The following is a 142,472-nucleotide window of genomic DNA, read 5'->3' as shown; positions in this document are numbered from 1 at the left end:
GCTGGCCGTCCGGGTGAAAAAGGCCAAAAAGACCAGATTCCCCATCTGTGATCACCTGTTTTGGGGGCTAAACCAGCGGTTCTCAACCTGTGGGTCGCGACCCCTTTGGGGGTCGGACGACCCTTTCACAGGGGTCGCCTAAGACCGTCGGAAAACACATCTATAATGACATATTGTTTTTGTGATTGATCACTATGCTTTCATGATGTTCAATGTGTAACAATGAAAATACATCCTGCAGATCAGATATTTATATTACGATTCATAACCACGTGTAGCCTGGGCGCCCCTTACTTCACCTTATAAAAACGGATATTCTACCTCCACGAATAAGACATAACACACAGGCTGGGGAGATGGTTCCGTTTTCGTTCTGCGTCCTTTCTTTTCCAACAAGAGGCCAACTCGGGCCGCGATGTCTAGCAGGATTCATGGCGGTGCGTCTGGATTTTCACGCGTGGCTCTTCGTTAATGACACCCGGGAGCCTAACGCCAGCGCACACGTCTATTGAAAGGATATTATGTCATTTATCATCCCCCTGGCATCATAGACACGTGCAATTACTCACAACCCATCACAGGGCATCACTTGCAGATTAAGTCATGAGCCCCAGGACAGGGCCTATTCTTGTTTCTATGACCCGTAACGAGAATAAGTCTATTAGCCCGGCCGGCGTGGCTCCGTGGTTGAGCGCTGACCCATGCACCAGGCGGTCAGGGTGCGATTCCCGGTCAGGGCACATGCCCGGGTTGTGGGCTCCATCTCCAAGTCGGGGGCGTGCAGGAGGCAGCCGATCCATGATTCTCTCTCATCACTGATGTTTCTCTCTCTCTCTCTCTCTCTCTCTCTCTCTCTCTCTCTCTTCCCTTCCTCTCTGACATCAATAAAAGTATATTTTAGCCCTGACCGGTGTGGCTCAGTGGATAGAGCGTCGGCCTGCAGACTGAAGGGTCCCGGGTTCGATTCCGGTCAAGGGCATGTACCTGGGTTGCGGGCACATCCCCAGTAGGGGGTGTGCAGGAGGCAGCTGATCGATGTTTCTCTCTCATCGATGTTTCTAACTCTATCCCTCTCCCTTCCTCTCTGTAAAAAATCAATAAAATATATTTTTTAAAAAAAGAGAGAGAAATGATCACGTGGATGCGCTAGGGATGTTTCGTGTAAATATCCATTTTGTGGGTTTAATATACGTTTATAACCCCCGCCCTCTGCAGAGGAGAAAAGATGCTTATGTGGGACTCAGCCATGTCCTAGGGGGCAGAAGGGGGGTGTGGGGGTAAGAGATCAACCGAAGGACTTGTGTGCATGCATATAAGCATAACCAATGGACATAAGACACTGGGGGGTAGGGGAGGCCAGGGGATTGTCAAGGAGACATATGTAATACCCTTTGTAATACTTTAAGCTATAAAAGAAAAAAAAGAAAAAAAAATGAAATCTCAGGGCAGGTGAGTCACTTTTACGAATTGCACCACCAGGGGGCAGTGTTTCCATCCGGCTCTAGCTCTTCCTGAAGCCGGTAGGGCAGCGGTTCTCAACCTGTGGGTCGCGACCCCTCTGGGGGTCGAACGACCCTTTCACGGGGGTCGCCTAAGACCGCCGGAAAACACATGTATAATGACATATTGATTTTGCGATTAATCACTATGCTTTCATGATGTTCCATGTGTAACAAGGAAAATCCATCCTGCAGATCAGATATTTCCATGACGATTCATAACAGCAGCAACATGACTGTGATGAAGTAGCCACGAAAATGATTTTATGGTTGGGGGTCACCCCCAACATGAGGAACTGTATTCAAGGGTCGCGGCATTAGGGAGGTTGAGAATCGCTGCTGTAGGGCATTACAATGGGAGAAGGGACTTAATCATTTTTTAAATATATTTTTATTGATTTCAGGGAAGAAGAAAAGAGGAGAGAGAGAGAGAAACATCCATGATGAGAGGGAATCACAGATCGGCTGCCTCCTGCACGCCCCACACTGGGGACCGAGCCCAAAACCTGGGCATGTGCCCTTGACCAGGAATCGAACCCTGACCTCCTGGTTCCTAGGTCGACGATCAACCGTGGAGTCACGCCGGCCGGGCAATCTTGGTTTTATTGACAAGGATTTTACTTGGGACTCGAAGCCATAGCCGCATAATAGCACAGCCTTTCATGATGGATTCCCAAGTATTTTAATGGACTTCCCACCCTCCATACTTACCTGAAGTTAATTGATGCGTCTCTCCGCACTCTCCTGCCATGAACACAGTGGGTTTCCCTCTCCTGTGAAATTCCAAGTGTTTTTTTTTAATATATTTTATTGATTTTTTACAGAGAGGAAGGGAGAGGGATAGAGAGTTAGAAACATCGATGAGAGAGAAACCTCGATCAGCTGCCTCCTGCACATCTCCCACTGGGGATGTGCCTGCAACCAAGGTACATGCCCTTGACCGGAATCGAACCTGGGACCCTTCAGTCCGCAGGCCGACGCTCTATCCACTGAGCCACACCGGTTAGGGCCCAAGTGTTTTTTGTTGTTGTTATTGTTACTTGAACCCTGAAGGCCCAGATGTTAGATGGCTTTGTATTGCTGACCGGGCAGCCGGCGTCACCCGGGGGGAGCAGTGGCATTTGGGGCGACAGCCCAGGGTGTGGGAGCGGGAGCCTGGCCTTGTCGTCTTTCAGCCGCTGCTGCGTTCAAGGGCCACCCGCCCACCTGTTTGCTCTGTGACTTTCGTCTGCCTCCTCCACTAGGCGTCACCGGGCAGCTCGCTAAGAAACGGCCTCGGGAAACCCTTCGTGGAGAAATGGAAATTGCCCTTTGCTTTTCTTGCCTGCCATCCCCCTCCCCGTTTCTGTAAGTCCCTTTGCACACACAGACACAGAACCCCCAGTTCTCATACTCAGGAACCAAGCACAGGAAGGCAATGGTACTCAGCTGGCGAGGCTTTCCAATGCCATCAGAACGACAGGCTCGAGGTGGTGCCTGGCACGCGGGAGGAAAAGTGTTTCCCAAGACGCCCTCCAGGCGCAGAAGTGTCTAGCCGTGCCGGAAGTTTTAACAAGCGTGACTACGGAAATGGAATGATATGCAGAGGGCGCTGTAAGGAGTGTCCTGAGGCTCCGCTAAGGGAAACACGGGTCCCTCGTGGCAAGAAGGGTGACAGGATTAACTTTTCTAAGAATATGTAAAGGACCGAAGCGGTGCATGGAGCCAAGGTGGCAATTCTCCAGTGAATGGTGCGAGTAGGGTGCTGATTCAGAGGTAAGGCTGTGGTGTGGGTCTGAAAGAGGATCTTAAATTAGATCAGATCGCCTATAGCCAATGAAGTGCCAGTCCACACGTTGTTCTAGTGTTTTGATAGGGGATGATCATAATAATGGTGGTGGTAATGGTGGTGATGGTGATGGTGATGGTGATGGTGATGGTGGTGGTGATGGTAATAATGGTGATGATGGTATTGATGATGGTGATGGTGATGATGGTGGTGATGATGAGGATAGTGATGATGTGATGATGGTAGTGATGGTGGTGATGATGATGGTGAGTGTGGTGACGCTGATGGTGGTGATGGTAATAATGGTGATGATGGTATTGATGATGGTGATGGTGATGATGGTGGTGATGATGAGGATAGTGATGATGTGATGATGGTAGTGATGGTGGTGATGATGATGAACCATAGTGGTGATGATGGTGATGATGGTGGTGATGTTCATGGTGGTGATAGTAATAATGGTGATGATGGTATTGATGATGGTGATGGTGATGATGGTGGTGATGATGAGGATAGTGATGATGTGTTGATGGTAGTGATGGTGGTGATGATGATGAACCATAGTGGTGATGATGGTGGTGATGGTAATAATGGTGATGATGGTATTGATGATGGTGATGGTAGTGATGATGGTGGTGATGATGATGATAGTGATGATAATAATGATGAGGACAGTATTGATGATGGTGGTGATGATGATGATAATGATGGTGTTGATGGTGATGGGATGATGAAGGGGATGGTGATGATGATGATGATGATGTTGATGATAGTGATGGTAATACTTGTGGTGATGATGGTGATGATGATGATGGTGATGGTAGTGATGATGGTGGTGATGATGGTGATGGGATGATGAAGGGGATGGTGATGATGATGATGATAGTGATGGTAATACTTGTGGTGATGATGATGGTGGTGATAAAGGTGATGGTAGTGATGATGGTAGTGATGATGATGAACCATGGTGGTGATGATGATGGTGATGGTAGTGATGCTGATGGTGGTGATAGTAATAATGGCGATGATGGTATTGATGATGGTGGTGATGATGATGGCGATGATGGTGGTGATGATGATGATAGTGATGGTAATAATGATGAGGATAGTGATGATGATGGTGATGATGAAGGGGATGATGATGATGATGGTGATGATGGTGATGATGGTGATGATGAAGGGGTTGGTGATGATGATCATGATGATGGTGATGATGATGATGATGATGATAGTGATGGTAATAATGGTGATGATGGCCGAAACCGGTTTGGCTCAGTGGATAGAGCGTCGGCCTGCGGACTGAAAGGTCCCGGGTTCGATTCCGGTCAAGGGCATGTACCTGGGTTGCGGGCACATCCCCAGTAGGAGATGTGCAGGAGGCAGCTGATCGATGTTTCTCTCTCATCGATGTTTCTGACTCTCTATCCTTTCCCTTCCTCTCTGTAAAAAAATCAATAAAATATATTTTAAAAAAAATAATGGTGATGATGGTATTGATGATGGTGATGGTGATGATGATGGTGATAATGATGATCATGATAGAGATGGTAATACTTGTGGTGATGACATTTCTAATCTCCTTTAATTTTCACAACTATTCTACAAGGAGTGTACCCTCATCTCCACTGTTGAGACAGGGAATTCTGGCACCTACATGCTGAACGGTGCACAGCTCTGGAAACACTACATGTGCAGATACGGAACTTGGCATTTCTTATTCAGCACCATGCTGTGCCCTACCAGGCTACGTTCTCACTGCCAAATCCTGTTTGCTATCCGAATCCAAACATTTGAAACTTCTCCTTCCATTTCTCCCACAAGAGAATAAACCTTCGCTCGCACCGTCACCCCTGCCCAGGTAGAGAACTACCTGAGAGGGAGACACTGGGAAGGCTGGACTCAAACATGAAAAAGAAGAAGAGGATGGAAACACGAGTCATCTCGCCGTCTGGCTTCGGTTACAAAACGACCCTCTGTTGTCGAGAAATATAGCATCTCCCTCGGACTCAGTAGGTCTATAGCATCTCCCTTGGACTCAGTAGGTCTATAGCATCTCCCTCGGACTCAGTAGGTCTGAGGCAAGACTGAGGGTTTGCTTTTCCAGGAAGCTCCCCAGAGATGTTGGTGATGCTTGTCTGCTGGGAGAGCTGAACGGTCAGGAACACGGGCAGGGCATGGACAGGCTGAATGGGGTGGACAACGGGGGGAGGGAAAGCGCAGAAATCCCTGCTGTGCGGGGAAGGGAGACCCACACTGAGGCATGTGAACCAGGCAGGACTCGGAGGAAAGACCCCAAGCCAGCCCCGAGGGAGGACACGTGTAGACAGAGGGGAACGCTGTGGGCAGGAGCTGACGGGAGATGGTCGGCAGACCCCATCCGGGGGTGTCAGGGTGCCAACCACAGCAGTGAGCCCAGGGCATGGGATGGGGTTCAGGCCGGTTGCCGTGAACACCACGCCAGTTCTGCGCAACGCAGCCCAGCTATTCCTCACCCAGAGTCTGTGGCGGGCGGCGAGAGGCCAGAGGACAAGAACTGGGACCTACTTGTAGGAAAGCAGACTGTTGGAGGACTTTGTGCAAAGTATAGAGAGAAGTGAAGGCCTTCGGGGCGGCATTCGGGATCCGCAGAAACCAGGCCCCCCAACCCGGGTGTGAAGGGTCATTTCCACTCTGGGTCACTGACAGGTGTTTGGTGCCACGACCTATTAAAGAAAAGGTGCTGACACTGCGAACTGGACGCAGCCGCTGCTAATGGACCCACACAGGGACGGGTGTTGCTCAGTGACCCGGGTACCAAGGGCCTACGGAATCACCCAGCAGAAATCCTGCAGGGTCCAGCCCGGCCGGCGTGGCTCAGTGGTTGAGCGTCGACCCATGAACCAGGAGGTCACGGTTTGATTCCCGGTCAAGGGCACATGCCCGGGTTGCGGGCTCGATCCCCAGCAAGGGGAGTGCAGGAGGCAGCCGATCCATGATGCTCTCTCATCATGGATGTTTCTCTCTCTCTCTCCCCCTCTCCCTTCCTCTCTGAAATCAATAAAAATATTGTACAAACCAGCCTTTCCTTTCCCGCAGGCAGGCTGGCAAACAGCAGGGCAATGGCTTTCTTGTTTGTTACGGGCTCAATCTCTTAATTACATTTTTGAAGCCAGCAACGTTCCAGGAAAAAAAGACAAATGAATGGTCCAAGACAAGGTAATTCATTCTCGAAGGTAATCGTGCCAATAGGCGCGTTGCTCGCGGCAGAAATTAATTATTCTCAAGACAGCTGCGCTCCCCCTGGTAAATTAGGATATCGCTCCCCTAATTAGCCAAAACTGCCTGCAGGAGGTTCCTGCCCCTGAGCTATGGGATCTCCCCAGAGCAGAATTTCGGATGCCAGAGGGAGGGCTTTAAAAGAGAGAGGGGGTCTAGGCCAGTGGTCGGCAAACCACGGCTCGCGAGCTACATGCGGCTCTTTGGCCCCTTGAGTGTGGCTCTTCCACAAAATACCAGGTGCGGGCGCGCACGTACAGTGCGATTGAAACTTCGTGGCCCATGTGCAGAAGTCGGTATTCTGTGGGAGAGCCACACTCAAGGGGGCAAAGAGCCGCATGTGGCTCGCGAGCCGCAGTTTGCCGACCACTGGTCTCGGCTCTCAGCCTGCTTCCGTTCTGTGGGCTGTGGAATCGGAGCGGCCCGCTGGCGTGGCTCAGTGGTTGAGCATTGACCTATGAAATAGGTCATCACGGGTTCGATTCCTACTGGTGCACCATGGGGGCAGGGAGGGATGCAGGAGGTTGGCCAGCGGGAGAGGGACCCCGGGAGGGCTCCAGGCCAAGTCCAGCCCAGTCTCGCTCAGTCCCGATAGACCGGACCCCAGCAGCAAGCTAACCTACCGGTTGGAGCGTCTGCAACCTGGTGGTCAGTGCACATCATAGCAAGCGGTTGAGTAGCCTTAGCATATCATTAGCATATTACTCTCTGATTGGTTGAATGGCCCACCAGACAACCGGACACTTAGCATATTAGGCTTTTATTATATTGGACGTCTATGCTATGACCCTTCGAAACCAGTGCCACTACCTTCCACCCTCTCAAGAAATCAATAGAAAAAATATCCTCAGGTGAGGATTAACAAAAAAAGTATTTACGATTTGTTCCTTCTTTCTTATTTTTCTCTCTCTGGAACACCTACTATTTGCATATGAGGTGGGGTCCCGTGGCCTGGCCTGCGGGGATCGGGCCGGAACCAGCTCTCCGACATCCCCCAGGGGATCCTGGATTGTGAGAGGGTGGTTCTTGGGTGACACACCCTGGAACCGGGCTCCCTCCTCTCTGGCTCTGGGTGCGTCACCCGAGGACCGAAGCTGCCAAGTCACGGCAGCTCGGCAGCTCCTACGTTGAGTGTCTACCCCCTGGTGGTCATTGCATGTCATAGCTACCGGATGGTCGGACGGTCGGACGGTCAGACGGTCAGTTAGGCTCTTATATATATAGACTTAGAGGCCTGGTGCACAAAATCTGTGCAAGGGGCTCAACCCTTGCAGCCGCAGCGGCTTGCCTCGCTGCCCTGGCTTCGTCCGGAAGGTCGTCCGGAAGGTCGTCCGGAAGGATGTCCTACACTGGGGATGTGCGTGCAGTCAAGGTACATGCCCTTGACCGGAATCGAACCCAGGACCCTTCAGTCCGCAGGCCGACGCTCTATCCGCTGAGCCAAACGGGTTAGGGCCTAAATTTATTTTTAACGGATGTTTCCGTTAGAAATGATCCCTATACACAAAACGATGGCTTAAATAATAGCCAAAAAAATAGAAGCCCCACTCATTTTTTCCTCTGTCCCCCGCATCTCAGGGCTGCTTTTCATACAATAAAACAGGACACGCTATTTTCGGAGGGCCCGGCGGAAAAATTGCTCCCGTGTCTATAAAAAGCGTGTGTATTTTGAGAAATAGAAGATGAGAAACGAGAAAAAAAAGATATGTTTCTTTAAAAAAAAAAAAAATGCCGCAGCCCGTCTGGTGGGAGCTGGAGCCAAGAATCTTGTCCTGAGAACACCATTCTCTGCGACGCTTTTAGAATAAGAAGAAGCCCGATCAAAATCAGCCTCCAGCAAACGGAGCCTGGACCAGACTCCGTCCCCAAAAACTAACTCATTACAAATATCATCTCACTTATTTTGGCTCCTCAAAGACAAATGCTGCCCGGCCAGGGTGGCTCAGTGGTTGAGCATCACCCTATGAACCAGGAGGTCAGGGTTCGATTCCCGGTCAGGGCACAGGCCCAGATTGCAGGCTCCATCCCCAGTGGGGGGCGTGCAGGAGGCAGCGGGTCCATGATTCTCTCTCATCACGGATGTTTCTAACTCTCTATCCCTCTCCCTTCCTCTCTGTAAAAAATCAATAAAATATATTTTTTTAAAAATTAATTTTCCTTTTTTTTTGTTAAATCCTCACCTGAGGATATTTTTTTTGTTTTATTGATTTTAGAGAGAGAAAGACAGCAACATCGTTCGGCTGCCCACTGTGTGAGCCCCAACCGGGGATCGAACCCGCAACCTGGGCACGTGCCCGGACCGGGACCCAAACCCACCACCTTTCCCTGCACGAGGCGATGCTCCAACCAACGGAGCCACCCAGCCAGGGCGTTTCTTGCTCCAGGAGAACTCAAGTGTGAGCGGGCCCAGACGCGAAGCTATTTTCCAAGAATGTCAAGTATGTGGTCACGCACAGGGAGAGAGTGAGCTAAGGCTGCAGGGTGACTGTTATGCTTGGCTTCTTAGACGCGTTAAATATAGTGTATTTACGACTACTCCGGGCGCACCGGGCATGCCGTTACCATGACGGCGTCCTATGTGTGAGGCACACGAGCCACGACCACGCTGATGTCACACGTGAAAGGCACTGGAATGTCTTAGATCCCGGTAACCGGCGTGGTACGCACTGGGGCGGCTACGCAGCAGTATTGGAGAACCGTCCCTGACCACCAGGGGGCAGCTCCTGCGTTGAGCCCCTGCCCCCTGGTGGTCAGTGCCCATCATAGCAACCGGTCACTCGGCCGTTGGGCGGAAACCGGCTCTCCGACATCCCCTGAGGGGTCCCGGATTGTGAGAGGGTGCAGGCCAGGCCGAGGGACCCCACGGGTGCACGATTGGGGCCGGGGAAGGGAGGGACATGGGAGGTCAGCCAGCCGGGGAGGGACTGTGGGGAGGGACTGTGGGAAGGTGCCGGGTGACCTCCATGGGACAAGGTCGTCTGGGCGGGAAGGCGAGGGGGAGCCGTGATGGCGAGTTTTCCTCCGTGACCCGAAATTCCAGAGCCTGGGCCTCGGTGAACGTCGCTCCTTCCCTTTCATCTTCCGCTGTGAGGCGTGCCCCATGGACACCAAAGTGCCTTCCAGGTAAACACGTCTTCATGAGCGAGTGGCCCGGTGCACGAAATTCGTGCATTTGAGAAGGGAATTAATCAGAGGGGGCCGGGACACAGTCTGCTGATTGGTCAGTACGTGACGGCATCCCAGCCAATTTGCATATCGTCCTATTATTAGTTAGGTCGTGGAAAAGGAACCACCAGCGCCCTGGCTGGTGCTGTTCAGTGGTTAGAGCATCAGCCTGTGCACCAAAGGTTGAGGGACTGGGGGACAGGGGGTGGCAGGGAGCTGCCAGGGGGCTCACAGCACGGCTTGCTCTCAAGAGGACCCAGCGGGGGCTGAAGAGCAGGGCCCGTAGTAACGTGAACTCACTCACTCGAGGGTGTGACTTCCCTTCAGTGGTCAGCAGCAGGTCGGATGGGGGAAGAGGGCGGCAGATGGGGGCCGATGCAAGACCGGGCTTCCGGCCCAGCGGGCGTGGCTCGGGGGTTGAGCATCGACCTGGGAACCAGGAGGTCAGGGTTCGAGTCCTGGTCAGGGCACAGGCCTGGTCAATTCCTGATCAGGGGCACATGCCAGGGTTGTGGGCTCCATCCCCAGTGTGGGGCGTGCAGGAGGCAGCCGATCCGTGGCTCTCTCTCATCACTGATGTTTAATCACTATTCTCTCTCATCACAGACTCTGCTGACCGGGAGCAGCCAGCCAGGGGGCCATGATAATTGCCAGCAAGAATGGCTCCTGGCCCCGGCCGGTGTGGCTCAGGGGACAGAGCATCGGCCGGCGGACTGAAGGGTCCCGGGTTCGATTCCCGGTCAGGGCACATGCCCGGGTTGTGGACTCGATCCCCAGGAGGGGAGTGTATGGAAGGTAAAGGATCGATGTTTCCCCTCTAAAACAGCGGTTCTCAACCTGTGGGTCGCGACCCCTTTGGGGGGTCGAATGACCCTTTCACAGGGGTCGCCTAAGACTTTCGGAAAACACATATATCGTTACATATTGTTTTGTGACTAATCGCTATGCTTTCATGATGTCCAATTTGTAACCATGAAATTGGGGGTCACCACAGCATGAGGAGCTGTATTAAGGGGTCGCGGCAATAGGAAGGTTGAGAATCACTGCTCTAAAATATCAATAAAAGCGTAACCTCAGGTGAGGGTCAGACTAAATACATAAGCTCAGACTGTGTGGCTCAGTGGTTGGGCATCGACCTATGAACCAGGAGGTCACAGTTCCATGCCCCCCCCCCCCCCCCCCCCCCCCCCCGTTTTGGGCTCGATCCCCAGTGGGGGGCGTGCAGGAGGCAGCTGATTGATGTTTTCTCTCTCATGATGGATGTTTTTGTCTCTCTCCCTCTCCCTTCCTCTCTGGAATCGATTTTTTTAAATGTATATTAAAATGACGTCATGGGGGGGTGTCCTCGTGGAATAAAACAACCTTCCGGGCCATTTTTTAAGTCGCGTGTGCACAGAGCGGCTTGGAAAGGCTGCAGACACCTCCCAGGAGAGAGAAAACGGCAGGAAATGGTCCACGGAGCTCACAGCAGCAGCAGCAGCAGCTGGTGCACTGGGGGTGGGTTCTGCTTGTTGGGGGGCAGGAGGGGGGGTTGGCTGGCTGTTTTGCTGCCTTTGCTTTGGGGCTGGAGGGAGGGGGCGGGGCACACGAGGGGCCCCGGTGAACCGGCTGTTCGGGAAAATCCCTTGCAGAAAAGGGGGTGCAGGGCTTGCAGACGTGGGGTGAGCAGCTCCGGGTGCCCCTGTGCCCAGCCAGGCAGATGGGCCTCGGGGCACCCGGCCTCCGCCTCAGACCCATCCGCGCTGGACCCGCGGGCCGGGGACTGGTGGTCGTGTGTGTGTTTTTTAATGGTTTTTACATGTTTTTTGAGGCACCGCTTCCTGTTATGCCGCAGGAAGGTTGGGCCGATGCATGACGGAGCAGGTTTCTTTTGCAGCGAACCCCACAGCCGGCGAGTGCGGGAGGCGCCCCCCACCCCCGTCCTCCTCCCCGAAGCCGCCGGGGGCTCCCCAGGTCCGATCTGCACGCAGCGGGGGGCTCCCAGGTCCGCTCTGCACGCAGCGGGGGCTCCCAGGTCCGATCTGCAGGCAGCGGGGGCTCCCAGGTCCGACCTGCACGCAGCGGGGGCTCCCAGGTCCGATCTGCAGGCAGCGGGGGCTCCCAGGTCCGACCTGCACGCAGCGGGGGCTCCCAGGTCCGACCTGCACGCAGCGGGGGCTCCCAGGTCCGACCTGCACGCAGCGGGGGCTCCCAGGTCCGACCTGCACGCAGCGGGGGCTCCCAGGTCCGACCTGCAGGCAGCGGGGGCTCCCCAGGTCCGACCTGCAGGCAGCGGGGGCTCCCAGGTCCGCTCTGCACGCAGTGGGGGCTCCCCAGGTCCGATCTGCACGCAGCGGGGGCTCCCAGGTCCGACCTGCACGCAGCGGGGGCTCCCAGGTCCGATCTGCACGCAGCGGGGGCTCCGCAGGTCCGATCTGCACGCAGCGGGGGCTCCCAGGTCCGACCTGCAGGCAGCGGGGGCTCCCCAGGTCCGACCTGCAGGCAGCGGGGGCTCCCAGGTCCGCTCTGCACGCAGTGGGGGCTCCCCAGGTCCGATCTGCACGCAGTGTGTCTCCACGTGGTGGCTCCGGCAGAAAAGGGAATTGTACATGCACGCAGTCCGGCTAAAAAAAAACCAAAAAACTGGCAACTGCATCTGGGGGAGGCTCCGGAAGGGGGTTGGGTGGAGCCCAAACACACGTTCCCCGCCCCCCGCCCCCGCGTGCACAACCTCCCTTCCCCCTCCTCCGCCCATCCCCCTTCTCTGCCCTCCCCCTCCTCCTCCACTTTCCATCCCCCCTCCCTCCATCTCTAACCCCCCTCCCCTCCCCTCCCCCATCCCCTCCCTATCCCCTCCCCCTTTCAGCTCCCATCCCCCTCCTCCCCTCCCCCTCCTACCCCTCCCCCTCGCGCCCTTCCCCTTTCTACCCGCCCCGCCCCCTCCCTTTCCCTCTCCCCCTCCCCCTTCCCGCCGCAGTCACAAGCTCCCTCCCCTCCTCCCCGCTCCCCTCCCCCCTCCCCCAGTCAGGCTCCGAGGACCCCTCCAGTGGGGGCGGAGGGGCGTGGCCTGGGGTCACGTGTCCCCTGGCCTGGGGGGGCGGGGCGGGGCGGCTGCTGAACCTGTTCTTTGTTGCGAGGTCAACGCCGGCGCCTGGGGACAGAGCTACCGAAGACCTTGGAAGAGATGCGCACAGGCAGCGCGCGCCCCTCTCCCACGTGCGGACGGAGCTACCGAAGACCTCAGCGCGCGCCCCTCCCCCACGTGCGGACGGAGCTACCGAAGACCTCAGCGCGCGCCCCTCCCCCACGTGCGGACGGAGCTACCGAAGACCTTGGAAGAGATGCGCACAGGCAGCGCGCGCCCCTCCCCCACGTGCGGACGGAGCTACCGAAGACCTTGGAAGAGATGCGCACAAGCAGCGCGCGCCCCTCCCCCACGTGCGGACGGAGCTACCGAAGACCTTGGAAGAGATGCGCACAAGCAGCGCGCGCCCCTCCCCCACGTGCGGACGGAGCTACCGAAGACCTTGGAAGAGATGCGCACTGGCAGCGCGCGCCCCTCCCCCACGTGCAGACGGAGCTACCGAAGACCTTGGAAAAGCCGCGCACTGGCAGCGCGCGCCCCTCCCCCACGTGCAGACGGAGCTACCGAAGACCTTGGAAGAGATGCGCACATGCAGTGCGCGCCCCTCCCCCACGTGCGGACGGAGCTACCGAAGACCTTGGAAGAGATGCGCACAGCAGCGCGCGCCCCTCCCCCACGTGCAGACGGAGCTACCGAAGACCTTGGAAGAGATGCGCACATGCAGTGCGCGCCCCTCCCCCACGTGCGGACGGAGCTACCGAAGACCTTGGAAGAGATGCGCACATGCAGTGCGCGCCCCTCCCCCACGTGCAGACGGAGCTACCGAAGACCTTGGAAGAGATGCGCACATGCAGTGCGCGCCCCTCCCCCACGTGCAGACGGAGCTACCGAAGACCTTGGAAGAGATGCGCACAGCAGCGCGCGCCCCTCCCCCACGTGCAGACGGAGCTACCGAAGACCTTGGAAGAGATGCGCACAGCAGCGCGCGCCCCTCCCCCACGTGCGGACGGAGCTACCGAAGACCTTGGAAGAGATGCGCACAGCAGCGCGCGCCCCTCCCCCACGTGCAGACGGAGCTACCGAAGACCTTGGAAGAGATGCGCACAGCAGCGCGCGCCCCTCCCCCACGTGCGGACGGAGCTACCGAAGACCTTGGAAGAGATGCGCACGTGCAGTGCGCGCCCCTCCCCCACGTGCCGCGCGCCCCAAACCCGGTGCGGGGTCCCCATCCTCCCGGGGTCCTGGGCCCGGGGTTCAGAGGGCGCAGGGAAACAGGAAAGGGTCGGCCCAGGGGCTGTGCTTCAGGGAGCCCGCGGGAGGCCTGGGGGTGGGGGCTGGGGGGTGGGGGGGACCGGGTTAAGGGAGGTGTCGCTGGGGGAGGGGAGCTCGGGGAGGGGAAGGGGAGTGTCCAGGGAGGGGAAAGCAGGCCCCCACTTCGGGGTTCTCCATCCTGGCAGACCCAGGAGGGCCGCTCGGAGTGTCTGACTCCCTGCCTGGCAGGTGAGCCCTAAGACCAGGCGTCTGCTGGCTCCAGCTTCTGCGCCCATAAAGGGAGCTGTAACCCACTGTAACCGAGAACCTGACGGGCCTGGGCTTCCTGTCGCTCCTTGAGCCGGTTCCGCAGAGGCAGGGCTGAGTGTTACTGGAATAAACTTCCGGTCCTGCGGGCAGCGGGGAGAACGGCAGGTCACCCACAAAAATCTGCTCTGCACGCCCCGCCCCCCATAAGCCAGCTGCTTATCTGGGGCAGAAGGACACAGATTACATGGGGAAGTAGGCAAAGGGGTGTGCCAAGTGGGCAGTTCACAGGCATGCAAAGGCTGGGGGTCTGCAAAGGGCTGGGGTCTGCAAAGGGCTGGGGGTCTGCAACGGGCTGGGGGTCTGCAAAGGGCTGGGGGTCTGCAAAGGGCTGCGGATTTGCAAAGGGCTGGGGGTCTGCAAAGGGCTGGGGGTTTACAAAGGGCTGGGGGTCTGCAAAGGGCTGGGGGTCTGCAAAGGGCTGGGGGTCTGCAAAGGGCTGCGGATTTGCAAAGGGCTGGGGGTCTGCAAAGGGCTGGGGGTTTACAAAGGGCTGGGGGTCTGCAAAGGGCTGGGGGTCTGCAAAGGGCTGGGGAGTCTGCAAAGGGCTGGGGGTCTGCAAAGGGCTGGGGGTCTGCAACGGGCTGGGGGTCTGCAAAGGGCTGGGGGTCTGCAAAGGGCTGGGGGTCTGCAACGGGCTGGGGGTCTGCAAAGGGCTGGGGGTCTGTAAAGGGCTGGGGTTTGCAAAGGGCTGGGGGGTTTGCAAAGGGCTGGGGGTTTGCAAAGGGTTGGGGGTTTGCAAAGGGCTGGGCGTTTGCAAAGGGCTGGGGGTTTGCAAAAGGCTGGGTGTATGCAAAGGGCTGCGGATTTGCAAAGGCTGGGGGTTTGCAAAGGGCTGGGGGTCTGCAAAGGGCTGGGGTCTGCAAAGGGCTGGCGGCTCTGGTTTCTGCAACCAGGTTGTCAATCTTTCTTTCCTAAAAGGCAGCTCCCGGATGGGGAGGCTGGGCAGCATGTCCAGGTGAGCTGCCAGGGCCCGCGGGCCACTCCCAGGCAGGTGAGCAGGCGCCTTCTTGAACCAGAGCCACGCCACCCGGTGAACAGAGCATGGCTAACACTCCTTCCAGTCCCAGCTGGTCCCCCCCTTCCATTTCTGCCCCTGTCAGAACCTCCAGCGCCTCCCAGTGAGACCTCGAAGGCCTGTCCTCTCCTCTGGGGGGAAAATGTTTCCACCTATAAGCGGGGGGTTGAGGGCAGCGGGGGGGTGAGGCCTGAGCCTGGGCCCCGGGCTCGCTCCGTACATGGCTCAGCCTTCCGAGGCCTCCCCTGGCCTTCGAACGCTGTCTCCGGTCGCTCCGTCGTTTGCAAAGGGTCCCTTTTGATGACGGCCGAAAACCCCGCTGGTGGGCTTTTATATCACAGGAACGGTCAGCCCGGCCCCTGCTGGACAAGTGCGCCCCCTGGTGGAGTCACGCAAGCTGGGGTGTGAGAATCGAATCTGGCTCCTTCCACCACGAATACGTGCGTTGCTTTGGGGGTTTGGGGCTCTTGTTTGAAACTTCCAGGGGTTTTGTTCGTTTTATTTTTAAATATATTTGTGTTGATTTCAGAGAGGAAGAGAGAGAGAGAGAAACATCAATGATGAGAGAAGAGAACCATGGATGGGCTGCCTCCTGCACGCCCCTCACTGGGGATGGAGCCCGAAACCCCCGGCCGGTGTCCTGACCCAAGTCACACCGTGACTGCAGGAAGCTCTCCTTTCTCAGGGCCCCTGTGGGACGGGTGGTGGGTGGGTCTGTGGCCAAGGCTGTTGGCTCTGGGCCCAGTTTCCCCGCAGCCACTGCTCAGAGGAAGCGTGCCCAGCCGATCCCCAGAGCTGGAGAGCTGAGGGAGGCCCCTGGGAGCAGCCCTCATCCGATGACTGCGGGGGGCGTCGTTGGGCACCTGCCCAGGACCTTTGCACGTGCTATGGGCTCCACTGCGCATGCACCACGGCTGCCCCTCCCCCGCAAGTGTCCCCTGGGGGTCTCACCCATCAACCACCTGAGCCCAGTTCCTCTCTCAGGCTCTGCTTTAGGGAAACCTAAATGCAGGTGACTCCGCAAGTTAGAGCCCAGGTTTAGGCGCAGCCGTTAATGTGTTACAGACACAGCAGTGCAGCCCGGCCGGTGCGGCTCAGTGATGGAGCATCGCCCTGTGAACCAGGAGGTCATGGTTGGATTCTCTCTCATCATTGATGTTTCTCTCTCTCTCTCCCCCTCCCTCTCCCTTCCTCTCTGAAATCAATAAAAATATATGAAACAAAACAATACACACACACACAAAAAACAGACAGTTGTCACCCGTGGTCTGGAGGGTGCGTGCGGCCTTGACAAGCACAGAGAACCCTGATTTGATCTGATTAAAGTCTCGTCATTTCCCTATCTGCTTCATACATGTCACATGAGAACAGCAGGCCAATTGCCGGAAGCAGGTCCATCCTTGCTGCTTGACACAGTCGCTGCAGGGAAGAAACATCTGCACAGCCTATGCTTCAAGGGACCTGGCGTCTATGGCATCCTGTTCTTAATACGTTTGCTCCCCTTCTTGGCGCTATGTGTTCTAACCAAGGTCACCTTTCCGAGAAAGGTTGTTTCCCCAGGTGGGGGGTTTTTTCCCTGAAGTTAGGAAGGGAATAAAACCCCTTAACTAAATGCTAGGCGGGTAGTTAATCACTTTAACTACGAACAATCACCCTTAAGCTACATAATCTTTACTCCCTGGAATGGAGATAAGAAATGCCCTAAACTTTGCAATAGAAATTGATAGGATTAAAATAGACTGGTATAAATACAGATGTAACAAGACAATACACACAGAACTTGGCTGGAGATCCTAGTGACAGGACCTGGTGAAGCTGCTGATCAACTGAACGCTGCTGCCTCCGTGTCATCCCTTCTTCGCCGACTCCGTCCGCACCTTTGGGAACCCCTGGACCTGCTGGCGTTGGACCCCAACATATAGTGCCCAACATGGTGCTGCTCGAGGCGTTGTGCATGACTGGGGCCATTGTCCTGGCCATTAGCCTAGCCCTGCCACTGGGGTTAACCCGAGAGGGCTTAGACCCTGTGAATTATAACAGATGGATGGTACGCATATCCCGTCTTTTGGACAACTTTGCTCTGTGCATGTTGGTACTGATAGCTGATCTCATGTTATCCTTGCTTCTGCATGGACAGGAGAAGCCTTTCAAGATGTTACGTCAGCCGTAACCGGTGTGGCTCAGTGGATAGAGCGTCGGCCTGCGGACTCAAGGGTCCCGGGTTCGATTCCGGCCAAGGGCATGTACCTGGGTTGCGGGCACATCCCCAGTGGGAGGTGTGCAGGAGGCAGCTGATCGATGTTTCTCTCTCATCGATGTTTCTAACTCTCTATCCCTCTCCCTTCCTCTCTGTAAAAAATCAATAAAATATATTTTTTTAAAAAAAGATATGGTGTCCTGCGTGCAGACGAAATCCCGATGGCTGAGTTAGTGGCTGTCAGCATTGAAGTTAATGTAGGCACACAGGTGGGAAAGGTTCTTGGAGGATCCCTCACAGCCTCAGGTGAATTTTTAAAATTTGCTTATATTATAATGGGTGGGACCCTGGCCGGTTTGGCTCGGTGGATGGAGCATCGGCCTGTGGACTGAAGGGTCCCGGGTTCGATTCTGGTCAAGAGCACCTGCCTGGGTTGCGGGCTCGATCCCCAGTAGGGGGCGTGCAGGAGGCAGCCGGTCCGTGATTCTGTCTCTCATGGTTGATGTTTCTCTCTCTCTCCCTCTCCCTTCCTCTCTGAGATCGATAAAAGTCTATGTTTTTTAAATGGCTCGTGTGCATCAGGGGCGGCCAGTCTGAGCCCCGCTTCACTGGCTTTTGATTAATATTCTGATGAGTCCCATCGGTGGCTCACGCAAAGGATTTAATTGTGCAAGAGGTGAGCCTGCAAATGAGGGGGAGAGAGAGAGAGAGAGAGGAGCTATAAATAGCAGACCTTAATTTTAGTCATTAATAAAAAACAAAAAACGGATCCTAAGAGTCTGGCTCTTTGTGTGTGTTCACATCTCTACAGAGAAGACTTCCTCCCTGACCCCTGCTCCCCCCACCCCGTCCCTGCCCCCAGCCGTGAAAACAGGGCCAATACTGTCTGTTGTGAAATCCAAGATGTGAGGACAGTTTTTCTGAAAAGGGAGCAGGGGGAGGGGAGGGGAGGGGACGGGAGGGGACGGGAGGGGAGGGGGTGATGAAATAGCAGAGCAGAAAGCGAGGACAGAGGCCCCTGGTCTCCATGGGTGAATCTTGGGGTCCTGGTGACACAGGGAGGCAGGGCTTTTGTCTCTAACACACGTCACCCCGGGCCCTGCCTGCCTCACTGTCTCGTCCTGGCTCTGTCCCTGTCCTCCCTGGTGACCCAAATAGCCGGGCAGGGGCAGGAGGGGGGCGTGGAGGCCACGGGAGGGAAAGGGGGCACCTGCTGGCCTGGTGGTGGTGGGGGGCGGCCGGTGTCAGCCTGGCAGCAGAGGGGCCAGGGCAGCGCGTGGGGGGCGCAGAGGGACGCACCGAGGGCGCGAGCAGGGCGGCTTTTGAAACTCGCTCCCTTACATTGTTCGGGGAGAATCAGACACGAAAGACCCACGTCCTGGAGAAGGGTTGGTTATTTCTGTGTACGGTCTAAAATAGACATTTTTGTTGATTTCAGAGAGGAAGGGAGAGGGGGAGAGAGAGGAACGTCCATCTGTTGCCTCTCGCACGCCCCCGACCGGGGATCAAGCCCCTAACCCCAGGCAGGTGCCCTGACCGGGGATCGAATGGGTGACCTTGTGGTGCATGGGGTGATGCTCCAACCACCTGGGCCACAGGGGCCAGGGTTGCAGGGCTTGAACCCGGTCGGGGGCGAGCGGGAGGCAGCCAATGGATGATTCTCTCTCATCGTGGATGTTTCTAACTTTCCCTCTCCCTTCCTCTCTCTCTCTCTCTCTAAAAAAAAGTATTATGTATACACACACTAGGGGTCCCTCGGCCTGGCCTGCACCCTCTCGCAATCCGGGACCCCTCGGGGGATGTCGGAGAGCCGGTTTCAGCCCGATCCCTGCAGTCTGGGCCGAGGGACCCCACCGGTGCATGAATCCGTGCACCGGGCCTCTAGGATGCATATAAGATCTTTGGTTAATCTCTTCCCACCCTCCCCCTCCCCCCTTCCCTCTGAGATTCATCCGTCTGTTCCATGTTTCCATGCCTGTGCATGGAGCGTCTGCCCCCTGGTGGTCAGTGTGCGTCATAGCAGCCGGTCAAACAGTCGACTGGTTGCTTAGGCTTATATATATACAGTGGGGCCTTGACTTACGAGTTTAATTCGTTCTGAGACCGAGCTCATTACGGAGGTCGTTAACCCAAATTACTCTATCAACTCAATGCAAAAAATCGGCCGAGAGACAGCTGGTATCTCAAAAAACTCGTTAGTGGGGACACACGTAAGTCAAGGCCCCGCTGTATATACTTGACATACACATATATATATACACTCGAAATTTTTTTGAAGAAGTGTTAGCACATCCATGGGCATGTGGACCAAGACAGGAACGAGGGGGAACGTTCTAGAATTGTTCCATGCTCCTGGGGTGTGTGTGTGTGGGGGGGGGGGGGGTTTGAGAGATCAACCAAAGGACTCGTATGCACGCATATAAGCATAACCCATGGACACAGGCAGTAGGGGGGTGAGGGCATGTGCTGGGGGGTGGGAACGGCCGGGGAGCGGTCAGTGGGGAGGGAAAAGGAGACATATGTCATATTGTAAACAATAAAGAATTTGCCCTGACCGGTTTGGTTCAGTGGATGGAGCGTCGGCCTGTGGACGGAAGGGTTCCAGGTTCGATTCCGGTCAAGGGCACGGACCTCGGTTGGGGGCTCGATGCCCAGCCCTGGTTGGGGGACCTGTGTGCAGGCGACCAATCCATGTGACCCTCTCACATCGATGCTTCTCTCTCTCTCTCTCTCTTTCAATTTGTCTAAAAATCACTGGAAAAATATCTTCAGGTGAGGATTAACAACAACAAAAGGTGTCAGCTCAGGCCCTAACCGGTTTGGTTCAGTGGATGGAGCGTCGGCCTGTGGACTGAAGGGTCCCGGGTTCGATTCCGGTCAAGGGCATGAACCTTGGTTGCAGGCACGTCCCCAGTGTGGGGTGTGGAGGAGGCAGCTGATCGATGTTTCTGTCTCTCCTTCCCTCTCCCCTCCTCTCTGAAATCAATAAAAAATAGATTTTAAACATAAAAATAAAAAATAAAATCTTAGTTTAAAAAAACAAAACAGTCCTTTGCCTCCCGGAAGCTCAAACAGTGGACATCCGATTTCTCTCTGGACTGGGGGGCGGGAGGGGGGAGGGGGGGTCTGAACCGCCATGGGCCAATGTGTCTATTTTTGTCTGTTGCTGGGTTTCGGGGCTCCTGCCTCCTTTGCCGGCTCTGAAATCCAGCGGCAGCCGGATTCCCAAGTGGACGAGACTTCTGTGTCTGTACAGCTCCGTGGGGAACTAATTTTTGGTTATTTTTAAAAATATTAGATAATTTTTTAAATAAAGAACGCTTTATATATTTTATTTTACTTTTTAAATATAATTGTATTGATTTCAGAGAGGAAGGGAGAGAGAGAAACATCCATGAGGAGAGAGAATCACGGATCGGCCACCTCCTGCACGCCCCCTACTGGGGATCGAGCCCACCACCCGGGCCTGTGCCCTTGACCGGGAATCGAACCCGGGACTTTCTGGTTCCTAGGTCGATGCTCAACCACTGAGCCACGTGAGAAAGCATTATATACTTTAGTAACTTGAAGGACACTTTTCCCCGGCTGTGTGTGTGTGTGTGTGTGTGTGTGGAGATGAAATTCACGCCCCATAAAATTAGCCACAGCGTAGGGCTCACAGCGTTGCTCCACCTTCCACTCTGCCTGGGTCCGAAGCATTGTCATCATTCCCAAGGGGAACCATGACCGCTTGACATAAGCATCATTCCATTCCCGCCTCATTCCATCCCCACCTCGCTCCAGCCCCAGGCAACCGCGACGCGGCTTTCCACTGCTAAGGATGCACTGTTCTGGACGTTCCCCGTGAATGAAATCATGTGACCCGTGACCTCCCGTCGCTGGCTTCTCTCACTCAGCGCTTTTCCCCCCACAAGGTGCGTCCACAGTGTAGCAGGGGTCAGTAATTCATTCCATTTTTCTCTATATAGAGGGTGTCCCAAAATTCGCGCAAGAAGTAATTTTTATAGAAAACACAGGTTGATAATTAAAAATTGTAAATTTTTTATTGATTTGTAAAGTAGACAGTCTAGGGTTATGTGTGGAATAGCACTTGAGGTCAATGGCCTCCACGGCTTTGCTGGCACAGACGCAAAGCCGTGGCCTTCATTGGTCTTCCTTGTCCCTGCTCCTGGGCCGTCATTGGTACTTGGTGATGCTTATCGAATTGAAGGGATTGACATTAAAGGGCAACAGATATTAGAATCTGATTCAATCAACCAAGTAAAATTAGGCTTTTATTTTTTTTGTCGTTAATGCTCACGCAAAATTCAAATCTTGCGTGAATTTTGGGACACACTATATATAAAAGCCTAAGCGACCGTTTCCACGCACTGACCACCAGGGGGCAGACGCTCAACGCAGGAGCTGTCCCCTGGTGGTCAGTGCGCTCCCGCAGCCAACCTCCCGCAGCCCCTCCCCCTAGCCAGCTGGCCCCGATCGGCCCCCATTGCCGGCCAGGCCAAGAGACCCCACCCGTGCACTCTAGTCCTATATGATAAAGAGCTAATATGCTAATTAAACCGAATGGCGGAACAACCTTCCAGAACGACCAGTGGGCGGGGCCTCGAGGCAGCCGGGCTTTGAGGGCCGAGCCCCTTGCACGGATTTCGTGCACCGGGCCTCTGGTTTTAAAATAAAAACAGTTCTAAGTGAAGAATAATTATTTTTTAAGCACATGTTGGGCAGCTCAGCTATTTATTGAGCACCTACTATGTGCAGGGCCCTGTACCGTCCTTCCTCACCAAGGGGACCCTGGCTTGCCCTGTGCACCTGGCCCTCCAGGGCAGAGGTGGGGGCCTGGGCACGGCTGGTAGAAGGCGCATGCTAAGAGATTTCTTGTGCCCGGCCGGTGTGGCTCAGTGGTTGAGTGTTGACCTATGAACCAGGAGGTCACGGTTTGATTCATGGTTGGGGCACATGCCCAGGTTGTGAGCTCCATCCCCAGTAGGGGGCGTGCAGGAGGCGACCGATGTATGTATTTCTCTCATTGATGTTGCTCTCTCTCTCTCTCTCCCCCTCTCCCGTTGTCTCTGAAATCAATAATATATATATATATATATATATATATATATATATATATATATATTTTAAAGGATTTCTTGTGAGAGATTGGGTGATGCATCATGGGAGGCTGGTGAGCAAGCGTGAGATTGGCAGGGCGTGCAATGAGGAAAGGCAGGCTGGGCTCCTCCCGGAAACAGACTGAAATCTGGGGAAATTTCTTCCTTTTTCGGGGACACCTCCGCCCTGCCGACGCTCTATCCACTGAGCCACACCGGCCAGGGCTTTTGTTTGCCTTTTCATTCTCTTCACAGTGTCATTTGCAGAGCAGACATTTTTAATTTTAATAAAGTTCAACGTATCAAAAAAATTTTATTTCCACGCACGGGTCATGCATGCTTTTGGTGTTGCGTTTATCACGTCATTGCTGGACGCAAGGTCATCTGGATTTCCTGCTCGGTTATCGTCTAGAGGTTTTATGCTTTTGCCTTTCGCATTTTTTTTAAAAAGATTAAACATTTTTTTGTTTACTGATTTGAGAGAGAGAGAGGAAGGAGGAGGAGGAGGAGAAGGAGAGCGAGAAACACTGACTGTCTGTTCCACGTATTTACGCATCGTTGGCGGCTTCCTGTCCGTGCCTGCAACCTTATGGGGACCGCGCTCCAACCCACTGGGCTACCTGGCCAGGGCTGCCTGTGTTAATGACATTTCCTTTCTTTTTTAAAAGAATATATTTTATTGATTTTTTACAGAGAGGAAGGGAGAGGGATAGAGAGTCAGAAACATCGATCAGCTGCCTCCTGCACGCTCCCTACTGGGGATGTTCTCACAACCAAGGTCCATGCCCTTGACCGGAATCGAACCCGGGACCCTTCAGTCCGCAGGCCGATGCTCTATCCGCTGAGCCACACAGGACAGGGCAATTACCTTTTCTTAATTTTTGTGCAGAGCGCAAGTATGATCTGTGGCTGGATTTAAAAAATGCAACGCCGATAGCATTGCTCGCAAGCCGGTTCTGCTATCCCAGCTCCGTCCGGAGCGGAAGTGATTGTTGCAAACATGGCAACAGGGTAGCGAGCGCTCGTGGCGAGGCTGCTGCAGGAATCCAGGCCCTTTCCTGTGCTTCCCCCTCCCCTCTTCCTGTTTCCTCCTACCCACCGGCCTGCACCCGAGAAAAAGATACAATGAAACAGGCCCCTTTGCCACCCAGGACCCCCCCACCCCCACCCCTCGCATTTCGGGAAGAGGAACAGTGGCGATGTGCCCACGCACACACCGTGGGGCACTTTCCCCGCCTAAGGCCTCGCTAAGTTCCCCGGGGGCCCAGGGTCCCCTAAGTCTGCGATAAAAAACATGACAGATTGCCCACCTGATCGGTTGCATCTATAGATAAAAAGGCCAATGCAAGCCCCAGGAGGAGGGCGAGGGAGGCTGCTCTGGCCGCTGCAGCCGGACGCCCCTTAGCCCTCTCTTGCACCGCCCAGCTGTGCCTGAGTGACCTGCTCAGCCATGGTTCCGGGGGGCTGCCGGTCAGCCCGGCCAAACACCCCAAATCTGCAAGAAGACCAGGGGGGTGATTGCACGCCCCTCTAGGGTATAGAGTAGACTCTGCAACCCAGGCATGTGCCCTTGACCAGAATCGAACCCAGGACCCTTCAGGCTGCAGGCCGAGGCTCTACCCACTGAGCCACACCAGCCGGGGCCCACTTGCCCACACTTGCAATGATTGCAAAGAGACCTTTAAACCGCGTTCAGTTCGGAATTTCCAAGCAGCTAATGCCAAGCAAGCCAGGCTGGCTACCCAAGAGGGCCAGGATTTTTGGTTTCGTGTTTTTTTTTGTTTTTTTTTTTAATTGATTTCCAAGAGGAAGGGAGAGGGAGAGAGAATCATCATGGATCGGCTGCGTCCTGCACGCCCCCTACTGGGGATCCAGCCCGCAACCCGGGCATGTGCCCTGATCGGGAATCGAACCCGGGACCCTTCAGTCCCCAGGCTGACGCTCTATCCACTGAGCCACACCGGATAGGGCGGGCCAGTTGGATGTTTTTTGTTGTTGTTGTTTTTTTAGTTGCGCGGCTACTCGGGAGTGTGCGGTAGCCGAGGGCCGGTCCCGCTGTCACCTTGTTATTTACTTTCCGAACCTGAATGACGGCGCAGCGCGAAGGGAGGCGAGCCCGGCCGCCGCCATGTGACCCGCCAGGCGGAAAAGACGCCGCGCGCCTCCCGCCCGCGGTGGGGGCAGGGAAGCACGTGCAGAGCGCCGCGGCGGTTGCATCATGAGCTCGATTGCACCCCGGGTGTCTCGGGTGCAGGTAACAGCTCGGCACCCGCCCGCCCAGGCCCCGGGGAGCCCGGGAGCACCGCAGGGCAGGCCCCCGGCGAGGCCCCGCCACGTCCTTTTGGGGGGGGGGGAGGGCTGGCCAGGCCACCGGTAGATAGTAGGACCCCGTGGGTTGCGCTGACTCCCAAGTATGGAGGCTGCAAGTGGGGTTTGCTGTGGATGTGCATCCCCGAGGTGGTGCAGCCCGGCCGCGCAGGGTCCTTCGCGGGCCCGCCTTCCGGTTGGAGGACCCCCTCCCGCTCCCCCTCCCCCTCGCCCGCCCGCAGGGCAACAAACGGCCCAGTGTCCCCGGAAAGAGCAGGCGAGGTGACCGGCTGCACCGCCGGGCGTGCAGGGCTCGGGGCGCGGAGCTCCGCGTGCACCCAAAGGGGGGGCGGGGCGACTGATTAAAAAACATCCCCGAGGTGCAGGGGGTGGGCGCGCGCCCCGGGCCGTGCAATTAGGGCCGCGCGGGGTGCGTGGTTGCAGGGACACTGGGGACTGGGGTGCCCAGGGCCGGGCCCCGTGAGCCATGGCAACAAGAACACTTTGGAAAAATGCCCGCGGTCTGCGGCCTGGGGGTGGGGGTGGGGGACAGGGTGGAGAGGGGGGTCCCTCCCCCATCCCCCGAGCCCCCGCACCCCGGCTCCTGGCCTCCACCCCGGTGTGTCTGAGTCTCTTTCTCCCCCCAACACTCTGGCTCTTCCCAGGGGGTGTTCTGTAAGATCGAGGCCCCCACTTCGGGGGGAGGGGGAGAGTGTTGGGGTGCCCTCCAAGCCGCCTGTTTTGAGGGGGGTGCGCCTGGAGCAGGGTGCAGGGGTTCTGTGAGGGCGGCTGGGCGCCTTCTCCTTGGGGGTGGGGGAGGGGCACCCTCCAGGACGGGCCCGGGTTCCCCTCTCCCAGGGGCACCTTGGGGTGGGGGTTGGCCCGGGACCCCCACTTCCCCCCACCCCACCCCGGGTAGCGGGATAAAGGCTGCGTTTGGGACGGGGTGCGGGTGGGCCAGTGTTCCCTTCCGACCTCCCTGGAGGCCACGGGAAGGGACAAGGCTCAGAGCGAGGAGGGGGATGTCCGGTCCCCTCACCCCGCCTAGACGGGGAGGGGGGTCGGGGGAGCTGGGGGTGGGGGACTGGGCCGGGCGCAGGGTCCCTCCAGTGCAGAAGGGGCTGGGTGGGGGCGCGGGTCCCCCCCGGAGGCCGGGGGAGGGGCGGCGCCCGGTCCCGGCGGGGGAAGGGCCGGCCGGGGGTCCCTCTGCCCCGCGGGGGAGGGGCGGCGTGGGGACGGGGGCCCCTCCCGGGCGCGGGGCCTGGGGGAGGGGCGCAGGCGGCCCCCTGGCAGTCCTCCCGGCCGGGGTCGGCGCTCTGGCGGCGGCCGCTCCCCCCGGAGGTCACTGCCCGTGCCGGTCCCTCCCGCGGTCCCGCCCTCCGCCGCCGCCGCCGCCGCCGCCGCCGCCGCTCCCGCCCCGGGCCCCCCCTTCTCCGCGCTCGGGAGCGTGGAGCTGCCCGCGCCCCCGCCCCGCCGCCGCCGCAGCGCCCTCGCCGCCATTCGCCACCGAAACTTTCCAGCGCGCGCGCCTCTCGGACTCGGCGGCGGGGCGGGGGCGCGGGCGGGCGGGGCGGGGGGGGGCGCGCGGCTGCTGCGGGCGCCGGGCCCTCCTCGGCCGCGGCTCGGCCCGGCGGCTCGGCCCGCGAGGGAGGCTGGGCGCGGCGGCGCCGGCGAGGGGCCCAGCGCGCGGCGAGGTGAGTGCGCGGGCCCGGCGGCGGGAGGGCGGGCGCGGGGCGGGGGGCGCAAACTTCTGGGGCGCGTGGGGGCCCGGCCGGCGGCTCGGGGCGCGCGCACGCTCCGCCCGGGCGCGGGAGGGCAGGTCCCCGGCGGTGCCCGGGCTCGGGGGCCGGGGTGCGGCGCGCTCCCCGCGGGCTGAACAATACCCCGCGGGGGCCGCTCCCCCCAGTGCCGGCGCGGGGTGCGCGCGCGGAGCCTGGGGGGCTCCTTTGTTCGGGGAGGGGGAGGCGGCCGGCCAGTTTGGGGAGGCGCTTGGACCTGCCCCCCCGGCCCCTTTTGCCCGCCGTCCCCGGGGCTGGGGGGCGAGTCTGCGGCGCCGCGGGCTCCCTCGTGGGGGAGGGGCGCCCCATTCATCCGCGGGCCCGGGACCGGGCGGCGGGCGGAGTGAGTGCCCAGTGCCCGGCGAGGCCCCGCGCTGCCCTGCGTCCCGGGCGCTGGAACTGTCACGGAAGTCGGGAGCCCCCGGGCCGAGCGAGGGGACCGGGCTGGGGGTGACATGGGGGGGGCGCGCCTCCGTTCCGGCGCGGCCTGGGCGGCTGGAGACCTGTTGCTCGAGGGCTGGGGGAGGGGGAACCCCAGATCCGGGCCCCGTTCCCCAGGGGACTGTCCCCACCGGGGGCCAGCGTTCCGACGGGGGCACTGCGTCTTCGGGGGGTCGGCGGCCGCGGGGTCCGTGACAACTTGGGGTCGCGAGAGGCGCGCCCGCCCGCGCCGGGATGGGGCCCGGGCTTCACGTGCGCCTCGGGCCTGTGCGCAGCGGGGCGCGGCCCGGCTCGCTCCCTGCACGGCCGCGCGAGCTCCCGCGCCCGAGTGCATGGGGAACCCCGCCAAAGAAGAGTCGGGGTGCGTTTCCCCCGGTGGACGTGGTGGAGCGGAGCCCCAAAGCCGCGGAGAGCCGGCCCCCGTGGCCTCCGCTCTGCAGGGTCACGTGGGGCTCGACCGGACTTGTGGCTGGTTTTCTCCCGTTCGCACCGCCCAGTCCCGGCCGCGAGGGAGGCGCAGGGGCGGGACCTCGGGCGCGGGGCGCAGGGCCCAGGTCCCCAGCCCTGGCTTCGGGGTGCAGACGGCTGTGATGATGGCAAAAAGTTTGCAATTAGATTTTCCTGGAAAAGACGCGATTAGGGGGGAAAAGGGAGAGAGAAGGTGAGGATGGACCAAGGGGAGGTCCCATGGAGACGGTGCGTTCATTCTAAGGATGCGCACGTGCGCGCTGGGCGTGGGGCGGGTTTGGTGGGGAGGAGTGGTTCAGGGGTAACAGTGGAAGCTGGTCCATGGACCTCCTGACTGACAGGGCCCCTCAGGGGAGAGAATTCCAGATTTTAAGTCAGCACACGCCCCTGGGGAGGAAGGGAGAGTGTTGGTGTTTTCCTGGGGTGAAGGGGGTGTGTGTGCCTTTTGCCTCCTTGCTGGGCGCAGTGATTTCTGCTCTGTCGGTACTTTTAAAGAAGGAATGACAGCCGGGCCGGTGTGGCTCAGTGGTTGAGCGTGGACCTATGAACCAGGAGGTTATGGTTCAATTCCCCATCAGGGCACATGCTCGGGTTTGCGGGCTGGATCCCTGGCCCTGGTTGGAGTGGGGGGCGGGGGGGTGCGGGAGGCAGCCCATCCATGTGTCTCTCTCACAGTTATGTTTCTCTCTCTCTGTCTCTCCCCTTCCGTGGTACTTTCTCTTAAAAAAAATCAATAGAGCCCTGGCTGGTGTGGCTCAGTGGATAGAGCGCCGGCCTGTGGACTGAAGGGTCGCAGGTTTGATTCCTGGTCGGGGCACCTGCCCGGGTGCGGGCTCCATCCCCGGTGTGGGGCGTGCAGGAGGCGGCTGATCCATGATTCTCTCTCATCATCGAGGTTTCTCTCTCTCTCCCTCTCCCTTCCTCTCTGAAATTAATTAAAAAAATATATATATATTTTAAAAAGTAGGCTACATCCGAGAAGTTAAAATTTCACCGCCAAAGACATTTTAAAAATAGTTCCGACAAGGAAGCGAGCCTACAGTCATTTTGTAAACATTTCTTCTTTTTTTTCTAAGTTGGAAAGATAAACTTTTTTTCCATAACTATTTTTAGTGGGAAGGAAGCCGCCGGGCCTCGGGGATGGAGGGTGGATGTGAGTGTCGCCTGGGGGCCTGCCCTCCTCGGCTGTCCCCTCCGCCCCTCGCTCTCCGTGGGGTTGACCAAGGGGACCGGAACTGACCACACTGGCCACAGTGGCTGAGGGAGACCCACAAAAACCGCAGTGAAAGCTGGCTGTGGGGACGGACTGACAGAGTCGTCATGGTTGCAGGAGACAGGAGGGCGCAGCCTGAGAAAGTGGTTAAAATCCCAGGGGACCAAGTGGGGAACCAAGGAACCCACTTTTTTTTTAAGTATTTTTTTATTGATCTCAGGCTGGGAGAGGGAGAGGGAGATAGAAACATCGTGGTGAGAGAGAATCATGGATCGGCCGCCTCCTGCACGCCCCACACTGGAGAGCAAGCTCGAAACCCGGGCATGTGCCCTGACGGGGAATCGAACCGTGACCTCCTGGCTCCTAGGTCGACGCTCAGCCACTGAGCCAGCCGGCTGGGCAATGGCGGCCTGTGGGGTGTCCACGGAGCAGCTCCGATCCCGCCATCCATCAGATATTTTATGGAGAATCTGCTTGATTGAAGAGCGCGGACGGGAACTGGAAGCCGTGAGAATGCCGAGTGGGAACGAGTTGAGCGTTGAGACAGGACAGACCACTTGGGCCATGTGTCCCTTGTGCTGGTTTGCTCTCGGTGGACCGGGACGCAGATGGAGGTGGAAGGGACTCTTAGAAGAGGAAGGTGGAGGAGCTGGGTGTGTATCAGGGTCGCATTGCCAACGCCGAGCTCTGGGATTTTGCCAATAAGCGGGGGGCCAGTGGGAGAGCCTGAGGAGGCCACCCCTGACTACAGTGGACACACCAGGCCAGTTTGGGGCAAGGGCGGTGGGGGAGGTGGGCCCCAAGAAAAACAAATGGAGGTGTGTAGCTCTTGAGGCACCGATGTGTTTTGGGGTGCAGGCAGAGTTGGGACGCTCCCCCAGAAGGTGGGCACAGGAGTGGGCTTGGAAGACCCACGAGGACTTAGGCCACGTGGGCTGCTCAGCTGCCGAAACTCAGCACACGTGTTTCGGGGTCCGAGATGCGATGCACTGTGAGCGCCTGTTTCTCGCCGCCGCCTTGGGCTTGCTGGTGTCGTAGAAGCGTCCTAGGGCTTCATTTCCGTCAGTTCTTGGCACCTTTGGTATTTATTAGGGAGCAGAGCCCCCAGACTAAAGCTGTCCCCGGTTCCTGTGGGCCCTCCTTGTCCCCGGCGGTTAACCTGGATTTGGGGGTCTCCCCGCTGCAGCTCTGAGGCTCGGCGATTGAGTGAAATTGCGGTTTACAGATGCTCAACACCGCGTCAGTCTCTGTCCCTTCCTGCGCCGGGTGACTCAGCCCCCGTTTGGGACAGCCGGCCGCCGGCCAACGTGCGTTTTCTTGTCCCATCCCCTTCCGGGCGCCATGAGGAGAAGGGTGCGGGTTCTGCTTCCAGCTAAGGGCTCTGCTGGACCAGCCCGGGGCCCCGTGTCCTGGTGGCCCCCGGGGAGTGCCAGTGTGCCCTGCGCTGGGCCTCCTGGCTCCTGGTGGGCAGGGGCTGGGGTGACCTAGTTTGCAACCAGCATGCCAGGCCCTGACTGTGTCTTTGGGCAAATCAGGTGCCTTCTGTAGAGGTGGTTTTGTCACTGAGAGAGCAAGAGAGACATTGCAGCTGGTTCCTCAGGCTGGCGTTGAAGGAGACGGGGTTATTCCGGTGCCTGCAGCCCAGCAGGCCTGGCTTAGGATCGTCCTCCGCTGCACTCGGGACTCGGGTGGAAATGTCTTTATTACGTAGGGTGGTTGGTCTCCAGCCTTTACCTTCTCGTCCGTTTCTCCCCCTCTGTGAAGTGAAATTCCAGGATTGGCGTCCGTGTATGCACACGCACACACACACACACACACATGTTCTCTCTGTTTTCCGAATTAGCGTGTAGCAGATTATGGATTTCAACACGTGCATAGGTTTGTGTAATGGGAGGTTCAGTCACAGCCCAGACCTGTGCACGCTCTCCCTCCGTGGTTCCCGGATGGTCACCCTACCCCCGCCCAGACCCGGGACCCGGGACCTGGGACCCTGCCTGTCAGCTCTGCTATCCTGTCCTTGGTCGTATTCAGATCCAGGCAGAAACCCCCAGTGGCGAGCCCGCCACGCTCCCAGTGCCTCCCTTGAGGCAGCACCTTCACACGTGGGCACACGTGGGCCCTGTGCCCTCCTTGGCACAATTGTGCGCTGCGGACGTTATGAAAAGCAAGAAGCAGCTAAACGAGTCACTTGTAAACATTTGTAAGACACCGGAGGGGGAAATACCGGCTGTCTTGTTGGGGCTGCCAAAGGTTTGCGGTCTCCTCGGCCAGGGCCTCTCTCTCTCGCTGCCATGGGGTGAGTCTTGATGCCATTACAGAGAACGTTCTGGAACCTTTGAAGACTTTTTTTTAAAAAAATATATTTTATTCATTTTTTACAGAGAGGAAGGGAGAGGGATAGAGAGTTAGAAACATCACTGAGAGAGAAACATCGACCAGCCGCCTCCTGCACACCCCCCTCTGGGGATGTGCCCGCAACCAAGGCACATGCCCTTGACCGGAATCGAACCCGGGACTCTTCAGTCCGCAGGCCGACGCTCTGGCCACTGAGCCACACTGGTCAGAGCTGAAGACCTTTAACGTGTGAAATCGATCAGCAGGTTCCCGTCGTGTCTGGGCAGAGACGTGAATAGCAAAGAGCCTGAAAAGTCGAGTTGTATTTGCATCAGCTCGTTGCAGACGGAAAGCGAATTCCCAAGTCCGGCGCTTGGGTTGTTAGCCTGTGCTTCGCTTTGGGCCGCGATTCCCGCTTTTCGTGACGCTAATGAGAAGTGGCGTGTTTTCTACAAGAAGGAGTCCTTGGCCCGGCGGTTAGGCTGCTGGGTGGTCTGCCCGTCCGTGCGCCGTCTTTAACCCGTGCGTGTCCTCACGGTGGGGGCCGAGGCGTTTAGTTGGGGAAAGGGCTGGTACTTAAATGTCGGTTACAGAGGCTCAGTGGTTAGAGCGTCCACCTAGGAACCAGGAGGTCACGGTTCGATTCCCGGTCAGGGCACAGGCCCGGGTTGCAGGCTTGATCCCCAGTGGGGGGCGTGCAGGAGGCAGCCGGTCCGTGATTCTCTCTCATCATGGACGTTTCTCTCTCTCTGTCTCCCTCTCCCTTTCTCTCTAAAATCAATAAAAACTTATTATTAAAAAGAGAGTCTTTGCCTAACCGGTGTGGCTCAGTGGATAGAGCATCGTCCTGCAGACTCAAGGTCCCAGGTTCGATTCCGGTCGGGGCATGTACCTTGGTTGCGGGCACATCCCCAGTGGGGGGTGTGCAGGAGGCAGCTGATAGATGTTTCTCTCTCATCGATGTTTCTAACTCTCTATCCCTCTCCCTTCCTCTCTGTAAAAAATCAATAAAATATATTTTAAAAAAAAGAGAGAGTCTGGTGGGGTTTTTTTTTAAAAATCCTCACCTGAGGGTATTTTCCTATTGATTTTTTAGAGAGAGTGGAAGGGAGGGAGGGAGGGAGGAGGAAAGAGCGAGAGAGAAAGATAGAGACAGGCAGACACAGGGATTGGTTGCTTCCGGCACACGTCCTGACCCGCAACCCAGGTACCTGTCCCTGATGGGGAATCGAACCCGTGACCCTTGGGTGTGCGGAGACCCACTCTCTAACCACGGACACACCGGCCAGGGCGATGATGGTGGTTTTGTGTTAACTAAAAGTATAGGTAGCCCTGGCCGGTGTGGCTCAGTGGCTAGAGCGTCGGCCTGCGGACTGAAGGGCCCCGGGTTCGATTCCGGTCTAGGGCACGTGCCTGGGTTGCGGGCTCGATCCACAGTAGGGGGCGTGCAGGAGGCGGCCGATCTATGATTCCCTCTCATCTTTGATGTTTCTCTCTTTCTCCCTCTCCCTTCCTCTCTGAAATGAATAAAAAATATATTTTAAAACGTTGAGAAAATAAAAGTATAGGTAAACCGGGTTTTTTATGTCCCATGATTTGACTGTCATGTTATCGGTGATTGGCATAAATAAGCAGCGTCTAGGTTAACATCTTACTAAGGAACCGGCCAGCCAACCAGTGGCGGTTCCAGAAGGCGCTCGGGCTGTTGGCCTTGGGGTGTCGGCGTTGGCAGGCCGGTGTTTCTCAGACACGTCGGGGAGTCTGTGCTGGTGTCCACCGCTTCCAGGGAGGAGGTGCACGCAGCCCAGAGGGTGACGAGAAGAATTCGGGGTCTCTGTGCACTGCCTGGTGGCCCGGGGGGAAACATGAAATTATTATTATTTTTATTTATTTTTTTTATTTTAAAATATATTTTATTGATCTTTTACAGAGAGGAAGGGAGAGGGATAGAGAGTTAGAAACATCGATCAGCTGCCTCCTGCACACTCCCCACTGGGGACGTGCCCGCAACCAAGGCACATGCCCCTGACCGGAATCGAACCTGGGACCCGTATTGGGGGCGGGAAGAGACCATGAGGATGCCCAGAGTTTTCATCTGATGCTTCTAAGCCAGCGGTTCTCAAACCTGTGGGTCGTGACCCCTTTGGGGGTCGAACGACCCTTTCACAGGGGTCGCCTAAGACCGTCGGAAAACACATATATAATTACATATCGTTTTTGTGATTGATCGCGATGCTTTCATGATGTTCAATGTGTAACCATGAAAATGCATCCTGCAGATCAGATATTTCCATGCCGATTCATAACAGCAGCCACATGACAGCGATGACGTAGCCACGAGAATAATGTTATGGTTGGGGGTCCCCACAGCATGAGGAGCTGTATTCAAGGGTCGCGGCGTTAGGAAGGTTGAGAACCACTGCTCTAAGCTATTTTGGTGATCTGTGAAACATTCATATAATATGAGTTGAGTGCTGTGTGGAGCTGACACATGGATGGCAGGAATTGGGGACGCGATGCTTAGCACTTCTTTCTCACCGGGAAGGATTTGCGATGAGAAAACAGTTTAGAGATCACAGATTGCGGGGGGGGGGGGGACGGAGTGACGTTCAAGTCCCCGAGTGTAAGTGGGACCATGTGTGTATTCCTGTCGCCTGCCTCCTGTCAGGGTGTGTGCGTGTGTATGTGTGTGTGTGTGTGTGTGCATTTTAAGTGACAGATCTTACAGTTTTTGGTTTTTTTTAAATATTTTTATTGATTTCCGAGAGGAAGGGAGAGGGAGAGAGATAGAAACATCCACGATGAGAGAGAAGCATCGATCGGCTGCCTCCTGCACGCCCCGCAGTGGGGACTGAGCCCACAAACCGGGCATGTGCCCTGATGGGGAATAGAACCGTGACCTCCTGGTTCATAGGCCGACGCCCAACCACTGAGCCACACCAGCCGGGACTGCTGTGCTTTGTAAGCTCTCCAGGACCGCAGTGTGTTTCCAGTCTCCCGATGCTGCTGATCACCCGCTGCGTTCAGGGCTGCACGCCCCCAGGGCCCCCCGGACGCGGGCTCCTGGGGGAAGAAGTGGGCCGCCGTGCAAAGGCCGCCCCGTGACCTCCTGCGGGAACCGGGTGTGATGAGCGTGTCGGGTGCCTCCCAGCTGCTGCGTATGCGTCGTCGGCCTTTCTTTCTGCGAGAGACACACTTCATTCCTCCTGGTTGTCACTCGTTGTTTTGTTTGTTTTTTGCATTTCCCACGGGTGGCTTTGCCAATAGAAAACCGCCCTTGGAGCGGGCGCTGTCTTCCTGGTGTCCCGGTAGATAAATGTAGGGTGTCCCCAAATTCACGCAGGATTTGAATTCTGCGTGAGCATTAACAACAAGAACAAAAAGTAAAAGCCTGATTTTACTGGGTTGATTGGATCAGATTCTCATATCTGTGGCCCTTGGATGTCAATCCCTTCGATTGGATCAGCATCACCAAGTACCAGTGACGGCCCAGGAGCAGGGACAAGGAAGACCCATGAAGACCACGGCTTGGCGTCTGTGCCAGCAAAGCCGTGGAGGCCATGGACCCGATGTGCTATTCCATGCATAACCCTAGACTGTATTCTTTATGAATCAATAAAAAAGTTTCAATTTTTCATTATAAACCTGTGTTTTCTATCAAAATTACTTCTTGCGTGAATTTTGGGACGCCCTATGCAAGGGTGGTCCTCACAGCTCGGACCGCGCTGCGGGCTGAGGGCGTGAGATCGAGGCTCCCCTCTGGGCGGGCCGGCTCCTGGCCCAGGTCCTCGGCTGAGGGCTGGGTTGGCACGACGCCGAGTGGAACGGCAGCCGCTCCAGCGATTGCACGCCGGCCTTCTGAGAGAGAGAGAGAGAGAGAGAGAGAGAGACATTGATGCAACGGACACATCTACGGTGGCTGCCCTCTCGCGCCCGGACTGGGTGGGGACCAGTCCTCCAACCCAGGCATGTGCCCTTGACCGGGAGTCGAACCTGTGACCCGCCCGTGTGCAGGCCGACGCGCTGACCGCTGAGCCACACAGGCCAGGGCTCCGTGCCCGCCCCTTTGGCCGGTCTGTCTGATGTTGAAATGACGTGCATGTTGGCCTTGGTTTTCGGGTACGGTCTTTGGCGTGGGCGCCCACTTCTGCCTGTGGGACTCCGAATTTGCGGGGCCGCTTCCTGTCTGAAGGGAAGGTGACCCTGGGCCGGGGCGTTCGCAGGGCGGCCCCGTCAGGAAAGGGAAGGTGACCGCGGGCCGTTTCTAAGCGGCAAGGACACCTCCTGGTAACGCTATTCAGGGGGCACGTCCTGGGAGGAGAGAGCAGAAACAGGAAGTCGAATGTGTGTTGTCGATGTCTGTCCATCGTCAACCAAGGATATTTTCCCGTTGATTTTCAGAAAGTGGGAGGGAGGGGAAGGGACGGGGAGAGAGAGAAACGTCGATGATGAGAGTGAAACTTCATCAGTTGTCTGCCTCCTGCACGCCCCCCACTGGGGATGGAGCCCGCCACCCGGGCCTGTGCCCTGATGGGAATCGAACCCTGACCTCCTGGGTCATAGGCCGACGCTCAGCCGCTGAGCCACGCCGGCCGGTGGGCGGGCGTGTCGTTATTCGTCCTTGCCCGGCCCCGGTTCGATACGGTGAGGGGACACCTGTGAGTGACATCGAGGGCAGGTCGGCCAGACGCCGGTGAATTGCTCTAGCGCTGGGGGGAGGGTCCTGGTCATTATCGCTGGACTAGAGGCCCGGTGCACAAATTTGTGCATGGGTGGGGTCCCTCGGCCTGGCCGGCGATGGGGGCCCGCTCACCCAGTCCCGATTGGGGCCGGCTGGCCAGGGGGAAGGGCCGAGGGAGGGGAGATTGGCTGTGGGAGCGCACTGACCACCAGGGGGCAGCTCCTGCGTTGAGCATCTGCCCCCTGGTGGTCAGTGCGCGTCACAGCGACCGGTCGGCCGGTCACTTAGGCTTTTATATAGAGAGATTGTTTGCCGGCCAGATTGCCCGTGTGATGTGTCACAGAGGCATGTCAGAGAGCGGCCCCACCCAGGCTGTTCCCAGAAGCCCTCGCAGGGATGGTCTCCCACGTGCATACAGCAGGCGCTCAGTGAGTGCAGGCTTGCAGGTGTGACCTCTGGGACTGGGGCGGGGGTGGATGGAGCAGGCGTGTCGGGGAACTGGTGGAAGCCGGAGGGGCGTTCCGTCTGTGTGCACGCTGAGCTTTGAGAGTGGAAAAACAGCGCCCGCTTAGAACATCGTTGAAATACCATCTGCATAGTTTAGGTCTATTTTTATGGATTTCAGAGAGGAAGGGAGAGGGAAGAGAGAGAGATAGAAACATCAATGATGAGAGAGAATCTTGGATCGGCCGCCTCCTGCATGCCCCCCGCTGGGGTTCGAGCCCACAACCTGGGCGTGTGCCCTTGACGGGAATCGAACCCGGGACCCATCCGTCCGGAGGCGGACGCTCCATCCACTGGGCCAACCCGGCGAGGGTCATCTCCTTCGTGCATGTCTTCATGTCTTCCCACGGAAATAAAAAGCCAATTGTCGTTCAGATCACCGCGTGGGAAGCTTTATAATGGGAGGTCCGCAGCCGGCAAACTGATATAACCCCGGCTAATCACATTAGCGGACTCACCCTAAATATAGAGGAAGATTAGCTCATGGAAATATCTCCTTTTTATCCTGGTCCGTCCAGCTCATACCCACCCAACAGTCGGATCGTTTCTGGTTGCATTCTGTCATGTTTTTGGCCGTCCTGGGCGTGTTTTCGGAAAAGGGAGCTGAAACGAGACTGGATGTTTTCATTTTTCCCCGATTCATGTTTAAATGGAAAAAGGGCCCGGCCGGCGTGGCTCAGCGGTTGAGCATTGACCTATGAACCAGGAGGTCCCGGGCAGGGCACGTGCCGGGGTTGCGGGCTCGATCCCCAGTGGGGGGGCGTGCAGGAGGCAGCCGATCCATGATTCTTCCTCATCATGGATGCTTCTGTCTCTCTCTCCCTCTCCCTTCCTCTCTGAAATCAATAAGGATGTATCTATAATAATAAAAGCATCATATGCTAATTAGACCGGATGTCCTTCCGGAAGACCTTCTGGATGAAGCCAGGGCTATAAGGGAAGCCCGGGTCCCGGGTGCCAGAGGGAAGCCGGTGCCGGCAGCCGGGGGAAGGAAGGCCGGCTCTTGCACGCATTTCGTGCACCGGGCCTCTAGTTTTAAAAATAAATGGAAAATGGCACGCAGCAAAAGCTGTCTGGTGAGTTTTCATTCTCTCAGTTATTACTCGTCCTCCCGCACACACAGTATTACACGCCTGGCATCACAGACGGGCGAGCTAGGGGCCCCGCGTTCCCGCACGGCGTTGCCTTTAAGGGAAGTTGGGGCGCGATCCATGGCTCCCTGTCTGAGGGTAAATGTTCAGCCGTCTTGAGCTCCCCGCCGTGTTCGCTTTCCCACGGGCGGGGCTGTGTTTGGACGACAAGTGTATTTCTCTGCGTGGGTTTCCGGCGGCCCAGATGCTCGCCGGGGTGGAATTTCTCTCCGTCCTCGCCGTTGGGTTGGGCGGCCACTTGTGCGTGGCGGCCTAGGCCCTGGATTGAGGGGGGCACGGTGCAGACGGGGGCTGGGCGTCTCTGAGCCGGTGTCCCCTGGGTTCACTGGTGCTCGTCATGGATGTTTGCTCTGCGTTCGGTTTGCTGTGAGTGGCAGCTGCGCTGACGTCTGGCCGAACGGAACTGAAGATCTGGCTTAAGGTCAAGTTGATTTTCTTTTAAACAAATGTATTTTTTATTGATTTCAGAGAGGAAGGGAGAGGGAGAGAGAGAAACATCCATGATGAGGGAGGATCGTGGATCGGCCGCCTCCTGCACGCCCCCTACTGGGGATGGAGCCTGCAACCCGGGCATGTGCCCTGGACCGGGAATCGAACCCTGACCTCCTGGTTCCTAGGAGCCTCGACGCTCAACCACGGAGCCAGCCGGCCGGGCGGGCGGTTTCTAGGATTTGTGTGTGTGTGTGTGTGGGGGGGGGGTATCACCTGCTTGGCATTGCATTAAGTTTCCAAAGTTTTATTCATCCTCCCCTGGTGCGGAGCCTCATCGCTGGAGCACTGACTGGGGGTGAAAACCTGTTTCCTGTTGGGTGTCCGTGGGGATCCGAGTTATTTTGTGCAGGTGGCCTTCGGCCAGCGCTTTCCCATCAGCGTGCGCTTTCTTTTTCCTCCCTCGCAAGGTCGCAAGGTCGCAGGGTTGCAGGGTTGCAGGGTCTTAGGGCCAGGATCCCGCGTGCGCTCCCAGGCTGCTGTGCACGGCCGTGTGCGTGGTGAATCGCGGTGGGCTGCTGAGGGTGTCCACCGCCCTCCGCCTCCCTCTCTGTGCTAAAGGGCTGAGCCACGTCCAGCAGGGCCAGGGGTGAGCCTGAGGAGGGGCGGCCAAGGATTAGAGAGGACGGACAAGAGGGTACAGTCGGGGCCGGGTGGACCGCTGTGCCTGGATGAGGGCACAGGGAAGGATGAGAGAGGACGGACAAGAGGGTACAGTCGGGGCCGGGTGGACCGCTGTGCCTGGATGAGGGCACAGGGAAGGATGAGAGAGGACGGACAAGAGGGTACAGTCGGGGCCGGGTGGACCGCTGTGCCTGGATGAGGGCACAGTGACCCAGCCTGCAAGCGAAGCTTTATTGTACAGTCGGATCCCCCAGAGCAAAGCCAGGGCAGCATGTTTACGACGTTCTTGCGAGTTTCACGTTGGCTTCTTCCCTGTGGTTGCCACTCTCTGAACTCGATCAGGCCTGGTTTAGGCGGCACTGGCTGCACCCCCGCAGCCCACATCACTCAGCTACCGAGGACTGTCAGTCAGTCTGAGGCTTGAACCACTCTCCGACCCCCACCCCCCAGGCTGCCACCACCCTGTTGTCTGTGTCCATGGGTGATGCATATACACATACAGGGTCTTGGGTTGATTACCTACCTACCTCCCTCCCTCCCCCGCCTTCCCTGTGAGATTCCGTCAGTCTGTTCCCTCCTTCCGTGTCTCTGGATCTGTTCTGTTCATCAGTTTATGTTGTAACTAGATTCCACCTACGAGTGAGATCATGGGATACGTGTCTTGCTCTGACCGGCTTATTCCGCTCAGCATCATGCTCTCCAGGTCCCTCCAGGCTGTCTCTCAGGGTAAGAGACCCTCCTTTTTCAGGGCTGCGTAGTATTCCACGGTTTTCCCCTGTTGATTTCTAGAGAGAGAGAGGAAGGGAAGGGGAGTCAGAGAGAGAGAGAGAGAGAGAAACATGGATTGGTTGCCTCCTGCGCACCTGGGCCGGGGATGGATCCTGCAACCCAGGAACGTGCCCGTGACCAGCCTCGAACCCGGGGCCCTTTGGTGCGCGGGTCGATGTTCTCAACCGCTGAGCGACAGCTGCCGTGGGCAGACTTCCCTTTGCAGAGAGAGTGCGTTTCTGACTTCTTGGGATGTATTCCTGGAAGTGGGATTAGGGACATGCGCTGGATGTTTCTCCCTCCCTCCCTCCCTCTCTGAAATCAATAAAAAAATGTTCTTTAAAAAACGTAGACACTGAGCAGTGAGAAAGCCAGGGTCCCTCGTGCGGGCACCTGGAATGTCCCCGGTGCCCCAGGGTTGGAGCCGGAGTCCCCTCGGGGAGGAACGGCCTTTCTCGTCCTGTTCGCTGGCCGTATCCGAGGGCCGAGGGTCGTTCGAGTGGCTCCTGCCCCACAGGCTTCCCGTTACCGTCTCACCCGCGAGGAGAAGGGGGCGGGGGCTGGGGGAGGGTGTGTGCGTGTGTGAGGGCAAGGAAAGCGTGGACTGACGAGGCCACTGGCAGGGCCGGCCGCTGGGTGAGACGGGCCAGGGAGGACAGACGGGGACAGTGTGACCCGTGACTCAGGCAGCGAGATCGAGGGAGAGAGAATCCCAGGGGTCATTCGCCTCCAGGCCGCCCTGGGGCTGTGTCCGCACCCCGAATGCTCTTGGGAATGCGTTCGGCTCAACTTTTATTTTTTTTTGATTTTTTTCCTTTATTGATTAAGCTATTACAAATGTGTCCTGATTCCCCTATTGTCCCCCCATCCTTCCACCCATTCCCACCCCGCCCCCCGTGTCTGTAGCCATTGGTTATGCTTATATGCATGCGTACAATCCTTTGGTTGGATTAAGTAAAAATAGGCCCGTGGAGCCCGGCCGGCGTGGCTCAGCGCTTGCCCGTCGACCCAGGAACCAGGAGGTCACCGGTTCGATTCCCAGTCGGGGCACGTGCCCAGGTTGCAGGCTCGGTCCCTGGTGGGGGCCGTGCAGGAGGCAGCCGATCAGCGACTTCCTCTCTCTTCGATGTTTCTGTGTCTCTCCCCCTCTCCCGGCCTCTCTCTCGCCAAAGATCAATAAAGGGCCCTGACCCGTGTGGCTCAGTGGATAGAGCGTCAGCCTGCGGACTGAAGGGTCCCGGGTTCGATTCCGGCCAAGGGCACGTGCCTTGGTGGCGGGCACATCCCCAGTGGGAGGTGTGCAGGAGGCAGCTGATCGATGTTTCTAACTCTCTATCCCTCTCCCTTCCTCTCTGTAAAAAATCGATAAAATATATACATATTTTTAAAAAAGATCAATAAAGGTCTATTTTAAAGAAGTTGACCACGTGATTGTGGTCGGATTCCCGGGCTGCCCGCAGCCCTCCTGGAATCGGTGGGCTGACAACCTCGGGGGTCGGGGTGCCCCCGGGGCGCAGGCCGTCTCGGACCTTCCATCACCTGACGGGGAATTCTCTGTGCGAGTCGCCGCCGGGGCCTGGAGCAGTAACCTTCTAGCCGATGCCACGCATGCTCCAGGGCTGGCTCATCACGCTGCCCGAGCACCTTCCTTTTCTTTTTTTAATATATTTTTATCGATTTCAGAGAGAGAGAGAAATATCAGTGATGAGAGCGAATCCTGGACCGGCCGCCTCCTGCACGCCCCCTACGAGGGATGGAGCCTGCGACCCGGGCGTGTGCCCTGGACCGGGCATCGTACCCTGACCTGGTTCGTAGGTCGCTGCTCAACCACTGAGCCACACCGGCCGGGAGGGTGTGAGCTCAGCCTGTAGCCGCCCCGAGCCTCCCGTCCCACGGAGATGGCAGGTGGCATGGCGGTGCCCGCTGTCTGCCAGGATGGTGAGAGATGTGGTAAGACCGGGAGGTCATGCCAGTGCTCCTGGTGCCCAGCACCTGTCAGTCACCCGCAGAGGCCTGGGGGTGAAACAGAGACGGTTTGGCCGGGGGTGGTGTGGCTCAGTGGGTAGAGCGCCGGCCTGCGGACTGCAGGGCTCTGGGTTCGGTTCCCGTCCAGGGCACGCACCGGGGTTGCAGGCTCCATCCCCGGCCCTGGTGGGGGCACCTGCAGGCAGTGACGGGTCGGGTACAGGCCTTCCTGGGGGGTGTGACGGGGTTATTCAAAGGCCGATGGTGCCGATGACGGGGGCACAGCTGAATATTCTGAAAGCAGTTGCAGGCGCCCGGCTGGGGTGGCTCAGTGGTTGAGCGTCGACCTAGGAACCAGGAGGTCAGGGTTCGATTCCCGGTCAAGGGCATATGCCCGGGTTGTGGGCTCCATCCCCAGTAGGGGGCGTGCAGGAGGCAGCCGGTCCATGGTTCCCTCTCATCATGGATGTTTCTATCTCTCTCTCCCTCTCCCTTCCTCTCTGAAATCAATAAAAATATATTTAAAAAAATAAAAGAAAAAGGAATTAGCACTGGTGAAAAAGTGGTTTCTTTTATTTTTTATTATTTTTTAAAATATGTTTTAATTGATTTCAGAGACAGAGGGGGAGAGAAACATCCATGATGACACAGAAGCCCGGACCGGCTGCCTCCTGCACGCCCCCCACTGGGCATGGAGCCTGCAACCGAGGTGCGTGCCCTCGGCCAGAATCGAACCCGGGACCCTGCGGTCCGCAGGCCGACGCGCTGCCCACTGGGCCACCCCGGCCAGGGCCTCGGTGGTTTCCTTTAGAGCTTCTGACGTACAGACAGGTGGTCGCTGACTCTGTCCTCACACGGGGAACGCTGCCCTGAGCTGATGGAGGAGTCGGCTGTGAGCACGGGTGAAAGCGCACGTCGGGGCTCGGTTCCTGGAAAAAAGAAAGAAAAGAGAAAAAAGAACGGAAAAGAACGGAAGTTGTCTGCGCGGCTCTTTGCTGCCAGCCGTGCACAGCTGCACGTGGTCGCAGGGAGGCTGGAGGCAGCAGGCTGGGTGCAGAGAGCGGCTACACCCCGTACTGGGGGGGGGGAGGCCGGGAGGGGTGGGAAGACCCCGCCCGCCCCCCGGGAACCTGCCTCCTCTGTGGGTGGGAGCCCCGTCTGCAGGGAGGGGACATCTCCGACCCCATTGGTCTTTGGAGGCAGCTGCAGGGTCAGGGTTTCTCCTTTAAACACATTCTGCTCTGACACACACAGTGGGGAGGCAGGGGACGCGCGGCCTCTCGGACCGTGATTGATTGATTATTGATTGATTGATTGATTTCGAAAAGGAAGGGAAAGGGAGAGAGAGAGAGAAACATCAGGGATGAGAGAGAATCACGGGTCGGCCGTCTCCTGCACGCCCCCCACTGGGGGTCGAGCCCACAACCCGGGCATGTGCCTTTGACCGGGAATCGAACCCGGGACCCTTCGGTCCATAGGCCGACGCTCTAGCCACTGAGCCAAGCCGGCCAGGGCGATAAAAGACTTTTTTAAATAAATAAAAGTAATTTTAAAAGTCGTTGGGAAAAGATCCTTAGATGAGTATTAAGATCAACAACAACCTAAAAACAAACCTGCAGGCGCTGCCTCCTCTGGTTGGGGAAGAGCGAGGGGGGAGGGTTGGAGGAGAAGGGACCAGAATGAGCTAGACTTTTCTCTCGGAGAGAAACACACCGATGGGCTGCCTCCTGCACGCGCCCCGACCACGGCCCAGGCCGGGGAGGAGCCTGCCACCGAGGCCCGTGCCCTGGACCCGAGTCGAACCCGGGACCCTTCCGTCCGCAGGCCGGCGCTCTAACCACTGAGCCACACCGGCCGGGGCGAGCCGGACTTCGGGCGGCACCGAGCCGACCGCCCGGGTCACTTTCCCTGCTGACCCAGTTGCAGAGCTGCCAGCACAGGGAGGGGGCGGGAGCCCGCTGGGCCGGTCGCCCGGCAGGACCTAAAATTAGCTCATTGAGGAGCCAGCCAGGGGCCGGCCGTGGCCCGGGGCGTGTCCCACGGGGACCTCAGGGCGGCGGCGGTTCCTGCTGCGTCTGTCCCCCGTTTCCGGTCTGGCTTCTCTGAGTGTCCTCTCCCCACGCCTCTCCCCGCGTGTGACCGTGAGTGGGGTGTGCGTGCAGGCCGCCCCGCGAGGCAGGTCCTGGTGAGCTGTGCCCACTGGTGAGCTGTGTGCCCACTGGTGAGCTGGGGGCCCGCTGGTGAGCTGTGTGCCCGCTGGTGAGCTGTGCCCGCTGGTGAGCTGTGTGCCCGCTGGTGAGCTGTGTGTTCCCTGGTGAGCTGTGTGCCCGCTGGTGAGCTGTGTGTGCCCGCTGGTGAGCTGTGTGCCCGCTGGTGAGCTGTGCCCGCTGGTGAGCTGTGTGCCCGCTGGTGAGCTGTGTGCCCGCTGGTGAGCTGTGTGCCCGCTGGTGAGCTGTGTGTCCACTCGTTAGCTGTGTGTTGGGCGTCCACTGTTGCAGGACAGAGACACATCATATGGCCATCTGCTGCACGCGCCCGAGCAGGGCCAGGGATCGAACCTGCAGCTGCCCTTGACTGGAATCCAACCCGGGCCCCTTCAGTCCGCAGGCCGGCGCTCTGCCCACTGAGCCTAACTGGCCGGGGCCGCGGCTGGGGTTAACTCCAAACCCTGGGCGAGGGGGCTGCCCCCACGGGGCAGGAGGCCAGGGTCCGGCCCCTCGGTCCCGTCTGCGGCCTCCTCCTTTTTCAGTGAGAAACGCGGAGGTTCATTCTGTCCTCGACACCGGTCCCACCAGTGCCAACAGCGGCCAGATCTGCCCTGCTCTTTGGAAAAAAACAGGAAAATCCAGCCCCACAGAATTGTGATTTTTTTATAACCGTGGCTCAGTCCGAAGTAGCAGAGTTTCCTCACGCCCTCGCCATTTTGGCTCCGTGGATAGAGCATCGACCTGCGGGCTGAAGGGTCCCGGGTTCGATTCCGACTCCAGTCAAAGGCACATGCCCCGGTCACGGGCTCGATCGCCAGTGGGGGGCGTGCAGGAGGCAGCCGGTCCATGATTCTCTCTCATCATGGATGTTCCTCTCTCTCTCCCTTCCTGAAATCAATAAAATATATATATATATAGATGGAAGCCCAGTGCACGAAATTCATGCACGGGTGGGGCTGGAGATCGGGGCCGATCTGTGGGGGGCAATAGGGGGTGTGGGCGGCCTGCAGGATGGGGGCAGCTCCTGCGCTGAGCGTCTGCCCCCGGTGGTCAGTGAGCGTCATTGCACCGGTCGTTTCGCCGTTCAGTTGATTTGCATATTAGGTTTTTATCGTATAGGATCTTTACAAAGAGCCTGTTGGCTCAGATGAGCTGAGACCCACGTCCATGAATTCCGTCTCCTTTCGCTGCCCGTTTAGAAACTCCTTCCCCGCCACCCTCGCGGCCTTTGTCACCTGCGGCGACGGCGGATTTAAAACTGGGCTTCCTGGTTCGCTCCCATGGGGCTGGACACCTGCTTGCCCCCGGCCTGCGGCTGGCGGTGGGAGCCCCGTCTTCCGGATTCCGGGGGGGCCTTCGCAGGGAACGTCTTACGTGTTTCAGTTTTCCTCGCGCACCGGCTACACTTCACGCGACGGGCAAATACGACTCGACGCGGTGACGTCTACTGTTCGGGTGGGATTTGCGTGCGAAGGGCCATTCTGGGGGCCTCTTCCCGGCTTCGGTTGTGCAGCGATGCTTTCGCTGTTCAGAGTGAGCGCCTTCATTTAAAATCCCTCGTGCCTGGCCCTGGCCGGGGTGGCTCAGTGGGTAGAGCGTCGGCCTGAGGACTGAAGGGTCCCGGGTTCGATTCCCAGTCAAGGGCACGTGCCCGGGTTGTGGGCTCGATCCCCAGTAGGGGGCGTGCAGGAGGCGGCCGGTCCATGATTCTCAAGTCAATTTCGAGTTGTGACACTGCCCCGTAATACATTGATTTAAGTAGCTCACGCTTTCACCCTCAATTACATCATTGGTCAGCTGCCTCCTGCACGCCCCCTACTCGGGCACGGGCTGTTGGTTGGGATTCGAACCCGGGACCCTGTGGTCCGCAGGCCGGCGCTCTATCCACTGAGCCACACCGGCCAGGGCTGCGGGTTCGTTCTAAATGCTCACCCGTCAGGTGCCCGCTGTGTTCTGGGCTCTGAGCAGGGAGGTGGTTCCTGGTGATCCGATGGGACCACAGTCCGGGGACCCCGCGGGGGCCCGGACGCCCTGTCTGTCTGTCCGTCTCTCGGCCTCTTTCCTTAAAAGTCAACGGGGAGATACGGCCGGGGGCGGGTTAACCAACCGACCAACCAACAACGAGGAGTAAAATAAAATAAACGGGGGGATGCGGTGGGGCCCGAGTTCTCACTCTGGGCGTTTCTCGTTAACAGGTGACGGACGGGAGCCCGCGGCCGGCAGACACGCCCGGGACGGGGACAGGGCCGGGACCCGCCCGCCTTCGGCTCTGGTGAGTGACGGGGTGAAGGGGTTGCCTGGTGGGCAGCGCGTGTGCCGTCCGCCTCTTTGTGTTTCCGGGTGGGAAGGTCAGTGGTGCCGCACGGGCGGGGCGAGTGGACGCGGCGTTGGCTTGGGGGGTGGAGGGAGCTGAGCGCTGGCACCTGGGAGTCCGAAGCTTCGGGGAGACTGGAGACGCTGCCCGGCCGGCGGGGCTCGGGGTTGGCATCGACCTGTGAACCAGGAGGTCATGGTCGGACTCCCGGTCGGACTCCCGGTCGGACTCCCGGTCGGGGCACAGGCCCAGGTTGTGGGCTCCATCCCCAGTAGGGGGCGTGCAGGAGGCAGCCGGTCCATGGTTCTCATCATTGATGTTACTCTCTCTCTCCCTCTTCCTTCCTCTCTGTGAAATCAATAAATATATCCCACATAACAAAAGCCCAATATGCTAAATGTCTGGTCGTCCGATCATCCAGTCGTCTGGTCGGCCGTTCAACCAATCAAAGCGTAATATGCTAATGATATGCTAAGGCTGCTCAACCGCTCGCTGTGACGTGCACTGACCACCAGGGGGCAGTCGACTGGTCAGCCAGTCGCTATGACGTGCACTGACCACCAGGGGGCAGTCGACCGGTCGACCAGTCGCTATGATGTGCACTGACCACCAGGGGGCAGACAGTCGACCGGTCAACCAGTCGCTATGACGTGCACTGACCACCAGGGGGCAGACAGTCCACCGGTCGACCAGTCGCTAGGACGTGCACTGACCACCAGGGGGCAGACAGTCCACCGGTCGACCAGTCGCTATGACGTGCACTGACCACCAGGGGGCAGACAGTCGACCGGTCGACCAGTCGCTATGATGTGCACTGACCACCAGGGGGCAGACAGTCGACCGGTCAACCAGTCGCTATGATGTGCACTGACCACCAGGGGGCAGACAGTCGACTTGTCAGCTAGTTGGTATGACGTGCACTGACCACCAGGGGGCAGTTGACTGGTCGACCAGTCGCTATGATGTGCACTGACCACCAGGGGGCAGTCGACTGGTCAGCCAGTTGCTGTGATGTGCACTGACCACCAAGGGGCAGACAGTCGACTTGTCAGCTAGTTGCTATGACGTGCACTGACCACCAGGGGGCAGTCGACTGGTCAGCCAGTCGCTATGACGTGCACTGACCACCAGGGGGCAGTTGACTGGTCGACCAGTCGCTATGATGTGCACTGACCACCAAGGGGCAGACAGTCGACTGGTCAGCCAGTCGCTATGACGTGCACTGACCACCAGGGGGCAGACAGTCCACCGGTCGACCAGTCGCTAGGACGTGCACTGACCACCAGGGGGCAGACAGTCGACCGGTCAACCAGTCGCTATGACGTGCACTGACCACCAGGGGGCAGACAGTCGACTGGTCAGCCAGTCGCTATGACGTGCACTGACCACCAGGGGGCAGGGAGTCGACTGGTAGGTTAGCTTGCTGCTGGGGTCCGGCCAATGGACAGACACGCCCGGGAGCCCTCCCACAGTCCCTCCCCGGCTGGCCGACCTCCTGAGTCCCTCCGCTCCATCGTGCACCAGTGGGGTCCCTGGGCCGGCTCCCTCCTGCACGCCCCCCACTGGGGACGGAGCCAGCAACCCGGGCCGGTGCCCTGAGCGGGAATCGAACCCTGACCTGCTAGTTCGTAGGTAGATGCTCAACCCCGGAGCCGCGCCGTTGATGAACATGAAAAACAAAACCGCATGTTTCTGAGCCTCCTGTGTGTCCTGTGGGCACAGCCGCAGGTTTAAGGGGACGGATGTGCCTGCGATTTCCTAGGACGGTGACCCAGGGAGGAGGACGGAAACCGGCCCCAGCGTGAGCTCCGGGCAAGGCCGGGCCCGGGGACCGCGGGTCACGGTCCGTGTAGAATTCCTCGCGGCGAAGACGGGGGGCCTCCCGTCACAGTCCCAGGCGGGTCGTTGTTTGTTCCCCCCGAATATTGGGGAATGGGGTGACTTACCCCGTGTGCCAAGCCTGGGCCGGGAAACCGCAGAGAAGGGGGGGTGTCTGATGAACCCCCTTTTCAGCAGGGAGTCCCAGCGTCTTGTTGGACCAGCATCCATCTCCACGGCGACATGATGCCAGAAGCGTAACAGATCGGAAGTTTGCAGCATTGTTTGGGGGGGGGGGGGGGGTGAGGAACTTGGGGTGGCAGACGCAGGGCTCCCATGAGGATTTTGACTTTGCCTTCTTATTTTTTTTGGTTCTTCCTCACCCGGGGATATTTTCCCATTCGTTTTTATTTTATTTTATTACACATATTTTTATTGATTTTGGAGAGGAAAGGAGAGGGAGAGATAGAGGAACGTCAATGATGAGAGAGAATCATGGACCGGCTGCCTCCTGCACGCCCCCTACGGGGGATCGAGCCCGCAACCCGGGTACCTGCCCTGGACTGGAATCGAACCCGGGACCCTTCAGTCCTCAGGCCGACGCTCTATCCACTGAGCAACCCCGGCCGGGGCTGCACGTTGCCTCCTGGAGGACTGGCCGGCCCATTGCTGGCTCCAGGGTCCAGCGGGGACACGGCCCACCCCAGGCTCCGCTCCCAGGGACGGGAATCTCCGTTTCCTCCCTTCCCTGCGGAGACAGGGGTGCATGCAACGGGGAAGACCAGGCGCCCTGGGCAAGATGCCCATGATTTTCAGCTGCGTTCGCCCACATGTGCTTTTTCTTTCTGTTTTTTTTTTTTTTAATTATTTTTTAAATAAATTTTCATTGACTTCAGAAAGGAAATGCGAGGGATAAATTTTCATTGACTTCAGAAAGGAAATGCACCTCAACATCCACTGGGGATCGAGCCCGCAACCCGGACATGTGCCACTGACCGGAGTCAAACCCGGGACCCTTCAGTCCGCAGGCCGACGCTCTAACCACTGAGCCACGCCGGCCAGGATGGGTTCATGCAATTTAAAGGGTGGGGGAGTGCGGAGAGCAAGCGGACCATCAGGCCTCTCACAGAGCCCCCAGGGGATGCAAAGCCCCGCCCCTTCCGCAAAGCCACGCCCCTCCACGAAGTCCTTGCAAAGCCCCGCCCCTTCTGCAAAGCGTTGACCTAGGAACCAGGAGGTCAGGGTTCGATTCCCGGTCAGGGCACAGGCAAGGTTGTGGGCTCGACCCCCAGGAGGGGGCGTGCAGGAGGCAGCCGATCCGTGTGCCTCTCACATCGGGGTTTCTCTCTCTCCCTCTTCCTCTCTACCTGGAAATCCGTAGGAAAATATGCTGGGGTGATGGTTAACAAAGAGCAGACAGGAAAGGACTGTGATGCCGGAGTTTCCTCTAAACTGGCGCTGCTGGCTGGTACATACCCCGTTCTCCGGCCGCGAGCCTTGCTCTGAGTCTGCAGGTTAGGGCTGCGTGTGAAACAAGAAGCGGGGGCAGAGACAGGGAGGCCAGAGGCCGAGTGGGGGCGAAGATTGCACTTAGGGGCGCCTGTCCGCCCCTCTCCTCCCATCTCCTTAAAGGGGCCCTGGCTGTTGAGAGTTGTGGACCCTGGTTAAGGAGACGTGATGTGTGTGAATGGCAGGAGGGTGTGTGCACTTGCCTCCTCTCCCATTTTATACTTTGCTTACCAACAGACACTGTTTTTGCCCGGCTGGTGTGGTATAGTGGTTGAGCATCTTCCTGTGGAAACACACATTCCTGTGGGGGAAACGCATCTTCCTGTGGGGAACACACCTTCCTGTGGGGGACATGCACCTTCCTGTGGGGAAAACCCATCTTGCTGTGCAGGAATCCTTCATCCCATAGGGATACACTTTTTCATTTGGGGAAAACACACCGTCTTGTGGAGAAATGGCACCTTTTGTGGGGAAAATGCACCTTCCTATGGGGGAAAGGTACCTTTCTGTGGGGGAAAGGCACCTTCCTGTGGGTAGAATTCATTTTCATGTGGGAGAACCCTTCTTCCTATGGGGGAACACTTCTTCCTGTGGGGGAAATGCACCTTCCTGTGGGGAACGCACCTTCCTGTGGGGAACGCACCTTCCTGTGGGGGAAACGCACCATTTATGAGAGAGCACATCTTCCTGTAGGGGAAACGCACATTCCTGTGGGGGAAACCCACATTCCTGTAGGGGAAACCCACCTTCCTGTGGGAAAACACTTCTTCCTGTGCGGGAACCCCTTCTTCCTGTAGGGGAAACCTTCTTCCTGTGGGGGAAACACACCTTCCTGTGGGGAAACCCATCTTCCTGTCGGGGAAACACTTCTTCCTGTGTGGGAACCCCTTCTTCCTGTGGGGGAAACACACCTTCCTGTGGGGAAACCCATCTTCCTGTGGGGAAACCCACCTTGCTGTGAAAGAAATGCACGTTCCTAAAAGGGAACACAACTTGGGGGTTAGAAGGGCAAGCACCTTCCCGGGGTTAAATGAATCTTCCTGTGGGAGGACCCTCCTTCCTATGGGGGAAACGCATCTTTCTGTGGGGGATATGCACCTTCCTATCCTGGAAATGCATCACCTGTGGGGGAACCCTTCGTCCTATGGGGGAAACGCACCTTCCTCGGGGGGAACCCTTCTTCCTGTGAGGAAATAGTTCTTCCTGTGGGGGAAACACACGTTCCTGTAGGGAAACCCAGCTTCCTGTGAGGGAAAGTCACCTTCCTATGAGGGAACACATCTTCCTGTGGGGGAAAAGCACCTTCCTGTGGGGAACACACCTTCCTGTGGGGGAAAGCCATCTTCCTGTGGGGGAATGCATCTTCCTGGAGGGAAACCTTCGTCCTGTAGGAGAAACACACCTTCCTGTGGGGGAAATGAACATACCTGTGGGGTAAACGGACTATCCTATGAGGGAACACATCATCCTGAGGGGTAAATGCACCTTCCTGTGGGGAAACACACCTTCCTGTGAGGAAACTCACCTTTCTGTGAAGGAAATGCACCTTCCTATAAGGGAACACATCTTCGGGGTTTGGGGAAAAGCACCTTACTCGCTGTGAATGCATCTTCCTGTGGGAGAACCCTTCTTCCTATTGGGGAAACGCAATTTCCTGTGGGGGATATGCACCTTCCTGTGGGGAAACCCACCTTCCTGTGGGGGAAATGCACCTTCCTGTAGGGAAACCCATCTTCCTGTGGGGAAACGCATCTTCCTTTGGAGGAATGCATCTTCCAGTGGAGAATCCTTCTTCCTATAGGGGAAACACAACTTCCTCTGGGGAAAATGAACTTTTCCTGTGGGGGAATCCTTCTTCCTATGGAGGAAACGCAACTTTCTGTGGGGGATGTGCACCTTCCTCAGGGAAACGTACCTTCCTCTTCGGACACCGACTTTCCTGTAGAGGAATGCATGTTCCTGTGGGGGAAAGCATGTTCCTGTGGGAGAAACGCACCTTCCTGGGTTGGAAATGCAACAGTGTGTGGGAGAACCCTTCTTCCTGTGGGGGAGTCACAACTTCCTGTAGAAGAAATGCCTATTTCTGTTGGGGAAACACACCTTCCTATAAGGAAAAACATCTTGGGAAGGGGTCGGGGGAAGCACATTCTCGACTTCTTTGGAGAACCCTTCTTCCAATCGGGGAAACGCACCTTCCTGTGGGGGAAACGCACCTTCCTGTGGGGGAACTGTTCTTCCTGTGGGGGAAATGCACCTTCCTCTCAGGAAACCCATCTTCCTGTGGAGGAAATGTACGGCCCTATGAGGACACACATTTCCTGTGGGGGAAACACACCTTACTGTGGGGGAATGCATCTTTCTGTGGGAGAACCCTTCTTCTTATTGGGGAAACGCAACTTCCTTTGGGGGAAATGCACTTTTCTATGGGGGAACCTTTCTTCCGCTGGGGGAAACGCACCTTCCTGTAGGGAAACCCATCTTCCTGTGGAGGAATGCATCTTCCTGTGGGAGAATCCTTCTTTCTATGGGGGAAACGCAACTTCTTGATGGGGAAATGCACTTTCCTGTGGGGGAACGCTTCTTCCTGTGTGGGATACGCACCTTCCTGTACGGAAACCCACCTTCCTGGGCAGTAACACACCTTCCTGTGGGGGAAACTCATGTTCCTGTGGGAGAACGCACGTTCCTGTGGGAGAAACGCACCTTTCTGTGGGGAAATGCAACTTTGTGTAGGAGAACCCTGCTACTGGTGGAGGAACTCTTCTTCCTGTGGGGGAAATCATCTTCCTGTAGGGGAAATGCCCATTTCTGTGGGGAAACGAACCTTCCTCTGTAGGAATCCTTCTCCCTGTGGTTAAATGCACCTTCCTATAAAGCAGCGGTTCTCAACCTGTGAGTTGCGACCCCTTTGAGAGAACTCATCTTCCTACAGGGGAAACGCCTCTTTCTGTGGGGGATATGCACCTTCCTGTCCTGGAAATGCACCTTCCTGTGGGGGAGCCGTTCTTCCAGTGGGGGAAAGGGACCTCCCTCTGGGGGAACCGTACTTCCTGTGGGGGAACCGTTCTTCCTGTGGGGGAAACACACCTTCCTGTAGGGAAACCCATCTTCCTGTTGGGAACCCATCTTCCTGTGGAGAACCCTTCTTCCTATGGGGGAAACACAACTTCCTGTGGGGAAAATGCACTTTCCTGTGTGGGAATTCTTCCTATGGGGGAAACGCAACTTCCTGTCCGGGAAACGCACCTTCCTGTGGGGAAACACACCTTCCCTTTGGGGAAAGGCACTTTCCTGTGGGGGAACACATCTTCCTGTTGGAGAACCGTTCTCTCTGTGGGGGAAACTCAACTTCCTGTGGGGGATATGCACTTTCCTGTAGGGAAACCCATCTTCCTGGGGGAAACGCCATCTTCCTATGGAGTAATGCATCTTCCTGTGGGAGAATCCTTCCTGTGGGGAAAACGCAACTTCCTGACGGGGGAATGCACTTTCCTGTCGGGGAACCCTTCTTCCTGTGGGGGATATGCACCTGCTGTAGGGAAAGCCACCTTTCTGTGCAATAACACCTTTCTGTGGGGGAAACGCATGTTCCTGTGTGAGAAACGCACCTTGCTGTGGGGAAATGCAACTTTGTGTAGGAGAACCCTTCTACTTGTGAAGGTATTCTTCTTCATGTGGGGGAAATCATCTCCCTGTAGGGAAATGACCATTTCTGTGGGGAAATGCACCTTCCTGTGTAGGAATCCTTCCTTCTGTGGGGGAAATGCAACTTCCTCTAAGGGAGAACACCTTTGGAAAGGGTGAGGAGGACATTCCTGTGGGTGAATGCATCATCCTTTGTGAGAACCCTTCTTCCTATGGGGAAAACGCACCTTCCTGTGGGGGAACCCATCTTCCTGTGGGGGATACGCACCTTCCTGTGTGGAACACATTTTCCTATGGGGGAACCTTTCTTCATGTGGGGGAAACACACCTTCCTCTGGGAGAACCCTACTTCCTGTGGGGGAACCGTTCTTCCTGTGGGAAGAATGCACCTTCCTGTAGGGAAACCCATCTTCCTGTGGGGAAACACCTCTTCCTGTGGAGGAATGCATCTTCCAGTGGAGAATCCTTCCTAAGGGGGAAACACAACTTCCTGTAGGGGAAATGACCTTCTCTGTGGGGGAATCCTTCTTCTTATAGGGGAAACACAACTTCCTATGGGGGGTATGCACATTCCTCGGGGAAACGCATCTTCCTGTGGGGGAACCCTTCTTTCTGGGGGGGGCGGAAACACACCATCCTATGAGAGAACACATCTTCCTGTGGGGGAAACGCACCTTCCTGTGGAGGAAATGCATTTTCTTGTGGGGGATACGCACCTTCCTGTGTGGAACATATTTTCCTATGGGGGAACCGTTCTTCATGTGGGGGAAACGCACCTTCCTCTAGGGGAAATCTACTTCCTGTTTGGGAACCGTTCTTCCTGTGGGGAAAACACACCTTCCTCTAGGGAAACCCATCTTCCTGTGGGGAAACGCATCTTCCTGTGGAGGAAAGCATCTTCCAGTGGAGAATCCTTCCTATGGAGGAAACACAACTTCCTGTGGGAGAATCCTTCTTCCTACAGGTGAAACGCAACGTCCTGTGGGGGATGTGCACATTCCTTGGGGAAACGCATCTTCCTGTGGGGGAACCTTTCTTTTTGGGGGGGAAACGCACCATCCTATGAGAGAACACATCTTCCTGTGGGGGAAACGCACCTTCCTGTGGGTAAACCCACCTTGCTGTTGGAGAAACGCACCTTCCTATAAGGGAACACAACTTGGGGGTTAAGGAGAAAGCACCTTCCTGGGTGAATGCATCTTCCTGTTGGAGAACCCTTCTTCTTATGGGGGAAACACATCTTTCTGTGGGGGATATGCCCCTTCCTGTCCTGGAAATGCACCTTCGTGTTGGAGAACCGATCTTGCCATGGGGGAAACACACCTTCTCTGTGGGAAACCTACTTCCTGTGGGGGAACCATTCTTCCTGTGAGGAAAATGCACCTTCCTGTAGGGAAACCCATCTTACAGTAGGGGAAACGCTCCTTCCTATGAGAGAACACATCTTCCTGTGGGGAAACACACCTTTCTCTGTGGTAAACGTACCTCCTGTGGGGGAACCATTCTTCCTGTGCGGAAAATGCACCTTCCTGTAGGGAAACCCATCTTCCAGTAGGGGAAACGCACCTTCCTATGAGGGAACACATGTTCTTGTGGGGGAAATGCACCTTCCTGTGGGGAAACACATCTTCCTGTGGTAGAGCCCTTCTTCCTGTGGGGGAAACGGAACTTCCTGAGGGGAAAATGCACTTTCCTGTGGGGAAACCCTTCTTCCTGTGGGGGATATGCACCTTTCTGTATGGAAACCCACCTTCCTGTGCAGTAACACACCTTCCTGTGAAGGAAACGCATGTTCCTGTGAGGAACGCACATTCCTCTGGGGGAAGGGCACCTTCCTGAGGGGGAATTGCACTTTCCTGAGGGGTACCCTTCTTCCTGTGGGGGAAACGAACCTTCCTGTAGGGAACCCACCTTCCTGTGTGGGAAACGCATTTTCGTGTGGGAGAAACGCACATTACTGTCGGGGAAAGGCACCTGCCTGTGATGGAATGCACCTTCCTGTGGGAGAACCCTTCTTCCTGCGGGGGAATCACAACTTTCAGTGGGAAAATTCTTCTACCTGTGGGGGAAACGCCACTTCCTGTGGTGGATATGCACCTTCCTGTGGGGGAAACGCAACTTCCTGTAGGGAAAGCCATCTTCCTGTGGGGGGAAAGCCATCATCCTGTGGGGAAATGCATCTTCCAATGGGACAGCCCTTCTTCCTATGGGGGAAAAGCATCTTCCTGTGGGGGAAATGAACATACCTATGGGGTAAACACACTGTCCTATGAGGGAACACATCATCCTGAGTGGTAAATGCACCATCCTGTGGGGAAACGTGCCTTTCTGTGGGGAAACAGCACCTTCCTGTGGGGGAACACATCTTCCTGTGGGAGAACCCCTTCTCCCTGTGGGGGAACTCAACTTCCTGTGGGGGATATGCACCTTCCTGTGGGGGAAATGCACTTTCCTGATGGGTACCCTTCTTTCTGTAGGGGAAACACACCTTCCTGTAGGGAAACCCATCTTCTTGGGGGAAACCCATCTTCCTGTGGAGTAATGCATCTTCCTGTGGGAGAACCCTTTTTCCTGAGGGGGAATCACAACTTCCTGTGGGCGATATGCACCTTCCTGTGGGGAAAGCCACCTTTCTGTGAGGTAAACGAAACATTCTGTAGGGAAACCCATCTTTCTGTGTGGAAACCCATCTTCCTGTGCAGAAATGCATCTTCCATTGGGAGAATCCTTTCTCCTAGGGTGGAAACACAAATTCCTATGGGGGAAATACACTTTCCTGTGGGGGAACCCTCCTTTCTGTGGGGAATACGCACCTCCTTGTGGAACACATTTTCCTGTGGGGAACCCCTCTTCCTGTGGGGGAAACTCACCTTCCTCTGGGGGTACCCTACTTCCTGTGGGAGAGCCGTTCTTCCTATAGTAAAAACGCACCTTCCGTTAGCGACATCGACCTTCCTGTGGAGGAATGTATGTTAGTGTGGGGGTAACGCAACTTTCTCTGGGGGAAAGGCACCTTCCTGTGGGGGAATTGCACTTTCCTGAGGGGTACCCGTCTTCCTGTGGGGGAAACGCTACTTCCTGTAGGGAAACTCAACTTCCTCGGGGAAACCCATCTTCCTGTGGAGTAATGCATCTTCCTGTTGGAGAATCCTTCTTCCTATGGGGGAAATGCAACTTCCTTGAGGGGGAATGCCCTTTCCTGGGGGGATCCCTTCTTCCTGTTGGGGATATGCACCTTCCTGTAGCAAACCCACCTTCCTGTGCAGTAACACAACTTCCCGTGGGGAAAACGCATTTTCCTGTGTGAGAAACGCACATTACTGTCAGGAAAGGCACCTGCCTGTGGGGGACTGTATCTTCCTGTGGGAGAAGCCTTCTTCCTGTTGGGGAATGGGAACTTTATGTGGGAAAACTCTTCTTGTGGGGGAAACACCACTTCCTCTGGTGGATATGCACCTTCCTGTGGGGGAAACGCAACCTCCTGTAGGGAAACCCATCTTCCTGTGGGACTGCCAACTTCCTGTGGAAGAATCCTTCTTCCTCTGGGGGGAACTCAACTTCCTGTGGGGGAACCTTTCTTCCTCTGGGGGAAAGGCACCTTCCTGTGGGGGAATTGCACTTTCCTGAGGGATACCCTTCTTCCTGTGGGGGAAATGCAACGTCCTTGAGGGGAAATGCCCTTTCCTGTGGGGGAACCCCTCTTCCTGTGGGGGAAACTTACCTTCCTCTGGGGGTACCCTACTTCCTGTGGGAGAGCCGTTCTGCCTATAGTCAAAACGCACCTTCCGTTAGGAACATCGACCTTCCTGTGGAGGAATGTATGTTAGTGTGGGGGTAACGCACCTTCCTGTGGGGAAATGCATCTTCCTGTGGGGGAAAGGCACCTTCCTGTGGGGGAATGCATCTTCTTGTGGGATACTCCTTTTTCCTTTGGGGGAAACGCACCTTCCTGTAGGGAAACCCATCTTCCTGTGGTGGAGCCCTTTTTCCTGTGGGGGAAACGGAACTTCCTGAGGGGAATATGCACTTTCCTGTGGGGAATACGCACCTTTCTGTAGGGAACCCACCTTCCTGTAGAGTAACACACATTCCTGTGGTGGAAACGTATGTTCCTGTGAGGAACGCAACTTCCTCTGGGGGAAAGGAACCTTCCTGTGGGGGAATTGCACTTTCCTGAGGGGTACCCTTCTTCCTGTGGGGGAAACGCTGTTTCCTGTAGGGAAACCCAACTTCCTCGGGGAAACCCATCTTCCTGTGGAGAATCCTTCTTCCTATGGGGAAATGCAACTTCCTTGAGGGGGAATGCCCTTTCCTGTGGGGGATCCCTTCTTCCGGTTGGGGATACGCACCTTCCTGTAGCGAACCCACCTTCCTGTGCAGTATCACAACCTCCCGTGGGGGAAAAGCATTTTCCTGTGTGAGAAACGCACATTACTGTCAGGAAAGGCACCTGCCTGTGGGGGACTGTATCTTCCTGTGGGAGAACCCTTCTTCCTGTTGGGGAATGACAACTGACTGTGGAAAAACTCATCTTCCTGTGGGGGAAACACCTCTTTCTGTGGTGAATATGCACCTTCCTGTTGGGGAAACGCAACTTCCTGTAGGGAGACCCATCATCCTGTGGGAAAGCCAACTTCCTGGTGGAGAATCCTTCTTCCTCTGGGGGAAACTCAACTTCCTGTGTGGGAAGCTTTCTTCCTGTGGGGGAATAGCACTTTCCTGAGGGATTCCCTTCTTCCTGTGGGGGAAACGCAACTTCCTTGAGGGGGAATGCCCTTTCCTGTGGGGGATCCCTTCTTCCTGCTGGCGATACACACCTTCCTGTAGGGAACCAACCTTCCTGTGCAGTAACAAAACTTCCCGTGGGGGATATGCATTTTCCTGCAGGAGAAACGCACATTACTGTCCGGGAAAGGCACCTGCCTGTGGGGGAATGCATCTTCCTATGAGAGAACCCTTCTTTTTCTTTTTTTTTTTTTAATATATTTTATTGATTTTTTACAGAGAGGAAGGGAGAGAGATAGAGAGTTAGAAACATCGATGAGAGAGAAACATTGATCAGCCGCCTCCTGCACATCTCCCACTGGGGATGTGCCTGCAACCCAGGTACATGCCCTTGACCGGAATCGAACCCGGAAACCTTCAGTCCGCAGGCCGACGCTCTATCCACTGAGCCAAACGGGTTTCGGCAAGAGAGAACCCTTCTTCATGATGGGGAATGGGAACTTTATGTGGGAAAACTCTTCTTGTGGGGGAAACACCACTTCCTGTGGTGGATATGCACCTACCTGTGGGGGAAACGCAACTTCCTGTAGGGAAACCCAACTTCCTGTGGGACTGCCAACTTCCTGTGTGAGAATCCTTCTTCCTCTGGGGGAAACTCAACTTCCTGTGGGGGAACCTTTCTTCCTGTGGGGGAAACGCACCTTCCTCTGGGGGAAAGGCACCTTCCTGTGGGGGACTTGCACTTTCCTGAGGGATACCCTTCTTCCTGTTGGGGAAACGCAACTTCCTTGAGGGGAAATGCCCTTTCCTGTGGGGGAACACCTCTTCCTGTGGGGGAAACTCACCTTCCTCTGGGGGTACCCTACTTCCTGTGGGAGAGCAGTTCTTCCTGTAGTCAAAACGCACATTCCGTTAGGGACATCGACCTTTCTGTGGAGGAATGTATGTTAGTGTGGGGGTAACACACCTTCTCGTGGGGAAATGCATCTTCCTGTGGGGGAAAGGCACCCTCCTGTGGGGGAACGCATCTTCTTGTGGGATAATCCTTTTTCCTTTGGGGGAAACGCACCTTCCTGTAGGGAATCCCATCTTCATGTGGTGGAGCCCTTTTTCCAGTGGGGGAAACGGAACTTCCTGAGGGGAATATGCACTTAACTGTGGGGGATACGCACCTTTCTGTAGGGAACCCACCTTCCTGTAGAGTAACACACATTCCAGTGGTGGGCACGTATATTCCTGTGAGGAACGCAACTCCTCTGGGGGAAAGGCACCTTCCTGTGGGGGAATTACACTTTCCTGAGGGGTACCCTTCTTCCTGTGGGGGAAACGCTGCTTCCTGTAGGGAAACCCAACTTCCTCGGGGAAACCCATCTTCCTGTGGAGTAATGCATCTTCCTGTTGGAGAATCCTTCTTTCTGTGGGGGAAATGCAACTTCCTTGAGGGGGAATGCCCTTTCCTGTGGGGGATCCATTCTTCCTGTTGGGGATACGCACCTTCCTGTAGTGAACCCAACTTCCTGTGCAGTATCACAACTTCCCGTGGGGGAAACGCATTTTCCTGTGTGAGAGACGCACATTACTGTCAGGAAAGGCACCTGCCTGTGGGGGACTGTATCTTCCTGTGGGAGAACCCTTCTTCCTGTTGTGGAATGGCAACTTTGGAAAAACTCATCTTCCTGTGGGGGAAACACCTCTTTCTGTGGTGAATATGCACCTTCCTGTTGGGGAAACGCAACTTGCTGTAGGGAGATCCCTCTTGCTGTGGGACTGCCAACTTCCTGGTGGAGAATCCTTCTTCCTCCGGGGGAAACTCAACTTCCTGTGGGGGAACATTTCTTCCTGTGGGGTAAACACACCTTCCTCTGGGGGAAAGGGACCTTCCTGTGGGGGAATAGCACTTTCCTGAGGGATACCCTTCTTCCTGTCGGGGAAACGCAACTTCCTTGAGGGGAAATGCCCTTTCCTGTGGGGGATCCCTTCTTCCTGCAGGGGATACGCACCTTCCTGTAGGGAACCCACCTTCCTGTGCAGTAACAAAACTTCCCGTGGGGGATATGCATTTTCCTGCAGGAGAAACGCACATTACTGTCCGGGAAAGGCACCTGCCTGTGGGGTAATGAATCTTCCTGTGAGAGAACCCTTTTCATGTTGGGAATTGGGAACTTTATGTGGCAAAACTCTTCTTGTGGGGGAAACACCACTTCCTGTGGTGGATATGCACCTTCCTGTGGGGGAAACGCAACTTCCTAAAAGGAAACCCATCTAACTGTGGGACTGCCAACTTCCTGTGTGAGAATCCTCCTTCCTCTGGGGGAAACTCAACTTTCTGTGAGGGAACCTTTCTTCCTGTGGGGGAAACGCACCTTCCTCTGGGGGAAAGGCACCTTCCTGTGGTGGAATTGCACTTTCCTGAGGGATACCCTTCTTCCTGTTGGGGAAACGCAACTTCCTTGAGGGGAAATGCCCTTTCCTGTGGGGGAACCCCTCTTCCTGTGGGGGAAACTCACCTTCCTCTGGGGGTACCCTACTTCCTGTGGGAGAGCCGTTCTTCCTGTAGTCAAAACGCACATCCCGTTAGGGACATCGACCTTCCTGTGGAGGAATGTATGTTAGTGTGGGGGTAACACACCTTCCTGTGAGGAAATGCATCTTCCTGTGGGGGAAAGGCACCCTACTGTGGGGGAACGCATCTTCTTGTGGGATAATCCTTTTTCCTTTGGGGGAAACGCACCTTCCTGTAGGGAATCCCATCTTCCTGAAGTGGAGCCCTTTTTCCTGTGGGGGAAACGGAACTTCCTGAGGGGAATATGCACTTTCCTGTGGGGGATACGCACCTTTCTGTAGGGAACCCACCTTCCTGTAGAGTAACACACATTCCTGTGGTGGAAACGTATGTTCCTGTGAGGAACGCAACTTCCTCTGGGGGAAAGGCACCTTCCTGTGGGGGAATTGCACTTTCCTGTAGGGGAATCCAACTTCCTTGGGGAAACCCATCTCCCTGTGGAGTAATGTATCTTCCTGTGGGAGAGTCCTTCTTCCTATGGGGGAAACGCACATCCTTGAGGGGGAATGCCCTTTCCTGTGGGGGATACGCACCTTCCTGTGGGGAACCCACCTTCCTGTGCAGTAACACAGCTTCCTGGGGTGGAAACGTATGTTCCTGTGAGGAACGGAACTTCCTCTGGGATAAAGGCACCTTCCTGTGGGGGAAACGCACCTCCTGTAGGGAAACCCAACTTCCTCAGGGAAACCCATCGTCCTGCGGAGTAATTCATCTTCCTGTTGGAGAATCCTTCTTCCTATGGGGTAAATGCAACGTCCTTGAGGGAGAATGCCCTTTCCTGAGGGGGATCCCTTCTTTCTGTGGTACATGTACACCTTCCTGTAGCGAACCCAACTTCCTGTGCAGTAACACAACTTCCCGTGGGGGAAAAGCATTTACCTGTGGGAGAAAGGCACATTGCTGTCGGGAAAGGCACCTGCCTGTAGGGGAATGTATCTTCCTGTGGGAGAACCCTTCTTCCTGTTGGGGAATGGCAACTTACTGTGGAAAAGCTCATCTTCCTGTGGGGAAACACCTTTTCCTGTGGTGGATATGCACCTTCCTGTTGGGGAAACGCAACTTCCTGTAGGGAAACCCATCTTCCTGTGGGAAAGCCAACTTCCTGGTGGAGAATCCTTCTTCCTCTGGGGGAAACTCAACTTCCTGTGGGGGAAGCTTTCTTCCTGTGGGGGAAACGCACCTTCCTCTTGGGGAAAGGCACCTTCCGGTTGGGGAACTCCACTTTCCTGAGAGATACCCTACTTCCCGTGGGGGAAATGCAACTTCCTTGATGGGAAATGCCCTTTCCTGTGGGCATCACTTCTTCCTGTGGGGGATACGCACCTTCCTGTAAGGAACCCACCTTCTTGTGCAGTAACACAACTTCCGCGGGGGAATCGCATTTTCCTGTGGGAGAAACGCACATTACTGTCAGGGAAAGTCACCTGCCTGGGGGGAATGCATCTTCCTGTGAGAGAACCCTTGTTCATGTTGGGGAATTGGAACTTTCTGTGGAAAAACTCATATTCCTCTGGGGGAAACACCACTTCCTGTGGTGGATATGCACCTTCCTGTGGGGGAAACGCAACTTCCTGTAGGAAAACCCATCTTCCTGTGGGACTGCCAACTTCCTGTGGCATAATCCTTCTTCCTCTGGGGGAAACTCAACTTCCTGTGAGGGAAACTTTCATGCTGTGGGTGAAACACACCTTCCTCTGGGGAACCCTTCTTCCTGTGGGGAAATGTTCATCCTGGGGGCAAAATGCACCTTTCTGTAGGGAATCCTATGACTCTGTAGGGGAAAAGCAACTTCCTAAGGGGGAAAATGATTTCCTGTGGGGGAAACGCAGTTTCCTGCAGGGATACCCAGCGTCCGGTAGGGGAAATGCACTTTCCTGCGGAGGAACCTTTCTTCCTGTTGGAGAAACGCACCTTCCTGTAGGTGAAACACAGGTTCCTCTGGGTGAAACGTACCTTCTTGTGGGGGAACGCACCTTCCTTTGGGGAAATGCATCTTCCTGTGGGAGAACACTTTTTCCTGTGGGGGAATCACAACTTCCTGTGGGCGATATGCACCTTCCTGTGGGGAAAGCTACCTTCCTGTGGGGGAAACGCAACTTTCTGTAGGGAAACCCATCTTCCTGTGGGGAAACACATCTTCCTGTGCAGAAATGCATCTTCTTATGGGAGAATCCTTTTTCCTAGGGTGGAAACGCAATTTCCTATGGGGGAAATACACTTTCCTAAGGGGGAACCCTTCTTTCTGTGGGGAATACGCACCTTCCTTGTGGAACACATTTTCCTGTGGGGGAAGCCCTCTTCCTGTTGGGGAAACTCACCTTTCTCTGGGGGTACCCTACTTCCTGTGGGAGAGCCGTTCTTCCTATAGTCAAAACGCACCTTCCGTTAGGGACATCGAGCTTCCTGTGGAGGAATGTATGTTAGTGTGAGGGTATCCCACCTTCCTGTGGGGAAATGCATCTTCCTGTGGGGAAAAGGCACCTTCCGGTGGGGAAACGCGTCTTCCTGTAGGGAAACCCATCTTCCTGTGGAGTAATGCATCTTCCAGTTGGAGAATCCTTCTTCCTATGGGGGAAATGCAACTTCCTTGAGGGGGAATGCCCTTTCCTAGAGGGGATCCCTTCTTTCTGTGGTGGACACACACCTTCCTGTAGCGAACCCAACTTCCTGTGCAGTAACACAACTTCTCGTGTGGGAAACGCATTTTCCTGTGGGAGAAAGGCACATTGCTGTCGGGAAAGGCACCTGCCTGTAGGGGAATGTATCTTCCTGTGGGAGAACCCTTCTTCCTGTTGAGGAATGCCAACTGACTGTGGAAAAGTTCATCTTCCTGTGGGGGAAACAACTCTTCCTGTGGCGGATATGCACCTTCCTGTTGGGGAAACGCAACTTCCTGTAGGGAGACCCATCATCCTGTGGGAAAGCCAACTTCCTGGTGCAGAATTCTTCTTCCTTTGTGGTAAACTCAACTTCCTGTGGGGGAACCTTTCTTCCTGTGGGGGAAACGCACCTTCCTCTAGGGGAAAGGCACCTTCCTGTGGGGGAATTGCACTTTCCTGAGGGATACCCTTCTTCCTGTGGAGGAATAGCAACGTCCTTCAGGGGAAATGCCCTTTCCTGTGGGGGATCCCTTCTTCCTGCGGGGGATACGCACCTTCCTGTAGGGCACCCACCTTCCTGTGCAGTAACAAAACTTCCAGTGGGGGAATCGCATTTTCCTGTGGGAGAAACGCACATTACTCTTGGGCAAAGGCACCTGCCAGGGGGGAATGCATCTTCCTGTGAGAGAACCCTTCTTCGTGTTGGGGAATTGGAACTTTCTGTGGAAAAACTCATCTTCCTGTGTGGGAAACACCACTTCCTGTGGTGGATATGCACCTTCCTGTGGGGGAAACGCATCTTCCTGTGGGACTGCCAACTTCCTGTGAGAGAATCCTTCGTCCTCTGAGGGAAACTCTACTTCCTGTGGGGGAACCTTTCTTGCTGTGGGGGAAACACACCTTCCTCTGGGGGAACCCTACTTCCTGTGGGGAAACGTTCTTCCTGGGGGCAAAATGCACCTTCCTGTAGGGAATCCTATGACTCTGTAGGGGAAAAGCAACTTCCTAAGAGGGAAAATAATTTCCTGTGGGGGCAATGCAGTTTCCGGCAGGGATACCCAGCTTCCGTTAGGGGAATTGCACTTTCCTGCGGAGGAACCTTTCTTCCTGTTGGAGATACGCACACTCCTGTAGGTGAAACACAGGTTCCTCTGGGTGAAACGCACCTTCTTGTGGGGGAACACACCTTCCTGTGGGGAAATGCATCTTCCTGTGGGAGAACCCTTTTTCCTGTGGGGGAATCACAACTTCCTGTGGGCGATATGCACCTTCCTGTGGGGAAAGCTACCTTCCAGTGGGGGAAAGGAAACATTCTGTAGGGAACCCATCTTCCTGTGGGGAAACACATCTTCCTGTGCAGAAATGCATCTTCCATTGGGAGAATCCTTTTTCCTAGGGGGGAAACGCAACTTCCAATGGGGGAAATACACTTTCCTGTGCGGGAACCCTCCTTTTCTGTGGGGGAAATTCACCTTCCTCTGGGGGTACCCTACTTCCTGTGGGAGAGCCGTTCTTCCTATATTGAAAACGCACGTTCCGTTTTGGACATCGACCTTCCTGTGGAGGAATGTATGTTAGTGTGGGGGTAACGCACCTTCCAGTGAGGAAATGCATCTTCCTGTGGGGGAAAGGCACCTTCCTGTGGGGGAACGCATCTTCCTGTGGGGTAATCCTTTTTCCTTCGGGGGAAACGCACCTTCCTGTAGGGAAACCCATATTCCTTTGGTGGAGCCCTTTTTCCTGTGGGGGAAACGGAACTTCCTAGTGGAATATGCACTTTCCTGTGAGGGATACACAGCTCTCTGTAGGGAACCCACCTTCCTATAGAGTAACACACATTCCTGTGGTGGAAACGCATGTTCCGGTGAGGAACACAACTTCCTCTGGGGGAAAGGAACCTTCCTGTGGGGGAATTGCACTTTCCTGAGGGGTACCCTTCTTCCTGTTGGGGAAACGCAGCTTCCTGTAGGGGAACCCAACTTACTTGGGGAAACCCATCTCCCTGTGGTGTAATGCATCTTCCTGTGGGAGAATCCTTCTTCCTATGGGGGAAACGCAATGTCCTTGAGGAGGAATGCCCTTTCCTGTGGGGGAGACCTTATTCCTGTGGGGGTTACGCACCTTCCTGTAGAGAACCCACCTTCCTGTGCAGTAACACAGCTTCCTGTGGTGGAAACGTATGTTCCTGAGAGGAACGCAACTTGCTCTGGGGGGAAAGGCATCTTCCTGTGGGGGAATTGCACTTTCCTGAGGGGTACCCTTCTTCCTGTCGGGGAAAGACAACTTCCTCGGGGAAACCCATCTTCCTGTGGAGCAATGCATCTTCCTGTTGGAGAATCCTTCTTCCTATGGGGGAAATGCGACTTCCTTGAGGGGGAAAGCCCTTTCCTGTGGGGGACCCCTTCTTTCTGTGGTGGATACACACCTTCCTGTAGCGAACCCAACTTCCTGTGCAGTAACACAACTTCCCGTGTGGGAAACGCATTTTCCTGTGGGAGAAAGGCACATTGATGTCGGGAAAGGCACCTGCCTGTAGGGGAATGTATCTTCCTGTGGGAGAACCCTTCTTCCTGTTGGGGAATGGCAACTTACTGTGGAAAAGCTCATCTTCCTGTGGGGGAAACACCCCTTCCTGTGGTGGATATGCACCTTCCTGTTGGGGAAATGCAACTTCCTGTAGAGCGACCCATCATCCTGTGGGAAAGCCAACTTCCTGGTGGAGAATTCTTCTTCCTCTGGGGGAAACTCAACTTCCTGTGGGGGAACCTTTCTTCCTGTGGGGGAAACGCACCTTCCTCTGGGGGAAAGGCACCTTCCTGTAGGGGAATTGCACTTTCCTGAGGGATACCCTTCTTCCTGTGGGGGAAACGCACCTTCCTTGAGGGGAAATGCCCTTTCCTGTGGGGGATCCCTTCTTCCGGTGGGGGATACGCCCCTTCCTGTAGGGAACCCACCTTCCTGTGCAGTAACACAGCTTCCTGTGGTGGAAACGTATGTTCCTGTGAGGAACGCAACTTCCTCTGGGGGGAAAGGCACCTTCCTGTGGGGGAATTGCACTTTCCTGAGGTGTACCCTTCTTCCTGTCGGGGAAAGACACCTTCCTCGGGGAAACCCATCTTCCTGTGGAGCAATGCATCTTCCTGTTGGAGAATCCTTCTTCCTATGGGGGAAATGCGACTTCCTTGAGGGGGAATGCCCTTTCCTGTGGGGGACCCCTTTTTTCCGTGGTGGATACACACCTTCCTGTAGCGAACCCAACTTCCTGTGCAGTAACACAACTTCCCGTGTGGGAAATGCATTTTCCTGTGGGAGAAAGGCACATTGCTGTCGGGAAAGGCACCTGCCTGTAGGGGAATGTATCTTCCTGTGGGAGAACCCGTCTTCCTGTTGGGGAATGGCAACTTACTGTGGAAAAGCTCATCTTCCTGTGGGGGAAACACCTCTTCCTGTGGTGGATATGCACCTTCCTGTTGGGGAAATGCAACTTCCTGTAGGGAGACCCATCATCCTGTGGGAAAGCCAACTTCCTGGTGCAGAATTCTTCTTCCTCTGGGGGAAACTCAACTTCCTGTGGGGGAAGCTTTCTTCCTGTGGGGGAAAAGCACCTTCCTCTGGGGGAAAGGCACCTTCCTGTGGGGGAATTGCACTTTCCTGAGGGATACCCTTCTTCCTGTGGGGGAAACGCAACTTCCTTGGGGGGAAATGCCCTTTCCTGTGGGGGATCCCTTCTTCCTGCAGGGGATACGCCCCTTCCTGTAGGGAACACACCTACCTGTGCAGTAACACAACTTCCCGGTGGGGAATGCATTTTCCTGGGGGAGAAATGCACAGTACTGTTGGGGAAAGACACCTGCCTGGGGGGAATGCATCTTCCTGTGAGAGAACCCTTCTTCGTGTTGGGGAATTGGAACTTCACCTTCCTGTGGGGGAAACGCAACTTCCTGTAGGGAAACCCGTCTTCCTGTGGGACTGCCAACTTCCTGTGGGAGAATCCTTCTTCCTCTGAGGGAACTCAACTTCCTGTGGGGGAACCTTTCTTGCTGTGGGGGAAACACACTTTCCTCTGGGGGAACCCTACTTCCTGTGGGGAAACGTTCTTCCTGGGGGCAAAATGCACCTTCCTGTAGGGAATCCTATGACTCTGTAGGGGAAAAGCAACTTCCTAAGAGGGAAAATAATTTCCTGTGGGGGCAATGCAGTTTCCGGCAGGGATACCCAGCTTCCGTTAGGGGAATTGCACTTTCCTGCGGAGGAACCTTTCTTTCTGTTGTAGATACGCACACTCCTGTAGGTGAAACACAGGTTCCTCTGGGTGAAACGCACCTTCTTGTGGGGGAACACACCTTCCTGTGGGAGAACCCTTTTTCCTGTGGGGGAATCACAACTTCCTGTGGGCGATATGCACCTTCCTGTGGGGAAAGCTACCTTCCAGTGGGGGAAAGGAAACATTCTGTAGGGAACCCATCTTCCTGTGGGGAAACACATCTTCCTGTGCAGAAATGCATCTTCCATTGGGAGAATCCTTTTTCCTAGGGGGGAAACGCAACTTCCTATGGGGGAAATACACTTTCCTATGGGGGAACCCTCCTTCCGGTGGGGGATACGCACCTTCCTCTGGGGCAAAGGCACCTTCCTGTGGGGGAACTGCACTTCTCTGAGGGGTACCCTGCTTCCTGTGGGGGAAACGCACCTTCCTGTAGGGGAACCCAACTTACTTGGGGAAACCCATCTCCCTGTGGTGTAATGCATCTTCCTGTGGGAGAATCCTTCTTCCTATGGGGGAAATGCAACGTCCTGGACGGGGAATGTCCTTTCCTGTGGGGGAGACCTTATTCCTGTGGGGGTTACGCACCTTCCTGTAGGGAACCCACCTTCCTGTGCAGTAACACAGCTTCCTGTGGTGGAAATGTATGTTCCTGTGAGGAACGCAACTTCCTCTGGGGGGAAAGGCACCTTCCTGTGGGGGATTTGCACTTTCCTGAGGGGTACCCTTCTTCCTGTCGGGGAAAGACAACTTCCTCGGGGAAACCCATCTTTCTGTGGAGCAATGCATCTTCCTGTTGGAGAATCCTTCTTCCTATGGGGGAAATTTGACTTCCTTGAGGGGGAATGCCCTTTCCTGTGGAGTACCCCTTCTTTCTTTGGTGGATACACACCTTCCTGTAGCGAACCCAACTTCCTGTGCAGTAACACAACTTCCCGTGTGGGAATCGCATTATCCTGTGGGAGAAAGGCACATTGCTTTCTGGAAAGGCTCCTGCCCGTAGGGGAATGTATCTTCCTGTGGGAGAACCCTTCTTCCTGTTGGGGAATGGCAACTTACTGTGGACAAGCTCATCTTCCTGTGGGGGAAACACCTCTTCCTGTGGTGGATATGCACCTTCCTGTTGGGGAAACGCAACTTCCTGTAGGGAGAACCATCATCCTGTGGGAAAGCCAACTTCCTGGTGCAGAATTCTTCTTCCTCTGGGGGAAACTCAACTTCCTGTGGGGGAAGCTTTCTTCCTGTGGGAGAAACGCACCTTCCTCTGGGGGAAAGGCATCTTCCTGTGGGGGAATTGCACTTTCCTGAGGGATACCCTTCTTCCTGTGGGGGAAACGCAACTTCCTTGAGGGGAAATGCCCTTTCCTGTGGGGGATCCCTTCTTCCTGCGGGGGATACGCACCTTCCTGTAGGGAACCCACGTTCTTGTGCAGTAACACAACTTCCCGTTGGGGAATCGCATTTTCCTGCGGGAGAAACGCACATTACTGTTGGGCAAAGGCACCTGCCTGGGGGGAATGCATCTTCCTGTGAGAGAACCCTTCTTCGTGTTGGGGAATTGGAACTTTCTGTGGAAAAACTCAACTTCCTGTAGCGGAAACACCACTTCCTGTGGTAGATATGCACCTTCCTGTGGGGGAAACACAACTTCCTGTGGGGAAACCCATCTTCCTGTGGGACTGCCAACTTCCTGTGGGAGAATCCTTCTTCCTCTGGGGGAAACTCAACTTCCTGTGGGGGAACCTTTCTTGCTGTGGGGGAAACACACTTTCCTCTGGGGGAACCCTACTTCCTGTGGGGAAACGTTCTTCCTGGGGGCAAAATGCACCTTCCTGTAGGGAATCCTATGACTCTGTAGGGGAAAAGCAACTTCCTAAGAGGGAAAATAATTTCCTGTGGGGGAAACGCAGTTTCCGGCAGGGATACCCAGCGTCCGGTAGGGGAATTGCACTTTCCTGCGGAGGAACCTTTCTTCCTGTTGGAGAAACGCACTTTCCTGTAGGTGAAACACAGGTTCCTCTGGGTGAAACGCACCTTCTTGTCGGGGAACACACCTTCCTGTGGGGAAATGCATCTTCCTGTGGGAGAACCCTTTTTCCTGTGGGGGAATCACAACTTCCTGTGGGCGACATGCACCTTCCGGTGGGGAAAGCCACCTTTCGGTGAGGTAAAGGCAACATTCTGTAGGGAAACCCATCTTTGTGTGGGGAAACCCATCTTCCTGTGCAGAAATGCATCTTCCTATGGGAGAATCCTTTTTGGTAGGGTGGAAACGCAACTTCCTATGGGGGAAATACACTTTCCTATGGGGGAACCCTCCTTCCTGTGGGGGATACGCACCTCCCTCTGTGGGAAAGGCACCTTCCTGTGGGGGAATTGCACTTTCCTGAGGGATTCCCTTCTTCCTGTGGGGGAAACACAACTTCCTTGAGGGGAAATGCCCTTTCCTGTGGTGGATACCTTCTTCCTGCGAGGGATACGCACCTTCCTGTAGGGAACCCACCTTCCTGTGCTGTAACCCAACTTCCCGTGGGGGAATCGCATTTTCGTGCGGGAGAAACGCACATTACTGTTGGGCAAAGGCACCTACCTGGGGGAATGCATCTTCCTGTGAGAGAACCCTTCTTCGTGTTGGGGAATTGGAACTTTCTGCGGAAAAACTCAGCTTCCTGTGGGGGAAACACCACTTCCTGTGGTCCATATGCACCTTCCTGTGGGGGAAACGCAACTTCCTGTAGGGAAACCCATCTTCCTGTGGGACTGTCAACTTCCTGTGGGAGAATCCTTCTTCCTCTGAGGGAAACTCAACTTCCTGTGGGGGAACCTTTCTTGCTGTGGGGGAAACACACCTTCCTCTGGGGCAGCCCTACTTCCTGTGGGGAAACGTTCTTCCTGGGGGCAAAATGCACCTTCCTGTAGGGAATCCTATGACTCTGTAGGGGAAAAGCAACTTCCTAAGAGGGAAAATAATTTCCTGTGGGGTAAACGCAGTTTCCTGCAGGGATAACCAAAGTCCCGTAGGGGAAATGCACTTTCCTGCGGAGGAACCTTTCTTCCTGTTGTAGATACGCACACTCCTGTAGGTGAAACACAGGTTCCTCTGGGTGAAACGCACCTTCTTGTGGGGGAACACACCTTCCTTTGGGGAAATGCATCTTCCTGTGGGAGAACACTTTTTTCTGTGGGGCAATCACAACTTCCTGTGGGCGATATGCACCTTCCTGTGAGGAAAGCTACCTTCCTGTGGGGGAAACGCAACTTTCTGTAGGGAAACCCATCTTCCTGTGGGGAAACACATCTTCCTGTGCAGAAATGCATCTTCCATTGGGAGAATCGTTTTTCCTAGGGGGGAAACGCAACTTCCTATGGGGGAAATACACTTTCCTGTGGGGGAATCCTCCTTTTCTGTGGGGGAAATTCACCTTCCTCTGGGGGTACCCTACTTCCTGTGGGAGAGCCGTTCTTCCTATAGTCAAAACGCACGTTCCGTTATGGACATCGACCTTCCTGTGGAGGAATGTATGTTAGTGTGGGGGTAACGCACCTTCCAGTGGGGAAATGCATCTTCCTGTGGGGGAAAGGCACCTTCCTGTGGGGGAACGAATCTTCTTGTGGGATACTCCTTTTTCCTTTGGGCGAAACCCACCTTCCTGTAGGGAAACACATCTTCCTGTGGTGGAGCCCTTTTTCCTGTGGGGGAAACGGAACTTCCTGAGTGGAATATGCACTTTCCTGTGAGGGATACACAGGTCTCTGTAGGGAACCCACCTTCCTGTAGAGTAACACACATTCCTGTGGTGGAAACGCATGTTCCGGTGAGGAACACAACTTCCTCTGGGGGAAAGGAACCTTCCTGTGGGGGAATTGCACTTTCCTGAGGGGTACCCTTCTTCCTCTGGGGGAAACGCAGCTTCCTGTAGGGGAACCCAACTTACTTGGGGAAACCCATCTCCCTGTGGTGTAATGCATCTTCCTGTGGGAGAATCCTTCTTCCTATGGGGGAAACGCAATGTCCTTGAGGGGGAATGCCCCTTCCTGTGGGGGAGACCTTATTCCTGTGGGGGTTACGCACCTTCCTGTAGGGAACCCACCTTCCTGTGCAGTAACACAGCTTCCTGTGGTGGAAATGTATGTTCCTGTGAGGAACGCTACTTCCTCTGGGGGGAAAGGCACCTTCCTGTGGGGGAATTGCACTTTCCTGAGGGGTACCCTTCTTCCTGTCGGGGAAACGCAACTTCCTCGGGGAAACCCATCTTCCTGTGGAGCAATGCATCTTCCTGTTGGAGAATCCTTCTTCCTATGGGGGAAATGCGACTTCCTTGAGGGGGAATGCCCTTTCCTGTGGGGGACCCCTTCTTTCTGTGGTGGATACACACCTTCCTGTAGCGAACCCAACTTCCTGTGCAGTAACACAACTTCCCGTGTGGGAAACGCATTTTCCTGTGGGAGAAAGGCACATTGCTGTCGGGAAAGGCACCTGCCTGTAGGGGAATGTATCTTCCTGTGGGAGAACCCTTCTTCCTGTTGGGGAATGGCAACTTACTGTGGAAAAGCTCATCTTTCTGTGGGGGAAACACCTCTTCCTGTGGTGGATATGCACCTTCCTGTTGGGGAAATGCAACTTCCTGTAGGGAGACCCATCATCCTGTGGGAAAGCCAACTTCCTGGTGCAGAATTCTTCTTCCTCTGGGGGAAACTCAACTTCCTGTGGGGGAACCTTTCTTCCTGTGGGGGAAAAGCACCTTCCTCTGGGGGAAAGGCACCTTCCTGTGGGGGAATTGCACTTTCCTGAGGGATACCCTTCTTCCTGTGGGGGAAACGCAACTTCCTTGAGGGGAAATGCCCTTTCCTGTGGGGGATCCCTTCTTCCTGCGGGGGATACGCACCTTCCTGTAGGGAACCCACCTTCCTGTGCAGTAACACAACTTCCCATTGCGGAATCGCATTTTCCTGCGGGAGAAACGCACATTACTGTTGGGCAAAGGCACCTGCCTGGGGGGAATGCATCTTCCTGTGAGAGAACCCTTCTTCGTTTTGGGGAATTGGAACTTTCTGTGGAAAAACTCATCTTCCTGTGGGGGAAACACCACTTCCTGTGGTAGATATGCACCTTCCTGTGGGGGAAACGCAACTTCCTGTAGGGAAACGCATCTTCCTGTGGGACTGCCAACTTCCTGTGGGACAATCCTTCTTCCTCTGAGGGAAACTCAACTTCCTGTGGGGGAACCTTTCTTGCTGTGGGGGAAACACACCTTCCTCTGGGGGAACCCTACTTCCTGTGGGAAACGTTCTTCCTGGGGGCAAAATGCACCTTCCTGTAGGGAATCCTATGACTCTGTAGGGGAAAAGCAACTTCCTAAGAGGGATAATAATTTCCCGTGGGGGAAACGCAGTTTCCGGCAGGGATACCCAGCGTCCGGTAGGGGAATTGCACTTTCCTGCGGAGGAACCTTTCTTCCTGTTGGAGAAACGCACCTTCCTGAAGGTGAAACACAGGTTCCTCTGGGTGAAACGCACCTTCTTGTGGGGGAGCGCACCTTCCTGTGGGGAAATGCATCTTCCTGTGGGAGAACCCTTTTTCCTGTGGGGGAATCACAACTTCCTGTGGGCGATATGCACCTTCCTGTGGGGAAAGCTACCTTCCAGTGGGGGAAATGAAACATTCTGTAGGGAAACCCATCTTCCTGTGGGGAAACACATCTTCCTGTTCAGAAATGCATCTTCCATTGGGAGAATCCTTTTTCCTAGGGGGGAAACGCAACTTCCAATGTGGGAAATACACTTTCCTGTGGGGGAACCCTCCTTTTCTGTGGGGGAAATTCACCTTCCTCTGGGGGTACCCTACTTCCTGTGGGAGAGCCGTTCTTCCTATATTGAAAACGCACGTTCCGTTAGGGACATCGACCTTCATGTGGAGGAATGTATGTCAGTGTGGGGGTAACGCACCTTCCAGTGAGGAAATGCATCTTCCTGTGGGGGAAAGGCACCTTCCTGTGGGGGAACGCATCTTCCTGTGGGGTAATCCTTTTTCCTTCGGGGGAAACGCACCTTCCTGTAGGGAAACCCATCTTCCTGTGGTGGAGCCCCTTTTCATGTGGGGGAAACGGAACTTCCTGAGTGGAATATGCACTTTCCTGTGAGGGATACACAGGTCTCTGTAGGGAACCCACCTTCCTGTAGAGTAACACACATTCCTGTGGTGGAAACGCATGTTCCGGTGAGGAACAACTTCCTCTGGGGGAAAGGAACCTTCCTGTGGGGGAATTGCACTTTCCTGAGGGGTACCTTCTTCCTGTTGGGGAAACGCACCTTCCTGTAGGGGAACCCAACTTACTTGGGGAAACCCATCTCCCTGTGGTGTAATGCATCTTCCTGTGGGAGAATCCTTCTTCCTATGGGGGAAACGCAATGTCCTTGAGGAGGAATGCCCTTTCCTGTGGGGGAGACCTTATTCCTGTGGGGGTTACGCACCTTCCTGTAGAGAACCCACCTTCCTGTGCAGTAACACAGCTTCCTGTGGTGGAAACGTATGTTCCTGTGAGGAACGCAACTTCCTCTGGGGGGAAAGGCATCTTCCTGTGAGGGAATTGCACTTTCCTGAGGGGTACCCTTCTTCCTGTCGGGGAAAGACAACTTCCTCGGGGAAACCCATCTTCCTGTGGAGCAATGCATCTTCCTGTTGGAGAATCCTTCTTCCTATGGGGGAAATGCGACTTCCTTGAAGGGGAATGACCTTTCCTGTGGGGGACCCCTTCTTTCTGTGGTGGATACACACCTTCCTGTAGCGAACCCAACTTCCTGTGCAGTAACACAACTTCCCGTGTGGGAAACGCATTTTCCTGTGGGAGAAAGGCACGTTGCTGTCGGGAAAGGCACCTGCCTGTAGGGGAATGTATCTTCCTGTGGGAGAACCCTTCTTCTTGTTGGGGAATGGCAACTTACTGTGGAAAAGCTCATCTTCCTGTGGGGGAAACACCTCTTCCTGTGGTGGATATGCACCTTCCTGTTGGGGAAATGCAACTTCCTGTAGGGAGACCCATCATCCTGTGGGAAAGCCAACTTCCTGGTGCAGAATTCTTCTTCCTCTGGGGGAAACTCAACTTCCTGTGGGGGAACCTTTCTTCCTGTGGGGGAAAAGCACCTTCCTCTGGGGGAAAGGCACCTTCCTGTGGGGGAATTGCACTTTCCTGAGGGATACCCTTCTTCCTGTGGGGAAACGCAACTTCCTTGGGGGGAAATGCCCTTTCCTGTGGGGGATCCCTTCTTCCTGCAGGGGATACGCCCCTTCCTGTAGGGAACACACCTTCCTGTGCAGTAACACAACTTCCCGTGGGGGAATCGCATTTTCCTGGGGGAGAAATGCACAGTACTGTTGGGTAAAGGCACCTGCCTGGGGGGAATGCATCTTCCTGTGAGAGAACCTTTCTTCATGTTGGGGAATTGGAACTTCACCTTCCTGTGGGGGAAACGCAACTTCCTGTAGGGAAACCCTTCTTCCTGTGGGACTGCCAACTTCCTGTGGGAGAATCCTTCTTCCTCTGAGGGAACTCAACTTCCTGTGGGGGAACCTTTCTTGCTGTGGGGGAAACACACTTTCCTCTGGGGGAACCCTACTTCCTGTGGGGAAACGTTCTTCCTGGGGGCAAAATGCACCTTCCTGTAGGGAATCCTATGACTCTGTAGGGGAAAAGCAACTTCCTAAGAGGGAAAATAATTTCCTGTGGGGGAAACGCAGTTTCCGGCAGGGATACCCAGCGTCCGGTAGGGGAATTGCACTTTCCTGCGAGGAACCTTCTTCCTGTTGGAGAAACGCACCTTCCTGAAGGTGAAACACAGGTTCCTCTGGGTGAAACGCACCTTCTTGTGGGGGAGCGCACCTTCCTGTGGGGAAATGCATCTTCCTGTGGGAGAACCCTTTTTCCTGTGGGGGAATCACAACTTCCTGTGGGCGATATGCACCTTCCTGTGGGGAAAGCCACCTTTCTGTGAGGTTAACGAAACATTCTGTAGGGAAACCCATCTTCCTGTGCAGAAATGCATCTTCCTATGGGAGAATCCTTTTTGGTAGGGTGGAAACGCAACTTCCTATGGGGGAAATACACTTTCCTATGGGGGAACCCTCCTTCCTGTGGGGGATACGCACGTTCCTCTGGGGGAAGGGCACCTTCCTGTGGGGGAATTGCACTTTCCTGAGGGATTGCCTTCTTCCTGTGGGGGAAACACCACTTCCTTGAGGGGAAATGCCCTTTCCTGTCGGGCATCCCTTCTTCCTGTGCTGTAACACAACTTCCCGTGGGGGTATTGCATTTTCCTGCAGGAGAAACGCACATTACTGTTGGGGAAAGGCACCTGCCTGGGGGGAATGCATCTTCCTGTGAGAGAACCCTTTTTCGTGTTGGGAAATGGAACTTTCTGTGTAAAACTCATCTTCCTGTGTGGGAAACACCACTTCCTGAGGTGGATATGCACCTTCCTGTGGGGGAAACGCAACTTCCTGTAGGGAAACCCATCTTCCTGTGGGACTGCCAACTTCCTGTGGGAGAATCCTTCTTCCTCTGGGGAAAACTCAACTTCCTGTGGGGGAACCTTTCTTGCTGTGGGGGAAACACACTTTCCTCTGGGGAAACCCTACTTCCTGTGGGGAAACGTTCTTCCTGGGGGCAAAATGCACCTTCCTGTAGGGAATCCTATGACTCTGTAGGGGAAAAGCAACTTCCTAAGAGGGATAATAATTTCCTGTGGGGGAAACGCAGTTTCCGGCAGGGATACCCAGTGTCCGGTAGGGGAATTGCACTTTCCTGCGGAGGAACCTTTCTTCCTGTTGGAGAAACGCACCTTCCTGTAGGTGAAACACAGGTTCCTCTGGGTGAAACGCACCTTCTTGTGGGGGAACGCACCTTCCTGTGGGGAAATGCATCTTCCTGTGGGAGAACACTTTTTCCTGTGGGGCAATCACAACTTCCTGTGTGCGATATGCACCTTCCTGTGAGGAAAGCTACCTTCCAGTGGGGGAAACGCAACTTTCTGTAGGGAAACCCATCTTTCTGTGGGGAAACACATCTTCCTGTGCAGAAATGCATCTTCCTATTGGAGAATCCTTTTTCCTAGGGGGAAACGCAACTTCCTATGGGGAAATACACTTTCCTGTGGGGGAACCCTCCTTTTCTGTGGGGGAAATTCACCTTCCTCTGGGGGTACCCTACTTCCTGTGGGAGAGCCGTTCTTCCTATATTGAAAACGCACGTTCCGTTTTGGACATCGACCTTCCTGTGGAGGAATGTATGTTAGTGTGGGGGTAACGCACCTTCCAGTGAGGAAATGCATCTTCCTGTGGGGGAAAGGCACCTTCCTGTGGGGGAACGAATCTTCTTGTGGGATACTCCTTTTTCCTTTGGGCGAAACCCACCTTCCTGTAGGGAAACACATCTTCCTGTGGTGGAGCCCTTTTTCCTGTGGGGGAAACGGAACTTCCTGAGTGGAATATGCACTTTCCTGTGAGGGATACACAGGTCTCTGTAGGGAACCCACCTTCCTGTAGAGTAACACACATTCCTGTGGTGGAAACGCATGTTCCGGTGAGGAACACAACTTCCTCTGGGGGAAAGGAACCTTCCTGTGGGGGAATTGCACTTTCCTGAGGGGTACCCTTCTTCCTCTGGGGGAAACGCAGCTTCCTGTAGGGGAACCCAACTTACTTGGGGAAACCCATCTCCCTGTGGTGTAATGCATCTTCCTGTGGGAGAATCCTTCTTCCTATGGGGGAAACGCAATGTCTTTGAGGGGGAATGCCCTTTCCTGTGGGGGAGACCTTATTCCTGTGGGGGTTACAAACCTTCCTGTAGGGAACCCACCTTCCTGTGCAGTAACACAGCTTCCTGTGGTGGAAACGTATGTTCCTGTGAGGAACGCAGCTTCCTCTGGGGGGAAAGGCACCTTCCTGTGGGGGAATTGCACTTTCCTGAGGGGTACCCTTCTTCCTGTGGGGGAAAGACAACTTCCTCGGGGAAACCCATCTTCCTGTGGAGCAATGCATCTTCCTGTTGGAGAATCCTTCTTCCTATGGGGGAAATGCGACTTCCTTGAGGGGGAATGCCCTTTCCTGTGGGGGACCCCTTCTTTCTGTGGTGGATACACACCTTCCTGTAGCGAACCCAACTTCCTGTGCAGTAACACAACTTCCCGTTTGGGAAACGCATTTTCCTGTGGGAGAAAGGCACATTGCTGTCGGGAAAGGCACCTGCCTGTAGGGGAATGTATCTTCCTGTGGGAGAACCCTTCTTCCTGTTGGGGAATGGCAACTTACTGTGGAAAAGCTCATCTTCCTGTGGGGGAAACACCTCTTCCTGTGGTGGATATGCACCTTCCTGTTGGGGAAATGCAACTTCCTGTAGGGAGACCCATCATCCTGTGGGAAAGCCAACTTCCTGGTGCAGAATTCTTCTTCCTCTGGGGGAAACTCAACTTCCTGTGGGGGAACCTTTCTTCCTGTGGGGGAAAAGCACCTTCCTCTGGGGGAAAGGCACCTTCCTGTGGGGGAATTGCACTTTCCTGAGGGATACCCTTCTTCCTGTGGGGAAACGCAACTTCCTTGAGGGGAAATGCCCTTTCCTGTGGGGGATCCCTTCTTCCTGCAGGGGATACGCCCCTTCCTGTAGGGAACCCACCTTCCTGTGCAGTAACACAACTTCCCGTGTGGGAATCGCATTTTCCTGCAGGAGAAACGCACATTACTGTTGGGCAAAGGCACCTGCCAGGGGGGAATGCATCTTCCTGTGAGAGAACCCTTCTTCATGTTGGGGAATTGGAACTTTCTGTGTAAAAACTCATCTTCCTGTGGGGGAAACACCACTTCCTGTGGTAGACATGCACCTTCCTGTAGGGGAAATGCAACTTCCTGTAGGGAAACCCATCTTCCTGTGGGACTGCCAACTTCCTGTGGGAGAATCCTTCTTCCTCTGAGGGAAACTCAACTTCCTGTGGGGGAACCTTTCTTGCTGTGGGGGAAACACACCTTCCTCTGGGGCAACCCTACTTCCTGTGGGGAAACGTTCTTCCTGGGGGCAAAATGCACCTTCCTGTAGGGAATCCTATGACTCTGTAGGGGAAAAGCAACTTCCTAAGAGGGAAAATAATTTCCTGTGGGGTAAACGCAGTTTCCTGCAGGGATAACCAAAGTCCCGTAGGGGAAATGCACTTTCCCGCGGTGGAACCTTTCTTCCTGTTGGAGAAACGCACCTTCCTGTAGGTGAAACACAGGTTCCTCTGGGTGAAACGCACCTTCTTGTGGGGGAACGCACCTTCCTGTGGGGAAATGCATCTTCCTGTGGGAGAACACTTTTTCCTGGGGGGGAATCACAACTTCCTGTGGGGGAAATGCATTTTCCTGTTGGGAACCCTCCTTCCTGTGGGGGATACGCACCTTCCTGTGGGGGAACCTTCGTCCTGTGGGGAAAACGCACCTTTCTCTGCCGGAACTCTACTTCCTGTGGGGGAACCGTTCTTCATGGGGGGAGCTGGGGGGGGGGGGACGCACCTTCCTGTAGCGAAACCCATCTTTCTATATGGGAAACGCACCTTCCTATGAGGGAAGACATCTTCCTGTGGTGTTAAACACACCCTCCTGTGGGAAACGCACCTTCCTGTGGCGGAAATGCACCAGCCTTTGGGGGAAATGCACCTTTCTGTAGGGAAACCCATCATCCTGTTGAGGAATGCATATTTTGTGGGAGAATCCTTCTTCCTATGGGGGAAACACAACTTCCTGTGGGGGAAATGCATTTTTCTGTGGGGGAACTGTTTTTCCTGTGGGGGAAACGCACCTTCCTGTGGGGGTACCCTACTTCCTGTGGGGAAACCGTTCTTCCTGAGGGCAAAACACACCTTCCTGTAGGGAAACCCATGTCTGAGTAGGGGAAAGGCACCTTCCTGAGATGGAGCACATCTTCCTGTGGGGGAAACGCACCTTCCTGCGGGTATACCCACCTTCCTGTGGGGAAATGTACTTTCCTGCAAGGGAACCCTTCTTCCTGTTGGAGAAAGGCACCTTCCTATAGGTGAAACACATGTTACTGTGTGGGAATGCATGTTACTGTGAGGGAAACGCACCTTCTTGTGGGGGAACGCACCTTCCTGTGGGGAAATGCACCTTCCTGTGGAAGAACCCTGCTACTTGTGGGGGAACTCTTCTTCCTGTGGTAGAAATTATCTTCCAGTAGGGGAAATGCCTATTTCTGTGGAGAAACGCACCTTCCTGTGTAGGAATGCTTCTCCCTGTGGGGCAAATGCACCTTCCTATAAAGGAAAACATCTTGTAAAGGGCAGGGGAGGGAGCACATTCCTATGGATGAATGCATCTTCCTTTGTGGGAACCCTTCTTCCTATGGGAAACACATTTTCCTGTGGGGGAACCCTTCTTCCTGTGTTGGAAACACATCTTCATGTGGGGAAAACCATCTTCCTGTAGAGCAGACGTTCTCAACCTGTGGGTAGCGACCCCTTTAGTGGTCGAACGACGCTTTCACTGTGGTTGCCTAAGACTGTCCTGCATATCAGATATTTACATTATGATTCATAACTGTAGCAACATTACAGCTATGTTGTAGCAATGAAAATAATTTTATGGTTGGGTCACAACATGAAGAACTGTATTTAAAGGGCCTGAAGGTTGAGAACCACTGCTTAAGGGGACACACCTTGGGGGTTAAGGGGAAAGCACTTTCCTGGGTTTAAATGCATCTTCCTGTGGGAGAACCCTTCTTCCTATGGGGGAAACACATCTTTCTGTGGGGGATATACACCTTCCTGTCCTGGAAACGCACCTTCCTCTGCGAGAACCCTACTTCCTGTGGGGTAACCATTCCTCCTGTGGGGAAAACACACCTTCCTGTATGGAAACCCATCTTCCTGTATGGTAAATGCATCTTCCTGTGAGGGAACACATCTTCCTGTGGGGGAAACGCACCTTCCTGTGGGGAAAACGCACCTTCCTGTGGGGAAACCCATCTTCCTGTGGGGAAATGCATCTTCCTGTGGGAGAATCCTTCTTCCTATGAGGGAAATGCAGCTTCCTGAGGGGGAAATGCACTTTCCTGTGGGGGAACCCTTCTTCCTGTGGAGGATACACACCTTCCTGTAGGGAAACCTACCTTCCTGTGCAGTAACTCACCTTCCTGTGGGGGAAACGCATGTTCCCGTGGGAGAACGCATGTTTCTGTGGGAGAAATGCACCTTCCTGTGGGGAAATGCAACTTTGTGTAGGAGAACCCTTGAACTTATGAAGGTACTCTTCCTCTTGTGGGGGAAATCATCTTCCTGTAGGGGAAATGCCCATTTCTGTGGGGAAATGCACCTTCCTGTGTAGGAATCCTTCTTCCTATGGGGGAAACGTACCTTCCTATAAGGGAAAACATCTTGGGAAGGAATGAGGAGCATATTTCTGTGGGTGAATGCATCTTCCTTTGTGAGAACCCTTCTTCCTATGGGAGAAACGCACCTTCTTGTGGGGACCAGGCACCATTGTTTGCGGGAACACATCTTCCTGTGCTGGAAATGCACCTTCCTAAGTGGGAATCCGAGAGAGAGAGAGAGAGAGAGAGAGAGAGAGCGAGCCATCAATTGGCTGCCTCCCACACGCTCCCTGACTAAGGATTGAGTCTGAAACCTAAGTACGTGCCCTGACCGGGAATTGAACCATGACCTTCTGGTTCATAGGTTGACGGCCAACCATTGGGCCACTGCGGCTGGGACCCTCCTACCTTTTTCTAAAGTAAACAGCTTCCACTGATATTATGCTTCAGTGTCAGTTTCCTTTTTTCTGACTTGGTGGCGTTCCTCTGAGGTGGGTAGCAGTGACTCAGGCTGGAGGGGGCGCATCTGCATACCTGCTATTTGTCCTGGCTTCTCGGGTTTCTGCTGATGACCACAAGGCCAGGCCTGAACATCATGTAACAGCATAATGCGTTCATTTTTTGAATGACTCTTCTGATTAACTTTGTTTTCACGAGAACATCTGTCCCGTTTCCCAACCACAGAGATGAATGTGAATTTAATGAATCAAAATGTGTCATTCTGCTACCACATAGCTGCCTTCTCCGAGGTCAGGAGCTGGCCTGGGTGTCTAGTTCTGACTCCCATTCAGAGGTTCCAGAAGCGGCCACGATTCTGAAGTTCTTTTTTTTTTAAATCCTCACCCGAGGATATTTTTCCATTGATTTTAGAGAGAGTAGAAGAGACAGGGAAAGACAGAAACATCGATGTGAGAGAAACACATTGATTGGGTGCCTTCTGCATGCGCCCTGACCAGGGCCCAGGCTGGGGAGGAGCTGCAACTGAGGTACATGCCCTTGACCGGAACTGAACACAAACTGGCTAGGGTGGATTCTGAGATTGTGTTTGGGGAAGACCTGTGCCATGCTGAGAAAGGACCTCACAGTATCTCCCATGAATGAGAAGACAGCTGGAAACATCCTGTGTCCCACAGATATAGGTCAGAACTGACTTAGGGAGAAAGCGAGTATTTCTCCTTGACTTGCTCACTGCAGGATGTATTGGCCGATGCTCATTTGAACTGTGTTTTTTTTTGTTTTTTTGGGGGGGGAGGGGCTTATTATTACTAGAGGCCCGGTGCACGAATTCGTGCACCAGTGGGGTCCCTCAGCCTGGCCTGTGGGATCGGGCTGAAACTGGCTCTCCAACATCACCTGAGGGGTCCTGGATTGCGAGAGGGTGCAAGCCAAGCTGAGGAACCCCACTGGTGCATGATCAGGGCCGGGGAGGGATGCGGGAGGTTGGCCAGCCGGGAAGGGACTGCGGGAGGGCTCCAGGGCGTGTCCAGCCCATCTCACTCAGTCCCCATCGACTGGACCCCAGCAGCAAGCTAACCTACTGGTTGGAGTGTCTGCCCCCTGGTGGTCAGTGCACATCATAGCGAGCGGTTGAGCAGCCTTAGCATATCATTAGCATATTACGCTTTGATTGGTTGAATGGAGGACTGTACGACTGGACACTTAGCATATTAAGCTTTAATTATATAGGATTTTTTAAGTCTTTATTGTTGAAAGTATTACATATGCCCTCTTTTTTTCCCCCATTGGTCCCCTCCAACCCCTCCTAGGCCCTCACTACCCCACTGTCTGCATACATAGGTTATGCATATATGCATACAAGGTCTTTGGTTGATCTCTTCTCACCCACCCACCCTCCCCTGTTTGAACTGTTACAACCAGTTTAGTCTTGCTGAGTTTTCCTTTAACCAATAGCAGGGTCTTTGGAAAAGGTGCATTTTATGGAAGGTTTGTTTTCTTATTATGGTAAAATATACAGAAAGTGAAATGTACCATTCTTAACCATCTTTAAGCAGAGAGTTCTGTGTCATTCAGCATATTCACCATTTATCTTCCCAAATGAAAACTCTGTCCCCAGGAAATAATAACTCTCTTTCTTGTCTCCCTTTTTCCAGCCGCTGGCACCCACCATGCTACTTTCTGCCTCTGAATTTAAGGATTCTGGGTACTTCCCATAACTGGGATCATACATGATTGGTCCTTTGGTGTCTGGGTTATATATTTTTTTCCTCAATATATCTTTATTGATTTCAGAGAGGAAGAGAGAGGGAGAGAGATATGGAAACATCAATGATGAGAGCGAACCATCCTGTGCAGCCCACACAAGGGATCGAGCCCACAACCCAGACATGTGCCCTTGACCGGAATCGAACCCTGACCTCCTGGTTCATAGGTCGATGTTTAAGTGCTGAGCCACTTCAGCCGGGCTGAAGGCTCATTTTTGAGTAATCTCTGTGAGATGTAATAGAAATAGAATCTGACCCTCACTCCAAGTTCTGTGACACAAGAGTTAGCAGACTGTGGCCCGCAGGCCAAAACCAGCCCAATGCCTACTTTTATAAATCTACAAGCTAAGGATGGTGTGTGTGTATGTGGTTATGTTCTTTTCATTTATAAGTGGTTAAAAACAAGGAAAAGAAAAATCATGTCAGGATACTAGAGAATTCTGTGAAACGTTATGGAATGTTTCTTTGGAACGCAGATGCGCCCATTGATTTACGTATTGTTCACGACCGTTTCTCTCTGCAGAGGTAGAATGGAGCGGTTGTAACAGGGACTTACGTGCCCACAGAGCCGCAGGCATTTACTCTCTGAGCCTTTGAGAACAAGGTTGCCGACCTCTCCAACCTCATGCAACCTGGCACGCATATATGCATAACAAGTCAGACAAGTATGTTCACATCTGTTCACCTCTCTGCCCATGTCCATGATCTTGTTCAGCAGTCTCAGTGGGTACATTCAACAAAACGTACCGCACACACATTTTTTTTAAATCAGCACAGAAGTCTTTTTTATTTTTTCCCACTTATCATGTCATGAATTCATAGGGAATGGGTTCCAGCAGCTCAGGCTCCTTTCCATTGGTTCTCACAAAGCGTGCTTCTCTGGGTGGAGCAGACTGACGCTTCAGGTGAACCCAGGTACCTTTCTCTCTGGCTTCCTTCTTTTTCTGATCATTTTCCTTCGCACGTTTCAGGAAGCTGTCTCGGCCCTTAGGGAGGTTAATATGCTCAATACGTACATTCATTCTCTTGGCAAGAATCTTACCCTTAACTTGCTTGTTCACAGCAATGCCCACTGCATGCTGGGTGACACTGTAGACTCTTCCAGTTGATGTCCACAGTATCACCTTTCTTGTAGATTCGCATGCATGTGGCCAGAGGAACCACTCCATGTTTTCTAAAAGGCCTGGAGAACATACAGCGGGTGCCGCTCCTCTTTCCGTTTGTTAGTCATTTTGGCGAATTACTGGAAGATGGCGGTTCCGGCCGAAAAAAAGCCCGCGCACACATTTTTATTTTAATTTTTTTGTTAATCCTCACCTGAGGATATGTTTGCACTGACTTTATTTTTATTTCATACTTTTATTGATTTCAGAGAGGAAGGAAGGAGGAGAGAAAGAGAGAGAGAGAAGCATCAGTGATGAGAGAGAATCATTGATGGGCTGCCTCCTACACGTTTCCTACTGGGGATTGAGCCTGCAACCCGGGCATATGCCCCTGACCGGAATTGAACACGGGACCCTTCAGTCCACAGGCCTATGCTCTATCCACTGAGCCAAACCGGCTGGGGCTGCATTGATTTTTAGAGAGAGTGGAAGGGAGGGGGAGAGACACACAGAGAGAAACATCGATGTGGAAGAAACACATTGATTGGTTGCCTCCCGCACGCGCCCTGACCAACTGGGGCTGGGGATCAAGCCTGCAACTGAGGTACATGTCCTTGACAGGAATCGAACCTGCGAGCCTTTAGTCCAACGGCTGATGCTCCATCTGGCTAGGGTCAGGCACACATTCTTGGGAGATGTGATGAGATAGGAGGACACAGTCAGTGCACTGGGACCCTCACCTCTCAGCACCCGCTTCCTCGATCCGCCGTAATCAAGGAAATGAGAAAGGGGGTGAGGGCCCAATTCTAATTCCCTTTGGAGACAGGCTCAGCTGGAACTGCCCTACCTGTTGGCACTCCCACGGTGTTAAAAGGAGCGTTTATTTTTATGTCGTTGGCACACTTGCGTTCCCTTCAGTGAAGTTCTGTTGTCTTTAGATTTCAAGCTCCCAGTGTCTACAAAAGTGCTCATTGGGCCTATGTGATACTTTCAACAATAAAGATTTTAAAAATAAATAAATATATAAATTGGACAAGATAGACTATCATCTTAGTTAAAATACCAAAAAAAAAAAAAAAAAAAGTCAATGGAGAAAAATATTCTCAGGTGAGGATTAACAAACAAAAGAATATATTGTGTTTGTTAAAGTGATTTGCATTTCACACAAATATTTAGCAATACGTAAACTTTTGGCCAGCGCTGTTTATCCATAGTGATTCCATTTGTGTGCTAATGATGGGGAAGTCAGTAATGACAGATTGGAAGGTCGGCTTTCTCATTTTAATTTATTATTTCTAGCCATGAACTAATTAATTTTGCCGTGTTGTATAACCAGGCGAATGTTATTAACCCAAGTCCCATTTCCCACTGTTTTTGGCATTTATAGAACATAGATGATGTTAATTACACTTAATGAGTTGAACAACATATATGAAAGATAATCCTCAATTCCAAGACTCTAATGTGTGAGTTGCCATCTGTTTTTGGACCAGAGAAGAATAATTTGATTCTAAAGCTTTTTTTTGTGTGTATGTGAACAGCTTGGAATAAGAGCTGTTTATATATTAATCCCTTACTGAATTACTATGGGTTATAATGCCTTCCTTTTCAAGCAGTTTGGGGTTTATTGTGTGACATCTGCTCATATTTGGACACTTTAGGGTAGTTAGCAATTTCACCATAAGGCTGTCCACCCCCCCCCCCCCCCCCCCCGTCATGTACAGTCCAGTCCTGAACACAGTCATGTGCTTTCTGCTGCAGGTTTCTGTAAGGAGTATTGTCCCGTTCCGTCTCTGCTACAGAATTTTTCTCATAATGAACCGTGTTTTAGTTTTATAAGCAAAATCCGTGTTCCCTTGTGCCTGCTTCTCTCTGGTGCCCTTTGATTCCTAGTCTTAAAGTTGTTGACAAATGTTTAAATATCATTGGTGTTTTTTTTCAGTGGTAGCTTTTTTTAAAAAATCACCCTGGTTGTTTCTTTTATCTTATACTAGAGGCCCGGTGCACAAATTCGTGCACGGGTGGGGTCTGGCCAGCCTGCCCCGATTGGGGCCGATGGGGGCTGGCTGGCCAGGGGGAGGGGCCCGGGAGGTTGGCCATCCAGCCCCACCCACATTGGGCCAGTTGGCCTGCCTCAGTGAGCGTCATAGCAACCGGTTGTTCCCGTTCTGGTCATTCTGGTTGTTCTGGTCACTTGGCTTTTATATATATAGATGTCCCTTTTTTTTTTCTTTTTTAGAGGATGTTTATTAGGATTTTTAAAAGTTGATTTTTTAGAGAGGGAGAGAGAGAAACATCCATGAGAAACGATCATTGATCATCTGCCTCCTTCACGCCCCCTACAGGGGATCGAGCCACCACCTGGGCATGTGCCCTGACTGGAATCGAACCTGGGACCCTTCAGTCCACAGGCTGACATTCTATCCACTGAGCCAAACCGGCAAGGGGACAACCAAAGACGTTTTAGAAGGAAGAAGGGAAAGAGCGCTGAAGACACGCTGGTTCACTGTTCAGTGTGCATATTGATTGAAAAGTGAAAGCACGTGTGATAGGAAGGGTTATCATTATGAGACATAAGCCTGGCTTCTTCAGAAATCAGTGCGAACGAACGGAAGCCCTGGGGAATGGAAGTGTGTGGCACAGGAATGGGAAGTTGAGGAGTGCTAGTGCCTTTTGTTTGCTGTGTTTTTAGGGAAGCCTTAGGGGGGGGAGCAAAGATTCAAATGTGGCCCTAACCGGTGTGGCTCAGTGGTGGAGCATCGACCTATGAACCAGGAGGTCAGGGTTCGATTCCAGGTCAGGGCACATGCCCGGGTTGCGGGCTTGCTCCCCGGTAGGGGGCATGCAGGAGGCAGCCGATCCATGATTCTCTCTCATCATTGATGTTTTTATCTGTCTTTCCCTCTCCTTTCCTCTCTGTGAAATCAATAAAAACATTTTTTTAAAAAAAGATTCGGTTTCTGTGTTTTTCCAAGCATGTAGTGTGTGTCAGGTGGGCATGTACACACAGGCGTGCCTGTCAGCACTGTTATTATCACCGCCTGAGCCGTGTCTAAAGTTTCTCGAAAGCGTGCTTTCTCCCTTGGAGGGTGTGTATGGTTCACATTACCGGTGGCATGTGGCTCAGTGCTCAGAGGTATTTCAGAGCAGCATTCATTTATCATGAAATGATAGCCTTGCCTGAGCTAAAATTAATTTGACCTACTTTGAGAATTTTAGCACTCACACTTTCTACAAGTAGCGTGATAATTTGACAGGCCATTTGAAATATATGTTTTTATTGGTTCCAGAGAGAGGAAGGGAGAGGGAGAGGGAGAAAGAGAAACATCAATGATGAGAGAGAATCATGGATCGGCTGCCTCCTGCACGCCCCACACTGGGGATCGAGCCCGCAACCCGGGCATGTGCCCTGACTGGGAATCGAACCGTGACCTCCTGGTTCATAGGTCAACGCTCAAGCACTGAGCCACACTACCCGGGCTGACTGGCCATTTTCACATCTCCTTTTTCACTTGGCTAATACAACTACCTAGTCTGTGCTCACGTTGAACACGGAGATGATGGAACAGTAGACTGGGTTACTTTTGGGTTGGGATGAAAAAGAAAACCACCAACATCAATTTGAAGGAGAAAACAGGGGGATGGGGAGGCGGATACGTCCCACAGATTTGTAAGGTGTTTTGTTTTTACAAATCTCTCCATGTCTCCCCAGGCAGACGCGTTGCGGTTTCTATGCTCGGATGCTGGGGGGCCCACCAGTGCGAAGGGGCGCACATGAAGTCACCGTGAAGGTAAGCGCTCTGCCTGCCTCTGGATCTGTCTTTTCACCTGAAATCTGCTTGAGAATTGGAACTGCGTTTTGCCGAAACGGAATGCCTTCTGTTTACAGTGATGGGGGGGACGGGGGTGGGCGGCGGAGGGCGGAGAAAGATGCAGGTCTTTCTCCTCGCTGAACTTGAAGGTAGTGTAGATAGAACATGATTAAGTCATCAGGGCTGGATCGCCATTCTATGTGCTGAACTGGAGTTTTACTGCCTTGCAAGAATTTCGGATACTGGATGGGCTCTTACCAACTTTTCTGACTCTTCCCGGGATAGGCGGCAGCTTCTAAAATCAATCTCTCAACACTGAATTAAAATTAAGCTGAGCCCGGCTGGTGTAGCTCAGTGGATTGAACATCGACCCATGGACCAGGAGGTCACCGTTCGATCAGGGCACGTGCCTGGGTTCTGGGCTCGATCCCCAGTAGAGGGTGTGCAGGAGGCAACTGATCGATGTTGCTGTCTTTCTCTCCTGGGCAGGCAGGAGGACGTGTGAATAGGGTGTGAGTACGGTTTGGGTGGACCCAGCGGCCACCTGGGAGACGCCCGGTGGTGTGGGATGTAACTCCAGGACTGGCCGTGTCTTCTGTCTGGTCCGCATCCTCCATGGATGTGGGCCTGGTTTTCGGGTGAAGCCATGAATGAACCCAGAAGGGGCAGCTGGCACAGGAAGGCCCCTCTCTGCCTGGTGCACCCCAGGGCTGTCTTTCGTTCCTTGGAGAGCGGCGATGTTTTCTACCACTAGACCCTGTCTACCGTCCCTGCGCCTCATTTCCTGCTTGGGAGAGCTGCCTCGCGCCCATGCTGCTTATTTCCAAAGACGGTGCCAGGTTTTAATTAGATTTTAATGAATGGGAAAGCGGTCCAAGTTCACAGGAGAAAACCTGCAAAATATGGAAGAGCACATACTCACATATGCAGATATAACCCACTCCAAACAGAGGCTTGTTTTGCGGAGTATCGTGTGTGTGTGTGTGTGTGTGTGTGTGTGTGTGTGTGTTTGTGTGTGTGTGTGTGTGTACACAAAACGAAATTTAGCATCATGCACGTTCCATCTTGTAAGCCAATATTTTAAATATATCTACATATATTTTTATTTTAGAGAGGAAGGGAGAGGGAGAGAGAGAGAAACATCAATGAAGAGAGAGAATCATGGATCGGCTGCCTCCTACACGCCCCCTGCTGGGGATTGAGCCCACAACCCAGGCATGTGCCCTTGACCGGAATAGAACCTGGGACCCTTCAGTCTGCAGGCCGATGCTCTACCCACTGAGCCAAACTGGCTAGGGCTATCTTCAGTTTCTTGATGGGCTTTAAACCCAAATTATTATTTATGTTGGAATACTTGTTTAGAGGGGCAACCCCAGCGAAGCCATCCGCTGGCATGAACGTTTAAATTCCTTTCTAAGCAACGCGATGGGGACGTGGTAGCTGTGGGTCACCATGGAAGGGGCTGTTCCTCTTTGCTCCATCCCAGCTGCGGAGTCCTCCCGTCAACCTAATGGGCGGTGTCTCCAGTCAAAACTGGGTCAGGCAAGAAAACAAACACCACCCGCTGATTGGACCTGTGGTTTCCAGTTTGTTTTACTTTTCACTTCCGTTCAAGGCCACGGGGGACCTGCCGCTGCTGCAAAAGCTCTCTTTTGCTTCAGAAAGAAAAGAGGCTGCACAGCATCCCCTGGCGCTGCAAACAGACGGTGTTCCGGAGCCCAGCCAGGGGTTGGCCAAGAGTGGTGCCCTAGGTGTCCCCAGGAGAAAATGCTTACCCACACATGGCCTCTGGGGGCGTGCCTTCCTTTTTTTCTTCTTCTTTTTAAAAAAATATTTTTATTGATTTTAGAGAAAGAGGAAGGGAGAGGGCGAGATAGAAACATTGAGAGAGAAACATTGATCGGCTGCCTCCTGCATGCCCCCTACTGGGGATCGAGCCCACAACCCGGGCCTGTGCCCCGACCGGGAATCCAACCATGACCTCTCGGTGCATGGGATGATGCTCAGTCATTGAGCCACGCCGGCCGGGCAGTAGTGCTTTTTTTTGATGGGCTTTGTAAGTGCCACTTGGGTGGTCCGATCACTGATGACCATGCTGAGGCCGCCAGCTCTGGTGAATTTTAAGGGGCGGGGGTGGCGGTGTCCGCTGATCCCCTAGGATGCCCTTGCAGGTTGCTCTTTAGCGATGGTGCACAGTTGGCTGAATAAAGTCCTAACCGGCTCTTCTGGGACCTGCTGTGCGGGGGGCCTGCACTGGGAATATGAAGCATTGAGCCCGCCCTCCTGCTCCCCGACAGAGGGCTGTTACTGTCCTTCATTTGGAGATGACAGATCTGAGTTACAGAGCTTGCCCTGCGATCTAGGGCTAGAAGGAGGTGGAGACGTGGTGAGAGGTCCGCCTGCCGGCTCTGACCCTGGGTCCCCCATCTTCTGCCCCAGCTCTGCAGCCAGCACGGGCATATCGAGCGCCACGTCATGTGTCCACTGAGACCGTTCTTACAGAGAAGACGCAGGCCACCTTCCCCACACACACAATAGACGGTGCCTGCGTGCCCTTCAAGCCTTGGCGCAGACGGCGGAGGTGCCTGGGTCCATGGGAGTGTCTGGCCCATTGTTGGAGATCAGAAGCACTCTTTCACTGTAGCACTGTGTGTGTGTGTGTGTGTGTGTGTGTGTGTATGGCATGTCCCCATGGCTGGCTCGGCCCGTCAAAGGTGTGGTTTGTACCTGACCCTATCCCAGCCTTATAAAATACAGCAATGATTCTTGTTATTGGATATGTTTCACTGGGATGTATGCTTTTTTAAAATTTATTATTTGTTTTTTCTTAATCCTTACTGAGGATATTTTTTCCATTGATTTTTAGAGGGAAGGGGGAAGAGAGAGAGAAAGAGAGACAGAGAGAGAGAGAAACACCAATGTGAGAGACACATCGATTGGTTGCCTCCTGCATTCACTCCGACCAGGGCCGGGGATCAAACCTGCCACCTGGTACGTGCTCTTGACCAGGAATCGAACCCACGACCATTGGGTGCACCGACCAATGCTCTGCCATTGAGTAGCACCAGCCAGGGGGGGAAATATGCTTTTTATATAAATAATTATGAAATTTGTATGTAACGCATGATCACACAATATAACACGAACCAGACATAAGTTAGCTTCGTAGATATAATGTCACGGGAGTTGTTTTCTTCCACTCATCTCAAAAAGTGCAGAACAAAGCCTGGCGTGGCTCGGTGGTTGAGTGTCTACCTATGAACCAGGAAGTCACGGATCGACTCTCTCCTGGTCCGGGCACATGCCCGGGGTTGTGGGCTCGATCCCCAGTAGGGGGCATACAGGAGGCAGCCGATCCATGATTCTCCCTCATCATTGATGTTTCTCTCTCTCTCCCCCTCTCCCTTCATCTCTAAAAACAATAAAAATAAATTTTTTAAAGTGCAGAAGAAAACAAAAAGAAATACAGACGTGTTTGAAAACTCCATTTTCTCCTCTCACCTGTCTCACAGAGGGTGGCTCTTGCTTCCACAAACCTCGTCACTGCGAGGTGAGGCTAAGATGAGCATAACCAGCGACGAGGTGAACTTCCTGGTGTATCGCTACCTCCAGGAGTCAGGTAAGGTCACCCCCCTTCTGTGGGGGAAATCCACTTTCCTGTGGGGGAACACATATTCCCATGGGGTTAGCACACCTTCCTGTGAGGGAACACATCTTCCGTGGAGGAAACACATCTTCCTATGGAGGAAATGCACCTTCCTGGGGGAACGCATTTTACTGTGAGGAAATGCACCTACCTGTGGGGAAAATGCACCTTCCTGTACGGGAACCCTTTTTCTTTTTTAAAATATATTTTATTGATTTTTTACAGGGAGGAAGGGAGAGAGATAGAGAGTCAGAAACATCGATGAGAGAGAAACATCGATCAGCTGCCTCCTGCACAGCCCCCACTGGGGATGTGCCCGCAACCAAGGTACGTGCTCTTGACCGGAATCGAACCTGGGACCCTTCAGTCTGTAGGCCGATGCTTTATCCACCGAGCCAAACCGGCTAGGGCAGGGAACCCTTTTTCTTGAGGGGGAAATACACTTTCCTGTGGGCAAGCACATCTTCCTGCAGGGAATCACACCTTCCTGTGTGGGAACCTGTTTTCCTATGGGGGAACCTAATCTTGCTGTGGGTTGACCACACCTTCCTGTGAGGGAACACATCTGCCTGTAGGGTAACACAACTTCCTGTGGGGGAAATGCACCTTCCTGTAGTGGAAATGCACCATTCTGTGAGGGAACATGTCTTCCTGTGGGGGAAATGCACCTTCCTTTGGAGGAAATGCAATTTCCTGTGGGGGAACCCTTCTTCTTGGGGGGGTAGAAATGCACCTTCCTTTGGGGAAAACACACCTTCCTGTGGGGAAATGCTTCTTCCTTCGGGGAAACACACCTTCCTATGGAGGAATCCCAGTTTCCTGTGGGGTGAACCCTTATTCCTTGGCGGAAATGCACCCTATTGTGTGGGAAAGGCACCTTCCTGTGGGGGAACTCTTCATCCTGTGGGGGAAATGCCCCTTCCTGTGGGGGAAGTGCACCTTCCTATGAGGGAACACATCTTCCTGTGGGGTAAACAAACCTTCTGGTGAGAGAATGCATCTTACTGTGGGCAAATGCACCTACCTGTGGGAAACACACCTTCCTGAACGGGAACCCCTCTTCCTGTAGGGGAAATAGACCTTCCTGTTGGGGAACATATCTTCCTGTGTTGGAACCTAATCTTCCTGTGGGGGAACACACCTTCCTGTGGGGGAAATGCACCTTCCTGTGAACGCACACATCTTCCTTCAGGGGAATCGCACCTTCCTGTGTGGGAACCTATTTTCCTATGGAAGAACCTAATTTTCCTGTGGGGCAAACATACCTTCCTGTGGGAGGATCACACCTTCCTGTGAGGAACACAGCTTCCTGTGGGAGAACACATCTTCCTGTGGGGGAACACTTCTTCCTTTGGGGGAAATGCACCTTCCTGTGTGGGAACCTATCTTCCTGTGAGGGAACACATCTTCCTGTGGGGGAACACATCTTCCTGTGGGGGAAACGCACCTTCCTTTGGTGGAAACCCACCTTCCTTTGGTGGAAACCCACCTTCCCATAGGGGATCTCACGTTCCTATGGGGGAACCCTTCTTCCTGTGGGAGAAATCTACCTTCCTGTGGGGAAAACACACCTTCCTGTGGGGAAACGCAATTTCCTGTGGGGTGAACCCTTCTTCCTGTGGGGGATATGCACCTTTCTGTGGAGGAAATGCATCTTCCTGGGGGGGAATACACCTTCCTGTGGGGGGACCTAATCATCCTGTGGGGAGAACACACATACCTGTGGGAGGAACGCACCTCTCTATGAGGGAACAAATCTCACTGTGGGGAAATTCACCTTCCTGTGAGGGAATGCATCTTCCTGTGAGGGAACACATGTACCTTTTGGGGAAACGCATCTTCCTGTGGAGAGTACATCTTCCTGTGGGGGTTAACTCACCTTCCTGTGGTGGAACACATCTTCATATAGGTGAATACATCTTTCTACTGGAAAAACATTCTCCCATTGGGGGAAACACACCTTCCTGTGGGGGAACGCATCTTTATTTAGGGGAAACGCACCTTCCTCTGTGGGAACCTCACTTCTTATGGGAAAACCTAATCTTCCTGTGGGGGAACACATCTTCCTGCTGGGGAACACATGTTCCTGTGGGGGGAAAGGCACCTTCCTGTGGGGAACACATCTTCCTATGGGGAAATGCAGCATCCTGTGGAGGAAACGAACCTTCCTGTATGGGAACCCTTCTTCCTGAGGGGGAAGTACACCTTCCTTTGGGGGAAAAAACCTTCCTGTGAGGGAACACATCTTCCTGTGGGGGAAACGCACCTTTCTGTGGGGGAATCACATCTTTATGTGGAGGAAATTCACCTTCCTGTTGGGGGAAATGCACATTGCTTTGTTGGAACGCACCTTCCTGTCTAGGAAGTCTTCATCTTCGGAGGGAAACGCACCTTCCTGTCGGGGAAGTCGTCATCTTCTGAGGGAAACACACCTTCCTGCGGGGGAAACGCATTTTCCTGTGGGTAGCGCATCTTCCTTTGGGGGGATGAGGAGGGAAATGCACCTTCCTTTGGGGGAAGTCACCTTCCTGTGGGGGAAACGCATATTCCTATGGGAGAAAGGCATCTTCCTGTGGGGGAACACATCTTCCTATGAGGAAATGCACCTTCCTGTGAGTTAATGCACCTTCCCGTGGGGGAAAGGCCCCTTCCTGTACAGGAACCCTTCTTCCTGTGGGCGAACACATCTTCCTGTGGGGGAATACTTCTTCCTTTGGGGAAAATGCACCTTCCTGTGTGGGAACCTATCTTCCTATGGGGGAACCTAATCTTCCTGTGGGGGGAACACACCTTCCTCTCGGGGAAACCCACCTTCCTGTGAGGAAACACATCTTTCTGTGGGGGAACCGCATTTTTCTGTGGCAGAACACATCTTCTATGAGGAAACGCACCTTCCTGTGGGGGAATTGCACTTTCCTGTGGGGTGAACCCACCTTCCTGTGGGGGAACTCTTCATCCTATGGGGGAAATGCACCTTCTTTTGGGGGAAGTGCACTTTCCTGTGGCGGAACCCTTCTTCCTGTGGTGGAAATGCACCTTCCTGTGGGGAAAAATACCTTCCTGTGAGGGGAACACTTCTTCCTTTGGAGGAAAAGCACCTTCCTGTGTGGGGACCATGCCTTCCTGGGGGGAGATTGTACCTTCCTGTAAGGGAACACATTCTCCTGTGGTGGAAATGCACCTTCCTATGGGGAAAAAAGCCTTCCTATGTGGAAACGCTTCTTCCTTTGGGGAAACACACCTTCCTGTGGGGGAATCCCACTTTCCTGTGGGGTGAACCCTTATTCCCTTATTCCTTGGCGGAAATGCACCCTATTGTGTGGGAAAGGCACCTTCTGGGGGGAGGGGGGTAACCCTTCATCCTGTGGGGGAAATGCCCCTTCCTGTGGGGGAAGTGCATCTTCCTATGAGGGAACACATCTTCCTGTGGGGAAAACAAACCTTCCAGTGGGAGAACACATCTTACTGTGGGCAAATGAACCTACCTGTGGGGGAACGCATCTTCCTGAACGGGAACCCCTCTTCCTGTGGGGGAAATACACCTTTCTGTGGGGGGACGCACCTTCCTGTGTCAGAACCTAATCTTCCTGTGGGGGAACACACCTTCCCTGTGGGGAAACACATCTTCCTATGGGTGAAATGCACCTTCCTTTGGGGGAAATGCACCTTTCTGTGGGGGAAATGCGCCTTCCTGTGGGGAAACTATTCTTCCTGTGGGGGAAACATACCTTTCTGTGGAGGAAATGCACCTTTCTCGGGGGGAACGCACTTTCCTGTGTGGAAACCTATCTTCCTGTAGGGGAAATGCACTATCTGTTGGGGAATCCTTCTTTGGGGGGGGGGGTGGGGGGGGGGGAGAGGCACCTTCTTGTGGTTGAATACACCTTCCTGTGGGAGAATCCTTTATCCTATGGGAGAAACACACCTTTCTGTGAGGGAAGACATCTTCCTGTGGGAGAAATGCACCTTCCTGTGTGGGAATCCTTCTTCCTGTGGGGTAAAGACTTCTTTCTGTGGGGGAAGCGCACCTTCCTATTGGGGAATTGCACCTTTCTATAGAGGAAATGCACCTTCCTATATTGTAAACCCATGTTTTTGTGGGCAAAATGCACCTTTTTGTGGGGGAACACACCTTCCTGTGGGGGAAACACACCTTCCTGTTGGAAAATGCATCTTCCTGTGGGTAACTCATTTTCCTTGAGGGAAATGCACCTTCCTGTGGGGAAACCACCGGCCCTGTCGAGTGTGATCTATCAGGGACGGAGGTGCAGGCTCCCGACAGGACCCAGAGTGTTCCTGGGGAAGGAGAAGGGTTTCGTTCCTGAGGTGGCATGGAGGACGATATTCCTCCTTCCCTCGGCGTTTCTATTCAAGTCAGACCTTGTTGGCGAAGATTCTAGCCCAGTTGAGGTTGCATTGAATTGGCCGCGCGATGGGGTGCTCTCGGCCTTGGGCAGCAGTGTAGATAGAAAGGAACCCCTTAGATTAAGCACCTCTGATTTATTGAGTTTCCCCCACCACCCCCAGAAAACGGGGCGCTCTATGCAATTTTCTGACACTTAGGAATAGCTCTTGTTTCTCCCAATACTTTTGACTATGAGCGAGAATTTCCTTTTCTTAAGGAATGTGCAGGCCCGGTGCAAAGTGGGCCTTGTGCAAAGTAGTAGCCGCGGTTCTCAGGGGGGGTTGGGGGGGCGGCGGAGAAGGCAGCAAGGGGCACTGAGGATGCCATGGCCCCTGGCACAGCTTTGTCCACATGAGAGCGGGATTCCTCACACGAGCCCGTGCAAGTCGCTGAACGTTGCTCTCCCTGCCACACAGCAGCAGGCTGCCCCCAACTGGCCGCCTAACCCAGTTCACAGCCTGTGTGTGTTTGTTTTTAATTTGTCATTTTTATTGTTTTTTCTTTTTTGCTTTTTTAATCCTCACCCAAGGATATTTTTCCATTGATTTTCAGAGAGAGTGGAAGAGAAAGGGAAAGACACAGAGAAACATTGATGTGAGAGACACATATCGATTGGTTGCCTCCTGCACGCGCCCCGACCAGGGCCTGGGCCAGGGAGGAGCCTGCAACCGAGGTACCTGCCCTTGACCGGAATTGAACCTGGGACCCTCTATCCACTGAGCCAAACTGGCTAGGGCATTTTTTAAATTCTTGATTTTTAATTCTTTTTACATTAACTTTATTCTTTTTCTTAGTTTCTAAAGGAAATACTCCTCTAGCCTTGAAAACTGTACAGTAGGGGTGGGGAATGCCCGGCCCTCGGGCCGTATGAGGCCCGTGAAACCATGGGGCCTGGCCCTCCAAGGCGTTAGGGGTGAGCTCATTCAGTGTCTGACCAGATAGAGCAGGCTCATGTTTAAGGTGGTCATTCTGTAGGGCCCCCGAATGATGTTATAAATATCCCCGTGGCCCTTGGCAGAGAAAAGGCTCCCCATCTCTGATCTAAAGGCATTGAGGTCATTCGAGAAGGTCAGGGTTTCTCAGCCTCGGCACTGTGGACATCTGGGTGGGATCACTCTTCCTCCTGGGGCGGCCTCCTGGTACATGGGGTGTGTAGCTCACATTTATTGAGCACCTACTGTGTGCCAGGCGTGATTCCAAGTATGTCTCAGATGAAACGATTAACCCCCAGGAAGGAGACTGAGCTGCTCCCTCTTTTACAAGGAGAAACCCAGGGTGTGGACAGGGTGCTGAGTTCCCCAAGTCACACCGCCAGCAAGTCAGAAAGCTAGGATTCCGGTCGGCCAGCTGGTTCCAGAACCTTCCTCTTTCCAGTGTGGTGAAATCGCTGTTTTATTTTGGGACAGGAAGCCCTTCGTTCCTGGAGAACACCCTACTTGGCTCGGACATCGTGTCCTTTTCCGTGTTGCTGAACTCAGGCTTAGTGCTGGGCCTGGTGAATGAACATGCATCTCACCGAGGCCAGCTGGGCTGGGATGCTCCTTTTTTTTTTTTTTTTTTTTTCTTTTTAAAAATATTTTTGTTGATTCCAGAGAGAAGAAGGGTGAGGGAGAGAGAGGAGCATCAACGATGAGAGAATCATTGCTCCGCTGCCTCCTGCACGCCCCCCACTGGGGATCAAGCTCAAAATCTAGGCATGTGCCCTGACCAGGAATCGAACTGTGACCTCCTGGTTCCTGGTTCCATAGGTCAGCGCTCAACCAGTGAGTCACGCCAGCAGGGCTGGGATATTCCTTTCTGAATGTCCTCATCGGGTTTGGGGCTCAGTGTGGGTGTGCAGCAGGCAGCCGATCTATGGTTCTCTCTCATTGACGTCTCTCTCTCTCCCTCTCCCTTCCTCTCTGGAATCAATTAAAAAAATAAAGCTGAGATGGCTGTACCCTCAAAGCTGTTTTCCATCCTGTGCAAATGTGGGTCTTCTGGGGCCTGTGTCTTCCCCATGCCCCTGCCCACTTCCCCCCAAACCAGAAGCCGGGGGCGGGGGGTCCTGCAGCTGATAAGGTGGTTGAGGCCCCGCTGCCCCTTAGTGCCTGTGGCCGTGCCTCCACCTGCCTCAGGCTCACGCCCCGCCTTCCCGGTCTGGCTGCAGGCTTCTCCCACTCGGCGTTCACCTTCGGTATCGAGAGCCACATCAGCCAGTCGAACATCAACGGGACGCTGGTGCCGCCCGCCGCCCTCATCTCCATCCTGCAGAAGGGGCTGCAGTACGTGGAGGCCGAGATCAGCATCAACGAGGTACGTGCACCTTCCCCGGCGGGGCGGCCCCCAGCCCCTCTCCCGGGTCCTGGGAGGGCTGGCCACAGGCCCCATCCTGCACGCCGGCCCTGAGGTCCTCGACGGGGTGGGAGAGTGTGGTGGCTTCACTGCAGGCTGCAGGGACGGCGGGCCTGGGCATACACATGGAGTGAGCTGTCCAGGCCCCGTGCATCCACGTGTTTTCCACATGCACACGCGGCTGGCTGGCTGCTGACCGAGCACCACGGTGTCACGTGCGCTCCCCCCTCTGAAAACACAGCTGACCTTCCCCCATGTCCCTCCTCGGGGCAGGCGTGCACCGTGCTGAGCACAGAAGGGGCGTGTGTGTGTGTGTGTGTGTGTGTGTGTGTGTGTGTCCCGCTCTCTCTGAGCGGCCGGTTCCCCGGGGCCCTGGAGACTTGTTCTGTAGAATCTGTCCTGCGAGTGACCCTGACACGTGCAGTCAGAGAATCGGGGAAGGACAGGGATGGCTGTCCTACTCGAGAGCCTTTCAGGTGCCGGACTGGTGACGGTGCTCACCAGAGAGCTGGTGGGAGAAGGTGACCATATGACAAAGTAAAATGGTGTCAATTTGCTCGTATCCCCTCCTCTTTTTGGGTTGGCTTCACTGCATAATTGGGCCTATTTTATACGCATGGGCGGTTTTATTTTTTATTGTAACTTTTTTTCAGAGAGGACGGGAGAGGGAGAGAGAGAAAAATATCCATGATGAGAGAGAATCATCGATCGGCTGCCTCCTGCACGCCCCACACTGGGGATCGAGCCCGCAACCGAGATGTGTCCTCTTGACTGGAATCAAACCCTTCAGTCCACAGGCCAGCTGAGCCAAACCAGCTGGGGCAACGTTTCTTTTCTTAATCCTCACCTGAGGATGTGTTTATTGATGTTAGAGAGAGGAAGGGAGAGAGAGAGAGAGAGAGAGAGAGAGACAGCAATGTGAGAAACATCCATCGGTTGCCTCCGATGGTAGGTGCCCTGAAACAGGAGTCAAACCACGACCTTTTGGGTACGGGACGATGCTCCAACCTATTGAGCCAGCGACTGGGCATGGAGGCATTTCACAGGCCGCCGATAGGCAGTTCACCAGTCAATAGGCGGATGTTCTCGGAGTGAGGTCCTCCTGGTGCAGGAGGCCCTGATTGGGCCAAGGTTTCTGCAGACACCCTCTCCCACATTGCAGGTAGCTACTCACAGGGACTTCCCACACCTGTCCTTGCAGCTTTCTCAGCCTGGGGGCGCTGGGCATTTGGGGTCTGTCATTCCTGGGAGGGGGCATCCTATGCACTGCAGAGCGTTGAGCAGCTCCCGGGTCTCCACCATCACATGTCAGCAGCATTTTCTGTCCCACTTTGACAACCAAAAAGGTGGCCAGGCGTAGCCCAAGTCCTTTGAGTGGGCACCCCCTCCATCATTGAGAATCATTAGATCTGGGAGAGCATCTTTTATATGAGATATGGTAGTGCCTTGGATACAGTAAAGCATTTTTTATATGAAATACGGTAGTGCCCCAGATACAGTGGTAGAGCATCTTTTACATGAAATACTGTAGTGCCCCAGATAACAATAGAGCATCTTTTACATGATATACGGTAGTGCCTCAGATACATAGAGCACCTTTTACATGAAATACAGTAGTGCCTCATACAGTAGAGTGCCTTTTACATGAAATCTGGTAGTGCCCCATATAACAATACAGCATCTTTTACATGAAATACGGTAGTGCCCCAGATAACAATAGAGCATCTTTTACATGAAGTACGGTAGTGCCTCAGATAACAATAGAGCATCTTTTTTTAAAAAAATATATATTTCTTTATTGATTTAAGAGAGGAAGGGAGAGGAAGAGATAGAAACATCAATGATGAGTCATTGATTGGCTGCCTTCTGTACGGCCCCTACTGGGGACCAAGCCTGCAGCCCAGGCATGTGCCCTTGGCCGGAATCGAACCCAGGACCTTTCAGTCCGCAGGCCGACACTCTATCCACTGCACCAAACTGGCTAGGGCAAATAGAGCATCTTTTACATGATATACGGTAGTGCCTCATATACATAGAGCACCTTTTACATGAAATACAGTAGTGCCCCAGATAATAATAGAGCATCTTTTACACGAAATACAGTAGTGCCTCATACAGTAGAGCGCCTTTTAAATGAAGTATGGTAGTGCCCATATAACAACAGAGCATCGGGGAGTCGACCAAGATGGCGGCGTAGGTAAACACCGGAGACCGCTGCCGCAAACAACCATTTCAAAAATACAACTAAAAGACTGAACGGACATCACCCAGAACCACAGGAAGGCTGGCTGAAGAGAGACTCTACAACTAGAAGGAAAGAGAACAGCAAATCGACGCTCAGAGGCGGCGCAGTGTGGAAAATACAAAGGTACCGAGGTGCGCGCGAAAGCGGGCTGGTGGCTGAGGGCGCGGTTGTCGTTTTCTGTCGGGACTGAGTCTCAGACTCTGGGCTCCAGATCCGGGCGAGTCTCTAGGGACCCAGACTCAAACGGGAGAAGCGGGATTACCCGGCATCAGTTGGAACCTGAGGGCAGCTTTCTCTCCGAGGTTTGCAGCGGCTGCCGGGGTTCTGAGAAGCAGAGCCTCTGGGAACGGGACTGAGAGCGGCCATAACTGCTCCCTCCGCCCGCCCTGTTGATCCCGCCCCGCCCAAAGCCTGCGCACAGCCATTTGCTGATCGCCTCAGGCAAAGGCTGGATTAGCGCCTCCCCAGAAGACAGAGTTTTCCGCACAGCTGATTCCTATAGCCAGCCGGCCTGAGGGTCAAATCCCCCTAGTGTTAACTACAACAATTAAGGCTTGGCTAGAACAAGACTGCACACAGAGACCACAAGGGGGTGCACCAAGAAAGCATAAAAGATGCGGAGACAAAAAAACATGACAGAAATGGAGGATATGGAGCTAAGAATCGCAATTTTGAGGGCTTGCCATAAATTTGTGCAGAACCTCACGAAAACTAATGAGACCCTCGATGCTACGATAAAGAAATTAGAAAGTAAGCATACACGGACTGAAATAAAGAATATTATACCCAATAGCAGACCAGAGGAGTACAATAATCAAACCAAAGATTCGACAAAAAACACCCAATTGGAAAAGCAAAATGAAAAAAGAATCCGAAAGTGTGAAGATAGTGTAAGGAGCCTCTGGGACAGCTTTAAGCGGTCTAATATCAGAGTCATTGGAGTGCCAGAAGATGAGAGACAGCAAGATATTGAAAACGTATTTCAAGAAATAATGGCAGAAAACTTCCCCCACCTGGTGAAAGAAATGGACTTACAGGTCCAAGAAGCGCAGAGAACCCCAAACAAAAGGAATCCAAAGAGGACCACACCAAGACACATCATCATTAAAATGCCAAGAGCAAAAGACAAAGAGAAAATCTTAAAAGCAGCAAGAGAAAGAGGCTCAATTACCTACAAGGGAATACCCATACGACTGTCAGCTGATTTCTCAACAGAAACTTTGCAGGCCAGAAGGGAATGGCAAGAAATTTTCAAAGTGCTGAATACCAAGAACCTACAACCAAGATTACTTTATCCAGCAAAGCTATCATTCAGAATTGAAGGTCAGATAAAGAGCTTCACAGATAAGGAAAAGCTAAAGGAGTTCATCACCGCCAAACCAGTATTATATGAAATGCTGAAAGGTATCCTTTAAGAAGAGGAAGAAGAAGAAAAAGGTAAAGATACAAATTATGAACAACAAACATGCATCTATCAACAAATGAATCTAAGAATCAAGTGAATAAATAACCTGATGTACAGAATGAACTGGTGATTATAATAGAATCAGGGACATAGAAAGGGAATGGACTGACTATTCTTGGGGGAAAAAGGGGTGTGGGAGATGCGGGAAGTGACTGGACAAAAATCATGCACCTATGGATGAACACAGTGGGTGGGGAGTGAGGGTGGAGGGTGGGGTGGGAGCTGGAAGGAGGGGAGTTATGGGGGGAAAAAAGAGGAACAAATGTAATAATCTGAACAATAAAGATTTAATTTAAAAAAAAAAAAAAAAAAAAAAAAAAAAAACAACAGAGCATCTTTTACATGAAAATACGGTAGTACCTCAGCTACATAGAGCACCTTTTACATGAAATACGGTAGTGCCCCAGATTAATAATAGAGCATCTTTTACATGAAATACAGTAGTGCCTCAGATACAGTAGAGCACCTTTTACATGAAATACGGTAGTGCCCCAGTTCAGTGTGGTATTTACCAAACATTGGGTCCCCCACTGAGGACAGCATTACACCATGTCCTACACCCAGGCTCACCCCCACACACACACTCTGCCCACCGCTGTGCCCTGGGCAGCGCCTGCCCCTCCTCGCCTCTGCCCGCACCTACCTGCCTGCGGTGCCCACAGCCCTGTGCCAGGAGCTTTGGGGCTGACAGCCTTCCCCTGGCTTCCCCCAGGATGGCACGGTATTCGATGGCCGCCCCATAGAGTCCCTGTCCCTGATCGACGCCGTGATGCCCGACGTTGTGCAGACGAGGCAGCAGGCCTTCCGGGAGAAGCTGGCGCAGCAGCAGGCCAGTGCGGCGGCCGCGGCGGCGGCAGCAGCGGCGGCATCAGCAGCAGCAGCAGCCACGGTGGCCACGGCCGCCACCACAGCCACGGTGACCCCAGCAGCTGTTTCCCAGCCCAACGCCCCAAAGAACGGGGAAGCCACAGTGAATGGGGAGGAGAACGGAGCCCATGCCATAAGTAAGTGCGGGCATGTAGTATGCAGATGCGCGTGTATCTGTGTGCACACATGTGCCTGTGTTAGTTTGTGTGTGACTGTGTATGTGTGCAGCGTGTGCGTGTGAATTGTGTGCATGCACCTGTGCATGTCTTATGCAGACGTGAGCATTCTTCCCTGAGTGGAATTTGCTTCCCTCGGATAAGTCGTGCAGCCGCCCCGGCCCTGAGGGTCGAGATGACCGTGGTGTTCACACCTCACCCCGAGGCCTCCTCACATACAGCTTCCCAGCTGCCTCAACTGAGGCTGCGGCCACAGCCCAGCCCCGTGGCAGGTGACCGTGAGTGGGTGCAGGCCAACGAATTCTTCACGCCCATCCTACGTTGCTCAGCCACGCGGCTTCTGTTCCCTCCCACAGATAATCACTCGAAGCCCATGGAAATAGACGGGGACGTTGAGATCCCACCCAGCAAAGCCACGGTGCTTCGGGGCCACGAGTCCGAGGTCTTCATCTGCGCCTGGAACCCCGTGAGCGACCTCCTGGCCTCGGGGTAAGGGCGTCAGCCGCGGTCCCGCCTCCGGAGCGCGTTCCCTCTCACCTACCTGGGCGCCTGCTCAGGGGTGCAGACCGAAGCCTGGGGCGCCCCTGCTGCCCTTCCTGGGGTGCCTCCGACTGTGGTGAAATTATGGAGAAGTCCCCATGTTCTTCCTGGGTGGGGGCTCATGCCTGCATTTAAAATTACTCCGTGCCACAGAGATGGTGCGGAGAAAACCCTGAGATAAAAAACAGCTGTCGTGGGGTTGGACTTAGGGCAGGCCGTGCCCCTGGGTCTCTCACGGCGCCCGGCCCCGAGCAGCTTGGCCTGGAGCCGTGGCCTGCCTCTGCCCGTGGGCTGCGGGCCCTGACGCAGGTTGCATGGTGGGAAAAGGGAGAAAACCCGTGCGCACGCGGGTAGCTGACTACGGGGCGCTTCCTTCTGCAGGTCCGGAGACTCGACGGCGCGGATCTGGAACCTGAACGAGAGCAGCAACGGGGCGTCCATCCAGCTCGTGCTGCGGCACTGCATCCGCGAGGGCGGCCACGACGTGCCCAGCAACAAGGACGTGACCTCGCTGGACTGGAACGTAAGCCCCGGCCGCCTCCCACATGCCGGACCGTCTGGTGCCACGTGGGGCGCAGGGGTGCTGGGGTTGTGGGGCTCCCTTCCCGAGAGCTAGCCAGGTCATGTCGGGCTCCTTCCCAGCATTAGCCCACGTCTCCGAGCAGCCAAGGAAACGTGACTTCCACCTTCATATTTCTTCCTTTTTTAAAAATGTTGTCATTGCCGAAACCGGTTTGGCTCAGTGGATAGAGCGTCGGCCTGGGGACTGAAGGGTCCCAGGTTCGATTCCGGTCAAGGGCATGTACCTTGGTTGCGGGCACATCCCCAGTGGGGAGTGTGCAGGAGGCAGCTGATTGATGTTTCTCTCTCATCGATGTTTCTAACTCTCTATCTCTCTCCCTTCCTCTCTGTAAAAAATCAATAAAATATATTAGAAAAAAAAATGTTTTCATTGATCTCAGAGAGGAAAGAGAGAGATAGAAACATCAATGATGAGAGAAAGTCATCATCAATCAGCTGCCTCCTGCACGCCCCACACTGGGGATCAAGCCCGCAACCCAACCCGGGCCTGTGCCCTGACTGGGAATCGAACCATGGCCTCCTGGTTCACAGGTCGATGCTCAACCCCTGAGCCGCGCCGGCCTGGCTGGGGACCGGTTATGGATGGGAGAATGTTCTAGCCCTGGGGTGAGAGGTTCTCTTCGCTTTGTCAGAACCACCCCTGCTAAGCTGTTTCTGTTGGCCTGTTTCTTTCTGGCCTGCAGAGCGATGGGACGCTGTTGGCCACGGGCTCCTACGATGGCTTTGCAAGAATCTGGACGGAAGACGGTGAGTGCTGCGGCCCTCGGCTTGGGATCGGAGAAGAGAGGCTTTGGCGTGGAAGCTCCGCGTGAACGGGCCGTGGCCTTGAAGTCAGCGTGTTTGTTGTTTGTTTACTTACCCCACAGGTAACCTGGCCAGCACCTTAGGCCAACACAAAGGCCCCATCTTTGCCTTGAAATGGAACAAAAAGGGGAATTACATTTTGAGCGCCGGTGTGGACAAAGTGAGTATTTGCTAAAATACGTCTTTGATCTGTAGACGCTTACTGGTGTTGAATCTCTAGATAACATTGTGGTTTCTTTGAATTCTGAGACTTTCTGCTTCCTCTTAAGAAATGTGTGGTGCTTGACATCTATATATGTGTGTGTGTGTGTGTTTTTAAAATATGTTTTTATTGATTTCAGAGGGGAAAGGAGAAGGAGAGAGAGACAGAAACATCAATGATGAGAAAGAATTATTGATCCACTGCCTCCTGCACTCCCCCTACTGGGGATCCATCCCGCAATCTAAATCGAACCGTGACCTCCTGGTTCATAGGTCAATGCTCAACCACTGAGCCACGCCAGTCAGACGCCCGTCACGTCTTAATATGTCACACACTCCACAGACCTTTGTGCAAAGCTCCCCTGCTCGCTTGAGGTGCACAGCTCAGCGACAGCCTCAAAGCCAAAAGCACTGACCATCTGGCCTTGGCAAAAATAGCTTTGCTGAACTCCAACTCCAGTGTGACCCTCTAGGTCAGTGATGGCGAACCTTTTGAGCTCGGCGTGTCAGCATGTTGAAAAACCCTAACTTAACTCTGGTGCCGTGTCACATATAGAAATTTTTTGATATTTGCAACCATAGTAAAACAAAGACTTATATTTTTGATATTTATTTTTATTATTTTTTTTTAAATCTTTATTGTTCAGATTATTACATTTGTTCCTCTTTTTTCCCCTCATAACTCCCCTCCTTCCAGCTCCCACCCCACCCTCCACCCTCACTCCCCACCCACTGTGTTCATCCATAGGTGCATGATTTTTGTCCAGTCACTTCCCGCATCTCCCACACCCCTTTTCCCCCCAAGAATAGTCAGTCCATTCCCTTTCTATGTCCCTGATTCTATTATAATCACCAGTTCATTCTGTACATCAGGTTATTTATTCACTTGATTCTTAGATTCATTTGTTGATAGATGCATATTTGTTGTTCATAATTTGTATCTTTACCTTTTTCTTCTTGCTCTTCTTAAAGGATACCTTTCAGCATTTCATATAATACTGGTTTGGCGGTGGTGAACTCCTTTAGCTTTTCCTTGTCTGTGAAGCTCTTTATCTGACCTTCAATTCTGAATGATAGCTTTGCTGAATAAAGTAATCTTGGTTGTAGGTTCTTGGTATTCAGCACTTTGAATATTTCTTGCCATTCCCTTCTGGCCTGCAAAGTTTCTGTTGAGAAATCAGCTGACAGTTGTATGGGTATTCCCTTGTAGGTAATTGAGCCTCTTTCTCTTGCTGCTTTTAAGATTTTCTCTTTGTCTTTTGCTCTTGGCATTTTAATGATGATGTGTCTTGGTGTGGTCCTCTTTGGATTCCTTTTGTTTGGGGTTCTCTGCGCTTCTTGAACCTGTAAGTCCATTTCTTTCTCCAGGTGGGGGAAGTTTTCTGCCATTATTTCTTGAAATAGGTTTTCAATATCTTGCTGTCTCTCATCTTCTGGCACTCCAATAATTCTGATATTAGTCCGCTTAAAGCTGTCCCAGAGGCTCCTTACACTATCTTCACACTTTAGGATTCTTTTTTCATTTTGCTTTTCCAATTGGGTGTTTTTTGTCGAATCTTTGGTTTGATTCTTGAGCTCCTCTGGTCTGCTATTGGGTATAATATTCTTTATTTCAGTCCGTGTATGCTTACTTTCTAATTTCTTTATCGTAGCATCGAGGGTCTCATTAGTTTTTGTGAGGCTCTGCACAAATTTATGGCAAGCCCTCAAAATTGCGATTCTTAGCTCCATATCCTCCATTTCTGTCATGTTTTTTTGTCTCCGCATCTTTTATGCTTTCTTGGTGCACCCCCTTGTGGTCTCTGTGCGCAGTCTTGTTCTAGCCAAGCCTTAATTGTTGTAGTTAACACTAGAGGGATTTGACCACCAGGCCGACTGGCTGTAGGAATCAGCTGAGCGGAAAACGTCTGTCTTCTGGGGAGGCGCTAATCCAGCCTTTGCCTGAGGCAATTGGCAAATGGCTGTGCGCAGGGCCTGGGCGGGGTGGGCTCAACAGGGCGGGGGGAGGGAGCCGCTATGGCCGCTCTCAGTCCGTCCCCAGGGTCTCTGCCTCTCTGTCCCCACAACTGCTGCAAACCTCGGAGGGGCCGTAGCCAGACAGTCCCGCTTCTCCCGTTTGAGTCTGGGTCCCTAGAGACTCGCCCGGATCTGTAGCCCAGAGTCTGAGACTCACTCCTGATTGAAAATGACAACCGCGCCCTCAGCCGCCAGCCCGCTTTGCGCGCGCACCCTCACCGCCGCACCGCCGTACCTTTAAATTTTCCACACTGCGCCTCCTCTGAGCGTCGGAATGCTGTTGTTTTTGCTTCTAGTTGAAGAGTCTCTCCTCAGCCAGCCTTCCTGTGGTTCTGGTTGATGTCCGTTCCGACTTTTAGTTGTATTTTTGAAGTGGTTGTTTACGGCGGCAATCTCCGGTGTTTACCTATGCCGCCATCTTCGATTCTCCTATATTTTTGATATTTATTTTATATATTTAAATGCCATTTAACAAAGAAAAATCAACCCAACAAATGAGTTCGAGTGTCACCTCTGACAGGCATGTCATAGGTTCGCCATCCCTGCTCTAGGTCATTGAATTGTGTGTTCTTTATCTCTCTCTTTTAAGCCAGTAAACCCTTTGTTCCAACTTCGCAGCCTCTTTTTTTTTAAAAAAAAAACACAAAAAACATATTTTTATTCATTTCAGAGAGGAAGGGAGAAGGAGAGAGAGAAAGAGAGAAACATCCATGATGAGAGAGAATCATGGATCGGCTGCCTCCTGCACACCCTACACTGGGGACCGAGCCCACAACCAGGCATGTCCCTTGACCAGGAATCAAACCGTTATCTCCTGGTTCATAGGTCAACTTTCAACCACTGAGCCATGCCAGCCGGGCGGCAGCCTCATTTCTAATATGAAAAGCTGAGGTGTTGTGGCTGGCACACTAGACAGAGGCTCTCGTGGAGTGGCCGCCGAATTTTCTCCAAGGGGCTCTAATTCAGATGCTTCCCACACACCACTGCATCTTGTACGTGGCTGATGCAGTTACTAAAATAATTTGTGGGAGTGTCAGTAACCTAAACGAGCACTTTCCCGCCTCTGTTGGCCTATTGGATGCTCTCGATGGGAGGTGGGCATACAGAACATGGACCCCGGGCCACAGAGAGCCTGCGGACTTGCCTAGGGACACACTGGTGTGGAGAGGACGTGGGTTGGAAGGCAGGCCCTGGGTCCGGCCCGCAATTACTGCCCTTTCACAGAATTGTAGCCAGTGTTTTGCATCCTCACCTCCTTACTGCCTCAGGAGCTAATTTTTTTTATATTCACATCTGATTTTCCACCCGATGGTCAGTGGTCAGTACCAGGAGCTGAGCTATGTGGTCACTGGAAGTGGGCGTTTGCAATTCTGTCAGTCTTTGGGCAACACACTGACTGCCTTCATCAGCCAACCATGGCAGAGATGATACTAGCATTCAGATAGTAATACCCGGGAGGAAGTGTAATGTATGGGGAATCTGGCGCTGGCCTTCAGTGGAAGCTTAACCCCAAGGGGCTAAAGTGTATTTCAGATTCTTTTTTAAAAAATTAATATATTTGAATTTATTTCAGAGAAGAAGGGAGAGGGAGAGAGAGATAGAAACATCAATGATGAGAGAGAAACATTGATCGGCTGCCTCCTGCACGCCCCACACTGGAGAATGAACCCGCAACCGTGCAACCCGGGCATGTGCCCTTGGCCGGGAATAGAACCGCAGCTCCTGGTTCATAGGTCAGCGCTCAACCACTGAGCCATGTCGGCCAAGCTAAAGCTAGTTCAGATTCTTAACAGCTCTTGTGTAATTAATGTTTTCTTTTGTCTGGGGTATATTTAATAGGCATCGACAAAATGACTTGATTACTGATGTAGTGTGTGAAATTGCATCAGAATTGTGAGTTTCTATATTCTCGGCAGCACCTGATTTTGGGGAGTCAGAAAAGTGTTAGACCCAGCAAACAAATGAACAAAAGATGTTCATTGGGCTAGAGCTGACCCAAAACGTCGAGAATCAGGTTTCAAAGGTACTCCCTGCTCTGAGTATTTCCTCTGAAAATGTCTGCAATCAACACAACTTACACCAGTTCTTCTTCAACCAAGAGCTCTATTGTCAGCGACAGGGAGGTGCACACATTCCGGTTAAGTGAGTTGATGAAGACGAAATCAACTCAGTGGTTTCCCTGAGCTGCCTCCGGGGCTTCCCTGTCTTCCCAACATCAAGTAGATTCATAAGAATTCCTGTTTGGCCCTGACTGGTGTGGCACAGCAGAGAGAGCGTCGGCCTGCGGACTGAAGGGTCCCGGGTTTGATTCCGGTCAAGGGCATGGACCTTGGTTGCGGGCACATCCCCAGTGGGAGGTGTGCAGTAGGCAGCTGATTGATGTTTCTCTCTCATCGATGTTTCTGACTCTCTATCCTTTCCCTTCCTCTCTGTAAAAAATTCAATAAAATATATTTTTTTAAAAAGAAGAATTCCTGTTTGTTTTCCAGGGAAACTGTCTCTCTCCCTTATACACAGGGCAGTTTTCAGAAATGCCCATTTCTTCTTCAGCTCCTCATTTGGAAAAGTGCCAGAAAGATACTTAGATCAGCTTTATTATGAGTTTCTTCAGCTTGTAATGGGAGCGGGGAAACCCCCACCGATCTCGGTACTTTTCCAATTATCAGTTACAGCTGCTGTGTCTTGTGGAGTCGCCACCACCCCACCTGGCTCTCGAGATTGTTACGTATAAAACACTGGATTCCACAGACCTAGGCAGAAAGACTGCCGAGAAGCTCATGAACAGCTAGCTATATACTGATCACATGTTGAAACAATGTTTTGGCCATACTGGAGTAAAATAAAATGTGTAGTTAAAACGTAGTTTCATGGCCACAGCCACCTCGGTTCCTATCCGCGTCACAGCACCAAAAAATGAAAAGAAAAGGTGGTTTTAACAGTTTCTCTTTTTCTTTTTGGTATTGAGTGCTTACTAAGAAACAGAGTTCCCCGCGTGGCTTGCGACCTGTGTTTATGGGGCAGCACTGGAGTGGAGGGAGGAGGGGCCCCTGCCTCGTCGTGTATGATAACTTTTCCGAGAGAAAACTTGGCGAGAAGAACACCCACTAACATTTCCTTTTTGTTTGCGGAGCACAGACAACAATAATTTGGGATGCCCACACGGGAGAAGCCAAACAGCAGTTTCCGTTTCACTCTGGTGAGTCTTTTGGTTTGGTTTTGTAATCCTATATAATAAAAGGGTAATATGCAAATCGACCAAGCGGCAGAACGACTGGACGCTATGACGCGCACTGACCGCCAGGGTGCAGATGCTCAACGCAGGAGCTGCCCCCTGGTGGTCAGTGTGCTCCCATAGGGGGCCCACCGCTCAGCCAGAAGCCCTGAGTCAGGCTCACGGCTGGAGAGCAGGTCTAAGCCATCAGTCAGACATCCCTTGAGGGCTCCTGGACTTCAAGAGGGCACAGGCCGATCTGAGGGACATACCCCCTTCCCTCCCCCCCCCTCCCCTCCCCCAGTGTACGAATGTCATGCACCCGGCCTCTAGTTTGGAAATAATAGTGCAGAATCCCCATGAAACGTCTTGTGAGATATTCCTCACTACTCCAACGAGTGTGCCCATGGAATCCAGCTGCAATCGCAGTGCTCTCAGGCGTCCACGGTACAGATTCCCCAACATCAGAGCGTTAAAAACACCCCAGGGGACCAATCCCAGGACCAGTGTGGCCTTCTTTCTCCTGCCAGCCCAGGGGGGCCGTGTTGGGGATCCCTGAGATCGTGCCCACATGGGGGAGTCCCAGCTCAGGTTCGTCACAGCGGAAGGGCAATCGGCCGAGAGGGGAAAGGTCACAGGGCGAAATCCAGCATTGGCAGTGGTCTTCTCTCCGGGAGTCGCCAAGGACGGGCCGATTCCCCCGGAGACGAGTGTGAGGGGCCACGTAGAGCTCAGTGGAGACTCCTTTCCAGGATCTTCATGGAGGCTGGTACTGCAGGCAGCCTCTCCCTGGCTCAGACCCAGGTTCCAGACTCCTGGAAGGAACTGGCGTAAAGTACTAGTTCGCAGTTCAAGTACAGAAGCTGCTCTTATCAGTTAGGGAATGGTGGGAGCCTTCGGATATCCAGATCCCCAGACGTGGGCCAAGAGAGCAGGGTCCCCCTGAGGTGGGGCGTCTTTCCCACAGGGGTGTGCAGCCGCTGCTGCGGCCCTAACCACGTCCCTCTGTGTGTTGTGGCCACAGCAGGCCACGTGGGGCAGCCCTGGCTCTAGAGACTCCAGTTTTCCACCCCCTGTCCCGCCCGCAGCCCCCGCCCTTGATGTGGACTGGCAGAACAACACGACCTTCGCCTCCTGTAGCACCGACATGTGCATTCACGTCTGCAGACTCAGCTGCGACCGCCCCGTCAAAACCTTCCAGGGACACACGGTAAGTGGGAGGCCTGACGATGGGGCTCAAGTTCATGGCCATGTGTCAGGAGTGGGAAGCCTCGGATTAAAAGATGCTGTGACAGCCCTAGCCGGTTTGGCTCAGTGGATAAAGCTTCGGACTGAAGGGTCCCAGGTTCGATTCTGGTCGGGGCACATGTCCAGGTTGCGGGCTCCCTCCCCAGTAGGGGGCATGTAGGAGGCAGCCGATCCATGATTCTCATTATTGATGTTTCTATCTCTCCCTCCCTCTCCCTTCCTCTCTGAAATCAACAAAAATCTATTTAAAAAGAAACAAAGATGCTGTGACGGCCTACTTGTCCCTTGGATTTTTAAATGATAGGAATATTTCTTGCAGTATGATTTCCGATGCCCTATTAAAATGCTACTGACATTTCTTTAAGCAGATTTGTCACCTGCTTTTTGAATTTTTTTTATTAACACATTTAATTTTTTTGTTATTTTTTATTCTTTTGTTAATCCTCACCCGAGAATACTTTTCCATTGATTTTTTTAGAGAGAGTGGAAAGGAGAGGGGGAGACACAGAGAGAGAAACGTCTCTGTAAGAGAGACACATCGGCCGGTTGCCTCCTGCACCGCACCCCGACCAGAGCCAGGGATTGAGCCTACAACCGAGGTGCGTACTCTTAATCGGAATCAAACCTGGGACCCTTCAGTCCATGGGCCGACACTACCCACTGGGCTAACCGGCCAGGGCTTTTTTTCCTCCTCCTACTCAAATCTGTGATACCATTATGGTTCTCATCTAACTGTTCCTGGGGGTGAAGTGATTAATAAAAGAGAAAAGAAAGGTACTGTGACTGCAGACCAGGTCTTTTGCAGCCCTTTGCTGCTTGGGCTATTGTAATATCTTAGTTGGTTGGGTTGACCCAGGTATGGGCAGTCAGTGGAGAAAACACAGACCCTGAGGTGAGCCAGGTTTTGGAGGAAGGACTTAGAGTAGCTATTAAACAAATATGTGACAACATAAAGGAAAGGATGCTCGTCATGAATGAATAGATGGGGAATGTTAGCAGAGAAAGGAAAACTATATTTAAAAACAAAACAAAACGGTCAAATGGAAATCTGACAGCTGAGAAGTTTGATGTCTAAAATGAAAATCTTAATGGGTGAGTTTAACAGCCGATAGAGATTGCAGAAATAAGGCTAATGAATCTGAAGAGAGATCATAGAAATAGCCAGTATCCTGAATTTGGTGGAAAATGCTGACATTGGTTTTTAGAGTGTAGAAGGGAGGGAGGGAGTGGGGGAGAGAGAGAAACATTGATGGGAGAGAGACCCATCTATTGGTTACCTCCTGCATGCACCCTGTCTGGGACCAGGGACAAACCTGCAACCCAGGTACATGCCCTTGACTGGGAATTGAACCCGCCACCCTTCGGTGCATAGGCCAAAACTCTAGCCACTGAGCAACACCGGCCAGGGTGAAAATGATTTTTAATGTCAGTTTCAAAACAACGGTGGTCGGTGGTCATACTGGTTTTCTGTGCTGTGCTTATTAAATGTAAATGCCCTGGCTCCCGAGGCGTGATGTTTTTCTTAGAGAAACGTGGATGCAGGTGACTGGTTTTGCATGGTGTGTGGCTGTGCATTTACCTACACGAGAAAGGCAGAGTAAGCAGCAGGAAAATCTGAGTCCTGTGGTGGAAACTATGAATAGTCTGAAGAGATGACGGGGCGCTGCTGCCCCCTGCTGGACGGTTGTGGTACCTACTCACAGGCCTTCATTTCTTTGTAAAATCCTTTGCTCTCTTTCAGAATGAGGTCAATGCCATCAAGTGGGATCCTTCTGGAATGTTGCTGGCGTCCTGCTCCGACGACATGACGTTAAAGGTAATGTGGAAGGAGGGGCTGCTGGATCCCAAGCGGCCCCTGTACTCAGTGCGGGTCTTACCCTCACGGCTGCTCTGGGTGATGATTTTGTATGGAACACTTCCCGCTGTTGTAAGTTTGCCCCATGGCTACTCGATGCCGCTGGTGCCCCTGGGGTTTTGCCCACCCCTCTACCTGGGCAGCGACCCGCGGGTGGGCTAGCTGCCCCAGGGCCCCAAACCTGAGAAGCGCTCACAGCGTGACGGTGTGGAGCCATTCCTGGCTGGAGAAAGAACTCCTGCCTGCTCACACGCTTGCCATCGTGCCCTCTAGATCTGGAGCATGAAACAGGACACGTGTGTCCATGACCTGCAAGCTCACAGCAAAGAGATCTACACCATAAAGTGGAGTCCCACCGGGCCCGCCACCAGCAACCCGAACGCCAACATCATGCTCGCAAGGTAAGAGGGGACGGGCCCCAGCCCAGGCCCACGTGGCTCCCAGAGCCGCCTTGCTCACTGTGGCTGGAACAGTTATTGTATCAAAGGGAACAGAAACGTTAGTCTGTAAAAGATATGGCCAGGAGCGTGGCCAGGAAATGTCACTTGTATCAAAGGGAATAGAAGTCGTGCAAAGGGGAGCCGTGAATGAGTTCACGCCCTTCCAGACTGTACATGAGTAGCTGCCCGGAGAGGATAGGGCCCGTGAGACAGAGCTATGAAGTGACGCCCGAGTAAGGGTGTGGGTCCTGGTGCCCGCCAGGCTGGTGGGAGGGCAGTTCTGTGCCCAGGCGTCTGGCACGTGGCTTTGTGAAGGTTTCATCAGGACGGAGAAAGCAAGCAGAGCGGAGCTGGGCGTGCCCGAGGCCCTGCGTTACTTAGTCTAGCCCGGGGCTGCAGGTGGCGTGAGTTCTGAGCGGCAGCACAGGGCTGCCCCGCCCTAGCAGGGCTGACCGAGCCATTTCTATAGTGAACCCCCAGGGCAGCAGCATGGTCCCCAGAATCGGGGAGAGGGGTACGTGGCCATGTCAGGCAACCCAGACCCACGACACTTGAGGCTGTGGTGCACAGAACTGCCTCAGCCCAGTGCTCACAGGACGCCATTCCGCCCCGTGTTTAGTAAAAACGTCTAGAAAAACAAGCTGGAGAGGTTCTGAGGCTGGAGATGCCAAATCCTTCAGGGTCTGGGATCCACGGTGCACACAGCGGATTGCAGGAACCAATGAATGTGAAATCACCCTGTTTCCCCAGTAACAGCATGCAAAAAAGCAAAAGCAAAGGACAGGAATCTATCTTCTATATAATAGAGGAATATGCAAATTAGCTAGGACACCATAACATCACGACCAGACAGCAGGGACCTGAGGCTTCATGGCACCTGGCCAGGGCGAGGGACCTCAGGCTGCGCCCCCGGCCCAGCGGGGCTTGATGAGGGACCTCAGGCCACACCCCTCACTTAGTGGGGCTAGACGGGGGACCTCAGGCCACGCCCCCTGCCCCAGCCCTGAGTCAGGAGACCTCAGGTCACACCCCCCGCCCGGCAGGGCTTGACGGGGATCTCAGGCTGTGCCCCCCCTGCCTCAGTGCCTGGCAGGGGACCTCAGGCCGCACCCCCCTGCCCAGAGGGGCTTGACGGGGATGGGGCCAGCTGGGTCTGGGTCTCCTGCGTTTTCGAAGTGCGTGCGGGTGGTGGGCGGGTACTTGACTCTAGGTCACACGGCGTGCTCTAGATCTGACAGGAGGGAGATTTGCATATACATTTTAGTAATTTTCTTTCATCTCTGACACTTCTCTTATAGAGAAAGGGAATTAAAATATTTCCTCTAACTAATTCCCTTTTAATGTGCATGAACTTTGTGCACCGGGCCACTAGTTATTTTATAACAATGGCTTTGCTGTTAATGCATCTGAGTCACATTTTCACCATGACGAAGCATCCCTGTTATTATCTGTGGTGACGTTTCCTCCCTTCTTCCTAGCGCTTCGTTCGACTCCACGGTCCGGCTGTGGGACGTGGAGCGCGGCGTGTGCATCCACACACTCACCAAACACCAGGAACCTGTCTACAGTGTCGCGTTCAGCCCCGACGGCAAGTACCTGGCCAGCGGCTCCTTCGACAAGTGCGTGCACATCTGGAACACTCAGGTAATCCCTCGGACCTTTCTCAGAGGCATGCCCAATGTCAAGTTTCGGTGACTCAGGCTCGAGACATCCTCTGGGGAGTTTGTGCTGGGGAGTGAGTCACCTGCCTCATCCTTTTCTGGAAGATGGGAAAACCATAACCCAGTCCTCTTGTCGCCAGAAATGCTGCTCCCAGGGTACTAAAGTTGGGGGAATAGGCGTCATTACATTTGAGCTCCCAGGGGGTCAGCCAAGGGGCGGGGCCAGCCCTGACCTCTGGGCCACATCGTGTAGCAAAGGAATATCTGTTTGCTTTGTGGTGCCACTTTGATTTTCCTAATGAAAATAGTGTATGTTTCCGTAGGAAAGGGTATGTCATATTGGGTTGTGCTGTTGGCAGAACTCAAAGGAGACAGCATTTGAGTAAATGCAGCAGCGTGGGTATCCCTGGGTAAGAGGTTCTGAATATAAAGAGTGGAAGTGGGTGGGGCTCAGCAGACTGAAGTGTCCCGGGTTCGATTCCGGGTCAGAGCACATGCCTGGGTTGTGGGCTGGATCCCCAGTAGGGGGTGTGCAGGAGGCAGCTGATCCATGATTCTCTCTCATCATGGATGTTTCTCTCTCTCCCTCTCTTCCTCTCTGAAATCAATAAAAATAAAAAATAAATAAATTTTGAAAAAGAGTGGACGTGGGTGAGAGGTAGAGTAGGGACTGTTGTGTTGCGCAGTCAGCTCTCGGTCCTCCCGCCGATGGAGGAGAAATGGTCGGAGCCGTTGCAAAAGGCCAGCGATCCAGTTTGTGTGACCTCGGGGTGGATTGCATGGCCTCCCTTCACCTCTTGTAATCCAGCCTGCCTTGGGGTTCCCTGTGGCTGGTTTGACATTGCAGTACGTTTGCCTTGAGCCCATGCCCCCTTGTGGCAAGGGCTGGGAGTACATGAGGCAAGTGAACAAACTGCCATGGGCAGGGTGTCCACTGAGACCGCAGGCTTCCCGGCGTCTGCCTCACCCGAGCTCCATGCTCTTGGAGAGGGAGAGGTGAGGGGGGACCCTCCGCGGAGCCCGGCTGCTACTAAGCCCCGCAGCCCAGACAGGCCACGCAGAAAACACACGTTCCAGGAATACAGTGCCTCTTCATAGAAACAGTGACGGGTGAATTTGTAAAGTGACATCGTAGAAAAATGACATGAGGGCTCGGTCAGCGTGGCTCAGTGGTTGAGTATCAACCTATGAGCCAGGAGGTCACGGTTGGATTCACGATCAGGGCACACGCCTGGGTTGCGGGCTTGATCCCCAGTGGGGGGCGTGCAGGAGGCAGCTGATCCATGTTTCTCTCTCATCATGGATGTTTCTATCCCTCTTCTTCTCCCTTCCTCTCTGAAACCAATAAAAGTATATTTAAAAAAGAAAAACGACATTAGGTACCGCCCAAGGTCGAAACCTCATCACATTATGTCACTCCTTTTGCCTAGATCTCAAGCCTCTTTGATCCTCAGTGAGAGGATGCCCCCTAAATACAACCACGTGGATGCGCTGTGGCCTTGCTCCCGCCCCGTCCCGCCCCCTTAGCTCCTGACGGCTGCTTTGCTTTGCAGAGTGGGAGCCTGGTCCACAGCTACCGAGGCACCGGTGGCATCTTCGAGGTCTGCTGGAACGCCCGAGGGGACAAAGTGGGCGCCAGTGCATCCGACGGCTCCGTAAGCAACACCCCCGGTGTGCTGGAGGTGGGGGGCGCGGGGCGGAAAGGGGACACGCCCGGCAGCCGATACCCAGGGCCCAGGCTGAGCACCTGGCTCCTGTCTCCGACCCTGGATGGTGCCCCAGCCTGGACCCTCTGCTGACAAAAGGGTCTCCTGGGTCCTGGGCCCTATGGTGATCCCCTGAGGCAAGGGGCGGTGGGAGGGTTGCCGAGGGTCGGGGTAGCCCACTCGTGTTCCCCAAGGCCATGAGCTCAGGCTTGACTGGTCATCGGCCCTGCCACTCGGTGTCTGGGCCGTACCATGGCCACTGCCTCTGTATTAGTTCCCAGGATGGTCAAAGGCTCAGTCACTAGGCTGTTGTTAGAGTTTCTCTGAATGTTCAGAACGGTGTGCCAATAAAACTTTATTTATAAAACAGTTGGGCGGGCCTAATTTGATCCGTGGGCTATACAGTATAATTTGCCCGCCCGGCTCTGTTCCCTTCCATACAAGTAACATTTCCTGGCCATGTTACTGCCGTAACTTCCACAAAGTAACTTTTCTGTTCCCTTTTTTACAGTAACTGTTCCAGCCACAGTCACAGGCTCTGTTTCCCCACAGGTGTGCGTGTTAGATCTTCGGAAGTGACCGCAGTGTCCCGGGAAAGAGGAGAGAAGTCATGGACCAGCAGTGGTGGGCACGGGGGCCTTGGCACCCCTGAGACTGGATCTTGCAGCTGCGATACTGCGCGGGCGTGGCACGTGGGCATGACCTTGGAGCCAGCCCCTCCCCGGCCACGCCCCGGAGCCTGTACTCCGTAGTCCTCACCGAAACCTTTCACACACAGTTGTATCGGAGGGGGGCAGCCTGACGCCACCAGCCGGATGGTGCGTGCGGACGGCTCTGAGGCCTTCCACAGCCGGGGGGAAAGCTGTGCCAAAAAAGAAGAGAAAGAAAACTGCGGCGATCACCCGAAAGGGAGTGGGAAGCTCCCCCAACCCCCACCCCCACCCCCGCGGGCTGCGTGGTTCCCTCACGATGGGGACACCGCGGTTGGCTTGCAGAGGAGATTCCAAGACCAGCCTGTGCGGCGGGAATGCGCGCCTCGGTGACCCTGACTCGTCTGTGTCCCACAACCTTCGTTGTCCCGACGGCTTTGCTGGGCCTTCCGTCCACGATGGGGCTGGTTTCGCCTTCTTCCCGTCCCTGTCCCTGCCCGCCCCCCCATCTTTGTCCTCCCTTCCGTGTCTGGATTTGCTGTAGATGTGGCCTTGGGGACACATGGCAAAATCTTTGTCGACCCCTTTCTCGCTCCTCCCCTCTTCTGCCTCTCCCCCTTCTGCCTCGCCCCCCCCCCCCCCCCCCATCCCTGTGTCATATTGTTTCCTATGCATCGTAGGTCTCGAGGGCACTTTCCACGCAAAATAAGTGCTTTATGTAGGAAGGCAGGGCAGGGGGGGCTTTTTACAGGAGAAAAAAAAAGACTTATAAGAGAGAGAGCCCGGAGTATTTTTGGAAAAAAGAAAAGATATTTTTATGTTAAAACGATTTTAAAATCCTACAATGGCCATCAGACAGCTTTGTGCGGTTTCCTATTTTAAACTATTCCGGGGAGCGGTTCCGTGGCCTCGGGCCGCGTGGCAGGTGGGAGGGCACCCGTGGGGGACAGATCCGAGGACGCCGCGGGGTTCCCTAGGCGGAGGGACACCCCGCTCTGGACGGGGGGCAGCCCGGGGTCCCTGGAATCTGTCTGTGTGGCCGCAGGAGGGGAATGAAGGGGCGTGCGCTGTGACCTCAGGAGCGAGTCCCCAACCAGATGGTATTGAAGACATTGACACAGAAGGCGCTGCTCCGAGTCGCCCGTAGGTTCCCGGGACGGCCATTGGCCCAGGAGGCGGAGGGGGGGGGGGGGGGCGCCTAGCAAGGCTGCCCCCACGGCGCTGCGTCTCCACTGGTCCGAGGTGAACGGGGAGGGAGGCCCCGCCGGTGAACCACAGGTGGACTGTCACCGTCACCTCCGTCTCCATCCCTTCTTTCTCCGCCAAATGCGCGTTTCTTTTTCTAATCATGAGTCTTTTTACCGTTTTTAAAAAATTAAACCTGGCTTTGTGTTCCCACGGGAGTTTCCTGTCCTTGCTGAGGTAGCCCTTGCATGACAGCCCCGCCGCCGAGCTGGTTTTGCAGGGAGCAGTGCGAGAGGGGCCGTCCTGTTGCTGCGGGCGCAGACGGGACAGGGGGGCGGGCGGCCGGTCGTGCGCAGAGCTCCGCCTCCGGTGTCCCAGCCGCCAGACAGGATCCATCCGAGGTGCCGGAAATCCACCCTCAGGGCAGGTGCGCGCGTCCAAGAGACCTGGACGGACCGGGCCGGGCCCACGGAACCTCATCATGCCGTCATCACCGGGCTCCCTGTGGATACGTGACATTCTGGAGTCCCGGCCGGAGAAGACCCAAAAGTGCTGGTTCCGAGTTGGGTGCTTTATTTGGGCCGTGGCCCGGGCACTCGGCGAAGCTCAGAGCCTATGACGTCACCACTTGCACCTCCCAAGCCCAACGTCTATGACGTCACCACTCTGGTCTCTGAAGGCAGCTGACATCCCAGCCAACTTAGGTCATTCCTGCCCCAAGAAGTCAGGAAGTTTGGGGCGGTGTGTGGAGGTGCCATCTGCCCCCCTGCCCCCCATAGAAACGGGCGCGTCTCCGCAGGGCCTCGCCGCCCAGGGGGGCCGGGGGCCAGGACACTTCGGGCGCCTGCAGGGCGCGCGCTCGGAGCTTCAGCAGACAATCCTCCCACGAGGCCAGGAGCCAGGGTGTCGCCGACGCGTGGTCCGTGGGTAAACCCGACCCGCTTGGCCCGAGTGAGGTGGGAGCCGAGGGCTGGGAGTCCCTGGACCACGCGGGCTCAATCCCGGAGGCGGGGACCCGTGGGGATGAAGGCCGACCCCAGGCCCTGGCTTCCTGCCCCTGACCGTCCAAGAAGAGCGGCCGCAGCCACAGGGGGACCAAGCGTGCGCGTCCAGGCGCCGTGGCAGCGCCCATGCTCACGGGGAGCTGAGCTCCAGAAAGTCGGCCCGGCGTCCTGTGACTGTTCGCCCTCATTTACTTATAGCTTAAACCCTAACGCTGACAGTTAGTGGCCAAACGTGACCTTGACTCTGAGCAGATGTCCCACGCCGAGCCTCCCAGACTCTCCGGCTGGGATTGCCGGGACCGGGGGTGGCGGGAACGGGCAGTGACCAGCATCATCCCGGGGACTGGAGTCTTTTTTCAAATATGTTTTTGTTATTAATTACAGAGAGGAAGGAAGGAGGAGAGAGAGGGGGGTGAATATCAATGATGAGAGAATCATTGATGGGCTGCCTTCTGCAGGCCCCCTAGTGGGGACCCAGCGAGCCCACAGCGGAGCATGTGCCCTGACCAGGAATCCAACCGAGACCTCCTGGGTCATAGGTCGCTGCTTAACCACTGAGCCACACCAGCCGGGCGGGGACTTGAGTTTCCTTCTGTCCTAACATCAGTGTGGGGCAGGGAAGTGCACTTTGTCCGACGTCAGGTCTGCTTCGTTCTGGTTACTTTCCTCCTTTTCAGCCTGTTCCACCTTTCTTTCTTCACAAATCGTGTTTCCGGTCAAATGCACAAACGACCCCTCCGCCCAGCCTCAGGGCTTTGAACTCTGGCTCCTGCGGTGTTTGTCGTCTGTGTCAGACGCGCCAGCAACTGTGCTTCTCCGGCAGCACCTCCACCCCGTCCGCCCGCGTCCATGTCCGCATCCGCATCTGTCCCCGCACCTCGCGCACCCTCACGCGCTCCGACAAAAATGATCACCTTGCGTGTGGTAGCCCATTGTTCCAAGAGAATCAGCAGCTCCTATTCAGTGTCTTGAATAAATCGCTCTATTTTGATACGAGAGAACGTGGTAGGTGTGCTTTCTTCGTCCCTCTCGGTCCCTGGGGCCCACCACTCCCCGATGAGCAGACACAGACTCGGGTGCGTGCCTCCCGGACTTCGGCTGAACCTGCCCAGATGTGGGAACAGCAGCCCGGGTGTGGCAAAGGGTAACTCTCCTAAGGGCATGTGTTTCTGTTTTAATCTTTATTGTTGAAAGTATTACAAATGTCCCCCTTTCCCCCTCTTGACCCCCCCCCCCCGCCCCCCACAGGCTTCCACCACCCATTGTCCCTGTCCATGGGTGATGCATATATGCTTACAAGTTCATTGGCTGATCTCTTCCCAACCACCATGCCTGCCTTCCCTCTGAGGTTTCAGTCTCTTCCCTGCTTCCATGTCTCTAGGTCTCTTTTGGTTTATCAGCTTATGTTGTTCACTAGACTCCACAGGGGGCGGGGGGTGGGGGTGAGGGTGACTTCTGGCCGGCCATTTGGAAAAGTCAAAGTGGGGACTTTCCTCCTGTCCCCTGGTGGTTTGCTGGGAACGAGGTTCCACAATGAACTCAGAGGAATTTGCAGAATTGGAAGTATCAGGGCCACTTTCACCCCTAGCATCATTTCATTCCTTCGTGGATGTCCCTCCCTGGGACAAGGAGGCAGTTGTACTGGGGACACAGGCTGCATTTTGCTCTGAGTCACAAAGTGGGTCACGCTCCTGCATGTGCAGCTCTATCTTCTGTGGGAGCCAAGTGAGGGCTGGGCCCTACCTGCCTTATTTCTTTTATTAGCCCTCCTAGAGAATATGTTTTTTCATTGATAGGGAGAGGGAGAAGGGGAGGGGGAGGGGGGGAGGGAGAGGGAGAAGGAAAGGGAGAGGGAGAAGGAAAGGGAGAGGGAGAAGGAAAGGAAGAGGGAGAAGGAAAGGGAGAGGGAGAGCGAGAGATGGATGAGAGGCATCTACCTGCTTCCTCCCGAGGGGCTGAGGATCAAACCTGCAATCAAGGTTTGCACCCTTGACAGGGAATTGAACCCATGACCCTTCAGTCCACAGGCTGACTCTCTAATCACTGAGTAAAACCATCCAGGGCCCTGCCCAGCTCTTCATGGTTCTGGGTTTGTTGGGGTGCAGCCCACTTACTTTCTTTTCGTCTTTAGCCCCCACCCCCATTGACCAAGCCTATTCCCATGGGGTGGGTGCGGGGAGCAGCTCCTGGCAGCCTCCATCCTGCCAAATGCAAGCAGGTCCTGGGAGTGAACATGCAGCGAGCCGAGGAGGGGAGAGTGCCCAGGGAGGAGGCACCCAGCAGGGCTTCTGGCCTCAGCGATGATCCTGGATCAGAGACAGCTTCCTGGGGATTTAGACCATACAGGGAGGTGGATTTGGGCCAGACTGTCCTTGGGTAAGCGGACCCTTCTCTATCATGACTGGAACATGCACCCCTTTGTCCATGAGCTCAGCTTTAGTGGACCTATTGGTGGGATGTGCACTCACTGTACATGGAAGGGTTTTGTTCCTTGCTCCCATATTGGTGCTCCCCCTGCAGGTGATCTTGGACATCCTTCATGCTCCTGGATGTTTACATCTTTGGGACTGGCTGTTGGTTAGTGTGCGGAGCCTGGGAATCACTTTGTGAGCTGCATGAGGAGGGGCAGGAGGGGGAGCAGGTGTGTGCCTCTACAGAAGGCTCAGAATGTGGCCAAATGGTCACTCCCCCACTCCCCCAGTCTGGCTCCTTTTTATCTGAAGCACCTCCTCCACTTGCAAGGCAGGAGTGGGGCAGGAGGGGGTTCTTCACAGAATTGCATGCATGGAAACATGTTCTGGAAAATGGGGGCACTGAGTAGCAATCACTGTCCTCACCAAAGAGCCACTTAACAGCCCTGGCCGGCATGGCTCAGGGGTTAGAGCATCGAATCAAGTACTGCAGGGTCTCGGGTTTGATTCCCAGTCAAGGGCATGTACCTGGGTTTCAGGTTCGATCCTCAGCCCAGTTAGGGCACATGCAGGAGTCAAGCAATCAAGTGCCTCGCATCAGTGTTTCTCTCCCTCTCTCTGTCCCCCTCTCTGTCCCACCCAACCCTTCCACTCTCCAAAAATCAATAGAAAAAATACCCTTTGGTCAGATTTCTCTAAAAAAATAAATGAAAGAGGAAATGACTGCAGTAATGCTCTATTGCTGCTACACAACAAAATTGGAAGTCTTTGGCCACGTGCACTTAAGCAGACTCATTCATAAGTCTTTATGTTATGACAAACAGACCAGTAAGTTAAAATGCACCTGAAGCTATCTGCTAGGAGCACTGTTCTACTCAAATGACACTACCGCGGCTACACCTCTGTCAACCCAAACTCCTGTGTGAGTCCCAGTTCCTGAAGCTCTTCAAGAGCTTCTCTCTGCAGGTACCCCTCCTCCCATCATCGCTTTCATGGCCTTACAATCCCATTGGTTTCTGGTACCTGCCATCTGAGCAACAAAAAAACATCCCTGCAGAGCTAGAGTATCACCAGGAAACGTCTGAAAACCAAGTCTTCTCCTTTATTGGTTTGTTTGCTCCATGACTCATTTGTATTCACCAACTTGACTTGATACACCATGACCACAATGCTCATGTGTATGTCTCCAGTGCCTGGGCAAAGCTCAGTGTCTGGAGTGGCAATGGGTAGTCAAAGTCTCTTGCTATTGGGCACATCTGATTGGCTCTGCAGAGCCCTGTGCCTTCTTCCAGTTGGAAGAGAGGCCGGGGAGGCAAGCAGCAAGTGTCTTTGTTTATATATTGGGGGTGAGGCTGTGCCCCCTCAGGTAAAGGGATCTTCCAATAGAAGAGGCTTTCAATGCTGGGGTCAATTAAGAATGAAGATGGGCTGGGTGCCCAGGTCACAGTGTCCTGCATCTGTCTGCGGCCATGCCACTCCAGAAGCACATCAACAGGCATTCTGCAGAGCTGCTCTACAGTGAAAGTAAGTCCTAACTGTGTGTAAAAGGCATCACATGGCAGAGGTGTCTTCAATGCCCCCACAAAAACATGTCCTCACTTTGCTAGATACACCAAGCTGACTGACAACTCCAATGCATATTACAATATTTCTTCCAAGGTAAATCTATTTTTCCCACTGATGGGAAGATGGAGATCTAGGAAACAGGTGAGCATAAATCAGGTTCTTCAGGTGCCTGAGACTGAACTGCTCAGGAAAGTGTGGACACCAAAGGCTGATTCCTGATCAAAGCTGCCTCTTCTGCACCTGCTGTAGTGCAGAGAAAACATGCAGCCCCAAAAAGGGGACCAAAAACTGGATTCCTGGTGGGAGTTGTCTTTTCTACGCCCTCTTGTGGCAAACTAAGGACACGCAGACTCATGTGAGGACCAAAGACTGAGTTCCTGTTTGGAACTGTCTCTTTTACGCCCTCTTGCAGTGCATAGAGAACGTGCAACCCAGTAATGGGACCAAAGACTGAATGCCTGATGGAGCATTCTCTTCTGCACCCTCTTGTGAGAAAGAAGGCCACAGCCCTAAGTGTGGCCCAAAGGCTGAAGTACTCATGGGAGATACCTCTTCTTCACCTTCTTGTGGTGAACGAAGTATGTGCAGCCCCATGTGTGGAACAAAGGCTGAATTCCTGATCAGAGCTGCTGCTTCAGCCCCTTGTGGTGCACAAAGAACAAACAGCACAAAAAGGGGACCGAATGCTTAATTCCTGATCAAACCTGCATCCTCTGCACCCTCCTTTGGTGCACGGAAAACATGCAGGCTGACCTGGAGACCAATGGGGGAATTCCTGATGAAAGCTGTCTCTTCTGCACCCTCTGTGCGGAATGAAGTGTTTGCAGCCCCATGTGGGGATCAAAGTTTCCGTTCCTAGGGGGTGCTGTCTCCTCTGTGCCCTCTGTGCTGCACAGAGGACATGCAGCCCCATGAGAAAAACTTTCCTCATACAGAACATATTGGAAGGCATACAAGCAGGTTGGGGAAAACTGATGATCAGATCAGTGGGTTAGAAGACAGGTAGAAAAAAATCACTGAATAGAGAACCAAAAAGAAAAAAAACCACAATTTTAAAACAGGACAACCTAAGGGAGCTGTGGGACAGGTTTCATTTTCAGACTCACAGAATTCCTTAGTGGGCTGCTGTTCTCAAGACTGTCCGCAAGTAGGCACCAGGGTGCTGTTCTCAGAATGCCCACAACAGGGGCCTAATTCCTTACTAGGTTATTGCTCTCAGAATGCCCACAAGAGGGCATTTACCTGGGTTGCAGCTTACTGGGCACTGCAGGAGGCAATCAATCAATGTAAATCTCTTGCATTGACGTTTCTCTCTCTCTCCCCCTTTCCCTCCCCTGCACTCTCTCTAAAAGTGAATGAAAAAATACCCTCAGGTGAAGATTAACAAACAAACAAAAAAATACATTGCATTTTGCATTTCACACAAATGTTTTGTAGTACATAAACTTTTGGCCAGCACTGTTTATTTGAGAGTACTAATAATGGGAAAGTCCCTAATGACTAATTGGAAGGTCAGACTTCTCATTTTAACTTATTGTTTCTAGCCATAAACTAATTACGTTTGACAGGATGCATAACCAGAAGAATGTTATTAACCCAAGTCCCATTTCCCACAGGCTATGTTTGTTTGGTGTTTATAACATATAGATTGTGTAAATTACACTTAATGAGTTGAACAACATATGTGAAATATAATCTTCAATTCTGAGACTCTAATCTGTGAGTTGCCATCTGATTTTGGACCAAAGAATGATTTTATTCCAAAGTTTTTTTTCGTTTTTTTTTTTTTTTTTTCTGAACAGCTTGGAATAAGAACTGTTTATATATTAATCACTTATTGAATTATTGTGGATTTAATGGTTTCTTTTTCAAGCAGCTTGGGGCTTACTGTGGTGACATCTGCTCGTAGGTAGACACTCTAGGGTACTTAGCAATTGCATCATAAGGGGATTTTTCTCCTTGCTAAGTTACAACCTGGTCAGTGCTCAACCAGTGAGCCACGACAGCTGGGCCATACTTATACTCTATGGAAGACGTCTGAGCAATAAATGTAGAAAAATTATCATTTGCAACACCAAACGAATTACTGAATCCAGGCAACAACCCTCACTGGCTGCTAAATACATTATGTGGAGGTTGCTGCGGCCGGTGAACATACACCATGCTTTCCCTGGGACAAGGCCTGGTTTACATTAGCTGTGTCATCAGCATTACTAATACTGCACCTTCTTGCACCCCCTGTTCAAAATGGCCTCCTTTGAATGATATATGATCAACCTTGTGATAGGAAACTTTGTAATGAGTGTGGAGGCAAGTTACACCTGAAACACCCGCTCAATCTGAACAGCACAATAAAAACAGACACAGACATTAAGTATCTCCTGATGGACTATGGATGTGATGGGAAGTATAAAGCACCATCTAGGACATATTATTGCCAAAGAGTCAAGGCTGAAATGATGAAGCCTCCAGCTCTACCAGTTCAGTGAACATCAGTGAGAAGAATGTGTTAAGAAACATCAGGGGTGTGATCTGCCAGATGCAGGATTTCCAAAATTCAGTGACACAATGACCTGGTCTCTTCAATAAATGAGAGGACCTGGGGAAGGGAGAACTGATACAGATTTTTAAAAGCTGTGGAACATACCAAAGAAACTCAGCCTGCACACCTTTCTTGACGTCTTATTTGAATAAAGCTAATAGTGAAAAGATATTTAACAATACAGGATGTAAATATATTGTAAAAATGACTTCCGTCTCTCTAATATACGGGGATCTGAAATGTGCTACCTCTCTTCAGTTGTAGAAGTAGCTTTTCCCCAGTAAATGAGTTTCACCTTACTTTCCATTTCTATTCTTTTGTCTTTAGTCCTCAGTACTGGTACCATCCTTTTCCCCAATGTTGGGCTAACAGTGCACCTACTGGTCTGAACTCCAGTCTCACAAGACCTACCTCCATCCATGATCACACATCTGCTTCTTCCAATTTCTCCCTCTTCCTTTCCATATTAAAAAATCTCTCTCTCTCACACACACACATTTTCAAACATGGTTATTTTATTTTAATCAGCATTAGGCATATACAATGCTGGTGTATGGCTTAGTCTCTAAGTAGTTAAAACATTGAAATTTGCTAATGAGAATAAAGTTAACTAAATTTTTCCAAATATATTCTGAGAGAATTTCACATTCATTACATCACATTTCCAAATGATTTTGAATGTTGTCTTACATAAAAAATGCACACTACAAAAAAGTATAAGATTAATTAAGCCTTTAGATGCACACACAATGAAATGTCCATGCACTCACAGAAACTCAAATTTAAAAACCAAAATTTTGCAGTTAATTTACCCATAAAGATAGATGTGAAATATTTAAATGATAAGAAATTAAATCTATGTATATGGTAATGAAACATTTTTAATACAATGCTGAGGTGAGGTGTCACCTTAATAGTAAAACAACAGCATTTAAATGACATTTCGAACTTAAGTTTAAGTACTTTCTTCTTAGTCCTCAACTAGCCAGTTAACAGAGTTTGGATGATTGACCAGCTCTTGCAGTTGCTTTTCAGGAAAGGAAATATTGTTGGGACGATTGTCATATACATTTTGACAAGCAAAATACCCCAATGCTGACTTCCCTCCTTAGTTCTTAGTATTAAGTGTACACTACTTACAGCATCATTCACGAGCTTTTTGTGCAATTGGGCCAATTCTTTGATAAATTCTTTAGTATCACTGGCAACACCCAGTTTGCATTTATCTGCAAGCATGCCATATCCTAAAACAAAGCACAGAGCTGAGTTACAAACCACTAATTTTCACCCCACGTTCTAAACAATGTGCAATTAAATTTCAAAGGTAACAACTGTTAATACTCACAAGCTGCTCATTATTTATTCCAAATAAAAAGACGATAATGAATGCATGAAAATCAAAATATCCACTTAAGAATATTTTTAATGTTATAGTTGAGTCAAATATTATTACTGTAGAAGTGCCACAGTAAAATGCTTTACTGGACACAACAGGTTAATGAGCCGTTAAAGTCAAGCTGGAGCAAAAAAGAAAAGCAAAGAAACAAGAAAAAGCCTGACTGGCCCATATCATGAAATACCGTAATTTAAAAACTCTATGATGAGCTTTCTAGACACCAGCTAACATCAGTATAATAGGATTCCATTGGAGGGAATAAAATGATCTGTAACAGGACCTCTGAAAGCTATGAAAACAAACGTATGCTCTACATCTTTCCTCTTCATTCAACAGTCACCTCATGCATCCTATCAGAAGTACTCTGTAAGTGCTGTGGAGGAACCTAGGAATGAATACACTATCTCTCCCTTATATTAGTGAGCAAAAAAGACGTCAATAAAAATAGCAGCAAAACTTAAAATTGTCTTATAGAACAACTAGAGGCCCGGTGCACAAAAATTTGTGCACTCGTCCCTCAGCCCGGCCTGTGCCCTCTTGCAGTCTGGGACTCCTCGGGGGGTGACCACCTGCTGGCTTAGGCCTGCTTCCCGAGGGATTGGGCCTAAGCTGGCAATCAGACATCCCTCTGGCAGCTCGGCAGCCCTTGGGGCATGTCCACTTGCCAGCAGGGAGCAGACCTAAGCTGCAGTCAGACATCCTTAGTGCTGCTGAGGAGGCAGGAGAGGCTCCCACCACCACCGCTGTACTGGCAGCCATCAGCCTGGCTTGTGACTGAGCAGAGCTCCCCCATGTGGGAGCACACCGACCACCAGAGGGCAGCTCCTGCATTTGCGTCTGCCCCCTGGTGGTCAGTGTGTATCATAGTGACCAGTCATTCCCAGTCTTTCTGCTGTTAGGGTCAGTTTGCATATTACCCTTTTACTATATAGGATAGAGGCCTGGTGCACGGGTGGGGGCTGGCTGGTTTGCCCTGAAGGGTGTCCCCCATCAGGGTGGGGGTCCCACTTGGGTGCCTGGCCAGCCTGGGTGAGGGGCTGATGGCTGTTTGCAGCTGGTCACACCCCCTTCAGGGTAGGGGTCCCCACTGGGGTGCCTGGCCAGTCTGGGTAAGGGGCTAAGGGCTGTTTTCAGGCTGGCCGGTGAGTGAAGCTCCCAGCCTCTCCATTTTTTTTTTTCTTATTCTGGGATTTATTTACCTTCTATAATTGAAACTTTGTTGCCGTCACTGGTGCTCCCAGCTCTGATGCCGGGGCTGCCTGAAAGCAGGTATCTGGGGTTTGTTTAGCTTCTGTAATTGAAACTTTGTTGCTTTTGGAGCTTAGAGCAGGCTGTGGCAGGCAGGGAACCTTGGCTTCCTCCATCATTGGAGCAAGCAAGCCTCCTGCTTGCTTCAGCTGTGTGGCTGCCGGCCGCCATCTTTGTTGGCAGTTAATTTGCATATCTCATTGATTAGCCAATGGGAAGCATAGCAGAGGTATGGTTAATTACCCTTTTTGTCTTTTATTATATAGGATTAAGGAAACACTTCTTGCCATGACTATGTAGTGATAAATAAGATTGACTATTACTTAGTTGAGAACAAGAATAAGATTTCAATAGGTAGAGAAGAGAAGGAATGGAAAGTATTCCAGAGGAGGAATATAAGCACAGGAAGTAATGATGAATTCCTTCAGAGGAAGTGATTAATCTGGAGGAGTGGGAGGGAAGAAAGAAGGGAAGTATGAGATACAAAGGGAGTCTAGTGATGGGGCAGATGCTGAATACCCAGGAATGTAAAATGGGAAGCTAATGACAGGCTTTCAGGAGGAAGGAATAGGTTTGGACCATGATCCTGCAGAGCTGACAAGGATGGACTGGAGAAGAGAGAAATCAGGGAAGCACTCACTAGCACAGCTAGGAATGCTGAGATCCTGCACTAGGGCAGCAGCAGTGGGAATTCAAAGAAAGAAATTAAAGTCCAGAGGTAACAATGGCAGGGCCTAATAGTAATTGGATGGGAAGGATAAGGGACTCTGCAGGAGTCCAAGATAATACTCCAGATCCTATGCCCAGTGCTGACATTTAGTAATAAACTTTAGAAGAAATCTTCCTTAGCACTTTATCAAATCTTCACACCAGTTAGTAACTGGTTCCCAGGGAGCATTAGGGTAAATATGTTGTCTACTTGGAAACAATTATAAAACAGCTATTGCATAGATATGCTTCTAAAGTTTTTAAAGAATGATTATTTTAAAAACTCCTTTACTTAACTCATTTTGATTAGTTTTGAAGAGTGGCATAGCAACGTGTATTTGAACAAGATTAATAAGAAGAACATCCCATCCACAGAAGAGGAGGCATATCCAGGATTCTATCACCTCCTACATAAGTATGAATTTGTGTGGAACAGAGGCCAAGATCATGAGGACCATCTGCTAGTGTGAGAGTGGGACAGTACATGATTCTGAATTCATAAGCTTTTGTGGCCTTCCTGTGGCTTTTCCAAACAGGCATGCATCCGGGGCCATTTTTCGTCACTGTAATAATTCTAACAGCAAATGGGCCGTAAGACACTCATAGAATGTATTTGAAAATAACAGAGATATTCAATAATTACAATTGCTACTTCCTATTTTGCATAAACCGGTGAAACAACAGAAGTAAAAGACATTGGAACCTTATCATAGGCTTTTTATGATCCATAATATAGTCATTGCTCATCTCCTAAAAACTGATTGTTGAATATAAAATTACAGTTAATGCATCAACTCCAATCACAATGTGTCTATTTCTAGGGAATAATCCCCTTTTATCATTTCTTGTTTTAATATTCCAACACTCTTAAGAAATCCTAAAAATATACATTTAGCACTTATGATAAACCAAGGTCTATAAACCCAAATGGAAAATAGCTAAGAACTTAAAATGTACAACCAAAATATTGTTCCCATATATCATGAAACAATTTAGCTTCTACTCCAAAACAAACATGATGTTTGTAAGAATGCACTGTGTTACCAAATACAACAGACCTCTATGAACTGGCCATGTGCACCTTTCATTTTTTGCACTCTCTGGTTTAGGGTCTTTCTAGCTTTTTTGGAAAACATTTCTTGCTTGAGAAATGACGTCTACAAGTATAAAAGAAAATAAAACATGGTTAACTTAATATTTAGCAAAACATAATTCTGCATTAAGTTAAAAGGACTCTTTTAAGTCAGTATGAATAACAGTTTCTGTGTTTCCTTGTATAACACATTCCAGACTTTTGTACTCATCAGTAAAATACAAAAGCCACAATAATGGTATACATCAGTCTTTGAGAACAATATTTCCTTTTTTACCCATATTGAAAACATACTTGATTAAGTAGGAAGCGTTCTTTCCTAACAATATTCAAGACATGTCATAATTATTGGTCATTCAGCTTCCACACAAATAAATGCACTTCCTAATAATGGTGGCCTTTGTGTTCTTTCACCTAATCTCCAGAAACAATTTTGTCTTCTCCCCTAGTTTAGCCATTTACTGTCAGCTTTGTACCCTGAATTCCCCCTCATCCCCAACAATTGTAACATCTATACAATATGAAGGAGAGCAGCCTTATACTAGTATAGGAACTATATGTCAGGTTTTTTCCAGAAAAGTTTGAAATGAACTTATTTTACATAGGACACAATTTATCCTCAAAACAAACCTATGACGAAGGTACTGTTATTATGACAGCTTCATAGATGAGGACCCTGAGACACAGTGATACATAATCTGTCCATGGCCCCAGGGCCACTAATTAGTCAATCAGAACTGGATCCCAAACATTATGGTTCCAGAGCCTACGGTCTTGACCACTCTATACTATAGGCTGTTTCTCCATGTTCCCCAACATTCATCCTCTACCTCTCTCTGTCTGTAGCTCACTCCTTTCATATGATGGCTAAGTACTCTATCAAGACTTAACACCCATTGCATCACACACATTCCAGTGTCCCTATTGCCATCTCCTGTCTTCACTTTCCTCTCTCTGGGATGGTCCATCATAATACCTACACCCTTGTATATATTACCTTGTCCCCTACTCACTCTGTCCATGCCCATGCACAAAGCCCACCATGAAAGATTCAGCCCTCCAGCTGCTCTGCCTTAGCACTGCTTATTAGTCTCCAGATGGACTCATAATCACTGAGACACTAACCTAAGTCGGGCCGTAATGAGGCTTGGCAACGATCCTTCCCAAGTCCATTCACTGGCCCCTCTCAGGAAACATTTCCATTCACTGCCCTCTGTCCTTAGAAAGCAACACCTCCTCCACTATGCTCCCTCCTCCCCATGATCAGGTCAGTCCCTCCAGAGTGGACCAGGCCCTGACCACAGTGACTGGCTCAGCAATGAAAAAAGCATCCAGGCTGGATGAGTCCTCCTCCTGCAGGGGCTTTTTGCTTAAGGTGCCTGACAAAGAAGGTTTCCCGGGAAGGTTTGTCTCCGTCCACTGGGGTCCCAACCTGGTGGGGAATCTAGGATTGGGAGCCTAGAATCTGACCCCATGGAGAGAGCCTGGAAGGCAATGGAGGTAGAGCCCAGAAGACACTTCCTGGGCAACCTCTGCCCAGGTACTTGCAGCTGTACCTGGGGCTAACTACCCACCCCTCTGGTCTTCCTGAGATACACCAAGATATCCTTCTTTTACAATTTGGCAAATTTCTGTTCCATGAAACTGCAAGAATCGCAAGCAAGACAGGAAATAAAGACGAAGGACTTTTCTGAGTCTGGTGGATGCCTGCACTCCTCTGCTTTTCTGTGATCAGGACCCAACCACATAGCCAGCAATCGGAACGGGATCCCGGCTCTCCTCTATGGATCTAAGACAGTGATGGCGAACCTATGACATGCGTGACAGAGGTGACACGCGAACTCATTTTTTTGGTTGATTTTTCTTTGTTAAATAGCATTTAAATATATTAAATAAATATCAAAAATATAAGTGTTTTACTATGGTTGCAAAGATAAAAAAACGTCTATATGTGACACGGCACCAGAGTTAAGTTAGGGTTTTTCTAAATGCTGACACGCCGAATTCAAAAGGCTCGCCATCACTGATCTAAGACATAAACAGGCTCTCTAACCTGCTTGAGACTTGTCTACAATAAACTATTCATGAACCTAAGCCTGATACCAACCTGCAGTTTTTACTGTTCTAACTTGAGGTTCTCCTCAGCTCTATCCTAGTTGTGAAACAAAGTCTGAAATTGTTCATCATATTCTCTACAAAGCTTCTCCCTGTGAAACATAGTGACGAGCACTGTCACACTTTATCTCACTAAGATGGAAGTCAGCACATTCAAATCAAACTTCATTTGACACAATTATACCATGAAGGGAATAAGAGGAGAAGGGAATAAGAGGAACTGAAATCTTTGGATGGGAAACAGGAAAATGAAGTGCATTACTGTCATTCAAGATTGTTTGTCCCTAACTGGCTAAGAGGGAGGCTATCTCACATGCCTTGGCTCTTGAAAACTAAGGAAGATTTATTGGTCATATAAATTTTTCTGAAACTGCATTGTATCTACAAAATGTTTTGATCATTTTTTCTTATAAAATAACCTACAGTTTGAGCTATAGACAAATAGAATCCTTGGACACAGCATACCCATTTATCATATAATGTTTCCCAATGGGAACAGTTTACTTTTTACTCGCTTTGGAACAACAGATATCTTGTGCACATGAAGAATAAACCCAGGTCAGGACATTTAGAAGTCATTTACAATATAAGATTAACTTTCTCTACATAAGTGAATGTAACAAAATAGTACGCTACATTTATCTTTTGTTCAGTTAGCACGTTGTTTCTATAATAATAAAAGCGTAAAATGCTAATTAGACCAGACATCCTTTCAGACAACCTTCGGATGAAGCTGGGGCTGTGAGGGAAGCCAGGGTCTCGGATGCCAGGGGGAAACCGGTGCCAGCAGCCTGGGGAAGGAAGGCCTACTCTTGCACAAATTTCGTGCATCGGGCCTCTATAACCATACATATAAACAAACATATACATGTTTTTCTTTAGTAGCAACAAAAATCACAATTGTCGTTTGAAAGGCAGAAAGGGTCATCTTTATTGACCTCTAGACAAGGCATCTCCATTCAATTAAGGTGTGTGATTTTATAGAAATAATGGAGTTTTATGCTTAAAAAAAAATCGGGCCAAATACACTTTTCAATAGAAACTTCACCAAATAGGAAATGACAGTGATGCTCTTCAGTAACTTGTCCCCAAGAACACTAAGAAGTGATGCCCAGGTCCTGCTCCAGATGACCAGCAACCAACATTTGCTCCTGCCGCTTTCTGTAGCTGTCTCCATCCTTCTGGGTAATGGTTTCCAGGTGAGTATTGGCTTCCATAATGAGTTTTTTTCTCTTTGAAAGAAGAGACCTTTCCATGCCATCTACACGAAACATACATATTAAGATGTAATGTTGAAATAGTTTTTTTCTGCTTGTTTAAGAAAGTATGAGCATTCAGCAGTTCATTCAGCAGTTCTAGACACAGTATTTTTATAAAAATAGGCATCAGTTGAACAATCAACATTAGTGGTTCCTTTCTTGTGCTGTGTAAACATCTAGTTACTCATACCACCATTAATTATCTGTGTGTAGAGAGTGCCTGGGAAGGCACATAAGCACTTGTTACATTATTGTCAGCTGAATCCAGTGGTGTTGGCAGAGTCACGTCCTGGAAACATACCATGCCAGAGGCAGGTATGTTGTCAGCCTGACCCTTTAGCTCAGGTGCCAGGTGATGGGTTTCTTTATTTAAGTTCAGCCAGGAGCAAGGAACAGATGCCAATGATCTGGGCTTATCCAGGAGTGACACATTATAAAGTAGCCACAAGAATGAAAAATTACAGCTTGATCTTTAACCATGATTTCACACAATTTCCTTTGTTTTAAACTCTAGTAAAACTTCCTGGAATCATACTGTATAAAATAAACATGCTGCACTGGCTCTGGGTAACTGTCTCTCCACCAGAGGGCCAGCTGTCCTACCTGGCCCCACAGTCTCTGTGTCTGTCTCTTTTTTTCATTTTTTCAATCCCCAGCTGCCCCTACTCAGGATTCGTGGTTCACTCTCTAGCCGCCCTGGATGCGGTAAAAGAGAGAAATACTTATATTCTACAGGCTTCAATGTAAGCTTCTGCACCAAAGGAACAGAACCAGGAAAGTCACAGACAATAGCTACAATGAGAAAACTTAAAACTGATATAAACCCAGGGTCCCTTCCAGTCTCTCTGAAGCAGCGGATCCAAGGGAAACATGAGGGGCCACAGCAAAGGGGGAAGAGGAGCCCTGGGGAGCCCGCCAGTGGCCGGCAATCACCTCAGCCTGACTGTCTGGCTCTCCATCTCCAGGGACCCACACAGCAGTGTCTCAGGTGGTTGTGCTGGTACATGAGGGCCTCGTCCTGCCCCGTCAATTGGTCATGGGGCATCCCCAGGCACATGGGGTCCTCCATCAGGGCTTCCTGGACTGCAGTCAGCTGCTGCTCCCCCAGCTCTTCAAGCTCCAGCTCCTTGGCCCCCTGCTGGTTCTCAGGCCCAGAATGGAAGGTTCCTCCTGCCCCAGAGGGAAAAGGTGAGGATGCCTCACTGGGTGCAGGCTCCGGAGAGTCACAAACTCCACATCCCTGCACGCCCACAGGCAGTGACGGGCCAAGAGCAGGGCATTTGCAGGCCCCAAAAGAGCAGGGACCCTCAGGGCAGGCAACACCCAGCCATGATGAGTGTGGTTGTACCAGGAATTAAGGAACTGCTCTGGGCCGGGCCCAGGGCAAGAATGGACCATTACATGGTGCTACACTGCGTCCTGCACCCTCTCCACACACGGGACCTTTAGGGGCAAATGATGCCCGTTCTCTGGATCACATGGTTACACTCTTTGACTACTTTTAAAAGCCTGTTGAAAAGAAAAAGGGGAAGTAGCCCTAGCTGGTTTGGCTTACTGGATAGAGCATTAGCCTGTGGACTGAAGGGTCCCGGGTTCAATTACAGTCAAGGGCACATGCCCAGGTCGCCAGCTCAGTCCCCGGTGTGGGGAATGCGTCTTGCAGCCAATCAATGACTCTCATCATTCCCATTTCTATTGCCCTCTTCCCTCTCCCTCTCTGAAATCAATAAAAATATATTTGAAAACATTTTTAAAAAATAATAAAAGCTGTTAAAAAAAACTACTATAAAAACCATATATGTCACTCACTCTGCCACACCAAGTGGAATAGAGAGTATTTCATTCAAACTCTTCTAATATCGCACAGCCGTCCAATGTACTCATGTATAAAAGCATCTCATATCAGCATTGGTAGTATCATTCTCACCACACACACAAAAGAGAAACTAAGGAAATCTATGAAACCAAATCACACAAATACTTACTGTATCTGAGAAGAAGGCTTTATTGTTTTTAATTACCCACACATATTGCCATGAAGTAAAGGGTAAGTACCATTTTACAAAGATTTTGTTTCTGTTATATACATGGTGTGTGTATACTGTCATTTGAAGGCCGCCCTGGGTATATGTATATATATGTTATTATGTAAAATGTATTCCTTTTTTAATATATATATATATATATATATATATATATATATATATACACACACACACACACACACACACACACATACTAGAAGTCCGGTGCACAAAAATTCGTGCACTGGCAGGGGGGTGGGGTTTCCTTAGCCCAACCTGTGCCCTCTCACAGTCTGGAACCCCTTAGGAGATAACCACCTGCTGGCTCAGGCCTGTTCCCCTGGTGGCAGATGGCATGTCCAATCCCGCGGTGATTGCCCCATCTCCCCCAGTCGCAGATGGCAGGCCCGGATCCCACGCTGGGTTGGGTGGCCACTCAGATCGTGCTGCCGTCACCCCACCCCACACACAACAGGCCCAGATCCCGCACTGGGCAGACAGCAGCTCAGAATTGTGCTGACGCCCGCCCCGCCCACCCCGCCCCGCACATGGCAGGCCTGGATTCCAGGCTGGGGTGGCCAGCGGCTGGGGATCGGGCTGCCGCCAACCCCAGGCGGGGCGGTGCAGCAGGATCTGTGTGCAGTATGCAAATTAGCTGCCATCTTTGTTGGCAGTTAATGTGCATATCATGCTGATTAGCCAATGGGAGGCATAGCGAAGGTATGGTCAATTACCATGTTTGTCTATTATTAGATAGGAGGACTTTACATAACATATATATATATATATATATATATATATATATATATATATATATAAAGTCTGTTATTATGTAAAATGTATTCCTTACAGTCATTGCTTCTAAAATGTGGGAACCACTGAAATAACAGAAAATAAAGCTTCAAACAGTGCCTAGCACAGAGTAAGCATAAGCACTGTGTGCTATTATGGTCCTTGTTGCTGTTATGCACTACCTATGTAAAGGTGTCTGTAGGATTATGCAAGCAGTCATATGACAGCACTGTGGGAAGTCTGATCATGTGATGTTAATGTTAGAGGAAGCAAAAGGCCCTTCTCTCCATGCCTAACACCCACACAAGTAGAATCCTGCTTAGGCACATATGTGTTGCTTGGCCCACAAGTTGTTTATGACATAGAACTGAGGGCCCACAGACTATCACTCATCTAACACTCTGTCAGGCTCTGTCAATATTTGCAGAGAAATGGAGGCTGGACGCCAGTGTAAAATGATTTCTTTTTACATGGTTGGGTTGGGGAAGGCGAAGTCAGACCCCTTGGGAGCTAAAGGAGGCAAATGGGTCATACAGAGAAATAAACTGCCTGCTCCGTAGAGTGAGGGAGATTCAAAGTTGCCACAGAAAAGTGATCACAAGGCTTTAAAGGATAGTCATGCACGCACCTGATGAGCATTCACTATTGTCAATGGGACACAGTTTGAAACAAGTTGTTTTCATAACACTATCTCCTAAATCATCTACACTAATAAAAGAGAGACATGGTAATTAGTGTATGACTGCTACCCTTCCCATTGGCTAATCAGCATATCCTTATGCAAATTAACTGTCAGCCAAGATGGCGGCCAGCAGCCAGGCAGCTGGAAGTGAACATGAGGCTTGCTTGCTCCAGTGACTGCGGACTCCAACGTTCCCCGCCTGCCGCTGCCAGCCTCTGAGCTGCAACTCTAAGAAACATTGTAACAAATATAGAACCTAAACAAAACCCCAGAAACCAGCTTTCAGCCGGCTGGGATCTCAGAGCTGGAGTTATACATTGTTTCGATTATAGAACCCAAACAAACCAGATACCTGCTTTCAGCAGCGGAAGCCTCAGAGCTAGAGCCAGAGCTAAAGCTGGCCCAGAATAAAAAAAAGAAAAAGAAAAAAAGGAGCGGTTGGGTTGGGAGCTTCCGTCAACTGCCAGCCTGAAAGCAGCCCTCAGCTCCTCACCCAGACTGGCCAGGCACCCCAGTGGGGAACCCCACCCTGAAGGGTGTGTGACCAGCTGCAAACAGCCATCATCACCTCATCCACGCTGGCCAGGCACCCCAGTGGGGACCCCCACCCTGATCCAGGACACTCTTCAGGGCAAACCAGCAGGCCCCCAGGCCTCTATCCTATATAGTAAAAGAGGTAATATGCCTCCCAGCACCGGGATCAGCGGAGCCTCGAGCCCTCCTGGCACCGGATCAGCATGACAGGGGGCAGCGCCCAAACCCCCTGATCGCCCTGCGGCTCTGTGTGTGACAGGGTAGAGCCATAACCTCCCCATCAGCCCTGCCCTGAGTGTGAGAGTGGCGGCGCCCCAACCCCCTGATCAGCCCTGCTCTGTGGGTGATAGAGGGCGGCGCCCCAACCCCCTGATCCCCCTGCTGTGTGTGTGACAGGGGGCAGTGTCCTAACTCCCCTATCGGCCCTACTCTGTGAGTGACAGGGGGGAGCTCCTCAACCTCCTGATGGGCCCTGCTCTGCGTGTGACAGGGGGGAGCTCCTCAACCCCCTGATCGGCCCTCCTCTGTGCATGACAGGGGGGAGATCCCCAACCCCCTGATCAGCCCTGCTCTGTGCATGACAGGGGGGAGCTCCCCAACCTCATGATTGGCCCTGCTCTGTGCGTGACAGGGTATGGAGCCTCAACCCCCCTGATGGGCCCTGCTCTGTGCGTGACAGAGGGCAGCGCCCCAACCCCCTGATTGGCCCTGCAGGGTACGGAGCCCCAACCCCCCTGATGGGCCCTGCTCTGTGCGTGACAGGGGGCAGTGCCCCAACTCCCTGATTGGCCCTGCAGGGTACGGAGCCCCAACCCCCCTGATGGGCCCTGCTCTGTGCGTGACGGGGGAGCTCCCCAACCCCCTGATGGGCCCTGCTCTGTGCGTGACGGGGGAGCTCCCCAACCCCCTGATGGGCCCTGCTCTGTGCGTGACAGAGGGCAGCGCCCCAACCCTCTGATCGGACCTGCTCTGTGCGTCACAGGGGGTGGCGCCGCAACTTCCTCATCGACCCTGCCTTGAGTGTGATAGGGGGCGGTGCCCCAGCCCCCCAATCAGCCCTACCCTGAGCATGACTGAGGGTGGCATCTCAACCTCCCAATCCGCCCTGCTCTGTGCATGACAGGGTGTGGCACCCCAACTCCCCAATCAGCCCAGCTCTGAGCCCGACCAGGGGCTGCACCTAGGGATTGGGCCTGCCCTCTGCCACCCGGGAGCAGGCCTAAGCCAGCAGGTCGTTATCTCCTGAGGGGTCCCAGACTGCGAGAGGGCACAGGCCAGGCTGAGGGACCCTCTGTCCCCCCTCCCCCCCCAGTGCACAAATTTTTGTGCACCGGGCCTCTAGTAACTTTATATTTGTCCAGCATTTTCCCTAATTCCTCCCTGTAAAGAAAGAGCACTCAGTGTTAGTGAACAGCACCTTAAATGCCACATCAAGTGTTTTACATGTGACACTTGTTACCTTGTTGTGGAGCGCAAGTGACAGAATGACCAGAACTCCAGACTGATTAAAATTTAGAGCCTTTATTGACTGGCCAGTGTCCGCTCCTCCACTCGGGAAGCCCAAGAGAGAAGTGGCTCTGACCATCTGCAGAGTCCAGTCGTTAAAGGGGACAACTACATCCGTGCTCAGGTTCCCATAGCAAGCAAAGCCAAGTTACAAAAGCTAATTGCGTAGTTTTAGCCAAGCTATTCATCATCCTCCTGTTATTCATTTCTGGGTAACTTAAAGGTCAGGACTATTCTTAATTTTGATCTATTTGTTTTGTGGGCCTGTTGCTCAGGAGTGTTGATCTGTTTGTTCTTTGTGGGCCGGTGCTCAGGTGTGGGAGCTCAGTTCCTAGAAACTTTGCACAGGCTGTCAAGCTGCTGAGGTGACTAGGTAATTAAGCAGGCCTAAAAATTTTCTTACTCTGTAACAACCTGAGCAGACCTTTATTTTCTATCGAGCAAGCAAAAATGACTGTAAACACATTACCCCACTTCTCGTTCATATAGGGCTGAAGGACGACTGTCTTTGCCATCATCAACAAGTGCTTGACTATCTCCTGCATCGGAATAAAAATGGAAAAGCTATTAAATGAGTTTAATAGTTTATTTGGGGAATTGTTCAGGGAGAAAGCTCCTCACTGGGGAGTGTTTTAAGTTTTCTGCCGCCAGGCAAGGTGTTGGGACTCCCGGAGACCTGACTGCCCAGACATGCACAGAAAGACTTATTCCCAGTCCCCTGGTGGGTGGAGGCCCTTTGGGACTGAGGGACAGGCATGGCCTCCATCCCAGCAGCGGGGCTGACACACAGATGTCCCTGCACAGGTGCCCGCCCTCCATGGCTGCCCTGGGTGGGAGGGTCCGCTATCCCAAACTGCTCTGTCCCCTTCTGTTGCAGGCAGATCTATGAGAGGAGCCGTGGAGGTGCAGGCAGATGGACACAGTTCAGGGGCCAGGGCCATGCTGTGAAGATGCTGCTGTAGGCCTTCCAGGGGGGAAGGGGGGGAGGGGGCAAGGGGAGAGGAGGCCCTGGGACACACGTTAGAGGGTGTGGCCAGGCTGTCAGCGTCCAAGGAGCTGCTGGGCCAGCCTCTGTCATCCCTCTGGGGGGGTCTGAGGCTCAAGTGGGCCCCCTCCAGGATATACCCCTGCCTCCAAGCTCCTGGAGTTTACTGTTTAAACGTCAAGGACACAGCCCAGCCCCACGCACTACATCTGCAAAGGGTCAGACAGAAGGTACCTGGGGCAAGTTCCTCGGCCTCACGTGTTTCTTTGCCCCCAAAGTCATAGTTTTTCCCAGTCTGATCCTCCAATGGGGCTTGCAACTCTTTTCTCATTCTTCTTGAGTCGTGGCATGGCCCTGTGTCCCAGATCTCCTGTGCCTGTGAGCGCCAAAGCAAGGTTAAAGGGCAGGAACAAGATCAGTGCTGGATGCGGGGCCAGGGACCTCCGGGCTGAACACTAGAGAGTGCCTGTGCCCTGGACTCCTGTTCCCCAGGAGGGGACAGAGCAGTTTGGGACAGCGGACCCTCCCACCCAGGGCGGCCATGGAGGGCGGGCACCTGTGCAGGGACATCTGTGTGTCAGCCCCGCTGCTGGGACGGAGGCCATGCCTGTCCCTCAGTCCCAAGGGGCCTCCACCCACCAGGGGACTGGAAATAAGTCTTTCTGTGCATGTCTGTGCATGTCCGGGAGTCCCAACACCTTGCCTGAACCCATGACCACCTCAGAGGGCTGAGCTGCCCTGCCAAGGCCGCTGGGCCGCAGGGACAGATTGGGACCCCATATTCCCCCTTAACCCCCTCACACACATTTGAACCCTCCCAGGACTTGCGGGACACCTGCACACCAGCGCAACTATACTGGACCTCGCATTCCCGCTGATGCCGCGCAAGGGCCCCTGAGTCGACTCTCACAAGCCATTGTGACTGGCAGGCCCTACCCCCGCCCCTTCTGTCCCCTCCTGCCATTGGCTTGACACCTCTTGCTACCCATCTCCCAATCCTCTCCTGATTTTTTCCCCCCCAGCAGCTTAACATTTCAAAGCAAAAATATACAAATGTTACGTGGAGTTGTAGGATGAGTGTGTTCTACAATAAGAACATGCTACAAAATACCTCCCTTAAGACCCTCCCCGCACTGCGGGCCCTGCCCGTTGGCCTCGGATAGTCGGTGCCCCACTGTCCCCACCTGTGGGCCTTTGCTGTCCCCACCTGTGGGCCTTCTGCCTCGGGACTGGGGTCTGGTGCAGAGAGCCCTTGCCCTCCACACAATGCACACGCGTGTGGGGAACCTGGTGCTAAACCATTGGTAGACGACCTGCTTCTGGGTCAGGGTCTCCTATATAGCAGAGCAGCTCCCTCGATGCGGTCAGCCCTGGGCACAAAGCTTTGTCTCGCTCTCCTGGCCTCTCTTCCTTCCCTGGCCCACACCGCAGTGGCCTAGGGAAGAAAGGGGTGTAAAGAGGGGGAATCCATGTGCGGAGCCCATACTGCAGCCACGGAAGGAAGCGGGGGATGAGGGAACCGTGTGCACAGAGTTGATGGCAGCAGCCAAGGGAAGGAGGGGGTAGGGGGGCGCGTGCAGAGCCCATGGCTGTGATGGCGTCCGTTTGTTCCTTCCTTTTACGCCATTGCACGACGACCATCTCCTCAAATGGATTGCTTTGAATTCTCATCCAACTACATGAAAACACAGGTATCAAATGACATCAACTAGAGGATTATATCATGTTATCATTTCTTACAGTTGTGCCAAGAAAACTTTAATTTTCAGGTTATCCTTCCTGAAGTTACCTAATAAAGAGCACTCCAGGAGGGTGGTGCCGGGCTGGTTGGCCCTCGTGGGCCAGGGCCTTGGAGGCTGTCGCCACTGGCTCGGGA

At 53.2% G+C, this 142,472-nt stretch overlaps 1 protein-coding gene across 2 annotated transcripts; it reads left to right on the top strand.

Moving 5' to 3' along the window:
* Positions 1 to 24,882: 24,882 nt before the first annotated feature.
* Positions 24,883 to 118,944, top strand: TBL1X (transducin beta like 1 X-linked). 2 transcript variants are annotated; one of them, XM_070402683.1, is made up of 17 exons: positions 24,883 to 24,897; positions 45,769 to 45,845; positions 87,395 to 87,473; positions 91,007 to 91,113; positions 97,695 to 97,840; positions 102,302 to 102,593; positions 102,989 to 103,121; positions 103,554 to 103,695; positions 104,438 to 104,501; positions 104,621 to 104,718; positions 109,911 to 109,971; positions 111,075 to 111,196; positions 112,976 to 113,050; positions 113,363 to 113,490; positions 115,008 to 115,173; positions 116,744 to 116,845; positions 117,449 to 118,944. In XM_070402683.1, the coding sequence occupies exons 4-17, from the start codon at positions 91,056 to 91,058 to the stop codon at positions 117,473 to 117,475; spliced, it is 1,614 nt and encodes a 537-aa protein (XP_070258784.1). In that variant the 5' UTR covers positions 24,883 to 24,897; positions 45,769 to 45,845; positions 87,395 to 87,473; positions 91,007 to 91,055; the 3' UTR covers positions 117,476 to 118,944. The 2 variants fall into 2 exon arrangements, with proteins under 2 accessions (XP_070258784.1, XP_070258783.1); XM_070402682.1 differs by lacking the exon at positions 24,883 to 24,897 and adding an exon at positions 26,557 to 26,644.
* The last annotated feature ends 23,528 nt before the right edge of the window (positions 118,945 to 142,472 follow it).

Source organism: Myotis yumanensis, unplaced genomic scaffold, assembly GCF_028538775.1.
Source record: "Myotis yumanensis isolate MYYU_CA2020_CCGP unplaced genomic scaffold, mMyoYum1.0.hap1 SCAF_24, whole genome shotgun sequence".
In the NCBI taxonomy this organism is placed as follows: Eukaryota; Metazoa; Chordata; class Mammalia; order Chiroptera; family Vespertilionidae; genus Myotis; species Myotis yumanensis.
This window is presented reverse-complemented; position numbering and strand designations above follow the sequence as displayed.

Coding starts and splice junctions, on each gene's coding strand:
- TBL1X (XM_070402683.1), top strand. CDS start 91,056: ATGAGCATAACCAGCGACGAGGTGAACTTCCTGGTGTATCGCTACCTC. Junction 104,719..109,910: donor TGAGCGCCGGTGTGGACAAA/GTGAGTATTTGC, acceptor TGCGGAGCACAG/ACAACAATAATTTGGGATGC. Junction 111,197..112,975: donor AAACCTTCCAGGGACACACG/GTAAGTGGGAGG, acceptor GCTCTCTTTCAG/AATGAGGTCAATGCCATCAA.